At 39.3% G+C, this 144,179-nt stretch overlaps 1 protein-coding gene across 1 annotated transcript; it reads left to right on the forward strand.

Moving 5' to 3' along the window:
* Positions 1 to 11,244: 11,244 nt before the first annotated feature.
* Positions 11,245 to 106,501, forward strand: cdh11 (cadherin 11, type 2, OB-cadherin (osteoblast)). Its single transcript, XM_085369627.1, has 16 exons — positions 11,245 to 11,548; positions 49,837 to 49,894; positions 72,232 to 72,646; positions 74,543 to 74,682; positions 75,352 to 75,646; positions 79,327 to 79,446; positions 80,959 to 81,126; positions 86,743 to 86,930; positions 97,369 to 97,482; positions 97,598 to 97,737; positions 98,174 to 98,310; positions 100,150 to 100,271; positions 100,412 to 100,529; positions 103,560 to 103,811; positions 105,326 to 105,477; positions 105,784 to 106,501. The coding sequence occupies exons 3-16, from the start codon at positions 72,496 to 72,498 to the stop codon at positions 106,147 to 106,149; spliced, it is 2,463 nt and encodes an 820-aa protein (XP_085225753.1). The 5' UTR covers positions 11,245 to 11,548; positions 49,837 to 49,894; positions 72,232 to 72,495; the 3' UTR covers positions 106,150 to 106,501.
* The last annotated feature ends 37,678 nt before the right edge of the window (positions 106,502 to 144,179 follow it).

A 144,179-nucleotide genomic window follows, 5' to 3' on the forward strand; every position in this document is an offset into this window, starting at 1 on the left:
CTTGGAGGTCCTGAGATGTCCCCAGAGAGGTGGCGCCTGACACCCAACCTGACATATAGACACAGACATACAGGCACACACAGATACAAACATCCATTCCCACCCTCATGCTCTCATATGCACTTACTCCACACTCAACCAACGTGGAGACAGACATAAAGAGACGTTGTACACACGATCACACTCCCCAAGCGTACTCTACAAACCGGGTCTAGGTGCCCCCGCCCCTGGAGGGGGGAACTGCACCCAGACCCAGGTGGTGTTTCCCTTTTCCCTGCGGTGGGGGGAGGCAGACCGCCCCGACTCCGCAGCAGCAGGAAGGCTCCACACTCCAGACCGCAGTCGGACGGCCAACTCCTCCTCCTAGTCCTAGCCCCCCTGCTCCAGCAGGTCGCAGAGAATGGGGGTGAGAGAAGACTCCAAACCTCCCTCCAGCCGCTCATTGTAGTGTTGATGCATGTGTGTTTTAAGGTGCATTTAAAACCCAGGAGGGCTTGGAGCTACCTGCCAGAGAGCAGCAGGTAAGCGCATGGTCCCTCCTGCTAGCCCTCAATGTCTACGTGTATTTAAAATTGAGAGGTGGGCAACGATGCCAGGGGTGGGGTGTACACCCTGATGGTACTTTGGACTCCGTGTATCGTGCCCACCCCCAAGATCCTATATGTATGTGTAATGAGAGTGTGAGTAATGTGAATGTCTAAGTTGTGGGATAAAATTGAGGCAGAGGCAGCCAGAAGGGGGGGGGGGGGGGGTAGCCTCCTCTGCACCCTGGTGACATACCCCTACTCCAAGGCCCTGCATGTGTGGGTGGTTGTGGTGGAGCGGGAAGAGGGAGGCAGCTGGAGATGGGGAGGGAAGGAAGGGAGGGGCAAGTGACCCCTCCCTGGGGCCAGCTCCCCCGCTGACCCCAGTAGGCACCCCCATACTCCGCGACCCGCCAGGGAAAGGGGGCCCAGGCCCATCCAGACCGGGGCCCAGTGCAGCAGCGCCGCCCGGCCCCACAGAGCCCGGGACAGTCCACCCAACCCCACCACAGAGAAAACTGCACCCACCCCACCATCCACTCATCTTCCAGACTACATAAGACAATAAACACCCAGGCTGAGATCTTCCTCCACCTCTCCTGTATCTCCCCCTCCTGCAGAGGGAGCTCCTGAGGAGAGGAAAGCTCCTGCAAGATGTGACAATCTCCCCCACCAGTTGAAGAGCCCCCCAGGTGGCTCGATGCACCGGCGGCACCCTGCTCCAGGGCTGGGCCCCCATGCACCCACCCGCCCACAACCCCGGCAACACACCAACCAGGACCCAAGCCCCCGAGGCCCGGTCCGGGTCCCAGCCCAGAGACGGAGCGCCCCCAGAACCTCACGCCCATCCCGGACCCACCCAGGGGCAGCCAGGCTACCAGGTCAGTAACCCACGTCCGTCAGCACAGACCCTCCCCTAGCCCCGCTGCACGCAGCCGCGAGGAAACAGTCACCTGAGAGCCAACAGAGCCCCTAACCGGACATGACCGCTACCCCGGGTTGAGCCCCCCAAGGAAGATGCCTCCGGGGAACCCCCCGACGCCCTAAGCCTGTCCCTACCCCCACACCAATCACACCAGTGAAGGCGGGACCAAACTATGACCCCCCACCCCCACTAGGTGATGGAGCTGATCAAAGGAGCCCAGAGCAATTGATCTGATGTGGTGGCAGAGGCTGTATCAAGACTAATGTAATCTAATAGATAATTTCTATATTGGTTAGAATTAAGATTATTTTTATTTTTCCAGTTCATGAGGACTGTTTTCTTGGCTATGCATAGGGCAGTGAAAACCATATGGGCTATATTCTTTTCTGAAGTGACATTATCTAAGCTGCCCAACAAACACACTAAGGGGGAAGTTGGAATGTTACATTTCAGACACTTCGATAAGTCTTCACATATCTCGCGCCAAAACTTCTGAACTGGTGGACAGAACCAAAGAGCGTGGATATAATTGTCCGGTGAATTGGTTTGGCAGTGTGAGCAGTTGTTGGTAGACGTAAAGCCCATCTTGAACATCCGATGACCTGTATAGTGCACTCTATGTAATATTTTGTATTGAATTAATTGAAGACTGGGATTTCTAATTAGATGAAAGGTTTTTAAGCAAATCTGAGACCAGAAGTTTAGGTCTAAGTTAACTGATAAATCCGCTTCCCATTTTGCAATAGGAAGTGATATTGATTCATCTGTTTTAGAAAGCATTCTGTATATTTTGGATAGTAATTTGGGGGGTTTAAGAGTAAGAAATTGAACCACACTTGGTGGTATTTGTAGTTCAACTTGACCCGGGTTAATTTCTTTTTTACTATGGATTTAATTTGTTGATATTCTAAAAATCTTTTCTTGTTGATCCCATATTGTGTAACTAGTCCGTCAAATGAAATAAATTCTGTTCCTTCTAGTATATGTTCTAAATATTTGATTCCTTTATCACTCCAATCTGAAAAGTATATCATATTATTGTTTTGTAATATGTCAGGGTTGTTCCAGATAGGTGTACGTTTGCATGGGATTAATGAAGACGCCGTCAATTTTAGAAACTCCCACCATGCTGTCAGAGAAGAGCTGATGTTGATGCTTTTAAAGCATTCATGTCGTTGGATGTTTGAGCTGATAAATGGTAGGTCTGAGATCTCTAGATTATTGCAGAGTGCTTGTTCTACATCTAGCCAAGGTTCATCTAAGAGGGTGTGTTTTAGCCATCCTGAGATAAACTGAAGCCTGTTGGCTAAGAAGTACTGCTGAAAGTTAGGCAGTTCTAGTCCTCCTTTATCCTTGGTCTTTTGTAGTGTTTTTAAGCTTATACGTGGGGGTTTATTTTTCCAAAGGAATTTGGACATACATGAATCTAGAGATCTGAACCAATCTTGTGGCGGTTTAGTTGGGATCATTGAGAATAAATAATTTATTTTTGGTAAGACCATCATTTTTATAGCGGCAACCCTTCCCATGAGTGATATGGGTAGACATTTCCATCTAGCCAGATCATCTTCTACCTTCTTTAAAAGTGGGATATGGTTTAATTTAGTTAGATCTGCAAGCTTGGGAGAAACATTAATACCTAAATATTTTATATTTCCCGATTGCAGTGGTGTAGAAGAGGAATTATGGAAGGAGCAATTAATCGCTAGGACTGTAGATTTTGACCAGTTAATTGAGTAATCTGATATTCTTGCAAAAGAGTTTATCAATTCAATCACCCCAGAGATATTGGTTTGTGAATTTTGGAGAAAGAGTAACACATCATCCGCATAAAGGCTGATTTTATGTTCCACGTTCTTGCATTTTATGCCCTTAATTACTGAATTCTGTCTAATTGCTGCTGCTAGTGGTTCAATAAAAATTGCAAATAGTGAAGGGGAGAGTGGGCATCCCTGCCTGGTGCCCCTCAAGAGACAGAAGCTGGAGGATGTCTGGTCATTTGTTCTAACACAAGCTGTTGGGGAATTATATAATATTTTTAACCAGTTTATGAAAGAGGATCCAAAACCAAATTTGTGTAAAGTTGCAAATAGAAATTTCCAGTTAACTCTGTCAAATGCTTTTTCTGCGTCTAAAGAGAATATTGTAGTTTCTAGGTTTTTACTGTATGAGTAGTCTATCAAATTAAGTAATCTACGTGTATTTGTTGATGAGTGCCTACCTTTTATGAAACCAGTTTGGTCAGGATGAATTAAGAGGGGGGTTATTTTCTCCAGTCTCTTTGAGAGAGCTTTGCAGATTATTTTAAGGTCTACATTTATAAGGGATATTGGACGATAGCTTGAGGGATATACAGGGTCTTTGCCTGGTTTTAGCAGGAGATTAATGTTTGCAGAATTCATATTTGATGGAAGTCTGCCCTTTTCTTTAATTTCCAACAACGTTCTGTAGAAAACTGGTGCTAGAATCGACCAGAATTCTTTGTAGAATTCTGCAGGAAAGCCATCTGGACCTGGAGCCTTATTATTGTGCATACTTATCAGGGCTTCCTGGAGTTCACCTGGTGTCAGTGGTGAATCCAGTGCCATTGCTTGAGTGTCCAATAATTTTGGAAGAGTTATGTTGTCCAAAAACTGATCAATTTCTTTTTTAGATGGGTTTATTTGTGGTGAATACAACGTTTTATAGAAATCCCTGAAAATGTTGTTTATTTGTGTCGGTTCATATAATGTGTTCCCAGATGAATCTTGAACAGCACATATAGTTGTTTTTTCTTTATTTATTTTTAGCTGGTTTGCTAGAAATTGACCGGATTTATTACCATGTTCGTAATTTTGTAGGCGTAGTCTTTGTACTAAGAATTTTGTTTTTTTTATCAATTATCTCATTTAATTCTAGTTTTGTTTTGCGTATTTTGTTCAATGTTTCCTGATCTTGGTGGGACGCGTAGGCTTCTTCTAGTGATTTGATGTTTTTTTCTAATTCCTGAATATTTTTGTTTTCTTTTTTCTTTTTATGTGATGAGAAAGAAATTATTTTACCTTATTACTATCACTGTCCATATCCCATCTTCCAGGAACAGTGATAATGTTTTTCCAGAAAAAAATATATTTTACCTGCTGATCTTTTATTTCAAACGCAACCTGCTTTGGAGCAGGTTATGTTCTGGAGCAGGTTAGGTCTGTGGCATTAGTTACCATGATGATGAACCCCAGTAAGAAGTAACCCACCGTCATAACACTGAAAACCTAAGGTTGAGCATGAAGTTAGACACCTTCCTAAATCCTAAGCCTGATTCATCATACACGGCTCTTGTGACTGCAAAGGCCATATGATATATTTTACTTCATTTTCATAGTCATTAAACCTCTCATGCCCTTTGAATTGGGGAATTTTCATCCTTGAAAGGGCCATTGCCATCAAGATAGAAATGGTCCATAATAGGATAAAGGTGATAACTCAAAACAACTTTGTATTGATTTGCAGTGTCCCCTTTGTAAGAAAACTACTGAACCCAAACCATGGCAGCAAAAGACCCCAAAAGCCCAAAGTATTGCCTTACTGTAGGGTCAAACACTCATGTTTTTCCATTTAACTTACCGGGCTGTAGCTTAGCGTGTCACCCTTTCACATCCTCTGTATTTATTTTGCCTGCTCTTGCACTATTTCCTTATGTCTATATTGATTTTTATCTTGTGTTTCTGTTATTTTCAGTAAGTCCTAGTGTCTGTTTATTTATATGCATCTTTGTATGCGTGTGTGTGTGTGTGTATCCTGTGGGTGGCCCAGCTCACGGTGAATAATCCCTTACTGTTTGGGGTTTGTGGGTCAGCATGTACAACAACACACATCTTTCGTCTCCAGACCTCTCAGAAGTGCTGCCTCAGCTGAATGCTTACAACACAAGACTGCAGGCTCTCATTGTGGCCACTGCATATAGCATTACTGTTCTTATGAGCAATATGCTCACAGGTTTTAATTAAGTTCCTCTTCATCACATACATTTAGCATAAGCACCATGTCTCCTTAGAGTCAGTGATCACGTAAAGAATTAACAAAAAAAGCTTGGAGTCAATAGGTGGTATTGAATTTTCAGGGAGGATTGAAATACTATTTCATCTTTTTAGCCATTAGTCTGTTTTTTTTTTATTGAAAAGATGCTGATTAGAAAATCAGTTCTATCAGCAGTTCTATTATTTTATAAAAATGCTTGCCATTGTCCATCACTCCATTATGAAAATCAGGTAAGCAGAGGCTCTAGAAAATTAAGCTCAAAGCCATTCATGGCAATTTGTTCCACACAATGACACTCTAATAAGTCAGGTTTCTATTTAATTTTGGTTTACCCCTGACACAGCAACCCTCACTATATATGGCATTATTTTACTCTGGGGTGCATGTTGATAGACACCAACAAGAAAACAAGTATGTCAGTGTCACACTGAATGTAGCATAAATCCTGAATGAAAAATAGTTGTATGTGTCACGATAGGGTGCAGGTGAGGGATGAAAATTGATGATGAGATTGTTTTTTATTAGAATCAGTAGTTTTGATGGATATGTTTCAGAAAAGGAAATACAGGCCTACCTTCTGAAAGAACTTTTCTAAAATATTATAGAAAACATATATCCATAGTCTACAATAGGATACGGGAGGGATGGCGATGGTACAAAAATGCATACACACATACTGACATCTCACTGACAGGAATTTGTGTCTCATTTGGAACCATATTTAACTTTCTTATGTCATTTGCTCTTTTGTGTTCCCTTTCCTTTCCTTTCATATCGATTAATTAAAATGTATTTATATAGCACTTTTCAAAGATTAAAAATCACAAAGCGCTCCTCCCGGCCTCTGGGCCTGCGGCTCGGTTCACTCTGGCACAGCTGGCTGCCGGCAGAGCCGGCGGGCATGCCGGTGCAGCCCCCTCTAGCTTCTGCTCGGTGGCTACTGGGTGACGCCTCGTCTGGGGATCCTCAGCCCTTCCCATGAGGGTGGCACGGATGCCCCTCCGGTGGTCCTCCTTGGGCTCTCGCACTCTGGGGCCTCTGGATGTCTGGGGCCTGGATCTCCTCCATGCCTGCTTCATGCCCTGGGGGACGGGGCTATGGCTCTCTACATCCTCTTGCAGACCATTACATGTGGAAACCATTTGCTTTGGGGTTTTTTTGCTTGTTTTCTATTCTTTTTCTCTCAACAGGTGATCCAGGAGATTTTTTTTCTCCCCCCCTTTCTCACTGTCCCTCTCCCCTTCTGTTTTTCTTTTCCTTCCTCTTTCTTTCTCCCTTTCCTCACTTTCCTCACTCATGTCTGTCCCGTCTGTAACATCTGAAAATAAAATAAAATAAATAATAAAAACAAAGGTCGATCAAATGGACCAATACGGCAATGCCACGATGATCCATTTGGCAAAATAAATCCATTGGGTATCCTTGTTGGTCTTCAGACAACAATTCTGATGGCTAAAGAACCAAATGGGACAGGCAAAAGAAAAAAAAAATCACAAAGAGCTTCATGATAAAACCAGAAATATAAAGTAATAATAGTTGAAAACAAGTTGAAAGTTGAAAACATAAAACACATTACTTTAATCTTACTTTACTTGATCAACAGCAACCCACAAAACTATTTAGTAGAGGATAAGGAAAACATGTTCTATCCGTCAATTTTTTCCCCATTATTCCAGTTCAGGTTTGCAGCAGGGCCTGGAGACTTTCCCAACTGTCACTCACTTTGTCAAGACAAAATTCTGACTTATTCTAACCCCACTACATCCATATTGCACACTTTAAAAAACAGAGCATCCAATATTGCTGCAGTCAGGGCATAAAAGCTCAGATTTCAAAAGAAAATGTGTTTTCATTATTGTAACGGTAACGGCTTCTGACAGAACGGCAGTATTAGACACACCAGGATGAGAATGTGTTAGTTAAAATGTACCGTTTTACATAGTTAAGCATATGTTACAAAGTTTGTTTTCTGTTTCCAGAGTGACAAGTTCCTCCTCATCACACATTCTACAGTGACTTTTTCATGTGGTCACTGGAGGTCACTTACCTTACATCTTCTATCATTTTCTTCAGCAAAAAGAACCTCACTGTAAATTTCTAATATGATCTTATCTCAGGGCATAGGATGATGAAGTCTCAGCAGATGTCACCTGCATCTCTCTGCTATGAGCAAGTTGTCCATTGGCATTTGTGCCTGGACATACCAGCCACAGACATATTGGCTGCTGAGAGATAATTGCCCTGCTTTAGAAACCTATAAAGTTCACATAGCTAGACTGGAGGAGTGGTGCTGGAATAACTCACAGGTGGCATAGGTCCCGGGTTTTTCGGCCAGGATAATGGCTTGCGCCCAGCTTGGGCTTATGTATGTTGCACTTGGTTTCCCTTTATTCAACTGTGTGTTTAGTCTTATTTTCACTGTCTTTTTACTTACTGTCGTTGGTCTTTGGTCCTGCCCGAGTGAGGCTTTAGCAATCCATTTTGATCACCAGCTGTTTCTGTAGCAGCAATTATGGCAACTGATGGTTGTCAGTACGTCACCAACCAGTCTTCTAGGTTAAGCCCATTTTCCATTGGTACCTTCTCAGCTTGAATGCACACAGCTCACCACAACTCAACTTGGATCAACTGGTTTTCCATTACGGTCGAGTACCACCTAATGTATGTGGTCAATCATTATAGCAAAATGACAAAGCATGCCATAACATCATATGCAACACAAACTTTACAACAAAGGTGGATGTTGAGGTGATGATACACCTGTTGCTTGGTCTGTGACTTTTTGTCTGCCTCGGGGAACACGATGTTATCTTTTGTAGACACTTCCCTCGTTGCCGGAATTCAAAAATGGTGGTTTTGATTTTCTTGAATGAGATGCTCTCATGACGCCACTGATCAGCCAATCAGTGGCATGCAGTCTGACGATGTCACATTTTAGAACCTACTTGAATCACTTCTTCCCCTTTTCATTAGTACCTACTTGGATTGATTTGGCATGGTTTTCAGGATTTTCCATTAGGTCATAGTACCTGGTACTTTGGTTTCCAAGCGATCTGAGCAGGTACTAAAATGTGACGTTGCCAGACTGCATGAGACCGATTGGCTGATCAGTAGCGTCACTCGATGAGTCATGAGATCGTCTCGAAAATCAAAACCGCCATTTTTTAAACTCAGCAATGAGGGAAATGACTACAAAAAACAATGCTGTGCTCCCCTGAGTCTGACAAAAAAAAAACACAGACAGAGCAGCAGGTATACATTTGCTTCGACATCCATCTTTGTTGTAGCAATTGTCTCCCATATTAATTCCATCGCGGAACACGCAGACGAGAAGCACGCAAACAAGGTACTACTGGGTTGTAATGGAAAACCAGTTGATCTGAGCTGAGCCATGTCAGTCCCTGGAGAGTCGATCCGAGTAGGTACTAATGGAAAAGGGGCTTAGCCTAGAAGACTGGTTGGCGACACACTTCCAACCATCAGCTGCTACAGTATCAGATATGCCAGAAAAAAGAGAATAGCCTAATATTTCTGTCTTTAGCTCACTAACCTTATCCCTCTACAGACTCATGAACTACCAAGCTTACATCAAACAAACTGCCTTTTTTTCAAAAATAAAAAATAAAGATTTTCCAGATTATAACATGAGATTTTCACAGCTGTGGGGAACCTTCAGAATAACCATACAGGAAAGCAGATAACCCTTGAGTTACGGTTGGTTTACAAATCCTTCTCTACATGGAGCTGCTAAGTTAAGAATAGAAAGAAAAATATATGGAAGGATTAAGATGAACTGTAAGCATGGTTTGATTCCATGTTTTATGTTTAATTTTAAACAAACAAAGGGTTTGTGTATTTTTTTATTTTATTTGAAACAGTATCTTATATGAAGAAAAATCCAGCTACAAGCTTTACCTTGAAAAAAATATATATCAAAATTTAAAAATGTAAAACCAATGAATTATGGCCTCAATGTTTGCTGTGCTGAAAATTTCCAAAACCATTTTATCCTCACTCAGCAGCAGTGAGAAAGGTGAGTGTGCATATAACTCCCCAAAAAACATGAAACTTCTCTGTCTTTGAAGAAGAGAAAAAAGTCCATTTCTTTTGTAGCATCACCTCGCTGTCCCTTGCAGGCTGTTGGCATGGAAAAGACTGGGTTTTGAACCAGAAGTCAGTGTCATTAAGAATTTCAAATACATTCAAAGGCTGACTTTTTTTATTGAAACGTACCAGACTCTATGAAATGAAAAATTGTGTGCAAAAGGCTGCAGTTGTTTACATTTTCACTCATTATGGCCAGAAATACCCTGTAATTACATTTGACAACCTGCCCTTTATCTTAATCTAATTATGTCATTTTGCATCCAAAGTAATAAAGGCCTGCTGAATGCTATAATGAAAATATGCATTATCATCTACTGCTCCCCACTGAATGAGAACCCCTGCAAGTGAGCCATGTTTGTGAGCCTTTTTTTTTTACCCCTGCCATTAGCATCCAAAATACATACAGAAATTTACGGATGGGGGTGAACAACTGGCAGCTGATACAGGCATTTATGAATGGCTCGATGTGGCACTTATGTGTCATCACTTGTGAAAGCTGTGGTTAAGATTTTGTTAGGACTGGCCAAATAAACAACTTGAGTAGGCTGAAAAGTCATGATGGGATTCAAGTAAAATGAATCTTCCGAGAAAGATAAAACTATTGGAAATGTATTGGTTTAAAGGCTTTAAATTATTGTTTTATAGGTTCTTGTGTGTGTCTATCTTGTGTGAAATCGCTTCATTTAAGCAGACTTTGAATGTTTCAAAATATCAAAACATTAATATCAAAAGTAACAATCATTGGGTTAGTGTAATTGACACACTATCTATTTTTTTCTGAGACTAAGGGATCCATAATAGCAGATGTTTACAAGTCGAGCGTTGCTTTACGAAATACTCCTTCAAACCATTCATAATTTAGTTTTCCAGGTGTGGGTTTTTCCAGCTTTTTTTTTCATGGCCAATTACATCGTTTACACTGGACTTTTGTAGGCGACACTCTCTGTGTATAGCAGGCCTGCCGTCCTCTCCTTTCATTGGCTCTCTGTGCAATTCTAAATCTCTGCTGGTAGCGGTTGGAAACTCCTCTTAGCCAATGAGGAAATAGCAACTGTTGCATTCAGTTACCCTCCTGCAGGGCTTCTTCTGCTGTAACCTCTCAGGGTGGATTTTGATGTGGGAAGGGTGTACAGTGTTACAATACAGATAAGGCTATAATGTGGCCTAAACCTCATTAAACAACGTATCCTTCTCAGTGCAAATGCTTTTTGCAACCACGGTCAAAAATAACTAAACAAATTATATTTCTACTGTAATAAAATCTGAAAATGTTAATGTGTATTGAGAGGTTTGCCCCACTTGAGTTTGTCATTTGAGGTGCCACTTATTTAATTCCGACGAATAACAAAATTACTACCGATACAGGAGTAAGAGGAGAGAGAGGATTACCAGTTTCCTACGCCCTCCAACGGCAGCGACACCTCTCTCTCTCTCTCTCTCTCCCTCCCTCTCTTCTCTCGCTGCTGCTGCTGCGCGCCGTTCAGTTTCCCTCACATCGCTTCCGATGCTCCAGGAGGGAGGACGGATAAACGGCGCTGACGGTACCGGATTTGTTACCCGAAGGAGGGAGGGATGCTACGGTGATTTCCTCTCTTTTTCTCTTCCAACACCCACCTCCTCACCATCCCCTCCACTCCTCTCCATCACTTCAGTCTCGGACCTCATCAAGACGCATGACTGCTCTTTCATTTTTGTCCTCTCTTTTCAGTTTATCTTTAAATTCGCTTGACTGGTTTGTTTTTTTTATTATTTTTTGCCACTGAGCTCCAGCGGGAAACCCACTTGGCTCAGCTTGAATTTCTACCCTCTCATCTCCAAGCGCACGTAAACATAGAAAAACTGGGCTTTTAATCAGTGGATGTGTTGGACATCTGGTAAAAGAAGCAATACTACTTAAGTCAAGTGGCCGATCTCTACTGGCTTGTATGTATTGAGGACACTTGGGTGAACGAGCTGCGCACGGAGTCTCACTTCCAAGGTAAGACCACTGGAGTTTAAGGACTGGGATTTTGCCGTAGTTACATCAACACACTTCCATCGTATGTCTCTCTTCTCACTATCCGCGCATCTCTTCTGCAGAGGCTTTCCTGAGCGCAAAACACACGAGAGCCAGCGAAGTTAAAGGTTTAGGTTCCCGGGATGCTGGGGAGATTCTGGTTAGACTCTTGACTAAACCAAACTGTCGCACAAACACTTCTTATACATTATAGGAAGATTACTCGGAGATGATATCGGACTTGATTATGTTTGATTAACAATGGAAAATCTCACAAAACCCAAAGATCCTTTGCGCATTAAAGACAGCACTTGGTTTTATTTGTTGTGCTGCTGCCAGTAACAGTGCAGACTTTATTCGTTCCTCCGGGCCACTGGACGACGGTTGGATCTGTGTGGTTTTCGCATAACAGAGCGTGGATTCACTAAAGTTTCTCTTGCAGTGTTTCTGCATATTTTTACTTATTTGGTCTGCGAGTGCATCCAACTGCGTTTGCGTATTTGTGAGTCTGCCCACGTAGCCTATAGTAGCTAATCTAGGAGTAAGCTCCCTTTCGCTGTCTCCGTGTCTCCCGGCGGCTCCGCGTAACTGCGACGCAGAACTTTTCTTTGGATCACCATCAACAGAGTCTGGATGTGTGAGGGGGGGTTGCGGTCACATAATTCGGTAAACAGATAAATTCACTGCGTCCCTTTAGCCCACTCCAGGAAAGAAATATTTGTTAGTGTTACAGTTAATCTGCATTTATTTAACATATTTCTTCCTGTTTCTTCCAGAAAGCGTTTTCCCCCAACTTATCCTCCTCCTGTAAAATCAAAACGGCATATTTACAATTCTCAATCCCCAATATTTTCCCCTTTTTCGCCATTTCCCCTTCTTTCATTCTTTCTCGTTTTCTGGTTTTTGCGGGGTCATTACTGATCTGGAAGCTAATTGATTTTGTGATTTTGAAATGTGAATCCCTGAAGACTCCACGCAGCTTAGTATTCAGTCCGTTTGAATACTTGAAGCGGAGCGGCGTTCTTGCCCTTTTGGTGTGCGCCAGCGCTGGTGAAACTGCATAAAAAATGCATACAGATCACTTGCCCATAGGCTCATTCAGGCTCGTTCTGCACTCAATTAGGTCCGTGCGTTTGGCTTAGCATCCCTGTAGGGCCACATTAGATCATTTTGTAAATTGTTGCATAGACATCCAGTGAAATCTGCTCAGTAGAGTAGATTTGTCCGTACTGGTTGGGTCTGTGCGCATGCTGGTCTGATATGAATAATTACAGATGGATTTGGAACTGGTCTGCTGCTCAGCCGCTTTCAGCAGAGAGTAAAAGAGATATCGGTGTGTAGTTTTGGGCATCTGCAATTCCGCTGCGTTTTCAATGGGGGAGCAAAGAGAGCTAGAGAGGTGTGTGTGTTGGGGGGGGGGCGTTAACTCCAGGGCTGTATCTTTGGTATTCATGGCACAACTCAAGATTGCTGCTCTCAAGCAGGCAATAATCTCTCTCTCCCTCTCCCCCTTCTGTCTCCCACACTGTTGCTGTATAAAATGTCTCCCCTCTCTCCCGTACCTTTGCTCTCCCCTTTGCATTTCAACCCCCTCCAACTCACCATTCTCTCGCCCTCCTCTTCCTCTCTCTTCATTTCTCTACACAGCAATCTCTCCGACTCTGTCTGTGCGCTTCAGTCTTATGGGAGCCATTGAGAAAATCATTTGCTGCTGTTGTATTTATTCGACAGGGGGTTCCTAGCAGCCAGGCTTGGCTGGAGAGATGTTTTCTTGTGTTGCCTTGAAAAAAGTCTGCAGTCTACAATGGAGCAGGAAAGATGCAGAGAAATGGATCCATTAGATGCTCTAACTGCAGTTTAGTAAATAAGGGGGGAAAGGGTTTGGAACTTATTGTGTTATATTTTCGACAGGCATTTTTTTTTTTCATTTTTTAATTCCCTTCTTACAAGTGTTGTAACTGTGCTGTTGTGGTTCCCCCCACACTTCCTTATTATGTGGTTACTTTTCAGAGAGCGTTTCCCTGTTTATTTAATGTTTGCCAATTAGCCTACAGACCAGTCACTGCAGCGAAGAACAGCAGAATTCCCCTTTTTTATATTTAGTTCTGAGACACTGTGGCTCACTGGCCACTTAAAAGACATATTACACACAAAGAAGGTCCCTAATTTAGTAGTTTTGAATTGCTGCTTCTTATGTTCACTTAATGACAGAGCTCAACATCACAGCTGTCGCTCTCTGGCTCCACAAAGGGTTTTTGTAAGTAGCACAACAGTATCACTCAACTTGTGCTTTTGGATGTTTTCTTAATTCACCAATTAATTCTTCATTCTCCCAATATTTCACTCAAACAATAATACAGTGTGGGCAGAGTAAAAGAGGAAAAGATCAAGAGGCAAAAAAAGAGGTGCAGGAAAGGAAATGAGGGGATGTGGTCTGCAGAGGAGATGAGGTGCAGGGCAGAGAGAAACAACGGGGCAGACGGTCGGAGGAGCAGCAGCTGAGCAGAAAAGAGCATGACTCCTATCAGGATGTGAAGAAAAGGAGGAGGTGGTGGACAAGAGAGGAGGGCAGCGTGACGTCTATCAGTAGAGTAGTCAGTCTCATTCCTTTTTGAGAGTCACTGCCGTATGAGCTGAAATGAGACATGCGAGTAGAAACTGCCTGCCTTCACTTAGCCATTGCAGGAATGAACAGTTCCCGCAAAAATGTGGTTTTATGTCTGCAGAAGTGATTGTATACCTTAAAAGCAGGGCAGACACACATAATTCCCTTGTACCAGTACATCTTTGTGCTATTTAGGGTGAGCAGCATACAGAAACCTGGCTTGGATGACAGATGAAAGCGGGGTGGGAGAGGTATCAGATTTTTTCCCTGATGTTCAGCCAAGAAATTGCACAGAAACTGACACAGAAATGTCGTCAGATTTGTTGGTTTTTACTGAAGTGGTTTCAGAACCTGGCACTGGAAATACTGTGCATCATAGCTGTGCTAGTTATAGTTAGTAAAGATAGAATTAAGCTTAACGAGCTTTAGCATTTCTTCTGGAATGTGTGATAGGACATGAGAAGGCCAGAAGATATTTAGGTTAAGTTCAAACTCTCTAACTCAGAATTCAATCTGTGGGAACTTTCTCATGACTTATCTTAGACACTATGCACATTAGACACTATGTTTACCTATTATGTATCTATAGACTCAGTCTAAGTGTGTAGCAATAATTCCTGTTGATGTTATTTGACGTTCTTCAGAGTTTCACAAAAGAAGGAAAAAGAAGCAGCATTTGAAAATGTTCTTTAAATTAATGGCAAATGCAGAAAAATCAGACAATATAAAATTTGCTTTTTACTTATAAGTATTAATTTTGATCAGCTTTGAGTGATTTTTAAAGATTTGATGGGACTAATTATGTTGATCTTTCCACATTCATGAAACGAGTAAGACAGAATCTTAAAAAGAGAATGAAAAGAAAACAACCTTGCTTTCTGGATTGAGTTTAAAGGCATCTGCCTGCAAGCAGTGCTGATGTAGCACCCTAGGGAGGAAACAAAATAGAGGGATTAATTTATTACACTGTAATCATTATATTTATTTTTAATTAGGCACCAACTGCTCATCCTCGTAAGTTATGTGATCGTAAAGTAGTTTTTTTAAATAATGAAAGGGAGGCTTAAAAGATAGAATAAAGTTGTGATCCTGCAGATAAAGAAACAGGACTCAAAAAGAAGACAGTAAAGGGGAAAATGAATGGAAGAGCTACTGGACCATTTCTAGATGACGACAGAGGGAGCTATTGGGCTTTGCTGCAGTATTGGCTCCACTGCTCCTTTTCCTTCTTTCTGCTCTTTATTTCTAATTCTTTTTCCAATCTCTCTCCTTTCTCCTGCTCTGTCTGTCTCTCTCAGGGGGCCAGTCAGAGAGATGGAGAGGTAGTTAGGCTCCCCAGGGATACAGGATTCAATATGAACGCCCCTAACAGACAGACCCACACGCGCACACACGCACAAATCTTGTCTGTCTGGATAAGCCTGTCCACTGTGACTGGTTTCTCTTACCTTCACATTCACGTTACCTCCCAGTGAGAACGGGGTGGGGGAACATTGGTGGAGAATTGAGTTCTGCCTTCTGCTTCTGGACTTTTTTTTTTAAATTTTGTTTTCTTCCAGCCCCTTGCTCCATGGGCTCAATAGAAAGCAGAGTCAGCACACACAACTGGTTAAACATCAGCTTTTTTTCTCTCTTTCCCTTAGATCGATCTTCATCTATTTAAAACAGCAGAATGTGAGGCCAGATAGATGTTAGGCTGATATATAATTTCCTATGGCAGCGGAATGGGATTATAACTCTAATCTTTCATCTCAACCGGACTAAATGGCAGAGTCAGTAATTAGTGCCTTTGACCTCTAATCCCCATACTTGTTCTCTAGCGGTGTGTGGGGTGGGGGTGGGGGGTGGGGGGGTGGAGGAGGAAAAAAAAAAAGCAAGTTAATTTGTCTGTATTTGATGATTTCCTGGGTATTGGTGCACGTGGGGAAGAGTGAGACAACACAGGTGGCTTAGTAGTGTTGACATAGTTCCCATGCAGCATGACATACTGGGTTTAGTTTCTTTGGCCTTAAGCATGGCGTTTGTATGTTTTTTTTTTCTTTCTTGAGCTCATGTGGTTTCAATTATTCCTCAATTGGTCTACATGCCAGTGACTTTAAATTACAGTGCACCCGTTCCAGTTCATGCACTTTAGTCTGACTACTCTCTACTTTTTGGCCCGTTTCCCTTCCTTCAACGTAGCGCATACTGTGTTTTGATTCCGTTCTCTGTATCCCTAAAAAGGAAAAGAAAACCAATAACTTGAATATCAAGTGAAAAATCACTAAATTGGAAAATGTTTTCAATTTTGTTGACCGAAACAAACTAACAAGCAGCGTGATTCATGAATGTGTCCCATGCTCTCATTATTTGATAAGCAAAGTCACATTGAAGTAATTTAGGCAGTGCAGACTAAAGCTGGATGGGATGCATGCAAGTACTCAGAGATGGGAAACTGCACCACAAGTAATACCACAAAGCAACAAGGACACCAGTTAGAGCAAATAAACAAAAACATGTGGCAGCACAGAGAGACTACAGCATCAATTAGGTGTTCACTTTTAATTGCCCTCGCATCATGCGCACCTAAAACGACATGCTGCAGCTGCAGCTGTGTTGGTTTCCAGTATTAAAGCTTTGTTAGCTGAATAGTGATCCTCGGCATGGTCGACCTTCTCACTCCTGCATAAAAGAGCTGAGCACTGGCAGAAAAGGCTGCGTGGATTTACTGCTAGGCGATGAGGCTGCAGTTTAATTGCAAAAACAGTGGAGTCTGGATCAATGTTAATTCAGGATTAATGAGTGATTTCATCGATTTTACCATTGATGATCAGAATACAGGGTTGACACTGATATTGATTGTATTGGAAATTGATTATTCGAGACAGCGATTTATATTGATCAGAACACCTTGTATGGGCACGTGTATAGGCACCTGAACTTTTCATCCAGAATATTCATTTGTGAAATCTAATTGATTGCAAATGTGATTCTTTTAACAATGGTTTTGTGTGTGTATATATATATATATATATATATATATATATATATATATATGCTTTAGATATATTGTATAGATGTAGGTGTATGCACGAGTGTGACAGAGTGGGCCTGAAAAATAAGTGTAATTTGTTTTCTGTGACAGTCCTTGGGTCCAGTCAGGTGCTCTGCTGTCTCGTGGACACCAATCATATTAAGGAAAAAGAAAACCATGTTTGTTATTTTTTTAAACAGTCAAATGTAACTATATTTCTGCTTTGGCAGACAGCATGTCACAGGCAGAGACACTGAAAAAGAGTGAGGGAGCGAGAGGGAAAGGAAATAAGGGATGAAGGTCGAGAACAAAGTTCATCTCAATTATGAATTTCAGGAGATTTTCTTTACTTTTTGCGGTCGCTCTGGTACAAAAGTACTCGGGATTGGGGTCAAAGAGAAATTTGGGCTCTTTCTTTAATGCCAATTAATAATTCACAGCTGAAAAGGCGTCTGGTTTGACAAGTTTTGTATGAGGTACTGTAGAGTCAGTGAGAAAGAAAGAATGTGAGGAACAGTGGCTAGTTTCTGCGTGCGGGTCAAGGAGAGATTTAATGAGTCATTTGCTTCTCATTATTCAGGATAATAATTAACTCTGTGTGTGTGTGTGTGTGTGTGTGTGTGTGTGTGTGTCTGTACTTGTCCAGCTATCATAGTGAGCACCAGCTTGAGTTTTAGAGCATTGGTATGAGGACATTTTGGAAAGCAGAGGACCTTTTGGGTTGCTACCACATTGTGATAGTTGTTGAAAAGCATGTTTGATATTGAAGACTTTAGGCTTTATGTTTATGTTAATATAAGAAAACGCATTAAATCTATGTCTAAGAATATCCTCAGCAAGATAACCATTAAGTATTGTCATAAAGTTATTCATAGTGGGCTTGTCCACCTTTTTCCCTCAAACTGATTATGTTTTATAAGTTACTACACTTGTCATCAATTAATATGTTGTGATACTACATGCAACAAGTCATGGAAAAAACTTCCATAGCCTAAAGCAGTGTCTTCTAATTACTTTTAGGTATTTTTGTTTAACAAATAACTTAAACAGTTAATTGACTATTGAACTTTATTTTATTTTAAATCACCTGTCAACCTCAAGCTATCAGTCTCATTCCCCATCTTTCTTTTTTTGTCCGTACCATCATTTTCTCACTCCCTCTATCATTTATCTCCACTAAACTTGTCAAACACGCACAGGCGCGCACAGGTTTGAGCATGTACCTGCAGTGGGTGTGCTGTTGATTACCATAATTAACACGGTTATGTTAATTGTAGCAAGTTAATTTTGCTGATGGAACACATTTATAAAGGTGAACTTTATGGACAGTTAGCTATGGTTTCAAGGTACAGTGTGTGTCCATGCTTTGTTTGCATCCTGTTTGCATCATACTTTATATATGTGAGGATATGTGCACATTAGTGGCTGACAAATCAGTTCAAATCAGTTCAAATCAGGTTTAAATTGTGGAAAATGATTTATTTTGCAGGACACGTGCTGACAAAGACACAGCAAGTGGTGTCGAAACCAGAAGCTGAACGTACACACAAACACACAAAGTGTCAGTGGCCGGCCAGAAAAGCAAATGCTGCATATAGCTTATCTGATTATAAGCAGAGTTAGATAGAGGACTCTGCATTACAGGGAGTGTTGAAGAGACATGCAGATCAGACTGATAAATAGTTTAACTAAAATGTGGCATTTCAGTAGCTCCACAGTCTAAAAACCATGTTACTGTGACCTCCATCTGGCCAAGAACATTCATCATTTGTCCCTCCCTGCATGTATTTCTGTTGTTTTTCTACTGTTTAAGAAAATATGAACATGAGAACTGAAACTGGATGACACAATTCATATGCGGCATAATGAGCTTTCTGAAGATGTAGCTCGAAGGCGGAATACACAAAAAAGTAGTTAAGTTTGCAGTCTTATGTCATCGAGAGAGGAAGGGCTCTGGCACCTATTTGCCGAAACAGGCTCTGTGAACATAAGTAGCGTAATAATCCTGTTGCATACGTTCACTTATTTCTTATCTTTTTATTTATGTCACATTGTATGCCTTCATATTTGGCTTATTTATCAGTAAAATTGCTTTTTAAGGTTGAATTATTTTAAAACAGTTTAAACAAACACGGTAATGGAAACCAGTTTTTCATGCAACAAATTGGCTCTTTGTCCTGTCTGCTGGCATATGGGGCTATTTATGACGGAATTGTTTGTCTTGTATTGTGATGTGAATGATGTGGGTGTTCAGTAATGGGATTTTAAACCACGATTTACCTGTCTTTAAGGCACATTAAAGTCATTAGATGGAGACAATCAGAATGCATGTAATTGTTAATGGTTGGACAGCTGCAAGACAATTAGATGTGACCATAGGTAGTTAAAATGTTTATCACTTTATAACGCATTAATCTCAATATGTAAATCCTTATGAAGTGGACAAATATGAGGAGAAGCTTCTTAGCCACACATATTCTAATATTTCAAAGTGTTTCTAGCATTAACCAGTCAGTATGCTGGCAAGGCCTGCATTTGATGTCAAAGTAATGCTTTGATCACACTGGGACTTATCTACAGCTTCTCATCCAGTTCTGTCTCATCCTCTCTTGTTCTCTCCTTCCTTCTTTCCTCAGTCCTCATCTTCCTCCCCTTCCTTTCCCTCTTTACTTATCTCCCTTCTCCTGTCCTCCACATTTCATTCTCCTCCTGTCCCCTTCAGTATACCTCAGCCCCCTCACCCCCACCTGTATTTATTCCCACTGTGCTTCAAATGAACACAAGTGTTACTCTCTGAAAAATTTCCAAAAATAAACCCGGCCTGGAGAAATGTATTACATAGAGTTTTTTCCCTTATAACATATAGCAGCTTTCTGTGTAATTTAACATGATTGCTAAATTATGCACCATATTAGAATGCATGAATGATACTTTTTTCCTAGCTGCATAATTTGTGAGTTCACTAAATGAGCCAATCTCGCAGAACCCTGAATTTCTTCGGAATCCTTGCAGAGATACTGCGATCTGAGAGGCGAAGGTGTGTCTGTTTTCTGTGCACATCCACTCACACCGGTGCCACAGAAGAATCCATGAGATTAGATTAACTAGGTAAAATCTACATTTTACCAGCTTTGGTTTGATGGTGTCACGCCAGATGATGGCTCACTGACACGCACATAAAAAGACATGGGGGAAAAAACGAGATAACAGTGTACATGTGACGCTGACACATACTGTTGTACTAAGCCTATAGAGAAAAACCCAGTTTTCTTTTCTACAAGACAGCATTACTGCAAGCTTGACCTCTTTAGCATAATAACCTCTCTTCATTTTCCTCCCTCTGTCACTTTCTGTTTTGCTTCTGTTTCATTATTTTGTTTTATTTGCTGTTCTTTCTCTGTGTCATTACTTTTGGCTAAAACCCTGCATTCCTTCTTTGCATTTTTACTCATTTTTTTCTGTCCCTCCCCTTCTTTCTTAAGGTCCTCCACCCCTTTGCTATACTTTCTCTCTTTTTTCCTCTCCCTTTCCCTAGCCATGCTTCATTGACCGTGACACGTATAATAGTGTAATATGATTGAATATGACTGCAGCTTCTTCATTGGACACTATTAATTTCACTTTTTTCCATTCGACTGGTTTGACTTCAGTATATTCCCTCCCCGCTCCATGCCTTAATCCCTGACCATGGGTCAGTTTTATAGAGCAACATCATTTTTTTTCCCTGTCATCTCTCCTTGTAAGTTTTCATTTTTATTCCTCTCTTCTTTTACCTGTCTCCCCTCATCTAAATAGTTTACATTCCTCATCCTCTGACTTTCGTTAGCTCTCTCTTATACTTTCTGTTTAGTTGTGCTGTGACTGCATTGACCTTTTCAGTGAAAAGAGAAGAGTTGAGCAAAATGTATTGCCACTTCTAGGGCTGACTAATTGTTATTGCGCTACAGAAGGCCATAGCTATATATAGGGAAAGGTACAAGGACTGATATGAGGCAGATCCTCTTCTATTCAGTCACTGACACTTTTTCGTCACACTTCCACTAATCCCTTTGTGAAAAGTACTGCATAGGAGGAAAATGAAAACAAGGTTCTATGGGTTCTTTAAACATGAAGAGAATTTAAGCGAATGTTTAATTTCTCTTAACTTTAACATAAGCCAAAGCAGTGCTGACAATAAAGTAGGATTAATGTGTCACTGTAGAATAACGCACTATCACAGATTGTTTGTACAGGTTGGAGATTTTTACATTTAACCCAATATTTACACCTCTAAATATTTAACATTTGCTATTAGATGTTTAATATTCCTTGTATTTTTAAATGATCTTGCAAAATGGCAGTGGTCGTCATTACCACTACACCCAGTTGAGGTTATTTTTAAATCCAGTGAAGTAGCAGTTCCTCGGGGCCATTATCAACTATTGCGTTTTCAGTGTTTATGTGGAATGACATCACATTTGTCACAGCCATGTTTATTTTTATTGTGATATCGTGAAAGCAAATGTCATCAACATTGTTTAGATTCTAGTGGCCACGTTGAAGAAACAAGGTCACCATGTATGTGTGAGCGTTAGTCCAATGTGTCCATGCATGTGAGTTTTTTTTCAGATATTATTGCTAAAGCTGACCACACAATGTCACACACCCTCTGCACGTTCGTGTGCCCATGCCCTTGCACCTGAGTATCACCATCAGCAACAAATAAAAGTCATTTCAGGCAGTCTGTCTGCATGAGCCCATGTCATCTGAAGGTGCAAGGTCACTCAGTGCTCAAACGTCATATGCAAGGCTCAGTGTGGGTGTAAGTCTAAGCAAGCATCTCACTTTACTCTTATCTTTACAGGAACCAGATGACTCCAAAGGCACAGAAAGACTTAAAAAATTCCAGACAAGGTTGAAGCTTTGAACAAAGTCTTCTGAGATTGTTGAAGTAATGTAGCATTAGGTTGAGTGGTGAAGGATACTGTGTGTATTAGGAGTCAAAGTGGATGTAGTCTGCATAAAAGTCCCTGCAAATATACTGTAATAACAGTATATTTGCGAGTGTGTGTGTGTCTGTGCTTGTGCTGGAGGGCAGGCATACAGCGGTACAGATCACTCAATGTATAAACAGATGTTTTGACCTTTGTATATAAGGAAATACTACCGATGTTTTATTCACTGAGCATGTTTATATTTTACTCAACCAGACGATGCACCAATCTTTAAGCTCTGTTTAGCGCAAAAAGAGCTGAATGTCATCTGGTTTCATTCTCAAGATGAAAAGAAGTATATCAAAGGAAATATCTTGCTGTGAAATTTTGAAGTGAAAAATAACCTTCTTATTTATTAGGATTTCCATTTTCGCTCGCTTTTATTCATATTTCAGGTGGAGTAACTTTAACACCTTCATTCAAAACAATTTACTTTAGCAGGTTCAGGTACTTAAGGACACTTTTTGAGTTTCATAAAGGGGTTTTACAGTCCTCAAGGATACAATGGAATTTCAAATATAATGTAGAATGAATAAGAATGAATTGTTTAAGTTGTTTCCACAGAATTTATACAGTGATTTTGTTATGTTCTATGCAAATGCATGTCTTACTTTATCTCTTTGCCTCTCTGGGAATGTTTGACTGTCAGTATAAATTTCAAAAAGATCAGCTACTACAACAAACATCAGTTTGGGAGAAGTTTAGCAAAAGGGACTGCTCTTGAGGAGTCGTCCAGATTGTTGGGATACGTATGGGTGTCTTTGCCTTGAGGGAACTTTGAGAACCAACAGTGTAGGCTTATTGAGGTATGGAACAACAAAGGTCTCTCTGTGTTAACCTGAAGAAATAAGGGAGGGGACTTGGCTTCACCAACCATGTAGGAATGAAAAACAAAAAAGGGGTGGGGGTTACTATACTGAGAATAGAGGCAGAGAAAAGAGGGGATCTTTTAGCATGGGAGGATGTTTTGGCACAATGACCCCTGTGTCTTCCAGTCTGTCACCGAGTCAAGTGGTTTGTGGGTAATGGGTGGGATATATGAATCAGAGTGGTAATAAGGGTCATTACACATGCATGGTAGATGTAATGGTCCGCAACACTGCTGATCAATTTCTACTGCTTACCTCCACCCTCAGTTTCTGTCTACTCGTTCATCTTTATAGAGTCGATTCCAAATTAAGTCATTATTTGAAAAATACGGGTATAGATGGTATATATGTTCAAGCCAAGCAACTAGACTCTACTAATATGGTATGACTGATTGATGTCATGTTCAAATGAAGCCTTAAGGCCAAATCGATCAGGAAGCAAACTATACTGCAAAATATACTCAGGCTTATTGTTCTAGAACTTGTTCTAGAAATTAGAAATGTTTCTAATTTCTAATTTTATTCCATGTTAAGCACAACCGACACTGAGCAACTGACATGAGAGAATAACTGGCTATTAAATATTAATGAAGATTGTGGCTATCTCGAGGCCTTTACGAGTTTAATGATGCACATGCATCTTTGAAAATAAATCCATCTTCACACATTATCATTATGAATAAAAACGGCTTCAAAGATCTAAACTCACTAATGACTTCTAGGTGAACAGATCATGACCTGCCTTTGAGGCAAAGTTTTCAGCCTGTAAGGTCTCCATGGGCTAATTTGAATGTAAACAGTGTGCGTCAGTCACTGGATAAATACGATGGGGGGAGTACATCCAAGGCTGAAGGGTGGTCTTTAAAGGCTTAGTGATATCCACTAAGACCTTATGTTCTGCCCCTTGCCTCCTCAATAGTGCAAAGCTAATCTGGGGCTGCTTAGGGCTGCTTTTTTCGTCTGTTGGGGTGACCATCTCCCTCCCTCCCTCTCCCTCGCTTTTCCATTTCAACCTAAGAGACTCAGCGTCTCGCTCAAGGACACTCCCGACTGGGCACATGCTTGCTGATGCACATGTATTGCAGTGAAAGAAGTGTTCACCTTTGAGCCAGGAATTCATCTGTCAAACCACTTGGCAAAAGCCTGCTGTTAGTGCACAGAGGTCTGTTTATTCTGTCTTCCTCTCTGTGCACACTGTGGAATACAGGTAATGTCTCCCAATTACTACACACTGAATCTTTTTAAATCACTGAGTCAGATAGTTCCAAGGCACTACAACAATACTCTTTCATTTGATTTGAGAATGATCCAAGAATATGTTATTCCAATGAAAATATTCCTTCTTATCCCCCCTCACTGGTTCATCGGGGTCACGGTGTCAGATGTTGGACAATAGGACAGCTGTATCCAGATCAGCTAAAGAGCCACAAACCCCTGGGGGTGGGATTAAGCCAATTAGTAGCTGTCAATCACTATGGCGTATCATGGACAGCTAAATCAATACTTGGATGAATGGGGAGAAGGAGGGTGTGGGAGAAGGTGGGACAGACACATGCATAGAGGCTGACGGTGAGAGATGCTGGGTGTGTGGATAAACTAAGCAGCAAATGTGGTAGGATGGAGGTATAAAAAGGTGGAGAAAGAAAAGTGAGAGGGATAATAGAGATTGGAAGCATTTGTGGACTGAAAAGGGATGGATATAGTATTGGGAAGAACACAACTCTGGAACACTAGTGTTCATTTTTTGAACTGATTTACAATGCAGAAAATTAAAGAAATTCAGGGACCGTGTAAGATATTGTTACTCATGAAATAATTGGGATAAAACACTGGGAATGATTGCTGCAGTACAGATAAATGTATATATGAAACAAAAAGATGGATCCATGAAAGAAAACTGCAAAAACGATTGTTGTGGAAATGAAAGGGGCTAATGCAGAGAATATCCAGGGAGATAAATAAAGACATGCGCCACAATAAAGCCTAGTCTCCACTCAAAACCCCAAGAGATGCAAAAAAAAAAAAAAGAAAAGAAAGAAAAGAAAGAAAAAAGAATAGGTGTGCAAATCAGTACCGCCTCCCGTTTTCCATCTTTTCTGATCATCACTCTCTGTGTCCCATCTGTTTTGATTTCACCTATTTGTGGGTGTGTGCTCTGTATTCCAAAGAGGTTTGCAGGAGACACACAATTTGTTTATCATGGCTGGGGACATCAGAAGATCCCATCTCCTTCTGACAGCTGAAAGACGGGGGAAAAGGCCCCAGCAGAGAATCAATAGACCTCAGAGAAAGAATGACAGGCAGAGAGAGAGGAGGTGGTGGATGTAATGGGAATACGGGGGAAGGGGTGGTGGCGTGGGGGCGAGAAATGATGCAAAAAATGAGAGGAAATGAGAAAAGCGAGGAAATGGAGATGCAGATGGTTAATAAAAAAAACATGCCATGATATTCAAGCAAGGTTTGGGAATGATATGAAGGATGCATCTACGCAGTCTAAAGCCTGTTCAGTCAATTAAGTCAAGAGAGACGAAAGAATCAAGAAAATAATGATAGACTAGCATGAAGGACGAGACATGAAGAGGAGTGGAAAAGGAAGGATGACGATATTAATAAAAACCTTTTTTTTTCTTTTTGCACATCTGTCAGATCCAGAATATAATGAAATAATTGTGAATGGGTATGCTTTCACTACTAAAAAGCTGCTGTTCCTTTTTACATTTTCAGCTGATTGAGCGAAAAGTGAATGGACTGTAGAGTTAGACTATAGGGCTGCATTGATAGAAAAGGGATGGGGCGGAAGAGGAGAGGAACTGAAGAGGAGATGGATAGGGAAGGGGAAGAGAGGCAGAATAAAGGGAAGGATGAGAAGATGGTTTACAAACAACCAAACAAATTGAAGATGAGGGAGCAAGAGAGGGGTAAGAATGGAGCATGCCAGAGATACAATGATAACAAAAACACAAATGGAACAAAAATGAAGAAAATGGAGTGAAGAGGAGGCTTTTAAAAGCAATAACGATGAATACAAGGATGGGAAAGGAAAACTGCAAGATTAGGAGAGGGGTTGGAGGGGGTTCTATAAAAGAAAACAAATGAATAAAAGGCCAGATGAGTGAGAAAGGGGGAAGGGGAAACGAGAAGATGAGATAAAGGAAACATGGAAGCAAAACAATAAGAAGAGGATGTTGTTGCATGAATATGGAGCTCGGAACATCTGGTGTGACTTTCAAAAAGTTCTACGGCCTTTTGAATGTGTGTGTGTGTGTGTGTGTGTGTGTGTGTGTGTGTGTGTGTGTGTGTGAGTGAGTGAGAGAGAGAGAGACAGAAGTATATTAGGTGGGGGGGGGGGGGTTTTAGTCTAAAGCAGCCATGCACATAGAGGCACACCGAGCAAGCCTGCCATACTCACTCATATACGCCTGGATGGATACAGAAAGAGAGATCAAAGCATTAAGAAAGGAGAAGGCTGGCTAGGAGACAAAAGAGATGCTAGATGGGAAGAGAGATGGATGGAAAGAAGGGACAAAAATAGGGAGGAGAAGGACAGATGGAGGGGAGGAGTGGGAGAGAGATGGGGAGGGAAGGGGTTTTGGTAGAGAATTTATTTTTTTATTTTTCTGATTGATTTACCTTAGTCTCCAAGGCCACCGAGTCATGTAATCATCGGAAGGATTTTTGATCGTTCGTCTTTATGGAAGAGATGTGTCATTTCATCATTTCATTCATGTGTCTGCTTGGAGGTGACACACAGGCTGTATTTTCCTTCTCTGACATTTAAAAAAATAGTACTCATCACAACTCTCAGATCTTCATAGAAATACTCTCTTTTTATAATAAAGTTGAAACATTTTAAACAATTTAATGCTTTCTGGTCTTAATTTCCCCATTTTTGGTTGTTGTTGTTGTTTAGTTTTTTTAATAACCCTTGAGAGTTGGCATTACGTGTTCTTTTCGTCATTCATTTTGTCCTTTAGTAAATTATATATTTTATTATATTGAATTCAAAAACTTCACAAGTGATATTTTTCCGCCTGTTTTCACTCTTATGGAAGCACTGAATAATTCATGTAGCATATTGTTCTAACTTTTGAAGGACAAAATACTCATCGTTTGTTGCTTTCATTTTGAAACCTTGTCCATCTGTTGTATATCTTAAAACCAAAAAACTATCTTTGATAAAAAAAAAAAAAAAACATTTTCTAAAACAGATTCCTTAGTTTTTGAAAATTTCTACCCTTTTTTTTAACCCTTCTTCAAAAGTGTATTCTTCCTGGTCCTTGACATCTTAACAAGCATATTTTCCGCCTGTTTTAACCCTTAAGGAGGGGCTGAATAATTCATTGGGTACTGCTCCCTCTAGTTTTGCTAACGGGTCAGTCACAAAGCCATACATTTGTAAATGAGGGTAATCTACCTCTATGAAGCTGTGTGCATGTGTATGTGTGAGTGTTGTGTGTTTAGACGGGTCAGGCTTTAAGACAAGGAACGTTTTGTCCGATAAGAATTGTGTGTGTGTGTGTGATGGGGGGGTGGGGTGGGGGGTTGTGTGTAAGTGTGTGTTAGCTGTTGAGTGCTGAGGGCTGCCGGGATTTGTAGCTATGCTACCACAATGCCCCTTTCATCCGAAGAACCATCTGATTGTGTGTGTACGCGCTCGTGCGTGTGTCCATGTGTGAGGGAGTGATTTTTGTAGGCCTCTTTTCTGTGTGATCTCTTTATTTGTCCAGAACAATAAAAGATGGAAGCCTGAAGGCACAGACACTAATAGAGAAAGGAAAGACACAGACACACAGCAGGAGGAGAGGCAGGCAGACAGAAGCATGACTTAGATATACTGAGGTGTGTAATTCAGGTCACTGGTATGGCCTAAACACACATAATTTTAATCGCAATATGTGATATACATGATATCTGCTTCCTTATCTCACCTGAAACTCAGCTGTCTTTAAATGAAAGTGTTACATTGTGTGAAAGATCTAATATCAAAGCTTTTCTATTCATCAGAGGAACTACACAATCTCGGAGAATGCTCTTGGGAAAAAACAAAAAATCGTGTCCAGAGTGTGTGTTTTACACGGAACTGACACTCACAGCAATAAAAAAATATTGTAAAATTCATAGATTACAAACATCAGCAGCATTGAGTACTGAGAAGTGTAGTGAGTCAGAGCCACAGGAGGGAAATGAGAGCAACGCAGTGAAGTAGAAAAGCTTTTAGCTGCGAGATAAGAGCATATTAGGGCAAATACAGGTGGGAAAAGACGGGGCTGAAACGCTTTATTAGTTCTTGATGAGGCGGGTTTTCAACCAACAAGAATGAGTGACGAATGAAATGAATGACTGGAGATGTGACTGGAAAGGTTATTTCTACATCCGTGAAGCTAAAGAAAGATTTGACTTAAACCGCATCTACTCAAAATTATATATAGCTTTTTTAATAGCTACTAATCAGAATTTTCCATATAATTTTGGAACAGGAATGGAAGAAATATACGTAAGGGGAAGAGGAGGAGAGAGAAACAAAAATACATAAAATGAGGAAGGAAAGGGTGGACTACAGAAATGGAAAAGAGAAGAGACAAAGAATAGAATGATGCAAAAAAGGAACAAAGTGCAGGCGTTGCTTGATCACTGGCCATCTAAGTGTGGTGTGTGTATTTCAAGTTTCCAAGTTACCAACACCTCTGTTGAGGCAAACCAAGCCTGACAGCAATCACACACTCATACTACCTGCTTTGAGCTTTGAGGGGATGCCATTTTGACTTTTTTTTCTTTCCGTTTCTTTTTTTTCTTGCAGATGTGTTTTTTTTGGCCCTCTCAGACTCTAATTTGATGAGTTTTCCATGGCTGGGGCCTCCAGTTCTTCAACTTGCATGAGCGTGTGTGTGGTTTTGGATAACGATTAAGCTATTTTTGGCATTCCTGATTGGTTGGACATGCTAAGAAAAGTCTGGGTTTATTCACCACCACTGTTTCTCATATTTCATACAGTCCGTTGATTTCTTGAAATCTTACCTCTCCACTTACCTACTTTTAGACTCAAAATATAACCATACACAGTGCGGTGAAAGAAGTGGCCTTTGCTTTTAATAAATGATCGATGGAACCGATTGAAGCACATACAATATGAGTAAGAAAAAAAATACTTTTAGACCTTAATTAATACCTTAAAGATAACGGAGCACTGTCCTCATCTGCATTCAGTCACTGCTGTGCAAAGTGCATCATGTGCACCATCACTCAAATGTGAACAGAAGTCCAGAATCTTCAAGATTTCAGTGATACAGAGGCAAACTTCAAACTGATGAATAGAGTCAGGGAAAGCCTTTATGAGAAGTTTTTAAATGCCAACTCTAATGTCACCTAATTAGATTTTTGCTCTCAGCAGATCATTTGCCTTTTCAACATGCCTTAAAGAAACAATGAAGGTTTGTGCAAGACTGACCTATTGGTCACCTTGGCTGCTACACAATAAGAACAATCTAATCGATGCTCCTCCAGAGTTCACAATAGCAGTACAACAAAACACATAGAAATTAGAATGTAGCTAAACTTTAGAAAAACAAAAACCTTTGAGTTCACCTGGCCAAAGAGCTGGAACTTAATGGACACTGAAATTTATTATGTCAGTAATAACAGGAGAGTGTGGGTGGTCTTGCAGGAGGCGGGCTATCGTTATGGAAACAGTGGTTGGTTAAGACTTCCTACCAATTCATATTAGTGAAGGGTTGCTATTAAAGACAAAGCTGTAAAGTAGGAAAGAGCTTGGTGTGTGAGAGATGTCACTCATTTACATAACACTACTGCAGTCAAAGGGACACTTATTTTAACCCTTGTATGGTGTTCGGGTCTGTGAGACCCGTTTTCAGTTTTTCTCAAAAGAAAAATTAAACAATTAATTATTTTTTCAACCTGAAATTCATTGGCTTTGGCTTATTTTCTGTGAAGAACATAAATCCGAACTAATTTTCAATGACCTCATACTGTACCTCCCCCCACGCATTTACATTACATACAAGGTGTTCGGGTCCACTGGACCCAGGCCTAATAAAAGTGTTGAAAGTGCAGGTCCTGTGTTCCCACACTCTGTCTTCCTCCTTTCTGGTGCTGCTGATAGTGTTTTCTTCCCCTCCTGCTCCCGCACAAAGTTGCAACATTATTGAAAATTCAACTATCAACACTGTCTGCTCTTACATTCCCACACATTTTACCCTCTTTCTTGAGGGATCCAAATTTTATTTTCTCATACCCTGTCCCACCTGCAAATTAGGGGCATAATACTATAAATAAGACTTTGCCAGTGTGGTTCTTTATCACAACTGATCAAGATGGCAAAAGATTATCTACTGCGAGGGCCATCCAATTGATTTTGGAAGAGAGAGGGGCTTCGGATGATGATGTTGACAAAGAGGTTTCAGAATATTTCACATTTCTGAAAATTCAGAGTCTGACAGTGACTTTGAAGAAGAGGATGAGGTTGAGCACCATTTAGTAACAAAACGAAGACGAGTACCCCATCAGCAGCCAGCTCCAGGACCAGAACAAGCCCACCAGACAGCAAGTGAAGAAATATGGATGTCAATAACTGGTGAAATTGAATGGTCTTCTTGCCCAAGAAATGAGCCACCCTGCAGAGCTGTTACTGTAATAAGCCAGGGCCAACACGACTGACAGGTACTCATGTGCAGGACATCAAGTCTTCATTTGAGCTTTTCATCCCAGATTCCATCCAGAAAATTATTCTGGATTGCAGTAATCTAGAAGGAAGGTGTGTTTTTGGAGAGAGGTGGAAGGAGATGGACCAAATTCATCTAAGAACCCCAAAGGCCTACTTTGGGGGTTTTATCCTTGCAGGAGTTTTCAGGTCCGAAAGGGAATCCACAGAATCCCTGTGGGATGCAGAAACCGGCAAGAACCTTTCCGTGCATCAATGTTTCTGGAAAACTTCCACAAAATTTCCAGGATTATCCGTTTTGATAACCGAGACGACAGACCAGCTCGACGGCAGAGAGACAAGCTAGCTGCCATCAGGACAGTGTGGGATAAGTGTGTGCACCACCTCCCCCTCTTTTACAAACCTGGGCCTAATGTCACCATTGATGAGCAGCTGATCACATTTAGTTGTGAAACATATTGCTTCACGTGTAAATGTGTTGTGTCTTTCCACTCACTCCACTTGATTATAACTGATTTATGTTTTTTTATAACATTTTATTAAAAAAAAGAACAAAAAAAAAAACAAGAAGTACATTAATTCATAAATGTGATCTAACAAAGGTAAAGGGAAAAAATTAACCATGTTTGCTGTTCATATGGTTTGTAATTGGGATGAACTAAACATCTGTTGAGTAATTTAACATAAAATTGTTTGATAGTGTTAATTTGGAAAGCCAAAACTCTAGCGGGTCCACCAGACCCATGAACACTGGCTGAGTAACAAAAATATGAACACCACACAAGGGTTAATAGTACGTCTGTGTGTGTGGGTGGGTGTGTGGGTGTGTGTGTGCCAGACCCGCAGGGAGACACAGTAGGAGGTTAGAGAATACAACACACACAAATAGTAAATGGGTAACAAATGAGTTGACTGTGATGTAAATGGTTGTCCTTTTCATGGCCTTTTTTATGTCTGTTTGTTCCTGTTGAACAGTCAGGAGCAGCTCACCCTGTTCCCCCTGTCATTCAACCTTTACCCTCCACAGTGACAGAGAAGAAGCCAGACTGTCTGCATTACAAAGCATGTGAATGTGTGTCTAAATATGAACAGTCTTTTCTATTTGAATTCTTTGTTTGGTCACCTAGTGTATTGCAACACATCAGAAAAGGGAACTTCGTGTTGTATCGAAATACAGTGGGATGCGCATTTGAACAGAGGTTGACTGTTTGGAGAAAGCCCTACTGCCCTGCACCTGTACAACCAAATTCTAAATAAAAGATTAGCCATAGATGTGACAAGTGTAGAAAACTGATGCTTTCATTGCTGTGTTGGCGAATTATTTGAGAACTGGAGCTGCTCTTGTAGAATTATGCTGAAGTTTGGGCTTTTTAATGAAACGGCAAATCACTTTATAGAATTATAAACTATGTTTTTAATGCAAACAATGGGATCAGCTACTGGCTCGTTTTAAGGTAGGGTTTGCAGCATATTGTACATCAGTATTTGGTAGGAGATCAGGCAGAGATGTGAATAGATAGGTATTGCATATGGATGTCATCATACTTACTTGCACTCACAGGTAATGATGCTTCTCCCCTTATCTTTGTCTTTGTGTGTGTCAGAAAAGTACGACACAGGAAGACAAAGTAGCCTTGTTCTACACATATAAAACATTTCAAAAGCGTTTGTACACTCACCACAAAGGGACCAGAGAAAACAGTAAGGTGTGAGTGTGTGTGTGTATGCGTGTGTGTGTGGGAGTGTGGAGGTGTATGAGTAGCACAGACAGAGAGCTGAAGTTTTGAGTCACATTAAAAAAGCCAGCGTTTGTAATTATGGTGTCCTTGGAGGAGCTATTGGATGGCTCTCTGCTGTTTTTTCCTTTAATTGTTTCACTTTTCCTATACTTGCGTCACATCTACTTCACACACACACACATGCACACACAGCAAGTTAACGGTGAGGCCATGTTATTCATCATCACAAGGCCAGAAAAATGACAACTAAAAATAACTGCCAGTTATTGCTGTGATGTTCTGCAACCACTTTGATTGACTCTTCCTTGGGTGGTTACATCATTCTGATCTGCAGTTCAGCAACTTTAATCCAAAAAGAGTGCATAACCTGGGTGTTTGAGCACATCCGTATGGATACAATGCTACTAGACAGTTTTTTATTTCGCTTTGTGCATGTTTCAGTCTCTGTTTTTAATACAAGTAACACTGTCTCAGCTCTTGGCATGTCCTCCAGGTGTTGGCTATTATCATGGCTACAAGCTGTCCACTGGCTGGATTGATTAGAAGACGACTGAACTAGGCTTTTGTTTTAAGACTACAGTGGAGCAAGAACAGCTTTGGGGATTTAAAATACCTCAAGCTCTAAAATAGCTCCAAAACAATCGGCAGGTCCCCAGAAAATTACATGGGATTGCAAAATATGGAGTGAATGTCCTTTAATTCTCTATTACTAGAGGCTGAAAACTCTTCATGCTCTAACACATTGTGAAAGAAAACTTTTCTCCAAATTAATTTCATTTATTAAATGTTTTACAGCATTTTTCACCTGTCTAGATGAGAATTTTTCAGTCGTCTATTGTGAAGCAATTTCTTTCCTAAGCGAACATTATTCTAACTACATTTCACTTGCCTAAAGCAGCCATATCAAATAAAATATTGGCTACCTTACTATTAGAGATTACACTCTAATGAGCTATATAGGTCTATGTAAAACCACTGAGGTAGAGCACGGAGAAAATTAGTTTCTTTGTGTGTCTCGGTGACTCCTCATCTGAATTCAGTGTCACTTCCTAACTGACACAGATAAATAACAGCCTTAATATCAGTATCTTCCTTGAAAATGCTTGGACATGTAGGAGTGTGAACCCACTGTGAACCTCCCTTAGATTGGTTTGATCTCTGGTCCTGTCCCTCCATAATCAACCTCTAATACTTCAAGCTCAGTCAGTTCCTGAAAGGGCTTCATTTCAAAAGGTTGTAGATCAGCAAACGCTATCAGGGATCCTAGAGGCCACCGCTAACTCGCTAATAATCTCACCGTTGTCTTTTAGCAAAGGTATAGATCCAAACATGCACAATTATTTTGTAAGAAGGAAACTGGCATGTTAATCATGCACTTTTTTATGATACCAGGCTGCCAGCTAATGTCACAATTACCCTTAAGATCTGGTCTAATGGCCCACTAAAAATGGATAGTTTCGCTTGGAAACGTAGGAGTGGGAGGAACAGGTGTTTACCCACCTAGTGTGTTTTGTCCTGATTTTCATTTCCATAGCACAACCTCTCTGTGCTTATCTAGGGCCCAGGACACACCCAGGATCTCTGCTCGCTCTCCCCCCTCTTTATCTTTCACTCTCTCCCTGGATCCCCTGAGGCTGTTTAGAAGGGATCTGTGACAGATTCTACTGTGTGTGTGTGCGCGTGTAGCACTAGTAGCTCTAGTAGTAATGACAAGCAGATGGGGTTATTCATCACCAGCCAAGTCTCTGCAAGCAAAGCAACCATCCCTCTCTCTCTCTTACTCTCTATCCATCTATTTATCTAACTGATGTGTCTGAATAATGACAGATAAAAGAAAATCCTCTTTACTTTACTCCTAAGCTCTTTATATTCTTTGTTCGTCTTACACGACCTTCTGCGGTCGCAGGAGTATTCTCAGTCCACTGCAGTTCTTAACATTACTTTTTTGTGTGCTGTTTAAAATCAATTATAAACTCAGTCAATTCCACAGTCACGTGGTTGTAAACTGTAAATTAGGTTTATTATATGCAAAATCCATATGGGACAACTTAAGAAATAATTGTGAAACATACTTTGTATGTGTGTACATCCAAATCAGAGCTCGCACACCTTCTCACGCTGTCCATCTCAAACACACATTTGCACAACTGTCCTTGCAAATAGGTCAACTGCTTTTGTTGACCACAACCATTTATTGCATCACGGCTGTAAAACTACAAAATTGCACATTTTCTCACACAAATGCACGCACATACACACACTCAGTTACGCACATTCATAAGTTTAAAAAAACCTCCCACACATAGCAATGTACACTTACATGCTTCAGGGCTGCCACAGCTCCATTATTTTTCTGAAGTGCTTTTCAGTTCCATGGCTGGTGCTTGAGGGAGTGTGTGTATGTTTGAATGTGTGTGAGATTGTATGATACTGTGATGGGTGCTGGGTGTGTGCGTTGCTTGACAAAGATTGTGACATAAACCATTTATAGTGCTGCCCTAGTGTTTGAGTGTGTGATTGCTATTGACATTAAATCCTGTGTTCGGGTTAGTTTGGCACAGGGCACATGGAATGATGAGATTGTTTTTTAATGGGAGAGGAGAGGAGAGAAACTATGATTAGAGTTGGGCAGAGGGCGTTAGGACAGAAAACAATTTCCTGTATTTTGCTTTGACGTGAGAAAAAAAAAAGACGTTTCCCATGTGCAAACTATGCATTTGCAAAAAACTTCCTACTTGCCACGGTGCATTTAAAAGAGACAATGATACATATTTACTTGTTTAAGCAAAGGTAGGCTTACACCTGCTGCATCACCATGTGTAGATAGCTTCAGGTTCCCATTAACATTACAGATGGATAACTGGCAGTTAAATTTCCAGACAGAAGAGAAACATGACAAAGTGTTGACGTGAGGCAGTATAATAGCAGCCAATTAAGTGGAAAAATATTTGACACTTGCAGGGTGTTTGGACCTGGCCTGTAGCCTTTTGATCAGGCAAATAAGAAAAAAAAAAGAAAAGAATTAAAAGCAGTGCAGGATAAAGCTGAAGGACACACGCAAACTGAAAGCAAATCTACCTCATACACAAAGTCTTGATTTGGGCTGCATGGTGCAGCAAAATGAGTCTTTGACTTCAAATTGCCCTGCTGTTATCTGTTTTATTCCAACAGAAAACACATCAGCTGGATATTTGGGAGCAATGAAAGTTGGGACCTAAAATTTAAAAATTGAAGAGGGTCTTTTATAGCTTTTCTATATATAGCTACAATACTCAGTGTCCATATTAAACACGACCAACGTTGTAACCACAACTCATCTGTTGTTTAAATGTTTTTATTTCTGAAGAGGGGCAGTCGTATCAGAAGAAATTTGGCTTAAAGGAAAAATGGCCCTAAAGAATGAAGAGCTGAAATGGCTTGTTTCAGATGATGAACTGAGATATCCCAAGTTCTCACTCGATACAATAAACTATTCATTGTATGTGAATAAGTTTGGGCATAACTCAGTGATATCTCAGTGGTTTAAATGTAATTTTTTTTCGGGCGATCTCTTTATATTTAAGCAGCGTTATCAAAATGAAAAAAAAAAATTCATATGTGGCCGGAGATGATCCAGTGGCTGATGTTTTATCATTCCAGCAGCAGTTAAGGTTCTAATTGATTACAACGATCCCTATTTTCTAACTGCAGTCTCTTCATTGATCCAGTTACTGCTGCTGCTCAGTTCTCTACGAGTGATTCTCCGAGTCATTACTGCCAAGAAGACGACAGTTTCAATGTGGCTCCAAAACTGACTTTAATGCAAAACCACAATCAACTCCTCAGCAATTCTTAGGTGGAGTAAAACAAGTTGATCAAAACCCGAAGACCTGTTGGAGGTTCATCAAATTAAACACATTCAATTAATTAAAGCTATTTCTTTTAATAATGCCTATAATGTGCAAATTAATTTCATTGAGGATGAAAACATTTTCCTCTTTTGTCATACATCAAGTATCCAAAGTTTATCAATTAGTTTGCAGGGAGAAATGTGTAGATAACATGAATTGCATTAATGATTTTCTAGGGCAGATTATATGTGCAGTTTATATAATAATTGGAGAATAGAATACAAAGGTGTGAGATCGAAGTCACATATTCCCCCGGCATTAGCATTATGTTCTCATGTTCTGATACTTTACCTTGAAATCAATTTCATGTTCAGTTACAGTGTGTGTCCTCTAACAGAGGTCATAACCTCTACCTGCTGACTGCATCTCTTTTCCTAAATTAAAAGACTGCATCATATTACATGCAGATCCCCAACACACATACACAAATTGAAAACTAAGTGCACACACCACATCGTATTACCTGTATAAGGACAGCGCAAAGAAACTCAATAGGCTTTTAACAATCATTCAGCCTGGACAGGAGGGCTTACTATAGGTATACCAACTAGATCTGATAGCACATACAGAATGAGAGAGGCAAGAGAGATGAATCACAACTGACTTCATGGTTCAGCCTTCTGACAGGAGCTTATAGAGAATGGGGATGGGAAAGGGAAAAGAAAAAGGGTGGCCGATGAAGGAAAAATGACTAAAAATGTATCAATATGCTAAAAAAAGAGAGATACCTGAGAAGCAATGTTGTGTTGGGGTGTAGATCTACTCAGTGCACACTCAAAAAGCCATTAAAAGTAACAGCAAACAGCCTGACGAAGTAGATTTGTTTCCAGATTTACTGCACTGGAACACAGTAAACTGTCCTGTTTTAGGCTTTGATGCCTGCAGTGTGGGCAGACTAGCCAGCTTTTCTCACAGCCTCTCTAGTATCTCTCAGTGCATCCTCGCCTACAATGGGTGAACATGATTTCTGTGTTCATCATTGTGTTTTTGAATTTGTCTGATTCTAATATGCTGATTTCTGTCTTTGAGGAACTGGCTAGTCGTGTTATAGCTCTCACTGCAACTTCCAAGTTGCTTCAGTGGCACAGACATCATTATAGGAAAAGATCTGGAGGAGCAATGAAAATACTGGCATTTGCTTCCAGCACTATATTCGACAGCAGTTTGAGAACATGCCAAATTCAATTTAGTTAGGAGTTTACTGCCTGCCTCAGGTTAGAAGAAAGAGCGGGAGACAGAGGAGAAGTATTGCCAGAGATGTAGAGAAAAGCAGGTAAAGTAAAGAGAAGATTGAAAGTAATCAGGAGAGATAAATGAACATCTATAAACGCCGTCCAACTCAGCTGTGCTGCAGTGAGCAGCTGAATTATAGAACAAACATCTATGCATCTAATGGTCCTTTCTCATTTCTACTACTTCTCTAGATTAGGACCAAACATAACTCAAAAATAGTGCGGGTGTGTGTATGTGTCTCTTTGAATGTATATTAGTGTCTACGTGTAGCGTTAGATATCAGTTCCACTTTACATCAGCTCGTTTTCATGTGTATGAGACAAGAGGAGATTAAAAATAGGGGGTAGGGGTGGATGGTGGTGAATAGTATAAACTGTGTGTGTGCACACTGTGTTGAAGCATAGTATAATATGAAGTGTAAATATGTATGTTTAGGACATCGAGCTCAACGTTCAGCATGATTGATGACATAAGAATAAAGTTTTTGTTTATATGATAGAACCTGACAGGAAACAATAAAAGCTCTGATGCCACCACGATACCCTGTAAACATTCAAGATAACACAATTTGTCACAGTGCAGCTCATGACTTTCCAGTTTCACCTTTCTCAGAATATTATGGTTGGGATAGTTCAATTATACATTTTGTTGCACATTTAAAATTGGCACACACCCAGTTATACACCTACATCTGCAACCTCTGTTTCTTTACATGCTAGACTATTACACTTTTTACAGATGCCTGCAAAATGAAAATTACCAATGAAAACAGGATTATGCAAGCAGGCCATCTGGTTCTGCTTGACATTATGATCAGCAGCTATTTTGAGAAATGACTGACAAAGTTTTCCCTTTCAACACACAGGGTGCGACGAGTAAGAGAGAGAAAAAAAACAGATGTCATAAAAATACTTATACGTATCTTTGGTGGTAAATTAAACATGACTAAAATGACCTTAAGAAAGGAATAAACAAACGAAAACAGCACTGCTGCAAAATGAGTGAGGACTTATTTATGGCATCAAAATGACAAAAGATACAAAAGGCACAAATTCCTTCTTGCATTGATAAGCATTAATGCTGCTCATGGTTGCTCAGCTTAGCTTTCCATTACTCGGGCACGGGGTGGATATTTTTGCTGATTTATCAATGCCACAGGCTTTCAGCGGATCTTAAAATAAATGGCTAAGACGCTGTGAGCCTGGAAAATCACCAGATGTACACTAACTTTCATATCAAGCTACTTATTAAGTCTGCATGTTTTCCATGGTCTCAGCTTAGAACAGAAATCCATAAAACATTTTGCAGCAGCTCTTTTTTCCCCTTTCGCTCCCTTGCTCTCCTTTTCTCTTCTCTCCCCAGATGCCTTTTAGAGTTGTCATTGGAGAGTGACCTGTATTATCTATCTCTGACTCTCTCTCCCCAGCTCTGTCTCTTTCTCAGTCTGAATGGAGATTTAGATAAGAGAGTCTGAGCTGCAAGAGAGTGGTCGCTGCATACCAAGAGACAGACCAAAAGAACAAGAGAGAGGCCAGAGTGGAGAGCCAGTGAGAGCCAGATTTACTGAGCCATTTGCACCTTGTTTCAAACTCATCCTGTGGCTAGAAAGCTTCATGCTTCCGCATCTTGCCTTAGTGGGGAAATGTCATTGTTGTTTGTGTGTCTGTTGGCAAGCCTATACGAAAACTACCAAGCTGAATTTCATAAAATTTGGGTAAAAGGTGAAGCATGGGCAAAGGAATAACCTACATAATCAGATCAAAATCTAAAGCTTCAAAAATTGCAAACAGGGGATTTGCATCGGAGGAGGATGCAATCTCCCATCGCTCTCAAAGTACTGTTTGACTATCATCTGCAGATCACATTCCTTGTCATGAGTTAGATGCACCTTTATCTTTCATTTGCATGCATGGAAAAATTTTGCAAACAACAGCAGAATATATGATCAGAGTGATTGTGTATTCAGCTGCATGTACAAAGTTTCAGCCACTTTGCAATGTGTGGAAGTTTCTCCACATCGTAAGAGGAGTAGGTGTGAATAGGTATAAAAAATTAAGACAAATCTGTGGCACATACACATCAGGGTCACGGTAGCAATCTCAAATTTCCACATCTTCTTTGCACCTATATCTGTCACAATGCGTGCGTGTGTTTAGTAGGGGCACACTTCTTAAACAGTCTGATTCTGCATATCACACACACACACAAAGACGCACACACGGGCCACAATTTAAAATGTCCCCCAGGTGATCGATGAGGTAGTGATGGAAATGTCATCTGGTGCTAATACATTTATCATCGCTCATCCAGGCTCATGAATTTCTCCTTTTGGTATTCAATCATTTTTGCTCTTTTACCATAAGACTATTTGAATGCAGTGATTCACGGGGCTGTCTGCGGTTTTCTCTGAGGAGGCAGAATGCGCGTGCAGGCATCCAGCACTCTGACTGGACTCATTAATTAGTGGGCAGGACAATGATAGCCTGTGTTTACATGAACCCATGTGATGGAGCGGTAAATAAAAAGCTGGGTTAGGGCTGAGTATATCAGACCAGCAATCACCATAAAGAAAACAAATACCTACATGATCAAGTTAATTATGTATTTGCACACTACACAATTTCTGTGAGAAGCATTTTATCGAACAAAAAACACAGTGATTGAATAACATATTACGTTCAAGTGTTTGCTACTTTTGCTTACTTTAAAAGTTAGTGAGGCATAAATACTTCCTTGGGTTTGAAACTGATGGAAAAGCTGACAGGCTTTTGTTGCTGTTCTGGGAGCAGAGCAATGTTCTTACTCTTCAGGGCACTGTATTGGCCACCGGAATATTTGGCGCATGACCCACAGAATCTCACATATTCTTATTTATGTTATTTACTAGTTGATTAAGTCAAAATATACCGAATGTTACACCTATAACCACCAAAGTAGGCTGACTACTAAACTATGCAGCCTTTCTTGGATGCACTTATGAGTGGCTACTGAAGGATTCTTGATGCTTGCCATTTTCAAGGCACACCGTATCTTTGTCCTGTCTTCCTCCACTTACCCCATGGGGTGTGGTGAGGCACATGGTCGCCCCTCCTTGAGCCTGGTTCTGTTAGAGGTTTCTTCCTGTTAAAAGGGAGTTTTTCCTTCCCACTGTTGCCAGATATCTGTGGATGTCATGTTGCCATATGTTTACACGTGTGATGCTGTGTCAGCCGAAGCTATATGATTGCGGTCTTTCATTTTCAAGTCAGATTTGAGGTTGGCTGATCGTTTTATATGCCACAAACAGACTTTAACGAGTAACTGCACACTGCCAAACTGGTTTTGTGAGAGATTATCATATATTCATGCGAGTACATATTTGTGTGTGAACTTGTGCCTGAACTGCTATATGAGTAAGAGAGCGTGTCATACAATAACAAACTATCTAAATGAAAATCATTGACAAGTGAGGCAAGTCATAACTGGGTGTGCACATACATACATAAGTGGTCCAGCCATGCAGAACTGAATATGTAAAAAGCATTTTTTCCCCCCCTCCTGGGTTCTTCTCCTCTTCTCTCTTGAGTTCTCTTTATCCACCACCTCTCTCTTCCTTTGCTCTTCATCCCTCATTCTCAGCCTGTCAGTTAAATGACTGTTGCTCATTTCTCTCTGTCTCTCTAAGTCAGCAAGTCACCTGCAATGTATCTCTCCCTTCACTCATATTGTCACTATTACACATCTTCATTAATTGCTTGTGTAAGTACTCGCTGCATTTAGATTACAGTCTTTGCACATAGATGCAGAGTAAAATTAGAGTGTAACTTTTGAACGTCACTGCATTGGTACCAGTAATGGAACCAATAATGATGTGACCACATGGTTGGTCATTTGTTCCACCTACTGAGTCTGTATCTGTTACTAGAGAGTGTCACTAACACATAAGATGAATCTGAGAAACTTGTGTGTGTGGTTGAAATTAAAAAGCAGGCCAACTTGAAGGTGAGCGTTGTCAGCTCTGTGAGAACTGAGTTGCTGTATAAGAATGATCTGAAAGCCTCACAAGGATACTTTAGTATGCAGGTATTATTATTTTATTAAACTGCCAAAAACGACAGCACAAAATAAACCAAAAAATATGTGAATTAATTACTCACCGACTAATTTTATTAATTTTTACTTTAATCCTTATCAATGTTTTACAGACATCTTACTATAATATAAAAAAAATCTTTGTCTGTGTTTGAGCTTCTTTGTCTGCCAACTTTTCCTACACGATCAAGAGTTGAGAAACCAAACTTGGCACACATGCACATCTTGATCTTGATGATGACAGCATGTTGCCAAGCAAACTGTTAGTAATGGGCTAAAATAACCTTAACCTTTTTATAAAAGCAGCAACACTATAACACCTTATAAAAATAACATATTTATATCATAGATAATAACTTCTCATTTATATCCACAAAACCTCAATTATGCAAACCTCTAGCCATCAAGGTGCCTGGCAACCACCTAGTAACAGACCACAATGACTTGTTTTCTGCCTTCATACAACTAGAACATGTAATGAAAGCCTTGCATTGTCTTAGTGTTATATTGTTGCTTAGGAATTAGCAATGTGCAAATATTATTTTTTTTAAAAAATCACATGATTTCAGATATTTGGTGGCCTAAAAATCCAATATATCGGCAATTTATTTCTCTCCTACACATGAAACAAACAGATTTCCATGATATTATGTTATGTGTAGTTATTTTTTAGGTTTTTCCTAAAGCAATATGGCAAGAAAGGTTAAAGATATTCTTGTTTTAATGCTACAAGTCTTGCATTACCTGTCTACACTCTACCTGACTCTGCTTAGATCAGTTGCTTTTAGTTTTTGTCGTGTTCCAAACATGTTGCCCTCTTGTGTTGATAAAACTATTATTATTAAGCATGTTTCCCTTGTCTCTACCTTTTCTGATTTCCATTTGTTGGCTGTTATAAATGCCAAAACCAACATATCAGCAAATAGCTAGCCAGTAAACCAGTTACACTGACATACTGGTCAGGCTATAGTAATAATATATTCTAGTAGTACAATACAAAATTAGAATACAGAAAAAAACTAGAGGTCTATCATAAACAGCATTACCAAATGAAACTTTGTTCGAACTGCTTGGTGTCCCACTTTCATATATCCTCCACTCCACATTTACACATAATTATCTTTGATTAGTAAAATGAGAGTTATACCTTCCTTATTGTATTTAATCTGTGATATAAATGGAAAGGAGGAAATACTAATCCAATGAAACCTGCAGAAACAACAGATATACACAGAGCAAAAACCATTTAGTCCAAATACGAATGTGCAGTTGCTAATTAAGGCTCTGTACATTAATGAAAATGAAGAAGCATTGAAATGCTGAGTGTGAGGAACACAATGACTTTAAAATAGGTTTTTGTACTTTCTCCCAGGTACAAAATCAAATAGGAGGGCAGAATCAATGTAGCATCTCAGAAGACAATACTGATAGCTCAGGTTTCAGCCAAATTGCCCATCTACAGTATGTTGCCATCAAATTGCCAGTGCTCCATGGACTTGAAATGTAATTACAAAGTCTAGGCAATAAAATCAGCTCACAGGACAAGTGTCCTTGTAGACTTTCCATGTCATGTAACGAACCTGCAGTGTCATTAAGACACAGTGACAATTTGCTTGTGCAGCCTGGTAGAGCAGCACATTTTTACAGACAGGGATGAGCAGTTTGCCCACTTTGGTGGAAAACTAATGCATTTTGTGAACTTGTAATTGTGCATGCAATGTATGGTGTTTGAGGAAAAAGTCATTACAGGTGTTGTACTTGGTCCTAATGGTTTTTCAGAGTATTACCGAAGAAAAGATTTGCTACATACTTTAAGAATGTAAAAATAAATCAATTAGAGGCTCTGAAGGGAAAAAAAAATCAATACTCTTGAAACTACACAGTTCTCCATCTTGTCATGACTGTTAAGATCAAACTCTCCTTTTAAAAGCAGACGGTATCAACATGTCTAACAGTGACCTTACACCTGCGCCTGCTGTTCACACCTTCTGCAGATTTAGTGTTAGCACTGAGTTGAGTTTTCCAGTGATTTTAGCTTTGTTCAGCAGCTGAATTTTAAATATGCATTTAATTGTATGCACTCTAACATGTACTTGTATTGTGTGATAAATGGAATTTAAAGCTCTGATATTCTGCAGCATGGCATATAAATTAGTACTACAGAGTCAAAAGATTAATTTGCTGTGCATTAGCTCAGTATAACTTCAAGCCAGTGAAAATCTAAATTCTGAACATAGGACACGTTCTTGCTTTTGGACATGGAGAAAATAAAGCCTTTCTGGCTTATCTAACCACAGAGATAATTCAGAGTAGCTGACAAAGAAACAAGTGTTTTCAGAGAAGTGGAAAATGCACGACTGTCTAGAGCAAGTGTTGTAGGAGTAGCACTAAAGTAGGAGCAGGCCGTCTGAGCTCAAAGATAAAAAATAGACCTATAGTTACCAATCAATCCCCTGCAAAATGACTGCCGCCACTTGCACCTGCATCTCCTGTGCGTTTTATTTTAGACTCAGTAATGAGTCAGAGTGGAGGTGTGAGGAAGTGGAGGAGGTAGAGGCGAGCTGGAGGAGGATACCTGCCTGAAGATAAAATTTATTAAAAGGAACTGTGCACCAAAAATAAGTTGAAAGAGTGTATATAAAGAGGGGCAATATAGTTCAAACAAAAGCATGTATTTATTTTACAATAGGATGCCAGATATGGACAGGCATCTAGCCTGTCTGACCCTTTGCTTCAGCAAATGAGCATGCGTGTATGTTTAGGTGTGCGCTGACCACTATATGATAATGCATCATCAACTTTTATGCACTCATACAGTGTCGTGAGTTTATGTGGGCCTGCCTGTGTCCGCATGCACCTGTGAATGCACACTGGTGCATGTATAATACTGACACAGCTGGGATCCACCAGTCCTTGCCAATGTGTGTGGGTATATATGTGTGTGTGAGTGTGTGCGTGTGTGTGCACGGCGACCAGCTGCGTCCACTGTGCTGATCCTCAAAGCCGCTATCACATTCTGCTTGCATCATTTCACTGCAGTCATCCTGACAGCATCAAACTTGTGAACACATGCCGTTACAAGGCCGTGTTCACTCACATTCATGCATATCACTGTCTCACACAAACCCATTTGCTGACATGAGATATGATTATTACATTTCATTGGTGTTTTAAGCTGTTTTAATGAGTGCCAGAGGGGGGGAAGGTTTGTATTTCAGGGCAGTTTGAAATGACAACCCCTTCTCAATACATCCATTACTGTCAAAATGCTTCTTAAACTTTGAGTCAGGAATGTCTTCAGGCTCCTCAGCTGTAGCAGAGTTTCCCCATGTAAAGGTCATCTGTTACACTGCCCTATAAAGCCAGAGAGCAATAGCTATGTGAAGAGTCAGACAGTAAAAAATAGTACCTTCAATGTGTATCTCCTGGCCAGACAAAATATCAAAAATTGTTGGTTGCTTTTATACGACTACATAAAATCGGTCTTTCCTCCACTTTTGTAATACTAAGATTCCAGTTGGCTGCTATCATGGAATAAATCCTAACATCTTGATTTAGAAACCACATGAAACACCAGATTTTAATCTGGGGGAGTATAATGTGTTTGGATAGAGCTCAGCTAGAGGACTATAATCAGAATAATTATTCTGGTTTCACTCCAGCTTGAGGCCTTTTAGCTAATGACAGACACAACACTGATGATTCGATTTTAAGCTGTCTCCATTTGTACATGACACGTGTGTGTGCAAATATTGTTTGTGTCTATTTGAGCAGTTTGACAGGGCTACAGCATTTGCAGACCAGTTAAAAAAAAACACATTAAAATACACTTGTGGTTATTTTCTGCAGTAATGGGGAACTGAGAAATGTCTTTATCCTTAAATAATGTCTCTCCTGCTGACAGCTGCAGTCCCCGCTGTTTCATGTCTATGTTTTTTTTTTCTGTTTTAACTAAAGAGAACAGGAATCATACGGCAACATATCACAACCACATTCCTAAAAATGTGTTCGGAGCAAACAAGTAGCTTAGATCCTCATAGAGGCACTGAACGATCCTAACAGGAAGCATGCAGACCATGTAGTTTGCATTAATTAAGATCAAAATACACAATCTGTACATCAAAGAAGATGTTGGAGTGCGGTCGTCATCATATCATCTTTCAAAGTTTTTTTTTTTTTTTTTTTCTTGGGTATTATTTATTGCCGATCCCTTCTTAGATCCCCCTTGTGTTTATCTTCAGAAAAATCACTTTTCAGAAATGAATGCAATTCATCAAAATAAATCAATACAAACTATTATCACATTCTAGAGGTTGTGTGCATGCAGTCAAACATGTACACAGAGTTGCTGGCAGTGGCCTACCAATCAATAGGCCGTTATTCAAGCATTTCACATTTCACACAAGAACCAATTCAAAATGTGACAGTATTGATAGTATTGTCTCAGGGTCCCTAGCAATACCACAACATGGTAAAATCCATTTTCCCTCACATAACGAGCTGTCATTTTACGGTTGGACTGAGCTCAATCGTCTCTGCATATAAAGCAGGCAGATTTAGCTGGAGAATGATAACAATAGCACAATTGCCATTGGTATAAATTTCCACCGTGACATCACACAATAGTGATTAGTGCAAAGCTTCAGAAAGCATGCCTCATTTTAAAGGTACCCCTGGTGTTATTAACAATGTAGTCCATTGTTGCTTATAAGTACATGTGCAGTGTCAGCACATGTTGCTCATAATACTCTGACAAAAATCCATTTTTCTTTAACAAGGTGAAAGGAGCCGGTTCTGTGCATACAAAGCAGGTCGATCAGCTACATGATTCTAATGATATCACTATAATGATTTATGCAGAAGGAATATTACCAACACTGAATAATGATGATTTGTTATGTTCTGCCGATGATGGTGTTTGTGGCATGTCAGTTATGCTGTGATGCTGAGGATGTTGATGGTGCTGTAACTTTTGATAGTGCCGCTGCTGTCACTTTCACGTAATGCAAACAAGAAAATCCGATGTTTAGCGACAAATGATTGACATATGAGCAGCGGTGTTATGTTATTAAAGTATTTTCGAATTTTGAAGTGTTTGAGCGACTTATTCAACAGCCTTGAACAAACAAGAATAAAATTTGCCCCCAAACAGAATTTTCCATTAAGTAATTATTGTGATCGAACCACATTAAGCACACCATTGTGCATTACTGGTCCCCAAAGGATAAAGTGATATCCTTTATGGTTATACGGGTCATTGTGTAAGCTCAAACCACCGGTACCTTTCAAGGCACCAACATTTTATCCGTGTGTCTAATTTACAAAACAAATGTTAAGCTGAAAACATCATTAAACAGGTGCACTACATTTCTTCTACACATTTTCTTCCTAAGCTACATGTACTGATCTTTTGTTCCTGTGAAAAAAATATGAAGGAGCAGTTAATTATTGCAGTGTCTCGGTCCTTAGAGCTATGTGATCTCTCACTGCACATTTATTAAGATGTGGATAAAAGAATTGTGGCACTGAAGATAAAGGCAGTTTTGGCCTTTTGATATTTAGCTATTACGTTATAAAATATCTCCCTCGCAGTATTTTTCTTCATCTCTTAACCCATGTGCCATCACACCCACATAATTACTAGATGGAAAGGAACAAATTTAATGTTGCTGGACTGCTTTCTACTGGCTTTCACCCTTATTCACCCATGAAGGCTTGCAGAAATCACTAATTTTCATTTTCAGCAACACTCTGCTTCACACTCATGCTGGGGAATTGCACTGTACAGCCACTCAGCACCAGCACAGGCCCGGAGCAGCTCCACTGGGACCGACCAGGGTTAAGTAGTTTGCTCAAGGGCTTCTCAGTGCTGGTTACTGACAGAGGCAAGAGCACCTCCCATTCAATTCCCTGCTCGGATAACATTTCGGGTGATGTGGGAATGCAATGGATGCATAAAGGCATTTCCTTAAAACCATTCATTACCAGTTCTGATCTTCAACCTTGCTACCTTTTGGCCCAAAACTCAAAGAGACATCGCATATTGTGACTTGCTGCCCTACACTCACGTCATGACTTTTTGTTTGTCATACAAATATTAGAGCAGCTGTGGCTCAGCAGGTAGAGCAGGTCATCTATTGATTAGGAGGTTGTTTTCATCCTGAGCTCCTCTTGTCTGCATGTCAAAGTATCCTTGGGCAGAAGTTGCCCCTGATGCTTCCATTGGAGTGTGTCTGCATTAAAACATAACATAAAAGAAATAAAGGATAGAAAAAAGCGGGGGCGGAACAGTAGCGGGTTGTTAGAACTGTTGCTTTACAGCAAGAAGGTTCTGGGTTTGAATCCACTGGCCGGCTGAGGCTCGTGGGTTCTCTCTCAGCCTGTGTGGGGATTTTGCATGCCATGCATGTTAGATCAATTGGTGATTTTAAATTAGGCGTGAATGTGAGCGTGAATTGTTGTCTGTTTCTCTGTGTTAGCTATATAGATTAATTGCCAAGCTGTCCAGGGTGTGCCCCACCTCCTGTCCAGTGACAGCTGGGATAGGGTCACGCCCAACTATGAACATGAATTGGATACGTGGAAGAGGACTGATGCACAAATGGATGGAAGCTACAATGATGATGTTTTCACATCATTATAGCGGCATTATAGTAATCAATATGTCAAACACTTATCGGTTAATGTTCTGAGGAGGGAAACTGTTAGAGAAACAGGCCCATAATAAAGGGGCTTAGTTGCCTGTAGCAACAAGACTGAGCAACAGCCAGGCTAAACGAGCTTATGGCTAAACAACTAAGACTTATAAGTACATATATAATAAAGTCATTACTAGTTTGGGGTTTTTTTTCAGTTAGTGCATCATAGCAATTTTTGTTTTGTCCAGCCCATGGGCTTGGAGACCTCTATTCTGGTTATACAGTAACAAAGACACGCCCCTATCTCAATGTGTTTTCATCCCAGGGTGTCAAATATTGCTGCCGTGTAAGAAGCTGCGAGAGTCACAAAGATTCGGTGTCGGTGCTTTGGATCCAGCAATACTGAATGCAGGGAGCTAACAGTGTTGTTTGAAAGAGCAACAAATTCTGCATAAAAGGGCAGGACAGTTGGCAGTGGCATAAATCACTAGTTTGTCACATTTAGAAGCTTAGTGCTTTGCATTGTGTTTGTCGTTGTTTTCACTTGCTGTGGTCTGGTTTAAATGAACCGTCTTTACAAAATGATCCATGTAGCTGGAAAAATTACCTGAAAGCAGTGCATTTAAATGTCACAGGTCTTGAACAAAAACCCATATGTAACAAACTGGGAATGGGACCAGGCTCACCATTTGCCGCAGGGGATGTTTAATGGCACAACAGCAAAGGACACCTCACAAGCTTCCATGTTTTGTTTTGGAGGGTTTTTTGGGGGGGTGGGGGTTTCTGTTGTTTTTGTTTTTTTTACAGTATTTGATGACCTTAAAGTGAGATTGGGCTGTCCAACCATTTTTCGGGGGGTCCCCCCCCCCCCCCCCTTTTCCCCCTTGGCATATAAACTGCAATAATTCACGAACACAACTGTAAAACCTGAACTGAGTGATCTTGGTTACTCGTTTGTAATGTTAGGCAAGTGCAGTGTGTCTGCTCTGTGCTCATACATCACACTTTATGGTCAAAGTTTTAGGAATACTAACCCTAATGCATAAACCAGCTGCAGGCTGGTGCACTGTACATACAGGCAATGGTTTAGAACAGAAGTGGCTAAGTCAGCAACTGAATTGCATGTTTAATTTACGCTTACTCGTTCCATCCATGTGTAGCCACAAGTTGCAGTATATTTCAGGATATATTAAGGGCAACAGCAATAAACTCTCAGCATGTAAAGATTAGGAGAAGTTTGTTTGTGGAGCGCTTAAATTAATAACGACTATTTTGGGTTATGCTTCATCAAAAGGCACATTTTAAATGTACAAGTTCAACTTCTTACTTCTGTATTTCTTCTCTGCCTTTTTTCTCATCAGTATTCTGATGTGCATCCTCTTTTTCTTTCTCCTGAGCTATACGTTGATGCACAATGTGATGAAATATGCAGCACAGCTAATGAAAACATATCTAATTACATCATGGCAATATAATATGTAATGTCTTTCAGCTCCTTTCTCTCCGGTAAATGGCGGGTCTTACATCTTAATAATGTAAATTTTCTCTCTCTCTTCTTTGGCAGATCTCTGTCACTTAACGGGAAACAAAGCCTTTGTATTCAACACAGTGATGAGCTAAAGGTGCGTCCTGACATTTATTTCTCTATTGTGTACGTCTGTGTGTTTGTGTGTTAAAACAAAAGGCCTGTAGAGTGCCATTAAGACATCAGCCCCACTAGCCTGTTTAGCATTACATTTAACTGGCGCTCTTCCATTAATTTTCCACCCTTCCCATCTTCTTTTCTTTCTTTCATTTAGACATTTTGCAGTTTTGCCTCCATCTCTCTCAGTAATGATCCCCATCCTTCATGATTAGTAGAAAATTATTCAAAAATGTTTAGCTTGTATTTGCCTTCAGCAGCTTGTTAAGGAGAACTTGTAAAAATTCATATTTAATGTGATCTCATGCCTGAAAATGTAGCTTACAATGCATTTGCCCTTTGGGCACATGTTCTGAAAGTCACTGTATCGCACACCTCACATCTTCCATACTAAGCATTTTTCTATTTGCCTGGAAAAAGTTGAATAGATTAAAGGCAGATCTAATCGATCGTGAATGTGCTTATCTGTGGCTAGCAGGCTGACAAGCCGATTCCAGAATGGCACAGTCTAATCATTCAATTGCAGGCTGCAGACGGGAAAAAGAGAAATATGCAGAAGGACCCAAAAACAATAAAAACAAATGCTTGAATTATTTGATGAAGCCTAAAAGAACTGAGATGCCATGGATGATGAAGGGCAAGCAATTTGAGAAGCCTGATGGCTTAAAAACATTTACATATTCAGGGTAAAAAAGGCCTATTTGGGTTTTTTTTTAAGGAAAACGATAAATTTCAAAAGTTAAATTTGATAAACCAATTGTTCTGTTATTACTGGACCACAGGGTCTGTATGGGTTTTAAAACTGGACATAAATTTTTTCCTTCATCTCAATCTGCTTAAATTTGCTTTGTGGCTTCCAATGAACGGTGTCTCCAGTCACAACTATTGATTATGCTCGTAACTCATTATGAGCCTTGGTTTCAAAAGGTTTTAGCTATGCTGTGCGCTGATTGGATGTTTAACCTTTTGACCTCTAAATCAGCATCTGAGCACACTTTCTATAATAGAAGACACATATCCAGATGACCTCTTCTGTCACTATGACAATTTATTGACAGGGTTCTCACAATGTGTGCCTCAGCATTATAAAATAAAAAAAACCTGAAATTGCACTAAAACGTGTATCTGAAAGATTCTCAGGTCACACGCAGGTCTCTTTTACTCGCTCGCTCTCTCTCTATCTTAGCCTATTCCTTCTAAAAGAAAAAAACTAATTTATTCTGTTTTTATATGGCTATATGTCCACGCATGTGGCTGCCCTGGGCTATTTTTTTCAGTTGCTTTTTTTTTTTCTCATTCCATACCAGTTTCACACAGAGAGAAAGCAGGACATTAGGACTAGCATTCATTTTCCCTCTTCACTCGTTTTGCTTTTTTATGATACGGGGAGATAGTTTCTAAATTACACTCTATTTCAGCTTACCGCCAGTGCAGCCACAGAGCTTTGCCTCATCCAAAGGCTTGAGGCTTGGGAGAATTAATCTTGTCAGGCAGCAGAGCTGCAAACTTCTGCTGCACAATCGTCAGCACAACTGTCTTAGGTTCAATGAGACACGTTGTAGTTTCAAGTATTAGTTGGGATTTCTCATGAGAGTCTAAGCTGTTGATGTATACTTTGGCTTTGTTTACACGAAGCGCATTCTTTGACTCAAATGCATATTTTTCAAGCAGAAACTAACAAACTATAATGCTTACAACAGCATCATTGCAGATGAGGTCCAGTGACAGTGTAACAATCCCAAAATGAAATATTGAAGTGGGAATTCCTTCAAAACAATAGCGTAATTGATTGATTGATTGAATCTTTATTTTGAACATGTTGAAAAAGTATAAAAAAAAAATAGAATTAAAAGAGACAAATGAACAAAGCAAACAAAAGGAAAACGAGCAACGTGCAACCACAACTCCAAATAACGTCCATGTTCAAAAAGGAGCAGGAAGAAGCATAAACTTATTTAATCCCACCCCTTTTCCACTATCTAGTATCAATAGACTACAGAAATACCTCCTTGTAATTACATTATATGTTATGTGTAATTTTTTTTTTTTTTTTTTTTTTTTTAATATATACACATATATGTTTCTATCTATCCATACCTACGTATATACACACATACGCACATATACACATTTTCAATAACCCCATTAACACCTGAAGGATACACAACCTACAATTTTATATATATTTAATATATATATATATATATATATATATATATACACACACATACATACACACACATACACATATATATATATACACATATATATATATATATATATACACACATACACATATATATATATACATACATACATACATACATACATACATATACACATACATATATACCCATACCAACAAACCCGTGCATGCGCACACACATGAAAATATTAGACAAGAACACCCTATCAAATCTCTACCTTTTCCCTGTACCCTGTAAAAACCATATCCTTAAACCGCTTTTTAAACTGCGCCATGCTTGGACATTGCTTCATATCTTTACTTAGTCTGTTCCACAGCTTCACTCCACACACAGAGATGCAAAAACTTTTTAATGTTGTACGGATACGAGGATGTTTTAAATTTAATTCCCCCCTCAAATTGTATCCCTGTTCCCTTTTAGAAAACATTTTTAGAATATTGTCAGGAAGCAGGTTATTTATTGCTTTATATATAATTTGTGCTGTGAGAAAATGAACCAGATCTGTGAATTTTAGAATTTTTGATTTTAAGAATAGTGGATTTGTATGATCTCTGTAACCAGTTTTATGGATTATCCTTATGGCCCTTTTTTGTAATATAAAGATTGATGATAGCGAACATTTGTAAGTATTGCCCCAAACCTCTGCACAGTAATTCAAATACGGTGCAATCAGGGAACAATAGAGAATGTGGAGTGATTTGTGGTCCAGAATGTGTTTTACTTTACTCAAGATTGAGACACTTCTTGAAATTTTGTTATGTATATGATTTATATGAGACTTCCAGTTTAATTTATCATCTATAATCACACCAAGAAACTTATGTTCAAGTACTCTTTCAATTTCCACACCATCTACATGAATCTGCACTTGTGCATTTCTAAGGGAATTCCCAAATAAGATAATTTTAGTTTTACTTAGATTTAGCGATAGTTTGTTCCTGTTAAACCATTTTTTAATTTTGCACATTTCTGAAGTAATTGTATCCAGCAGCTCCTTTAGATTCCCCCCAGAACAAAAACTATTTGTGTCATCTGCAAATAATACTAATTTTAATATATCAGATGCCTTACAAATATCATTTATATAAATAATAAATAATTTTGGACCCAGTACAGAGCCTTGTGGAACACCACAAGCAATGTCCAAGCATGATGAGGAATGGACACCCAGCTTCACAAATTGTTTCCGGTCACTTAAATAATTTTTCACCCATTGCAGTACAACCCCCCTAATCCCATACCGTTCCAGTTTATTAATTAATATGTCATGATTGATTGTGTCGAATGCTTTCTTGAGATCCAGAAATACTCCAGCTGCATACTGTTTCTGATCTATAGCATTCGTAATCTCCTCAATTGATTCGATTAATGCCAGAGATGTTGATCTTTTTGATCTGAATCCATATTGACTGTCAGAGAGTAATTTATATTTATCTAAGAATTTGTGTAATCGTTTATTAAACAGGTTTTCTAGGATTTTGGAGAATTGTGGTAGTAAAGAAACAGGCCTGTAATTTGTGAAGTGGCGTCTATCCCCGGTTTTATACAGCGGCACAACTTTAGCTATTTTCATTTTGTTTGGCACTTTTCCCGTCTGAAATGATAAGTTGCAAATATATGTTAGAGGTCCTACAATTCCTTCAATGACCTTCTTGACGATTTTCATGTCAATATCATTACAATCAGTGGATGTTTTATATTTACACATGTGTACAATGTCAATTATTTCTTTTTCCTCCACTGATGTGAGGAACATTGAGTTAGGGTTCCTATCAATCAGGTTTTCACTACATTCTACTGATGGCAGTGACTCAGGAATTTGTTCTGCCAGTTTTGGTCCAATATTTACAAAATAATGATTAAAGCTGTTGACCTTATCAGCAGTGTTTTCCATAATATTGCCATTATCGATAAAGTATTGTGGATAACTTTGTTGTCCAGAATTATTTTTAATGATACCGTTTAAAACATCCCATATTCCTTTCATATTATGTTTATTGTTGTTCAATATTTTACTATAATACTCCTTTCTACATACACGTATAATATTGGTCAACTTATTTTTGTATTTTTTATATTTATTTTCAGCTTCTTTTGTTCTTTGTTTTAGGTATTCCCTATAGAGTGTATTTTTCTTTTTACATGCATTTTGTAAACCCTTAGTGAGCCATGGTCTATCTGAATATTTGTGCTTTCTGTTGTATTTTATTGTTGGACAGTTTTTATCGTACAACTCCATGAATATTCTTAAAAATATGCCATATGCAATATCAATATCAGCTTCTTTGTACACCTTGTCCCAGTCCTGATTTAATAGATCGTTCTTAAATGCAGTCATAGTTTCTTCTGTCCTTACACGTCTGTATCTCAGTTGTTCTTCATGCTGATTTTTCTTATAATTAGTGTCATAAACTGCAAAAACTGGTAGGTGATCACTGATGTCATTAATTAATATTCCGCTCACAATGTTGTGTTCCATATTGTTAGTGAAAATATTGTCAAGTAAGGTGGCACAATGTGGTGTAATTCTGCTAGGCCTGGTTATTTTAGGATGTAAACTCAAACTGTACATAGTGTTTAGGAATTCGTCGGTCATTTTATGCTTTTTTGGATTCAACAGGTCAATATTAAAATCACCACAGATAAACATAACTTTTTGATTTGTTTTAGAGAATATTTCCTCTATGAAGTCATTAAATACTTGAATACTAGAGCCAGGTGTTCTATATATACAGCTAATTATTACATTTTTTTCTTTTTCCTTATAAATTTCAATTGTTATACATTCTAGTAAATTATCAATTACAGTTGTCATACTTTCTACCACCTTGTAGTTTAGGTTTTTATCCACATACACAGCTACTCCCCCTCCACTCTTGTTCCTTCTATTTACAAAATTCACTTCATATCCCTCCAGTCCAAAGTCCATTCCTTTCTCCGCATTGATCCATGTTTCAGAAATGGCAATAATTCCAAATGGATTTGTCAACTCATTTAGATATTCCTTTATATTGTTGAAGTTGGCATACAGACTTCTGCTATTAAAATGGATTATTGATAATTTATTTTCCGTGTTGATGGTGTGCTTAAACTGTTCATCAGTGAAGTAGCAGCAGTTACAGCTGATGTTGTAGAAGAAATTATTTTCCGGGTCTATATCCTTTTCTAAGTCTAGAACATTATGGTCTGTGTATCGAAATGTTCTCAGTTCCAGATTATCATAAAGAGAATTCCAATGAGTCATGTTGATATTGTTGCCGGATGCAGATGAAGTTCTTTTGGACTGTGCCATGTGTTGTGTTGTGTGTCACGTCACATGTGTATTCATACCTCCAGAGTAAGTTGACCTCAGTATTTGTCCAGCTCTTCCATATTTCTGATGACCAACACTTTGGCTTGTTCCGGTGTTCCATTGAGTTTAATGAATACTTTGCAGTTGGTGGTCCATGTATTTTGAATTTTTCCCTGTTTCTTCAAGTAACGTGCTTTCCTGGCAATGTCCGCATTTCTTTTTATCAGATGTTCGTTCATGAAGACATCGGATCCTTTCAGTTTCCTTCCTTGTTTTAACAGTGCTGTTTTCTGTTTTCTGTTTGCAAATCTCACAATGATGGCTGGTTTGTTACTGTCATTTTTTCGGGGTAGAGGGTGGCAAGCCTCAATGTTGTTATAATCCACTTCCACACCTTTGGACCGTAGAAAGGTAACCACTTGATGCTCCGTGGAGTTGACATCTTCCTCTCCTGGCCCTCCTACATTGTCAGTGGCGACCGCCCGGGCGTATGACCGGGGTTTGATGCGAAGCCCCGTGATGATAACATCGTTCATCCGGGTGTACTGCTCCAAATCCGCCACTCTGTTCTCCAGGTACGCCAGCCGCCGATCCTTCTCGGCGTTCTGGATGCGGAGAGCCTTAACTTCCTCGACCAGGTCCAGGATGGCTTTCTGCTGCAGTTTGACAGTAGAAATCTCCCCTGTCATAAACTCCAGCGACTTCTTAATATCGTCTCCTTCCTCGGCTGACAGAACTTTTTTCGGGCCCATGCTGAGAGACGCTCTCGTAGCTTTGCCGTGACGACCGGCTAGCAAAACATCTACATCGCAATGTATTGATAATGTTTTCTGATCAAGTAATGATCTGATTTGCTGTTTACAATACACAAAGTGCACCAGTGGGCTCATGATTGCACTTCTCAGCATTTTTGCTATACGAGTTGTGCATTTGGGTATAATAGACATTTGATCTGGATGATCTTAAAAGCCATGAGCTCATGATCATTCAAAGAGAATTATGTCACCCAACAAATACAAGGATCTACCACCCAAAAACAACCAGAAGCTGCACATCTGACATCTGATTAATTCAATTATTATTATGTATTATTTCCCTTTTTCCTCAAAAGAGCTCAAATGTGTGATTGAAGGAAAGTCTTAACATATTGCTTTTAAAAGAAGCCATACAAGTTAGACAAACTGTGCTCTTAACAGAGAAAAATATAAATGTTAACACAGTGAGCATAGAGTCAGCGGTAGGTGTAACCCAGTACTGATAAGCCATTCCCGGGAGTGTAAAGTAGAGCTGCAAAATGCTGTTAAAACTCATTAACTATCAGGCTCATATATCTTTAAAATGTGACACTGATGGGGGTCTGGGAGGACAGATAAGAAGCAGGAATTCGGGACAAGGAGATTTCTTTCCACGGATTTACACAAACACACACACGCAGAGTTTTAATGTCCTCTACCAGTATTGATTATCCAGCTGTCTGACTGATTGAGAACCAGATATAGAAAATCACACATCAATAAAATACTAAACCTGAAGAGTTTAAAGGCACACCCCTATTCCAGCCTGCAGAAAAACACAAACAGCTAGCGTGCAAATAAATTATTCCCGAGATCTACTGAGCTGCAACAGTGACAGTTTGAGATGTGAGTAAGTAGTGAGTAAACACCTGAAATCTACTTTTGACTGGTACTAAGAACTAAAAGTTCAAAATCAAATATCCTTATCCAAGCTGCTCCATATTGCACACTAAAATAGCAAAATACTGAAGGTTTGAGTTGAGTAATGGTAGAGGATTTGCTTGGTTTGAGTTTTATGGAAACTGTTGGTGAGTGTTCTGAATAACACCATCAGCTTAACTGCTGAAAACAAGCTTGATGAAGATGTATCAGAAGTCCTGGAGACAGACTTTCTCAGCTTTAGAACAGAGTGAGAGGGCTTTTTATCCCCTTTAGATGACACTCTAAGTGACAAATGATGAAACGAGTGTGTGAATTTATTTATTCAGCAAATGGCATAATTGCTCATTTCAATTTATGACATTTTTTTCCCAGTGACACAGCAGACTTGTTATGTGATTTCTGCAGTTTCAGCCACTAAGCATTTTCAGCTATAAATGTTCCTTAAAATATGAATCCTGCTTGTCTATAATCTTGTGAAATAATAAAGGCTGTGTGAGAGCTTGCTGAGACACAAAAACAGAAAGAGCTTTGTTGGTCAAATAATGCGTGCCTACTAATTCTTACTGAGGAGCAGTGGGGTGTTCCTCTTTGTTGCAGTGTGATTTTGTGAGAAAAATCAGACAACTGATGATTGCTTATAAAATAGTGACACAGGTGATGATGCAATCATCAAAGCTTTGGGAACACTGCATCAGGTAACAATGTTTAATTTTGAAGCTTAAGGGATCTAATATCAGGAGAAAATGGCATTTCGGAAGAGAGGGAAATTGCTTTTAGGTGCTCAAAGGATGCAAGAAATGGAGTTATCCTTCAATATGAGATTACAGGCTCGGCTTGATCAACCAAGCCTTCCATCACAAAGCCACCTGCACTGGATTGTCGCGAGAACGAGCGAAAAAAAACAATACCTTATGACCCAAATGTCGTGTTTTTTTGGTTTTTTTATTGCTTTTAAAACATAGATCGCCCATTACGTGTGGCTCAAATGGGATGGGCAGACGGACAGAGGCATAGTTTTATGATTTCGATTTTAAATGACAGATAAATAGATTTTTCCTGATCCCTTAAATACAGACCTTAGATGGCTTTTCATTTTAATTCCATTCTACTCCGCTTTGGCATTTATCTGTTTTATTGTGTCCTGAATTTGTATTCACTGCTCTGTTACAACTGTTTCAACTTGCACAGCTCTTCATTGAGCTGTTCAGCTCTGCATTTCATTGCTCGGTTTCTTTCTCTTGTTCTGTCACTACATTTCACTGCACACCATGCAGAGATCGAATGTAAATATCCTATAAGCATCAACACACATCTCAAAACACAACTGAGCAAAAAAAGAAAAAAAAAGAAAGAAAAGAAAAAAAAAGAGTGAGAAGAAACAGAAAGAATGAGCAGATAAATGTGTGCAAAACCGTGCATCATAAACCCATAAATCCCGGACGGAATTGGAGAGATGGAGGGGAAGAGAGAAGGATGAGAGAGAGAAAGACAGGGATCCAGGGAAATGAGGAATTCAACAACAGAAGAATATGGAAGACTGGAAGAAGAGATGCAAATATGGATGACTGTTAACAGAGACAGAGCTGAGAACTACAAGCAGAGAATGAGATTGAGGCAAAGTGAAAATCAGGAGGGAGCAAAGAAAATGTCAGGAGGCAGAGATACAGAAATACAGAGAGATAGAGAGGGAAAAAAAAAACAAATGTAAGCCCCCGAGGATTAACTCTCTCATTTCTCTTTGGGGAAGAATGGGAAAAAAAGAGGATTTCCACCTTCTATCCTCTCAGGCTCCCTTTGATATCTCTCTCTTTCTGTCTCATATTCTAATATCTTTAGTCTCTATTCATCATGCTGGAACACTCGTTGAGCTTGCCAAAGCACTAGCACACATGGCTAACCTAGCTGGACACAAATCCCTCTCAGTTGCTCTCTTTCTTCCACTTTTTTTTTCCTCCCTACTGCTTGGCAATTTCACTTGATCTTTTCATTTCTCTCTCTTACCATTATGCATTATTTGTTTCCTCATAATGCTACTTGATTCTCGTGGACTTGAAGCCGTTATTAGTTCTTTTCACCTGCCTCTTTGTTCTCCATTTGCGACTGTTTGGCAGCTGTGTAACTGTTGCACGGGGCCAATAACACACAACAGCACTCATTGCTGTGGTCGCTTTAACGAGCATTGTTAATAAGATAAATTAGCTTCCTGCTGATCCGTTAATGGCGGCTTCGGTAGTCCTCTGCAGTGTACCGATTCACAGCTTCAGCTGTATACATATAAAATTAAGGTTGAGTTATAATGCAGTACCACTAAAAACACACATTCAAAAAATGATAAAGTTTTACCAGTCGAACTCATTGATTGTGTTATTCATGATAAATGATTATCCAAACTACAAAAAAACAGATTGTCCTTACTTGTGAAATATTTTTAAGCCCGATACCAGTATTTGTTTCTTTCAACATACAAAACATAAACGTTTTTCCCTAAAATTATTATGTGCATTAATTTATTTACTTAGTTATGATCTGACCAGCTCTGCTCGGATCAGCCAATGGCTGTGTTTGTGTCATTCCAAGCATGTATCAACATCAAAGACTGCCCTCTAGTCGACGAAATAAACTCACTGCATGGTTGAATGGTGTTTCTCCTGTCTTCTTCTTTTATTTATTTTTTAATTTGATGTATTACCCGTTATAAATACCAATCTAAAGAGGTCATCAAATAGCTAATTTTGGATGATAAATTGATCAAGCTTTACTGACGATTGCTTACTGAAAAATTCAAAAGAAATATACAGAAACTATGAAATTATGCATTATAGCTACTCAAAGTAATATTGCAGAGTAGTTATTGCAAAGACGTGCGCACAGTTATCTTTAAGATTACCTTAAATTTCATCATTATTGTTTATTATTTTCCATTTTGCATTGTCACCTGTTCAGCTCGGTTTGTATCCTCCTGTCACAAAACAAACCTCAGCATGTGTGTGGATCACAGAAGCTGTCACAGTAAAGAGCTGGATGCTTACACACTGCTGTTGAAATTGGATAGAAAATAAACAGTTTTACAGCTGTAGTGTGAAATGGGTTTTAAAGTGAATCTCAAGGCACTGCAGCAATGTCTCAGGTTACTCGCAGTCTCTCCCATTCAACCTTCACCCTCACTCCCTTCACACAAGTTATATACCGTGTCCTAAACATGTGTGTGTGCATATAAAATATTTCCTCTACTGTTTCCTTAATATCAGAAGCAATTTTACCCTTTAATGTTTCTTTCTCGGCTGCGGGAGTCTGTGACAGAACCTAGGACATACCCATTCATATTTATATCCTGTTCATATCCTGTACATAGCTTGTACTCACTACAGCCTGTACATACTTATAGTTATAGAATATTCACAACATACTTCATACCGTGTACATTATAACATACCATAATAGACCCATTTCTGTAATATACTCACATATCTATATTATTGCTAATATATATTGTAATATATCTATATCACTAAAGCACTTCTGGATGGATGCAAACTGCATTTCGTTGCCCTGTACCTGTGCATGTGCAATGACAATAAAGTTGAATTCTATTCTATTCTATTCTATTCTTTTTGACTCGATCGCACTCTATCACTACCACCAACTTGTCAAAGTTGGAGATTTGTTGAAGAAGTCACTTGGAAGAGTGACAAATGTTTCTTTCACTGAACAGAATCAACTTTTTGGGAGACACGAGTGTAAATCACAGTTCTCCAAATGTCTTGTATAACTCTTTGTGTTGTTGTGCTTTAAAAACACAACACAAGTTTTTCTTCCACTATACTTATGGTGAGCTCAGAGATCTTTTGCAGTGGTCTAAATCCTTTATGCTAGCTTTGTATCCCCTTATTTTATGTTGGGTTTCTTTTTAAACTTGTGGTTATGTGGCCTCTTCTCTCTCTCCTACCTTTCTTCATTTCTTTGCGGTCATCTGTCCCTGCTCCTCAAGCCTTTAAGAATCCAAAGTATTTTATTTTTCCTTTAGCCTCAAATCGATTCCAGACGCCACCGTTTCCTGCCCTGTCTCTCTTTCTCCTCCTCATTTAGTGGGGGGGAGAAAAGAAACCACACACACACAAAGAAACCGAGTCAGATAGAGCGAGAGGCACAAAGTTTCAGTTTTTCTTGCTTTTTTTTAATGCATTCCTCAAAGTTTACTCCCTTTTCCATTTCTAACCCAGCAGCTGTGTAATTTTGTATTTCTATTCTTACAATGAGTAGAATATTTTCTTGACTAGTCCCTTTTTCTTTCTGTGTTAGTCTTGACATGACCCCACCCCCACCCCGCCATCACACTCATCTGTCTTATCTTTGCCTAGCTCTCTGATTAAAGGATACAGTGACAGTGTCATGAATCTCTTGTGATGTAGATTGTGTCTGACTGTGAACTCTAAACCTCTACAGATGTCCTCAATGACTTGTTTTTGAAGTACTTCAATCCCTTAAACCATATGCGAGCGTGTACATAGCAAACAATAATGGGGCTGTTTGATAGCCGCGTGAGAGAAATATCTGGCTGCATCTGAGGAGCCATTTTCCCGAGTGAGAGATAAAAGAAAAAACTGGATAAACAAAAATGAAAATGAAGCAAACCTGTGAGGCTCTGCTCATGTTTTGTGGCTGAGTACATTTTTAAGTCTACTGCAGTAATTACAGTGTCATTCTGGAGCTGTATTGCAAAGCTATATTTTGCCACAATGGATCCTACTGGACTGTGGCAGAAAACTGAAACAGGAAAGGAATAAAAGGGACAGATGTAGCGAGCCGAAGCAGAGGAAAATATAGAAAGAAAAACAATAAGAAACAATAGCAGAGTGAAAGAAGGACAGGGCGAGATAGAGAGGAAGAATTTGATTGTTGTTTAATTAAAGATTAATTTCTCAACCACATTCATAAGGATTTATGTTTAAATGATTACCAAGACAATTGGAACACAGTTGTCACTGCAAGGTATTTACAGACAGTCCCAATGTCAGAAATAAAGGGACTCGGACACAAAGTTTAAGCCTGAAGAGGGCATTCCCATGCAAACCAATAGCCAATAAACGGTGGTCAGCAGGCTAATTGGAACTGCATTGTCTTGCCTCGAGCTTAACTGCATCTCATCAGCTCGCCCGTTGTTTTACTGTCTATTCTGGTTGCTCATTTGGAAGAGCAGAGAGAGTTGATTGGTTGAGTCATTAACTTCTTTTCACCCTGAAGGATTTCCTTATGAAATTAAAGGCCAAATCAGGAACAACAGAGTGATGCACCCTGCTGAAACATTCACCCCATTATCGCCTTTGTTTATGTTGCCGTTATGATTTTTTCTTCTATAAATTTCTTGTCTTGTTTTATAAAAGCAAGATGTCGACAGCAGCAGCAGCAGCTGTTGTTACACTGTGCCCAAAAACTATGGATTCAGTATTTAATGTACAAGAATGTTTCTAACTAAATAAAAAAAAATAGAATTGTATTGGTACCACAATCAGCTCTTTGCGAGAGAAATTCTCGTTGTATGTTGCAATCAGTTTATCTCTTGATGAACACAGGTTATGAAACTACAAGGCAGCTGTCGTGATAGGGATGAATCAAGTGATTTAAAGCAGCAGAGAACAGTATGTTTAAATGCACAGAACATGACGTTGAAGCGATGTAAAACGCAACCTTCCGCTCATCACAGAAAACATGTTGTGATTGCACATGATTTATAATCATTTTCAAATTAACACGATAAGGAGTAAACGAGGATGCTAATCAAAACAAAAATGTTTTCATGTAAACTGAGTGTTATCTTTATGAACTAAAATTCTTTTGACAGAATAAATTAGCTGTGGATGTGAATCAGACTTAATTAGATGCTAGCTAGCTGAATGCAAAAATCAAAAAATATATATAAATGTCAGAGCTGTCAGCACATTGTTTTTCTTCTTCATTTTCAGCGTTGTTCATTTCATTCTTGAAATTAACACATGCTACCATGACTTTGTTGTAGCTTCCAATGTATTCCTCTAAGTTCAGTTAATTTTATTCATTAAATGAACATAACTGTGCTACTGCTAACTGTCAAAACACAGAGAATGCCAACAAAGTAAGTGGATCCATATCTTTCTATATTACGAGTATTACGAGCTCTCTACAGCTTTAAAACTAAACTGAAACAGACAGGATGAAACAACAACAACCTACCGTTCAGAAGTCTGCACATCGAAAATATGTTTCTCTATAATTGGTCTAAACTAAGATATGACTCAGCTGTACCCCTATAAACCTGTTACTGACATCCGGTGCAGAAGTGTTATTGGGAGCCATAAAGCAATGATTGGACACTTTGGCTGCTGTATCTTCAAATGATGATGAAGATTGGTAACAGGTTTCTCTCTGCCTGTGGCTGAATTTATGGTCCTGCTCTGGTGTCGTTTGCATGGCTTTCTGGCTACGCAGACACAAGGATCGTGGGAAGAGTTCACAAAAAATAAAGATCAAGTCAAAGCACAGCTGACAAGAACAAGAAATGGCAGAAGTGGAAAGTTTACAAGGCTTTTTTAATCACTCTGGTACAAAGAAGTGATTGTATATTCTAACTTCTTGCTTCCTGGAGCAATACCAGAGCAAACAAGAACAAGAAAAATGCATATTACTAATCTTTTCCTCAGATCATTGACCTTTTCTTACAAGCTGCTCCCCAAGAGCCACACTGTTTAATTCCTTCAAAGCAAAATGAGCCCATATTCATTCACAGTGACTCAGCTCTTTCCCAACGATGGCATCAGTGTCCTTGCGGAAGATGTTTTTGTCTTCCAAGAGGAAACAGATCTGCTTCACTGTGGAAATTGAACCTCTGCAGACTGTTCTCTCCATCAAAAACCTATCAAAGCTCCACGACAAGAAGCACATTAGCTTCAGAGAGATGGATACCAGGTGACAGGATTTGGTTGAGACTAATGTTTATCCTTACCAAATCTACTAGCGGTGCATTGATGCTTGTTTTTCCGCTGCGTCACGCACCTCTAACTGTGGAATTATCAGCGTCAGGGATTGTGGTCTGTGCAGCATTCCATGTGTCTTACGCTCGGTCTTTGTGTTGTGTGCCACTCGCTCGTTAAAAGCCACACAAGATCAAATCCAAATCGTTGCTCTTTGATTGATGTCTTTCATTCTCTTCCAAGACTTTTCTGTTAAAGCCAAATGTCTCATGAAGCAGAAGCGTTAAGAAAGCATCACATAAACTGCACCATAACGCCATTACATAATGATTCAATTAGCTAATGCATATAATTTAGAAATCCACGTTGTGGATCTCATAGGGCCGGGACAGTCATTACTTCATTCTTTTCCAAGTAATTTGATATTAATGATGTTGAAATGTGGTTGATTAAAGATTTTAAAGATCTGTACATAAAGCAAGTGTGCGTGCGTGTGCACATGTGTGAAAATGGCAAACGTGGGTTCTTGTGGGTGGTAATTAGCACTTGAATCTCACTAATGGCTTAATAGAAATCAGCAGCCTACACATACACATGCACAGACACACACTCAAAGCGAAGACTGCGTCCTTTGTGTGTGTGTGTGAGAGAGAGAGAGAGTTGTTAGCCTCTCATTAATACCTATTTTCGTGAATGCTGAGAAAGCTTTGGAGCTTTCTTTGTAATTGCCTCACCACACACAGACACACACATGCACACCTATTAGTTCCTCTAATTGAAAGGCAATTAAGCCTCAGGTTTCGTGGTGTGAGCTAAACGCTGGGTGTCTGTTTTCAGCACCGCTCTGTTTTTAAGCTTTTAACAGACCACAAAGACCCGGTAACCGAAATAAGATCCCCAAAGTGAACTTTAATACACTGACTCTCTGTCTTTGTACCTTTTAGCTTTCTGTGCACTCACTTCTTTGGCTCTCACTCAGTAATCTGCAGTTTCCATATAATCACACTTTGTAGTCTAAGTAATGTATTGCACATTTTGGGGAGAAATAATAATAACAGGGTTAAATATTTGCAGCATCTCAAAAGTTTGTGTAAAATTCAAACGACGGTTGGACTCAAACACAAACCCTGTTTATTTCTGTTAGCTGTTTTTCTCTCTCCATCTCCCTCCTTCCTCCTGCTCTGTCCCGTTTCATCTCATCTATACTTTGTCTTATCAAATCTCTCCTTGTTGAATATGTCACTTCAAGGAGCCAGAGTTTACAACAAAAAAAGGAAGAAGGAGGAAAAAAAAACTTTACAGTCCAAAGCTTTATGTCTGCCACAGCACAGTGAAGGGATTGATTTGTATGGGAGAGTAGGAGTGGATTTTTACAGTAAGAGAAAATCTCTTTTTAAACCTCCCTTGACCCCCTTTCACATCCCAGCATATATGTGGAAAAAAATGTATCACATCTGGCTCGAATAGCGTGCAGGGTTACAGAGGGGTCCAGTGGTTATAGTTTGGTTTTGGCAACAGTCAACTGTTGTATTTTTGTGGTGTCCTTGAGTGGACCTCCTCAGGCAAGACCTTAAATGTTAATTTACATGGTGCAATGATGACACATGGGGGTGAAGTTGCATTGTTTGTCATATCTATAACACAGATGTCACAGTTAACTATCCAATCAAGCGGGGCAAAAACTGTGTGAACCTAAAATGATTCAAATCTAAAACAATTAAGAGATGTTGCTTTGACTTAGTTTAAAGCAATGAGGTGACACAGTTTTCTGCTGTGACGGCACCTTGTTTTCTGTCAGGAGGCTAAACACCATGGCGAATGACACCAACATGGCAAGAACTAACAATGACACAGTATCTGTGAGAACACAAAAGGGACAAATGTCGCCTTCGGGCTGTGATGTGGGTGCAAGCAGCACATTCTGCATCCACTTCTGTTTCATGCCGGCTACTTAGCTAATTCAGACATAATCCTTTAGTGTCATAGCTCGGGGATGGCCGCTGTTGACCGAGGTCAGTCCAAAACAGCGACTTTACAAATGCGTGTCTGCATCTGGATTACATAGAAGTTGCACAAGTCATTGCAGCTAAAATGTGCTAAAACTTCAAACATCATGCCAACAGAGTTTGTCACAGTCAACATCCATTGTCTTTACATGCAAAGATAATAATTAAAAAATGCCTGACTGTGCGTCTTCTCTTTTTTCTTTCTTCGATGATTCAGACGGCTTTTGATTTACAAAACCACGCTGAAAGGCTTTGCCCAATGTGAAAAGGGAAGCTGCCGCAAAGGGGAAAAAATACAGCACATATAAACCTATCTCATTCCTTCTCCTTCATTCCTCGTGTATGTCTTATTCCTTTTGTTCACGTTTTTCACACGAGGAACAGTGAGACCATTGTTTGCCTACACCTACCCAGCACAGGCAATACGTGGAGACACGGAGGAAAAGGCGAGAAAAGACCCACACTGTCAGCTACATGCACAATCACAAACCGTGCACTACGCTAGAGAGAGGTGTATATACACCTTCATACACGAATGAATCACCTTTATTGTCACTGACCCTTAGAGAGAAAAGCAGTGAGGGAAAGTTTGAGAAGACCGAGGAGAAAAAAAGTGGGGTCAAGACTATTTTTTCCCCTCCCCTATACTTCACAGACGTTTTCCAATGTTCTTTTGGCTGCTGTCGACGTTTGGCTTACAAAGGAGGGAAAGCATTGGAAGCACAGTGCAGAGAAACAATGACAGAGTGTGAGGAGAAAGGAAGAGGCAGTGACAGAGAGAAAAATAAGTACATACTCGGGTTTTATTTAATGGTGACATTACAAAGACAAGTCTCCTGTGTCTAACACAGCAATACAATGATTAATTACAGCGGCTGAGAAGTTTGTTTTGGGGAAATGTTTAATGAAATTGTGTATTTGTCCCAGTTTATGTTTCCATTTTTACTTATCAATGTCCAACAAAGGAGTAAAGCTTTCCAATAACTCGATAAAGTAATGAACTTTCATTTATTTATTTACTTAGTTACTAAAGATTTCAGCATCGACTGCTTAAAGTACTGCATTACATTTATTACTGTGGAGTAATTGTCGCCTTTCAGCTCTTTACTTGGTGGAAATCTCTTTTGTGCCTCGCTTCAGTTCTGGAGGTACTAGCTGTGATTCCAGTAGGGCAGCCAGTACAGCTACTCTGACTAAAGAGACACAGCATGAGAAACAACCTGTGTGCATGGAAATAGAGAGCGAGAGGAAAAAAACACTTTTTATTCAACATCTACTTCTACAAAAGACCCAAAATCTCAGTCTTAAAGAATTTGACTCCTAATCGTCACACAGTGTGTTCCATATTATAATGAGTTCTGGTTAAAAGTAAAGAAATATAAATATTAATGAACCAAGTCAAATTTCAAAAAGTCAATATCAGAAGAGCAAAATCTAAGCAGACCGCTGAACTTATTCTGTTTGTCTCGGCGCTCACTTTAGTCACTATAAGAAAAGAAATAGTAAACACACTTTGGGGTTTTCAGTCATAACAGCCCACATTAATAAGATTGCATAATCACAGACAGTCATATACACAGATGCACATTCACAGCACACCATTAGATATAAATACAAACATCTTTAGAGACATATTCAGACTCTTAAACAGGCAAATATCCCCCCTGTTGAGTGAGGACATGTCACATTGATTTATTTTAACCCTATGCTCTGACCTCTGTGTGACACATTCAACACACTCACACAAACACGCACACATACACACACAGTGTGTGGAGCTACACTCTCGTGTTAGCCAATGAATCACAGTAGCCTACTCAAACACTTGACTCATGGATTAACAGCATCTCTACTAACCCCAAGGGAACAGTGCATATGCGTTCACACACACATATACAAACACACACAAACTCAAGTATGCTGTTCACTATTCTAACGTGACTCTTGAGTCATGTATTCTAGACATAGGAACGGTCTGGCCAAAAGGCATGCTTGCCCTGGGGAGTCATTATCACTGTCTGTTTCAGCGCTGCGTTTTCTGCTTCTCTCGCTTTCTCTCTGTGTCTCGCACCGTCAGCCATTTGAGATATCGGAAAACTTAAGAAAACAGCAAACGAATATGAGTCATAGAAGGTACGGCCATGTAGTATTATATAAATTCAATAAATTGTGAAGTTGATCTAATTTTTAAATAGACTGGCGCTCTTAATCTTCAAGAACGGTTTGGGTTTTATTTTAAGAAATAGTATTATTTTAAACAGAAAAAATTATTCCCAATAAAAAAATGACTAAAAATCAATAGTGAGAGAATTTTGTTTTCAGGAAAATGTGTGAGAGTAACAGTTTGGTACACTTTTGAGTGCAACTCTACAGGATTGTTTCACATCTGTTAACTTCATGATGAAGGTGGTTAGCATATGGAGCAGCTTTTGTAAACACTGTTCAGAGGATTTCTGTGTCCAGACTTTCCTGCAAACAATGTGGATTTAAAATCCTGAACAAGTAAGCAAGGAGCGTGTTCTTTTCTGATGCATTTCTTGTCTGTTTTGTACTGTTTCTACCAATGTGTGGCCTTATAACCATGTAACATATTTTCAGTACCAGCTCATCCATCCAACTGCTTCAGCTTCTCTAACACTGAGCTGATTTTCCCTATGCTGTCTGTCCCTGATAGCTGGGCTTCATTGGTTAAATACTACTACTACTAATTATAACTTTATTTATAAAGCACTTCTTTTCAAGAACAAAGTGCTTCACATTTCAACAAAAGCACGCATTTAAAATAAAAGTTTTCAGCTGTCATTTAAAGCAAACCACACATTTAGCCGACCTACAAGTCTAAGAGGTTGTTCCAAAGTTTAGGTGCTGCAACCTCAAACACGGAAGAACTTCTGGTTTTAAAATAAGATCATGGAACAATTAAAAGACCTTGATGAGCTCTTCTGGGAGGTCAACTGCTGTTATAAGGTTTCAGTAGCCCTGATTCGTATCCCAGGCCTATCCACATAGGGCTTTATATGTTATGAATACAACTTTAAAATGGCTTTTATTACAGAAAGCCATTAAAGCACACCAGGAAGAGGTGTAATATGTGTACACTGGCAAATTTTTGTTAGCAGTCTGTCCATTCTGGACTAACTGAAAATGGTCAAGGGATGACTGAAAAATACATTAAAATAACCAAAGTTGCAAAGTTTCTTAAAAGAAAGAAACAATACTTGATGAGTTTTTAAATTTCAGGTTCAAATTTCAAATATCGGCGAAGAGACATAGGGTCTTAGCCGATGACTTCCAATGCACGTGAGGGGGTAAAAGTACTGACTGACCTCCTTAGAAATTGTCTGGGTCAAAGGAAGAGCTTCAGTTTTGCCAGAATTAAAATGAAGGGCAATTAAAGATGTCCAGTTAGTAATGGCAGAGAGCACATTCATTAAGGTAGGGAAGGCTGTTGAGGTTATTAGGCTCAACTGAAAATTACAGCCGTGTATCATTAGCATAGCAATAATATGCCTTTGAAACTATCAAGCAGGTGGCTCAGGGATAACTTGTATAGTGAGAACAGAACTGGTCCGAGGATAGATCCCTGGGGGACTCCACATACAAGGGGTGCAGAGGAGGACATACATACATGGGTTTATATGAATTTCTAAGTGTATGTATGAAGTATGATGACAGCAATATGAGACCAGTGCCATTCGTAATTTAATAATGCTGTTTCAGTGCAGACTGGAATTTGTCAAATATATTGTTTCCTTCTACCACTAGCTAATGTCTAAGAAGGAGAGTAACAATCAGATCTCAACGCATCTGAATAGATGGAGAGAAAGTTTTAGTAAAGTAAGAACCTACTTCATGAAGCTCCACAGCTTTGCAAGATATCAATATGATTTTTCAGTTAATTTGAAGGGGTGCTCCAACAAACTCATCTGAACTCACTATATAAATAAAAACCAAATAAACAGAGGGGAAAAGTTGCAAAAAATCTGTATTTTTAAAGGTGCTTTGTTTGAATTTGACAGTGGGGTCACTTATTTGTCACCAAGCAAACCACACAATATCATGCTGGCTTACACACTGATCATTCCTGAGCTGTCACTCTGTCTGCTGCTATCAATCTAGTCTGTTATTTTTTTCTTGTGTTTGACCTGACACGCATCTGACAGTTATTCAGAAAAATAACAGCGGACTTGTAGCAGGGAACCGGGATACTGGGGAAAGCAATTTATTTTGGACTTGATTTATTTTTACTTGTTAAATAAAGCTGACACTTAATTTGACACATCAATGACAGTTTGAGGTCCTGTTAATAGATTCTGCATAGCAGGTGTCAGCTCGTCGCACAACAAGTGCAAACGAGAGTTCATTATTTACGGGGTTTTTGTTGTTGTTTTGCTGTTTTTAAAGTTTTAACTTATTCTCTATTAGATACAAGATGTCAACAACCATTATTTATTTCGATTTTACAGCTATTTATTACTATAACTGTACAATTAAGAATTTTTTTCAGGCAATTATCAGGCAATTTTTCAGCTTAAAGAATTTTCCGAAAAATTATTCCTTATTTTCACAGGTTTAGTCGCAGATATGTTTTTATCAAGGCACCATTTTTCAAGGCAAGCTGTGAAAGAAAAAACAGCTCCGAGGCGTTTACAAATGAATGAAAGACAGGCACAAACACACATGCATACACACCCACACACAGATATGTGCATCAATCAGAGGACTCGAGGATAATTAGCCAGATGATGAGCCGGTATGGGATTAACTGTCAACACTTCCTGGTTGGCTGGTCATGTGGTCAGCATGAGCCAATGAGCCCTGGGGGAATTTTCTCATCTACTGATCTATTGAATATTAAACACCCACACACAAACACATTCACATGTGCATATACAAATTTTGCTCAATTGGTCCATGCCAAGAAAAATAAGAAGCACAGTACGGAATTTACAGTTAGAATTAAAAGATTACTAGCACCTCTAGTTCAGTCACTCTAACTGGTACTGGTACTGCACTGGTACAGTAGTAGGCCTACGTGCATCGCTGCACGGACGATGTGCAATTAAAACACAAATCACCTCTCAAGTGTGCCAGGTGACTTACTCATGTTGGTGCAAATGGCGCATCAATATATAACCACTGGCTGGGGAAAAAGCGGTTTTAGTGTGGTTCAGTTTAGTGATATTATTTTCTTAAGTGAAGAATAATTAGACACACTTGTTTGCACATTTGCACTTGAGTAAACTTTGTTGTCTTTTGTTTGACCTTTTTTTTTCTCTCAATGTTTTACCTTCAAAGACTGCCATCTCTCTTCTGTCATGAACAGAACATCATAAACCAAACTGAAGACAACAGATAAAAAGCTTCTGTATTTATCGTCTGTGCTAATTGGTTGCTTAAAATGACATTTGCCTTTTGCATTCTAGTGGCTCCAGCTTTTCTTGTAATGGCATAGTAGCACAAGTAAAAGTAGAGTGGTTCGGTTCTTTTTTTAACAAACACTTTCACTTATCTTTGCAGATAAAATCTACCTGTCTGTTGTAGGGCTATATATAATGAATGGAGTTGAGTTGAATCCATCACATATTAGTTCAACTTTTGGTTTGCTGGTGTAATAAAGTGATAGACAAACTATGTTTTCATATATTATGGTTAAATCAGATATTAAGAAATGCAGCAGAGCAAAACCTATGATGCTTCACTGCAGATCCAGTCCTCTCTAGTCTCTCTCTAGGTGAAGATTGAATACATTTTTTCATTGCTCTTATTAAATCTACTTTGCAACATTCTCATATCCACAGATTTCTTTTTAAAACTACAGTCATTGCTTTCTGCTGACATTCATCGAGTCTTTTCTTGTAATGACCAAGCAGTTTACTTTACAGCTCACCACTACAGATGGACAAATCAAAAAATGTATCACTCCTACTGGCATTGTTGAGTCATCACCTGTGTGCTTTTTAATAGATTTGATCTATTAAATGGCATGATGCTGTCAGTGTATCCAAAAGAGCTGTAAATAGTGATCAGGTTTTACCTGAGCATTTAGTCTGAGTGAAATGTATCCGTTTGGGAATCATGAATTTTAATAAACCATCAAACCATATTTGCCTGCAAATATTTTGTTTGCTTGTTTGTTTTGACTATTTTTGTGTCACTGACCAAACCTGCTTTCCTTTCGCTCTCTTTCAGGCTGTTTGGCAAGAAGAATAAGACAACACAAACTGTGAGAGGAGAAAAAGAAGGCAGAAAAGCTAAACGAAGAAAGGCAGTGACGTGGCAAGCTGGTGATGAGTATCTACAACAGGCCCCATTTCAGCTAATGAACTAGGAAGCTCATCAACAACATTTTGGTTAAAAAAAGCAAGATACCACCTCAGTGGGAGCAGAGCTCCACTGAGAGGAATCAGAAAGTAGGGGGCGGAGCAAAGTGCACAGTTTCAAAGGTTTGTCAAGATGGCAATGCTGATGATGAAGCGGCAGGGCCTCGGGCTACTGAGGATCTTCCTGGTGTTGCTGGGAGTTTCTGCACTTTGTAGCGTTGCATTAGGAACTCGGAAAGGAAATGCTTCCTTGGATCAAAGGGGACACAGACACAGACATCCAGGTATGACAAAGCAATACTTCAACGTAATCTTGCAGCATAAATTCATAACTGTGAACATCCGAAAAACAACATTTTGCTCATCTTTTCAGAGGTTGTGTTAGTTTCATATTTTAAAATGATCAATTAGATCTGTCAGATTTTTACCTTTTGTGAATTTCTTCATGCAGCATTGCAAAGTCTTGGCAGTCTTGGTACAGCAACTGATACAGAAATAATTCCTTTTTATAAATGTAACTGTTATAATCACATGAGGGATTTGAGAACTCACTACATTTAAAGTTTGCACTGAGCATCTTCCTAAATATTTTGTATAACCGGGTCATCCACCGAGATGATCCTCAGATTCATAGATATGTGATCTATCAAGTTATGCCTTGTAGTTAATGTATTATTAAATATCATATTAAACCCATTTCATCAACCTAATATATAACACATTACCCCCAAAACATTTTGTGTTCTAGCTCAGAATACAAACCAATTAGGTACTCTGTCAAGTAAGTATATACCTTATTTCAGCCTTATTCCAAATTAACAGTTTCACAGTCTGTAGCTTTAAATGCAAATTTAGTACTGCTGTCCCTTCCACAACAAGGCAGGACCGCATGTCAGCTGATGTAGACATGAAAGAGTGTCTGAGAAGAAAAAAAAAAGAAAAAAAAAAGACGTTCTGACGCTTCTAACATTCAATCTGAGTAACTTATTTTACATGTAAGTTCCTCCTAAATCACAGCACACAGTAGTTGTCTTAAACTGATGTGCCTGGTGAATCTGTCAAATGACAAGGTTGTTATAAAATCAGCATTCTAACAGTGCAGAACAGCAGCTTGGAAATAGCTTAGGTATAATGGGGTGCATTTCAGTCACTATTTCATACTTGCTCTGTTATCTGTCAACAGAATCTGAAAAATATGCAAATAGGATCAGGTTTATTTGAATTCAGCTGTATTAAATATGAGTAAAGGTAAGCAGAGAAAGTTAGAAGAGAATAAAAATGTAAGGCCTATAAAGTCAGCTGAGTTTCATTATCTAAAAACTTGCAATTCTTTACAATAATCAGAAGGCCCTGGCCTTGAGCACAACCATAAAGCTAACGGTCTGATTATCCACACTAACCAAAACATCCTTAAGAGTATTATGCTATTGTTTTGGTTATATATCACCATCTCAGGTGCTGGAAGTGTGTGCAGATGTATGCTGAGCATTGCAGACAACAGCTGAAGACTCCAAGGAAACTCACAAGAGCCTGAAAAAAATTAAAAGTTCTTTTGGACACATTCTTTATTTTTCCCCTCTCTAGACACACTGCCAACATGCAATTATGTTCAAAAACAATCTTTTTTTCTTCATTATTTTCCCTTTAATATTTAAATATTAATGGTAATTCTTCCACATGTTCAAACATTGCTACTGCTCACTGCAACCACAGACTGCTCCTTCTAGCCACTGTGGAGTTTCACTACAACAAAAAGAGGTTAAGTGACTTGCAAAGATTCCACATAAAAATCGACCCATTAAAGCATGTGTTCTTCATACAGTCCACCCACATTTTTCAGCTGGGATTTGAACCAATGATCCACACTTCTAAAACAGGCCACTCTGCTTACTCCCTCTCACACACTTTTAAGCTTACTAAAAAATACTGGAAAATCAACAAAAAAAAAACAAAAAAAATATCCAAAATATAACATAACAGCTGTTGTGGTGATAATTCATTCAACATAACATACAGAAGGTGGCCGTCTATTTAACGTTTAACCATGAAATTACAATTCATAATAAACATGTTGTGGACTATAATTAAATTAACTAAAAGGTTTTGGTTATAACTGGATAAATATAGGTGTGGTTTATATATATATAAATATATGTATATTGGTGTTTTTGTATTTGTAGGTCACTTGTCACTACACAGACACAAACAAAAGGTTGGAAAGGAAGGCCAAGTACTCCACAGGTCCAAACGAGGATGGGTCTGGAATCAGTTCTTTGTCATTGAGGAGTACACTGGACCTGACCCAGTGCTGGTGGGCAGGGTGAGTATAACAGTGCAATTTAAAAAGAGAATCCTTCTTCAAACAAAATTAGCCTCTGAATAACTGTTTAATTAAAAGCCACGTTGCCCTCCAGTGGCAGTCATGGTGTGCAAGCTGACAGCAGGATTTAAATGTGGTTTTAGCATTTATCAAAGAGAGAGTGGGATAAAGACAGAAAAATGAAAGAGGTCATGTTCTCATTCAAGGGTGAAGATGATTGGTGGTACTCCTCCAGAACAACACCATCGCTCAAACTGAGCAGCGGCTCTCATAACAAACAACAAATTATGTTTACAGAGCACCATATTTCAAAGTCTAGGAGCTATAAAGGAAGAACAAGAGTTTAATTGAATGTTGAACATTCTTCATTTTTATAATAATATTTTAAGTCAGTAATTTATTAGTGTGTGCCCATCTAACATGCAGCATTTCCAGCCTGTCTATCCCAGTCACTCGCTCACTTTAGTTTGTAGACTTGGGAAATTGCAACCTCATCTGGCATCTGCCAGGCAGCCAAGCTAGTCTGTGTCTTCCAAATTTGCCTTTTGACCAGACTTTCTGCCTTTATGTGGAACTGCTAGTCTCTCTCTCTTTCTCTTCAAGTTTCACATATATTGAAATATGTGCATGTAATTCAAGCTAAATTCAGTTTTGTCTCCATTTTTTCAGCTCCACTCAGATGTTGACTCAGGCGATGGAAATATCAAGTACATCCTGTCCGGTGAAGGTGCAGGAACAATCTTTGTCATTGATGACAAGACAGGCAACATCCACGCCACAAAAACTCTGGACCGTGAGGAGCAGGCCCAATACACGTTAACAGCCCAGGCTGTGGCAAGAGACACTAATAAGCCTCTGGAGCCGCCATCAGAGTTCATAGTGAAAGTTCAGGACATCAACGATAACCCTCCTGAGTTTCCACATGGGCCGTACTATGCCAGGGTGCCTGAGATGTCCAATGTTGGTAAGTAGCAAAAGAAACATTAAGAGAAATGTGGGGGAAGCAAGGTTTTGTATTGAGACAAAGTCAAAGAAAACAAGGAAGGGATACATTAAAGAATGCTTAAAAGTCTAAGAAATCTACAGCTGGTAAGAAGAAAGTTATATTAGACACAGAAAAGCTTCAGAAAAGTTTGGTACAGCTGGTAAACATACAATTTGGGGGACTTTAAATCGTATTCACGCAATATTGGGAAAATATTTGTACCATCATCAAGGAGTGAGGGATGGTGACAAAGAAAGATAATGGATAAACATAAAGAAACACAATTAGTCCCAATTGGCTACCTTTTACTTTACTGGTTCTTTAGCAGGTTTGGAGGTCTTTTTTCTCCATATCATTGTAAATCTATGAAGCCTGGCTATCTATACAAAGTCCCCAGACTGGAGACTTTCTCTAAAAATATGACTTTTTCAATATTTTATTGGTTTATCTGTAAGCCTTTTAAAAGGCATTGTCCCTATTTCAAGTCACGTCTTCTTCCTTGTGCTAATATAGCACATTTAAACAAAATCAGAGATGACCCAAACTACTGTTCATAGTCTTCACTATAAAAAACAAAAACAAACAAACCCCACAAAAACAACCACAAATGAATTTTGACATAAATTAAATACAAAGTGATAAATAAATATAATATAGAATTTCACTGTCATTGTTTTCATTTATTAATGTTGAATGAATTGAATGAATGAATGTTGAATTTTATCTTATTCTTTCCCAGTTAAATTTACCCTTCATTCTAATTTGTGTTGTACAGTTATTTCATTTTTAACCTTAATTTATATTTTATTCCTTCCTAGTTAAATTTACCCTTTTTAATTTTTCATATTTATTTCCTATCTTATTCATAGCCGTTTCCTTTTTTGTTTTCTTCAGGTCACGAGCAGTTGTCCAAGCATTTCACTACATATCGTACTGTGTATGACTGTGTACGTGACAAATAAAATTTGAATTTGATTTGATTTGAATGAGAACTGGGCTCCAGAAATATGTTCTTGTCTGAGAATAGCTAATTAATTAATTAATTAATAACAACCTTAATGCATAAATATTAAACAAATGTAATCCTGGTTTTGACATTGATTACCAGAGCAATGGTTTCAAATCCTATGTCAAAAATGTCAACCTTGCCTTTTAACAGGTATTTTCTCAGAAGAGGCAAAAGTCCTCTTACTAAACTAAAGTTTAGTTTTAATTTAGCAGTAGTTTTGGTAGTTGAACTGAAAATTTGTCTGCATATTATTTTTCTGCTAAACAACACCATTTCTATATTAATCACTGAATGTGAATGCAGGAAATGTGACAGAGAAGTGCATATCAGGTCACCTCCTGAAAAATCCTCTTTTTTTCTTAAAAGTTGGGCTAAACTACAAGCAGAATTGTGGAATTATTTAGTACCATATTGGCACAGGCAAGAGTTTCTACCACCCCCTTAAGAGTCTCCCTATTTAGAACTTCTGATCTTGGAAGATTTTCTTTCCAAAAATTGTGTGGTATTGGAGTGTTCAGCCTCTAGATACTGACCTGAAATGAACCACACTGGCAGCGGTAAAGCCTGAAACAGTGGAAGCATAAGAAATCCCTTCCCTGAATGGACTGGACTTCCAAAGAAAGAAAAGAAAGAAAAGAGTTCTGTTTAGGCTATTTTTCACCCATCCGCTACATAATCTGAAACCTGAATGCAGAAGTCTGGCAAAGAGAGATCACCAGTTGCCATGAGCCACAACCACAGAAGTGGAACAGAAATAAAAGCTGTAATTTGACTAACTAGGTCTATGTAGCCTCATCGATATCAGACTTAGAATGGATAGAAAAGCCAATTTCTTTCAAATTATCATTCTTGGTAATTTATCACGGTGTACTTATAACCACATTCAAAGCCATGCTGAATAAAATTTCATTGCAGTTTTCTGTTATGCAGAACCTGGTTAATTTTGCATGGAGCACAATGGTGGTGCTCACATGGCTGCAGCTGGAAAGGTAAATATTAAAATAGAAGATGTAGTGGAAAAAAGGCTGTAAAGAAGCCAAATGAACAATTCAATAACACGTGATTGATGTGAAGCACCCATTATTCCAGCCAAATTCATGCTGTTGCAAGAACTTAGTAACAGCCATTTTGAGCTTTTAGTCCCTGAAAGAAACAGTTTCTACATTTACTGGGGTTGCTTGGTTATGGGGAAAAACAAATGAAACAAAAAACATTTCACCTATGTAACCTTTTGCAACTTTCACTTTTTCTCGATTGACCTTGCTAACCAAAAGCTTTTACTTCTGTCCTCTGGGCTCAAGATGAACTGTGTGAGTTTGAGCTTTAGTTGGTTTTGAGGGGGTTTTTTTCCCTTTCAAGACTAGAAATAATACAAAGCTCTTAAACATATTTGAGTCCTTGTGTGGGCCCTCGTGGTTACTTCATGCAAAATAAAGGAGGTTGTAATCAGATTCATCATGGATATTGAAGCTCATGAAAGAAATTACTGATTTATCACAGGAGCAGATTACGGTTGGAGTTTGATGCCTAGGCTCTGAGTTTATCACTACCCACAAATAGAACATAGAAATTGGAGAGGGATGATTGAACATCCCCCCCGGGGCCTACAGGTGGATGCTGGGGTGGTGGAGGGGTTGAAACAGCAGGGGGTAATGAAGGAAAGTATTGGCACTGAAATGCCAGAGGGAAAGATGAAACGAGTTTGAATACAGCACCAAATTGGGAAGTTGTGCTTGGTTTGTGACAAGTGTGGTGTATTGGGTGTACGTGCAGTACAGCTCCAGTTGCTTGACTAATCTCACAGGCTACACTCCATCGAAGAAGGACAAAAAGAGAAAAATATGTAAAAATGAAATAAAACTAAAACCAACAAAAGTAAAAGTTAGACTCAGCTCTGATTTAATAGTGTAAAAAAAAAAGTTTAAAATAATATAACTTTATAGTCACAAGGTAAGAAAATTTGGACTTGGGTGGCGAAAAAAAACCAACATGTTATTTGCCTGTTTTTATTTATATTTATTTTATCAGAGCTGGTAATGATACAGGTCTGAAGCACTTTTATTACTACGTTTCTTTAGCAAGTAGCAACAGGTCTAGCGAAAAGAAACACCTTTCTGAGTCACATCGGAAAAGCAAAACTTAAATAACGCAAAGTTAATAGAATGTATTTCACACTTCTGCAAATTTAATTTACTTGGTCTATTTGCTCAGCATATCTGTGTCAGCTGAGTTAACAGGGATTTACTGGATGCAGATGCTTTGGGTGAAAACATATCTGTGAAATGTCCATTTTTTTTGTGGGGGACTAAGATAAACTGTCATGTTTCGGGCTCAACAACCATGCATTTTTCAGATTATCCAAAGAGTTTTGAAAGGTTTGCATAAATCCATGGGGTTGTTGAACTCTGTCAGAGCACGGAGGAAATGCTGTTTTATTTAAAACATGAAAATCACCAAAATTGGAGACTGGATGTTTCCACCAGACAATGATGAAATGTAGAGAAATAATAGTGGAGACCAGCCCCACAGGAGCCCCTTCAGCCGCAGTGTCTGAGAGACAGGAGAGTGTTTTTCATTCCCTTTCCCATCCGGCTGGTGCAGGCAGGTGAATCGGCGCACATTTTTGTGACAAGCTTGTTTGTCCCTGTAGGTACGTCAGTGTTGCAGGTGACAGCTACAGATGCTGATGACCCCACCTACGGCAACAGTGCCAGACTGGTGTACAGCATACTGCAAGGACAACCCTATTTTTCTGTGGAGCCTCAGACAGGTAAGGCTGCAAACAAAAACCCTGAACTAGGCTTATAATTGTCTGCAACACAACAAAACACAATAGCTCAAAGGCCTTGATGTTACAGTGATGTAGTATGCACACAGGTCTAAGATCAACTACAAAAACAGCTTGTCATGGACGATACGACAATGCGTTTTCATTTTATTTTTCTGCACGGTGTTTTTGTATCACCTGGAGTTAGGATGTGTGTGTGTGTGTGTGTGTGGGGGGGGGGACACAACTGCCAAATCAATAGGAATTAAGACCGCTACAAACAGTGAACAAATTTTAACAGTCGCAAAATTTTAAATTGAATATAATTAATTAGGAAAATAATCAATGCAATTGACTTTAAACTCTAATATTGTAGTGCCATCTGCCAGGCGTCTCATCAAAACTGATTGCTGCAAAAACCAAACTCAAAACTTTTTTTTTTTTATTCTTTCACATTTCCATCTACTGCTCTTAATGTAAAAAAGCCAAGAACTCTGTGCTAGAGGGATCGTGTAACAAGACATCCTTTCCAATGAAATTGGTGAGGAAAAGAAGGCAAGCTGTAGAAAGAGGTCCCCAGTGGACATTCAGCTTTGGTCCCTGCAGAGCTGAGGCCTAATATTTGGGTTTGCATTAAAAGAGGAAATTGGATGTAAGGAAAGAGGTTAGGGCAAACACTGAGCTATGCTAGGTCAGAGAGAGTGAAGAAGAACTGAAAGTGAGAGGTTAGGGTAGAGAAGGAGAGAGAAATTGGTTTACAGAGAGATAGTTCATGGAAAGTGAGTGGTTAGGGCACAGAGAGGCAGAGAGATTTGGGCAGAGTAAATCTGGCTAATCAAACCAGTGTTGGGTATTTGACTGGCTCAAATCCATAGCTCACATTTCTAATTGGTTTGGAGATTATCAGCTTTCCATGCTGTCACAGACATACGCACACACTTTTGGCATAATATGACAACAGAAAGCCTCTCTGACACTGCAGCTAGACATGTGCAGAAAGAAAGAGAGAGATGGAAAGAGAGTAGTGGGTGATGAATTAAACAGACAAAAATCACTGGGGCTTGAAATAGATAAAAATAAGACTTCACAAATGTTCTACTAGAGTTCTTATTTATTTAAATGATGAGTGATGATGCGTTCTCTTACAAAATGAAGAATCTTGGAATAAATTCGTTGTAAATTGGTAGTTTTTACTTAGCAATGATAGTGTTTTCAAAGTGGGATTTGTTTAACATTTTCATTTATTAATTTCAACAGGTATACAATTCCTTATTGTAATTCTTAATAATTTGTAATGACATGACGTAAAATGCACATGTTGTACATGGTGTGACAAAACACGAGTACAGTAGCATATACAACACAAGAGTAGATATGCAGACATCTGCTGTTTTTTTCATCATTCAAAAATCCATAAAACCTCACCCACAAGCTTCCAGTGGTTGTGTTTTCCAGAATGGCTAAAAGAAAGCCTTATTTTAGCATTAATGTCATGTTACCACTCTGTCTGCTCAGGTATAATTCGTACTGCCTTGCCAAACATGGACCGTGAGGCCCGCCAGGAGTACGATGTCGTCATCCAGGCCAAAGACATGGGTGGTCACATGGGAGGGCTGTCAGGGACCACAGAAGTTAAAATCACCCTCACAGATGTCAACGATAACCCTCCAAAATTTCCACAGAGTGAGTAAACGCCTACGTTTTCTAGTTATCCATCGATAATATATACTGTATTGTGTAGCTGTACGTCATTTTCCTTGGGTTAGGCATTTCCATTAGAGGTGTGAAAGTGTCAGACCTTTTACCAAATGACAGCAGAGCTATTACACTATCTGAACTTCCAGTCTGCATCTTCCTAGCCTTTTCTGCACTATGCAATAATCACCAAAGGTCAGTGCAAGGGCATTCAATACACATCAAGTGCATGGTGTCATTAGTTTGCAACTTACAAAGTAGTGAGGTAACTTTAGGCAAAAAAAAAAAAGAATTATTTAAAAAGAGTCTTTATTGGGATCCTGGAGTATCCCCCAACATGTATGACTGTCTTTGGATACTAGCTAGAAGTTCCCTAGGGCATTGGTTGAATTAGATATTAGCAGCGCAATGAAAAAAGCAGATCTCTGGATTTGTGAAGAACAGTAGATTTGATGCGAGGAAGGAGACAGAGGCACAAAATTTGAATATTTTTTAAATTCTTTTTTTTTTTTAACATTTTTTATGAGAAGTTTATATTTTTATCTGAATCTATTTCTCTGTATAAAAGATGATACAGAACTGCCAATGATTCTATTAACTGATAAAAATTATTTTATTTTATTTGCTCGGTGACAAAATACCGATTTGTCCTCGGTGACAAAATACACAACCAGTACAATGATAGTGAGTTCTCTAGTTCCATTTAATACTGTACAAATTCAAAAAATGCCCATCTGCTGTAAATCCATTCTATATGATTTGGAAGTTTTGGAAATGGACTTCTAAAACTCATCAACCTTACCTCGTTTGGATAATGATGATCTCCCATTCAAGTTTTGCGAAAGTCTGTACCATTTCCACCACGGTTGCCATGTCCTGTCAGGTTACCTTTTGCTTGTGCCTCTGAGTATCCTGCTGGATCCTCCAATGTGATTTAAATCTCCAGAAGTGGATGCAACATAAATATGGAGAGGAGGGGCAAGCGGTGAGCAAATATTGTGTGGTAAGTCCAAAGAACTCCTGCATTTTCAATGTGCTCTGTGCTGGCACATAATGGCACACTGACATGCACGACAGTTCAGACCATTTCCTCTGAATGTTTCCCCCAAATGCCTCAGGACAATACAGTAAAACTCTGTGTTGACAGTCTCACCCCGAGGAACCAATTATTGGTGCACAACTCTGTGAATGCTGAAAAAATGATAAGCATTCTCTGGGTCTTGTTCCACACCCAACGTGCTTCCTTCAGGCTTGGGAACTCAAGACTTTTTCACGGAATCCCTTCGGAGAGCCAGCTCTCATCAGCAGCAATGATCTTCCATAAAAATTCAGATCAGTTTGGAAACAAAAGATAATGTTTGTCATCTGTGTAAGTTTGGGGTCTACAGTGCAACAGCAGAGTGCACAGTGTTGTCCAAACGGGACCTAGAGAGTGCAATTTATATTTAAAAATGGCAGCCATGCTGGAAGTTTTCTTTGATGCCTGAGAAGAAGTTGAAAGAGAGATTGGCCAAATTTATGTCAGGTAAGGTTTTTTGAACTTTCTGATCACATCTCATGCACAGCCAAATAGCAAATATTCATAGAACGATTTAACCTCTCTGGTTCTCCTCAAAGAGAAACATCCTAAACCTCAGCAAGGATTCACACCAATGCATTTTTCTTTGCAACCACTTCCCAGCAGACCTTCATGTCCACCTTTCCATATTATATCCAACTTTGCCATTTTGTGCTATGGCTCTTTTTTCCTTCATCGTTCTGTCCTTCCCTCCTATAGCGCTGAGCAGAAGGGCTCCTGGCAGAGATTCTGCAGAAAGCCTCAGGAATGTATGGAGAGAAGAAATGGGGAGAAAACAAGAGATGATGGATCAGGATTTAGCCTGTGGAGAAGCTGAATAGGCAAGAAAAGGGAGAGACATGAACAGAAGCAGTGAGGGAGATAATGTAAAAGACAGGGAGATGCAGAGAGAGAGAAAGTCAAAACCACCACTCCAGTTCCTGTATATTATAACAAGCTGACAGCTGTGTTGCAATGCAAAGCTGAAATGTGATGCTGTAGACCACAACAAAAGGACATTTGAGGGAGTTTAGATGGAGAGTTTTATGAGCAATGAAAAACTGCTCAAAAGGCAAGACTTCATCTCCAGCACGAGAAGCATATATAGAAGTTTCCATACTGGCATATGCATGTTTCTTTAATAATGCCACATGTTCTTACATAGTGACAGATGGTGTAAAAATGAAGGGAGAGCCTAAAACCGTAAATGGCTGATTTGCTGACGCAAATTTTGTAGAAAACTCTAAACAAAAGACTAGTAACTGACCTAAAAAAAAAAAAAAAAAAAAAAAAAAAGTAACCCACTTCATAATCTCCTTTAAGCCAGCATATGTGCATTACCAACCATGGAACGCTTTGCAATCCACTTTTCTTCATGAGCCAGGTGAAAAATATTCGGGAGACAGGATCAAGTCACACACATAGGCCACATTATATCTAAATAACCACATTATACTTGCCTGTGCATCACTGGCAGTTTTACATCTGCAATGCAAGACAATGTACCAAATAACAATATGTTGTGGAACTCGGTACCCTTGTCAATAAATAAATAAATAAAAAGTAAAAGCAGGACAACCACCTGCAAGAAAATTCTCCCAGATGGTGTGAATGAGGACAGTGATTACTTATTTAGTAGTTGGGCAGAGTGAGAGAGAGGAGAGGAAGAAAAAAAATGGAAAATGAGATAAGAGTCACGAAACAAAAACGGAGTCTGAGAGACAGCAAAAATAAAACAGATACAAAGATGGAATAAAAATAAAAAAGATAAAAACACACCGAAAAATAATGCATATATATGGCACAGCTAGACTCCCTCTTGTTGTCTAGCAGCTTTTCAGCTTCCATTCAAGCTGCTGTATTTTTTTCTTTTCGCTCTAAGGCTTGATATCTCTTTCTCTCAGAGACTTTCTGTCCCTGCAATTCTCTCTCTTTTCACCTCATTATCAAGCGTCATTCGTTTGCAGCCTCGAAAAATCCATCACAGCACAGACAGGAGTAGGAGCAGAAAAACAAAGGCAAATAGCAATTGATTGTTCTTTAACTCTCTCTGACTTCAGTCTTTATTAGGCTGACATGACAGAGATGGTTTTGTTAAATACTGTTAATATATGTCAGCTGCAGCGCTTCTCTCTCATTCTTGTTTGAACAGGAACAATGGAGAACAAAGCAGATAATAAAAAGGCATTTGAAGTGGTGAAAGATATTTTGGGCGATATCTATTTGCACATCATTTACCTTCAGTGACTTCTATTACAGAACTGTCTATTCTCATAAATCTTGGAAAGATTAAACTCACCTTAGAACTTTAGTTTTAGCTCTTCTCTCAGATTTAAGTAGAATAGAATGCATAACTTTTTTTAACTGCTTTTCCAATGTGGGCTAGCAGGGGGCTGAAGCCTATGTCAGCTAAGACGAGTCAAAGTGTGCAGAACACTTTAAACACGAATGCTATGAAGACTTTGAGTGAGTTTAGTCAGGAAACAGCTGCATTGCATCACACAGCAATAGTGATGTGCCCCACTCTCATCGTGTCCTATCCAAATGTGGTGGCCTGTTTAAGCTGCAGAGTTTCCCTTCTCTCCCTCTGCCATGTCAGCACCATTGCTGCCCACTATTAAACTCCTCCACAGTCCCACCAGCCACCTGTAGGCTCCAGGGGACAATATTGTGTTACCATTCCCCAATCCCAAACGCTAACTATATTCTGCTGCTCTAATAAATCAGTAATTTCAAATGCAAGTTGTTTAAATGAAATAAAGGGCCCAAACACTTATAAAAATATCAGGAGTGACAATATTTTGAGTAGAAATCTCCTCAAACGTGTGCATAGGTGGGATTACTGTTGATAGTTTAAACAAATATGCTGTTATGCAATTTGGTTAATCTTTATAAACCCAGGCTTTATGTGCTCTTTAGGCACAGACTATTTAATTGAAAACTCAGTCCACACCCACCACGATATAATTAACCACACCACAGGCATATTTATTTTTCAGACATCAAACTTTGCTTCTGAGTTTAAATTCCATATATCGCAACACATCAAAATCACAAGTCTGACTAGGAAATTACTGAGTAATAAAAGACATCATTGTTCTAAAGTCAGTCATCAGATAAAATTCCCGACCCAAGAGATTGTGGTCATTACACAAATTACATTTATTAGATGTTTCATTAGTGTTTATATTTGAACATGGCTGGTTTATGAGCTTATAGTCTGTGGGAGTAATGACAGTAGCCGAAATCTCTCTCACTCTCTCTGGTATGGGAGACTAACCTGTGCCTGACTTTTTGCAATAATGAACTCAGTGAATTCCTATTTGCTTCAACTGTCATCTTTAAATGTAAATGTACATTTCCTGTATGTGACGCGCTTCATTTTAGCCTGCAGCCAGGTATGCCAAGCTGCCTGTGTGTTCTGTCATACAATGTTTAACTCATCCGCCAGAAGTCATTGATGTTAAGCTACTTAGCAAAAGCAAGAATAGAATGACAGGAGAAGAGAGAGAAAAGGGGCAAAGTGGGGGGATAGGGATGAAATGAGCTTTTAGCCAAAATGGTACATAAAAAGAGGAGGAGAAGAGGACAGACAGGGATGCGAGAAATGGAACGATGAGGGAGGAGAGGTGAGGATGAATGACGAGATTTGGGAGGATGGAAAAGGGAGAAGCACAGGAGAGATAAAGAGGGCAAAGATCTTAGTAAATAGAGTCAAACAGCACAGAGGAGTTTAAAAAGCAGGGACAGAGATGAAGACGAAAGATGGAGAAGAGGGATTTGGTGAAGATCGATGGAGATGTGAGGAAAAAGTAACAGGCCTGAGGGTGGCAGGAGGGATTTAGGCTGAATGGATCAAGTCCTGTGAATCGCTCAGAAGCCACATGACAGACTGAATTTCATGATTCACAGGTTTGCCACACCTGGACGAGCAGGATAAACACGCTAACGGTGTACAGCCCAAATCTTGGTGTAGGAAGGGGCAAAGAAGAGGCGAGGAGGAATTGAGAAAAAACAAACAAGAATAGTAAAGCGTGGAAAAGATAGAGGAAGAAAGATTTGGGAAGAGAAAATAAATAAGATAATAGCGCTGAGAGGAGAGCGGGGGGGGGGGGTTAGGGGGTTATGAAAAAATAAGCAGAGGCTAAAGTAAAATTAGATGAAATGGGGATGAGTGGTTCAGGTTGAACTGAGGGGAGAGATAATAAGAGCAGAAGAAAAGGGAAAAAAACCAGGGGAGCGAGTAGACATATGGTCATACTGTTCTCATTCTTGAAACCAGGTGTCTGCTTCTTCACATACCCACACACACACAAACACACACACACCTGACACTACAGGGGATATTAATATCCTTTGGGCCATATGAGACAGATGGTATAGTTCATTTTAATCCCTCACTGCCCTCCAAAACTGACCCTGCCTCAGATAGTAAACACAGTGGCAACCCGCCAAGAATTGAACAGTGTTGAATACAAAAGCAAGCTGTGACCAAAAGTCATCACTATCATCACCAAGAAGCCGACACACATATTTTTATATTCCAGGTGTGTACTCGATGTCTGTGTCAGAGGATAAAGTCGCAGGAGAGGAGGTGGGCCGTCTTAAAGCTAAAGACCCCGACCTTGGAGACAACGGGCTGGTGAATTACCGCTTAATAGATGGAGACGGAATCAACATGTTTGAACTGACCACAGACTCCGAAACCAGAGAAGCTGTGATTAAACTGAAGAAGGTAAGAAAAGAAAGAAAGAAACTTAGCAACTTAAAACTGCATTTTCTCCCTTGGATTTGGTCCATCAGATGGAAGTTACTCATTTATCTTAACTATTTTGCCATCTCTTTAGACCCCAACTAATTCTTAAAATATTTAGCCCTTTAGTTATGCTGACTGTATTTGCTGATTATGACAGTTTAGAGTGGGTTTTTAGTAGTTTTTCAAAGGAGTAACGCATTGGTCTGGACAACCAAACAATAGGGTGAAACTCAATTTGAAGCTCAGTGGATTCTCAAATGATTCCCATGGGTTTATGAGTAAGCTCATTTTACTTTATTAGATTGTGGTTTATCAAGTGATAAAATTAAAACAAAGTTGGGGCAAAGCAATAGACATGATCAGCAACAATTCTCGAGTAGGGTGTGTCATTTAAGTTATAATCAGTTGGTACTAAGAGGCAAATGTGCGAGGAAATAATTCCCCCACATCGCCATCTTACATCACCATCACCAGTCTGAGCCAGTTAATACAAGGCAGGATGCTTTCATGTTGCCTATGCCAAATTCCGTCACTACCTTGGTTATGACAAATCTTTTTTGGACTGCTTTACCCAGTCTGGCCATTCTCCTGTGACTTCTCGCATCAACAAGCATCTTAACCCAGAAACTGACGCACACTGGATATTTCGTGCTTTTTCGACTATTATCTATAAACCCCAGAGATGGTTGTGTGGGAAAATCCCAGTAGATCAGCAGTTTCTCAAGTACTCAGACCAGCCTGTCTCAGACCAGCCATGCAACATTCAAAGTCACTTAAATCACCTTTCTTCCCTCTATTGTGAAATTTAGTTTGAACTTTAGCTGGTTGTCTTGACAACTTGCTGTAGTTGCTCTCATGTAACTAGCCAGTTTGCTGTTACATGCAGCTGAAAAGGTATACCAAATAAAAAATGGCTGATGAATGTTTATTTGATGTAAGCAGTGAATTGCAATGCATCTTATCAGTATGTTCAGTTTGATACTGTCGTGCTAAAAAAAAAGGAAATTTCCTGTGAAATACATCATCTTTTGGTCCTCTAAAGCCTTTTTAATTAGACAGTAATAATGGTGCCTTCACAGGAGGGCTGCAGTTAACCAAAGAAAATAAAAAATTGACTGAACTCATTCACAGCTGTTCTAGGGGAGGAGTGGGAAAACTGGAGTCAGCATAGTTTTGACATTTTTACTGCCATCTTACCGGCTGTTGAACTATGTTATGCAAACTACTGAAGAATTTACACAAGTAAATGTACATGCGAAAAAGTTAGACTAAGCACTTTCTGTTTGGGTAGTTGGTAGTAGGTTAGCCTTTTGGTATATCCTTCCTTCAGTACAGAGATACCCATGTGTACTAATAAAGTAATCCAGATCTATCACCGGTGCTGGGTTTAGAAATGGGTGCAGATAATAAGCCCCAAAATCCCTGTCCTTGTGCTCCTCCATGATCTCCAAAAACACTTTCAACTTTTATTTTTACAGTTGGATAGTTTCTCACTTCACCCGAGTTCATCTTCAATGTCCTTCAAGATATAGGAGCAGCTTTTCTGGACATTATTTATAAACAGTTTTTTTGCATGGTTGAGTTGAGTTTTAACTTACATTTGTGGATGTAACATTAAACTGTTTGCTGACAGTGAAATTCTGAAGAGTTCCTGAGCCCATGCGGTGATTTCTGTTACTGAGCAGTGCCTGTTTTTAATGCAGTGCCACCCAAGGGTCCGTAGATTATGGCCATTCATTATTGGTTTTTGACGTTATGTTTCCCTACAGAGATTTGTCTTGATTCTTTGAATCCTTTAATGATATTATATAGTTTAGATGATGAAATCCCTAAACTTGCTGCTAATGGTAGATTATTACATGTTCATCTGGAACTATTTACCCATGCAGTCTTTTACATAGATTTTAAGCATTTTAAAGCAATGAACATTTTGGAAAATGAGAATGACATTTCTCCTTTTCAACATTATTTGTTTTATTTTCAATTAAATACAAATGTCTAAAGGATTAGAAAGTTATTTAACTCTGTTTTGCTTGCCTTTTACACTGAAAGTTATAGTTATATGACTTTCTGGTAATGAACGTTTTGTCAAAGGTCTGTTATTTGACAGTGGCTGCTTCAACAGCTAGCTCTTATGGAAACTATGCGTGCGTCATTGCACACTTTTCAATTTGCCAGCAGAGAAATGTAGTTGAGGCAGCACTTTTTCTATAGAAAAAGCAGTTTAATGTTAACCTCAGCCAAGCCAGACTTAAACCACTGTCCATATTTGTGTGTTGAAGTACTGCATTAGGAAATAAGTGAAGCCAAGTAAAGAGAAAAAAAGAAATAAAAATATCAAGCAAAGGGTTGAAGCAGCTCAGAAATGTTGTTCTATTCCCTTCTCTGAACCTTCACAGTTTCATATTGTTTGATATGACCACCAAAGTCCATGGTTGTGTCTGTGAGAGTGAGAGTGCATTAACTTTCATGCTTCCCTAGGCCACAGAGCTCATCTTCTGCACTGTTACTGTAACCCACACATGCACACACACACATACTACAACTGTGGCTTTCAGTGATCCAGCTCAGCACACACAATTACTTTTTCTCAGTCTCTGTCTTTCTAATGCCTGCACACAACCAGTCCCTTATTCTCTCAACTGTACCCCGTCGATCCGGCCATCAGAAATGCACACAATGCTCTGTCAGACACGCAGAATTTCACTCATTTCTTCTTTTTCTCTCTCTCTTTGACGAACAACACACACACACACACACACACACACAGAAGCATTGTTGTATATGTAGCTTCAGGTCAGGATTATGAGCTGAATCTTCCACTGAGCTGTACTAGTCTGCTTCTCCCTTCTAGGACATTCGACCTCTGAATCTCTCAGTTAAAAAAAAGAAAAAGCCTTTATGGTCATATTGTTAATGTGTCAGGAAAAATAGTAATGAAATGTACACTCAAATCTCTCTTTGTTCAGAATGGGACAGAAAGACTTTTCTTCCTAAATTCCAAACCAAGTCCAAGTTTAGTAAAAGACTTGATATTGAAATATGTAATTATATGCTTGGATGATTTACGATGCCATTTGTGGTAAGTTGCATTCCCTATCCAGACAGCAATGACGTTACTTAAAAGAACAGCCACCCTTAACCCACAGTTCGCTTTTACTGATGCTGTGGGAAAATCTCTGTGTGAATAAATCGATACAAGTCAGTTTCATGTTTTTTTTTCCTCCCTCACAATCGTCTGCATGAGTGAATCCTTTCCAAGTCAGAACTCTAGGATGGCATTAAGACTGCCAGGGTTAGGAGTACTCTTCCCACTGGTGTCACTAAGACTAAGCATAGAAATGAGTGAGTGATAATTCTGCTCTCCTCTCTTGATAGCTACCATTCGTGTTCCCTGAAGCAAAGCAGTTAACGCACAATTTAGGCATAACCTAATAGTATACAAGTATGGTTATGACTGAAAGCTCTCAGGAGAGCATTATTAGATTTGAAGAGAATCTGAAATACAGACTGGAACAGTCAAAATACTGACACTTTTATCCATGATTCCCCCAAAGAAGTTGTTAGAAACCCCTGGCTGAGCGGACAGATTAGGAAAAAAGCAAGGGATTCCAATCAAAGAAATGAGATCAACTGATTACACTAAAGTGGTGCACTATGTTTGCGTGGGTGCAGTTGTGTGTGGACATGTGTTTGGCTTTATCCAACAGCAAGCGCAAAGAACCCTCTCTGCTTGTGAAATGCTAAAAGCGATGGTAAACATCTTACTCAACACAGCTGAAAGTATAGACAAGTGACCTCATTGTAACAGCAGTGTTAGACACATATGCAGATGTGCATACATGTGTGCAAGAACAGAAAAAGACACAGACATTCCGAATTTAATCTTTGTGACACAAAAATTAGACTCATTTAAATACATGAACTTGTTTAAACAATGACTGAATTTAAATAAGTTGAAACATTTGAAGGCTTTGCTCATATTTCCATCCATCACTTATCCAAAATAGGTCTACAGTACCTGCGTGCTAGGCACAATGTCTTTCTACCCAGCAACACTTTTTAGTTACTCCAATGAGATAAGATATATAATCTCTGCTCTGTCATTGCATTTGACAGACAGATCCTCCCTTTGCTCATCATGCCGAAACACCAGGATAGCAAACAACAAAAATGCTCAGCTTGAGAGTTCACAATGGGACTTCGCTAACCAGTGGGTGATGTCATGGTGACCGTCTTTTATCTACAATCTGTGGTTAAAATGTCCAAGTAAACTAAAAGCAGATTTTAAAGCCTGGTGCTAAAATAATGTTGGCCTCCATGGATACTTTTCCCCTTTATAACAACCGCACAGACACATATGGTTTTAACTGTGAAACTTTGATTGACAGGTGTGAAGACATAGGTAGCTATCATCAATGGCTGTCAAGGTCTTGTCAATGCTAATGCCAGTAACTGCCGTATTTGTATAATTTGTGGAATTATCCCACGAATAACAAGGTGCAGACCATGTAACCAGTTTATGTTTATGTTTTGGTGAGTGAAAGTCTTGTACTTTATTTTGTTACTTAGCACGAATTAGTGGTTGCATGTGTCTGTGAGTTCGACCCACACAGTTTATGAAGCTAGCTTAGCACCCAACCCTGTGATCAAAATTTGGTCACTTCTGGTTCCAACAGCCAATGCAATGGCAGCCAGACTGCTAATGTTGAGACTTTAACATTACGTTCGGTGTTTTGTTTTTTACTTTCTCTACGTGTATCTGTGTGGATGTGTGTGCTTTTTATCATTATACATCGAGTAGAGTCCACCTACAGTCGTCAGGACCTTTTGAGTTTGGGATTACGCTGTGCAAGGAGCATTACATCGGACTACCACCACTTTCACAGCATTCCGGAGGACATAATAAGAGCTCCAGGGTCTCCGTGGTTGGTTCTTCCCAGCGGCAAGACAAAGAGGAAACGTAAACAAAGGAGGCAAAAGCGTGGCTGCAGGGCGGGTCCACTAGCTCGGCTAAAGAAACAGCCATTTAAGCCACCGCTTCCGAGTATTTTCCTCTCCAACGTCAGGTCCATAACCAACAAAATCGACGAACTGAGATTACAAATTGCAGTCAATAAGTGTGTACGGGACAGCAGCATAATATTACTCACAGAGACTTGGCTGCAGCCATCAATTCCGGACTCGGCTATTGAGCTAGCAGGCCGCACGGTTCACCGTCACGACAGGAACGGCCACTCCGGTAAGATCAAAGGAGGGGGTTTATGCATCTACACCAATGACAGCTGGTGCAAAAACACAAAGACTGTAGACAGCCACTGTTCCCCGGATTTGGAATACTTGACTGTGAAGTGCAGACCCGTCTACATACCTCGCGAGTTTACTGTTGTCATGGTAACGGCCGTGTATGTACCACCCGATGCTAATGCTAACTCTGCCATGGAGGAGCTGCACAAGACAATAAGCAACCAGCAGAACTCCCATCCAAACGCAGTGCACATTATAGCTGGGGACTTCAACCATGCTGATTTAAGGTCAGTATTCCCCAGATTTGAACAGCATATTAAATGTGCAACGAGGGGGAAAAACACATTGGATAAAGCCTACAGCAACATCCAAAAAGGCTACAGAGCAACCCCTCTACCACATCTAGGTTTGTCAGACCACATGTCCATGCTGTTGATCCCTGCATACACTCCCATTAGGAGAAGAGCCCCCCCAGTCACAAAAACTGTGAAAACCTGGCCAGAAGGTGCATCACATCAGCTGCAGGACTGTTTTGAAAACACGGACTGGAGCGTGTTCGAACATCAGGACCTTGAAGAGCACACAACATCAGTGCTCTCATATATTAACTTCTGTGTCAACAGTGTCACTGTGGACAAACGTCTCCGGGTGTATTCCAACCAGAAACCCTGGATGACTAAAGAGGTCCAGGTCCTGCTGAAGCAACGTGACGCCGCTTTTAGATCCGGTGATGGTATGCAGTACAGTGCAGCCAGATCTCAGTTGAAAAGAGGCATCAGAGAGGCCAAGGCAGCGTACAAGAGAAGGATCGAAGACCACTTCACCACCAACAACTCACGACAGGTATGGCAGGGAGTTCAGCACTTAACCAACTACAAACCTGGCAATACCACGTTGACTGAGGGTAACGCGGAGCTTGCAGAGGAGCTGAACCACTTCTTCGCACGCTTTGAGGTGAAGGGACCAGAGGCAGCAGCAGCAAAAACATCGGACAGCAGCAGCCCAAGCCTCATAGTGCAGGAATATGAGGTGAGGCGCACACTGAGGGCAGTGAACCCCAGGAAGGCCACCGGACCAGATGGGGTAACCGCAAAGGTCCTAAAAGAGTGTGCAGACCAGCTGGCTGGGGTCTTCACTAAGATCTTCAACACTTCACTGTCCCAGTCCTGCATCCCGCCGTGCCTAAAGTCAGCCACAATTGTCCCACTGCCAAAGCGTACTAACATTAGCAGCCTCAACGACTACCGACCAGTTGCTCTAACACCTGTTATAATGAAGTGCTTTGAGAAACTGGTCCGACGTCACATCATGTCCTGCCTGCCACCCACACTCGACCCGCTCCAGTTTGCATACAGAGCTAACAGATCAACTGAAGATGCCATTGCTACAACGCTCCACACCACCATCTCTCACCTGGAAGTGCAGGGCCGTTACGCCAGGCTGCTCTTTGTTGACTTTAGCTCTGCTTTCAATACGATACTCCCGGACAGACTAATAGATAAACTGCTGGAAATTGGACTTCCTTCCACCACCTGCCGCTGGATCAGAGACTTCCTCTCAGACCGTGTACAGAGAGTTAGAGTGGGGCCTCATCTTTCCTCAGCCCTCAGCCTCAACACCGGCTCTCCACAAGGCTGTGTACTGAGTCCCCTACTGTACACTCTGTACACACATGACTGTGTTAGTTCCCACCCAGACAACACAGTCATCAAGTTTGCAGATGATACCACTGTGGTGGGGCTCATCTCAGGGGGAGATGAGACTGCATACAGAGCTGAAGTTCAGAGGCTGTCAGATTGGTGTGCAGACAACAACCTGGACCTCAATACCACCAAAACAAAAGAACTGGTAGTTGACTTCAGAAGGAGGAAGTCCGAGCTGCAGCCTGTCAGCATCAACGGGGAGTGCGTGGAAAGGGTCTCCAGTTTCAAGTTTCTGGGTGTGCACATAGACACAGACCTCCAATGGAGCTCTAACACCTCTGCGGTCTTAAAGAAGGCCCAACAGCGTCTCCACTTTCTGAGAATCCTCAGAAAAATGGACCTGAAGAAGGAGCTGCTGACCGTCTTCTACCGCTGCTCCATTGAAAGTGTGCTGACATATTGCATCGGTGTGTGGTTCTCCAGCTGCACCACAGCACACAGAAAGGCACTCCAGAGGGTCATCAACATGGCCCAAAAAATCATTGGACATCCTCTTCCCTCCCTGAAGGACCTGTACAGCACTCGCTGTCTCAAGAGGGCACGCAGCATCCTACGGGACTGCACACACCCAGGACACCGGGTGTTTAAGCTGCTGCCGTCTGGCAGGAGGTTCAGGCTGCTGAGGTCCCGAACAAATAGACTCAAGGACAGCTTTTACAACAGGGCAATAGCCCTGATCAATGTAAATAGCTGACCTGACTGGATACCTCCCTGGACTTTTTAGGGGGAGGTAACAATGTTTAAAACGATAACAATAATATTTATATTTATAACAAGGTGCAATAATAATTAATGTGCAATAATAACAGTGTGCAATACACATACACTTATTCTTCTTTTTTATACTAAGTTAATATACTGTGTTGTGTTGTTTGTTACGTTGTGATGTGTCATATCGTGTCGTGTTGTGTTATATGTAGTGCCGACGTAGGACAGTTTTTCCAATTTCATTGTACTACTGTACTATGTATGACTGTGCAATGACAATAAAGAGTTATCTTATCTTATCTTATCTTATCTTATTAGCAGTCTGGAGTCACTGTAGCTGTGCCAATCTCTTATATACAGTTTATGGCCTTGAGCTAATCACAGTTCCATGCCCATTTAAATGCTGTTTGTGTGCAAGGCCACTGACTGACATGAGCATCCTTTGTCACAGTTCCCTGTGTCTCTTGGAATAACAGCTTAATAGCCTGATGGTGATTTAAACTGAGCATTAGGACAAATGAGAGGTGCTCTCACCTTGCTAGCCTCACTTACACTCCTCTCAATCTGATGATGGCATCTCAGCTCAGGGTTTGTGTAGTAATTTTGTGTACGTGCACGTGCACATTTGAGATTATTGGGTCTTGATGCCTCTCGGGGGAAATCAATGCCTTTTGCCCCCCGAAGGCAGTGCCACGCAAAATTAAAGGCACTCATTTGCACACACAAGAGCACGCATGCAGACTCACACGTCAAGAGTAGCCTTCGCTAATCTCTATTCTCTCACTTTCTTCACAGACACACACACACACACACACACAGGGATGAGCTTTAATCAGCTATTCTCTTTCAACTGTCTCCTGACGAAACCAGTCCACAGAATATTAAGAAGCTGTGTGTTTGCTTGTGTTTTCAAGAAGGCAATAGGAAGGGGGGACAGTATAGTGAAAATTATTATTATTATTATCATCTCACACTGATTACAAAAGTAGGGAGAGAATGAAAATACTGGATTTGGGGTAAAAAAAAGAGAGTGCACAAACGAGACTGTGAGAGTGTGACGCAAAAGGGAAAATGAAAGAACTGGGTCACATCTATTCTACTACTATTGTACCTATCATCACACTAAACACCTTCACTGACAACAGCAGTGGAATAGTACTGCAACTGAATGAGTGTGGAAGAATCCACTGAGAGAAGGTATTATCTACCTGCCTCCATGTTGGATCACAGACCGCACTTTGGATTTTATCCCTTCAGTGCGATATTAGATTCGGCAATGTACCCGTGATAAGTTGGACTGCCTGCCTTCAACACACAGCAAAGGATAATCATTTCGATCAGCAGCTTAAATCCGTAATATTTACTTTCGGTAGACTTGTTTAGCATCCAGTTTGTCAACCTCATAAATCTCTAGTAGCTTCTCTCTGCTTTTAACGGTTCACACTGTGCTTATGAGCCCTCTCTCCCACTGGGATTTCATTAAGTGTTGGTAGCCTGAAAATGAAAAGATCAAGCTTGCTCCTGGGACTTTGCCAGTTTAACGTCCCCATACCAGCTGGAAAAATAGTAGCGAGGGAAAGTGGTTATTATCTGGGTTTATAATATAGCAATGATACCCAGAAGAGTGTTACTACTATGATTATGGCTACGACGGGGCTGCAGATGAAGTCACAGCCAAGTGCTGTTGGCAACACACGAATCCTCGTAATAATAGCAGCGAAAACCTCTTGGGTATCACAGCTTTTATACAATGCTTGCCAACACATTTGTTGACTCCAAAGTTTCCCCTGCAGTAGCATATAGCCTGTACATCAGAAAAGGAGTCAGTAGGATGGAGAGGAAAATTCATTAGATGCATACCATGAGGCTGACTGTTTGGATGAGGGTCATGGCTTTATAATTGATGTGCTAATTATTTAATGACTGAATGGAAATGTGATGAGAGGAAAATGTACGCTTTTGACATTGAGCATAATACCTCAAAGCACACACTCAAATCAATTCAAAATCGAAGCTATTAAAAGTGAGTGGGTTTTCTACCAATACTCAGTAAGTGAGCTGAAGCTGAGTTCAATAAGAGCGTATTAAATCTAAGGGTTTTACATCGGCTTGCCAGTGGTATTGTAAATCAATGACAGTGACTTTAAATGGTAAAGTAAGGCTTAATTTACCTCTCTCTATCTGAAGGATGGATATTTAGATGATATTATTATAGATAAAATAATCTAACTGTCACCTGCCTGCTGTTCTTTTGGTCTTAGATTGAAGCTTCATCTCCTGCTTTCCATTCCCTTTATCATGTGGTGTCCCAAAATCCCAAACCTAATCCCAGCTCATTAAAGGCAGACAGGTATTGTTTTCATCTGGCGATAAAAAAAAAAAAAAAAAGCCAGGAAAGAAACAACCCAATGATTCATTCTGGTCCCAAAATAATCATATCATATGCTATATCATGGATAACAAACCATCTGGAAATTAAAGTTGGTATTTGGATTACTTTTACTTTTGTTGGTCTGTGATAGTTGTAGTACTGCAACTAACGTGTCTGCTGTTATTCGTGCAGCAACAGCTCCCCCTATCACAAGGCTTTAAAAGTGCACAGTGCGCACATACGCTTCACAAAGCAAATGATGTAGTGTGTGTTTTCCTGCAGATAAAACTAATTAAAAGACAAAAAAAGAAAAGAAGGTTTCAAGTGTTTACAGTTAAAAACAGGAGGGGGCTGTTTTAATAGCTTCTATTTCCTTTCCTTTTCTCAGATGGTGGACTTTGAGACAAAAAGGTCATACACTCTGAAGGTGGAAGGATCCAACCCTCACATTGACCCCCAGTTCCTTGCCTGGGGCCCTTACAAAGATGAAGCCACAATAAAGGTACAGATAAAAACAACAAATATATGACACGAGTTTGAGACTTAAAAAAAAAAAAAGACAAATATCAGAGAAACTCCCTTACAGGTTGTTGCTTATTGTGTGTTTATGCTCGTAGATATCAGTGGAGGATGCAGATGAGCCTCCTGTCTTTATAGCTTCAAGTTACACTTTTGAGGTCGAGGAGAATGCCCCTCCAGGCACTCCGGTGGGGCGAGTTCATGCTAAGGACACTGATGTTGCCAACAATCCTGTCAGGTAACAGAGATGTTCACGCTATAAAAACACACAAACACGTTAATTAAGACAGGCTTGTGGCAGTGAAAGAAACTGCCTTTTCACTGTGGAACATCACAAAAATAAAACAAAAACTTTCAGCCTTCATTCAGCCACACTGAGCAAACAATATGACTCACATCAGCCTAACATCATATGATGTTAGGCTGTAGAATATTTTATTTAATATTATCTATTAAAGATGTTTTCAACAGAGCAAGGATGCAAAATAAGACAAAGGCATAACAAGACTCATTTTGTAAAAATGGATTTAGACTATTAGACTCTCAAAATAGTACAAAACGAAAACACTGCATGCTATATGTATTTCGTATTGTAGTATATATGTATTTTGTTTTTAATCTATTAGTTCGTATGTGTAATGCCGATAACTCATGAGTCCTAACTTTCTGTATAGGTACATGATCCCTCGGTACACAGATGTAGAGCAGTTCTTCAGTATAAACGCAGAAGATGGCATGATAACCACAACAAAACCACTGGACAGAGAAACACAGCCCTGGCATAATATATCTGTGTCAGCTACAGAGATTGGTATGTATGCACTCTGAAATACAAGACAACTGGGACTGATTCTGATGTGTGGTAAATGAGTCCCTATAGATCTGTTAAATATGGCCTACACAGACACACTTCTATTTATCATTATATGCATAGCAAAAGTTAATATATATACAGTTTGGACTCATAGACCCTTATGATACAATTGAATGTGAAGTGAAAAAACACCTAAGTGCAAATTTTATTTTATTTTCAGCCATTCTGGGAGTTAATGAGCTTCTCCCTGTGTTTGAACTTAGCCTTTGTGTCATTTCTGTTACTGAAACCACACACGCTGATGTAGTATGAGAAGAAAAAGTCAAACAAGAACAAACAGATGGAAAATTCCCAGATAGCCACCAGGCTGTACATTTGCTGGCATCCGAAGCCCGGGCTGTCGTCCTGTGGTGCTGGATACACTCCATGACATCTTATGTACAGACTTTAAGTGGATTCAAGCTGCGGGCTGTAATTTTTTTCTCCTCTTGGTGGGACTAAAGTTAACCCTTTTGCTATGTTTGTCAGCAGCAAAAAGCCTAAATCTTGATGAACTAATTACATGTCTGGAATCAGAGGGGGTGAACTGACTTCACGCTTTACAGCTGAGACTTAGTGGTATCATTCTGATAAGTGTACCCATCTATAACTCAGTGGAATGTGTCTAATGTTAGTGTATGCAACTAGCCAGAAATGAAAACTAAGATCTGCTACACTGAGCTGGCTTTTGATAAATGTTAATTGTATAAGGGGGCAAAGAACAAGTAGAGAAAAAAGGCAACAACAAGACTTTAACTATTATTATTATACCTAAACTGTTTTCCTTAATTTTAATTGTTTTTTTTAAATGAGCTTATTTTTTAGTTTACTTTACATGAAAATTAGAATTTTGGTGAAAACTCCACAGAAATGAAAAGAGAAGTAAATACAGTTAAAGCACCGCTATAACTTTTAATTATGAGCTCCACCCTAACAGTCTACTGTAGTGCATACGTGGGGAAGAAACAGGGGAGATGCCAGTCAACCCACAGGCCCTCTGGAGCTTTCCCTCCCTGGCTTTATCCCCAACAACCCTCCCTCAAGCCACAGAGGCCCCACCCTGGTATTCTGTGGTTGGGGCTCAAACTAGCAGAGTGCTGCGTGGTTTCCCTGTGGTGTGCTAGACGCCAGACGGACAGATGGAAACGGACTTGCCGCCCACAATGCTAGGACCATTGCAGGCTATGCTAACCACATACAGACCCTGGGAAGCTAAATAAATGCCTAGTAATGACAGGGTAGTGGAAAATCACACTGACTAAAATTGCAAATATGCAAGGCAGTACAGCACTGAAATGGATGGGTTTTCTTTTTTAAAGATGAAAAGCAAGAAAAGTGCACTCCATCTTTCTGAGTTAATATTCTGGATGTTGTATTTTTTGTGTCTATTTTGGCTGTTTAGACATCATTCTGTCTGCATCACATTTTTTTTTCTTCATTTAATCTTCAGCAGGCATAACTTGACATTTCTGGGAGCTGCAACTAAATGAGTGCCATTCTGTTTGAGTGTATTTTTTTTTTGATGTCTCAGAAACTCGTCTATAATTTTTGCAAATCAAAATAATAAATAGCTGGCTGAGTGGCTGACTGATTGACAGGCAATTTAGATGAAAAATATTCACAGTCTTTCCATTCACTCGATGCCAAATGCGGATTACAATACAGACACACAGACAATCACAAATAATTCACATAAAAATGACATTGTGGCTTTAATAACTTTAACACTGCTTTGAATTTTTATATGGAGCAAAATACTGATGATTTTGCACTGCACTGTGTGTACTATACATGCAGGGGGCCATCACCAAGACACCAAAGTGCGGGTTAACATCAAAGTGAAAGATGTTAATGACAACCCTCCAGAGTTCGCGACCAACAATGAGGTCCTCATGTGTGAAACTGTCGCACCGGGAAAGGTGAGGCTTTCTGTGTGAGATGATAAATTTTTTTTTAAATGCACGTGTTTGGTGGGATGATGGTGAAGCTAAATGTATCCAGAAACAGTATTTACATTCATTTGTTTCCTTCCAATTGCATTTTAATTTGTTTGTATTAGGTCATCGAAACATTGAGCGCAGTGGACAAGGATGAGATGGCTTACAGGCAACACTTCACATTCAACCTTGCTCCAGAAGTTGCTCATAACCATAACTTTTCCCTCAAAGACAACAGAGGTAGATGACCTTTAAAATATTTTCTCCATCCCTTCCAATTCTTCGCTTCCCCCCCCCCCCCGCTTTTTGATTGTTTCCCCTTCCTCTTTCCATTCTTTTCTTTAGCCAGTCTAACCGTTTCTTCATCTGCTGTCTCCTTCTCGCTCTCTCTCCCCCTTTCACTCAGATTAGATCAAAGCATAACCAGATGGAGGCTTACAGTACCTTGTAGAAATCAGCAGGTGCTCTGAATTTCACACGCACATGAATGCACACATGTCCTGCGGGCTGTATTAATTGCAGTGGGGTCTCTGTCCGTCTGTACATACATCTTCGGGGGCCAGCTGATTGAATTAAGTTTTGTTAGTTCTGGGAGCAAGATGAAAAAAAAGGAAAAGAGAACGAGGTAATCCGGAGAACACTACTATAGATTTAAGCCACATGATACTGAAAAAAAGGTTGTTTCAATAAACTGCAATAGGGAAAATACAGGTATTTTAGGTGGATGAGTAAAATTACATTTTAAGAATAAATCACTCCAAAATAATTGGAGAGACTATAGTACATATGTAAAGACCTTTATTTAATCCCATAACAACCTTTATTACATTAAACACTGGAGAAGTTCAAGTGTTTCTTCAGTTCAATTCAATTCATAAAGCACCAAATCACAACAGCAGCCACTGGAGGTGCTTTATAGAAGTAAGGTAAGGTAGGAGACCCTAGAATAATACAGAAAACTCCAACCATCACATGGCCCCCTGTGAGCAAGCACTTGAAGACAATGGGAAGGAAAAACGTATTTTTAACAGGAAGAACAACAGGCAGAACCAGGCTCAGAGAGGAGCAGCCATCTGCTTTGACATGTTGAGGGTCATGGAAGGAAGACAGGTCAAAAAGAAAAACACGCTGTGAAAGAGACTGATAATAACTATTAATTTAATGCAGAGTGGTGTATAAACACATATTTATGAAAAGGGTGAGTGGACAAGAAACACTGAGTGCAACCAAGAGAGAATTCAGGGTCACCTGATCCAGCCTTAACTATATACTTTATCAAAAAGAAAAGTTTTAACACTAATCTTGAAAGTAGAGTCTCCCAAATCCAGACTGCAAGCTGATTCCACAGAAGTGGAACCTGAAATATCAAGGCTCTGCCTTCCATTCTACTTTGAAATATCTCAGGAACCACAAGTAAACCAGAAGTTTATTTTTCATTTGAGGTATCCGTCTCATTTCCTCAGGAAAGGGGCTGTTTCTTCCATCAGCACTGCTCTATGTAGTAGTACATAGAATTCCACTGTAAGGTGGAGGCTCACCGCAGACCTGTAATGTGTAGCCTTTAATCAGCCTCCTCACTGAATAGAGTAGGGGTGGGATGCACAAACGGACCCACTCTGAATGGCTGTGGGAAAGCAGAAAGAGTGGAGAAGAGAGAGGACAGGCGAAATGCACCCCGTGCATTTCTTGCATTCTCAAACTAACCGAGCCCGAGTCCAATCTAAACTCACCTCACAGACCCATACATTTCTTTTCAACTAAATGTTCCTTTTCTGTGATTTTTTCCTGTTCTTCACTCATTTCGCCAGCTGCACAGAGAAATCAAGAGTCGTAGCATGCGTTTTAGTTTTCCTTCCTTTTCACTGCTGAAATTACATATTGACCAGCCCTATTATTTATAGAAGAAGATGTGAAATACTGAAGTACAAAGCAATAACAAGTGGAAATGTGATATGTGTTGAACTAAGATTTATATTATCAGAAGTCTAGGTGTGTTCTTAAAATGAGCAGCTTGAAATGTGTGCGATTTCTATCATTGAAGAACACTGCAAAAGGGTGACCTTTTCAGTACCACACGGTAACAGAAACGCAGACAGACAGAAAAGAGTCCAGAGCCTCTCAGAGGACTGAGAAGCACGCACCTGCACACTGCATCACACATACAACTTTCAGACAGTGGCTGTGTTGGCAGGAGGCAACAAATGACATCAGTAACAGAAAGATGTTTCTATCGGGGAGTGGGGTTTGGAGTAACTTTCATAGCTTTTGGCTAGAAGTTATGAACCTTTTTTTTAATCTTCCTTTTCTTTTTCCTGTAATGTACTGGAAGTGACATGTAACATGTTTTTTTGCATGACTCAAAGATTTTATATTGTAAATCTACAGTAAAGCTTACAGTGATTCACCATTTGACTTCTTTGTAAACTCTCTGGAAATGTTAAGAGATTTCACGGAAGTATAATTCTTAGATTGTCGTTACACCTGATCACACGTAAAGAACAACTGGGAAGCATGAAAAGAGAAAAAAAATGATGAATTTAGGAACAATCTGCATAACCTGTAGGTTTTTAGGAAACACAAAGCAAGATGGAAAAATAAAGGTGGATTATTAAAAATGACATGCAGTGATAAAAAAAAAAAAATAGAACAGAGCTTGAAAAAAATTGCTGTCTGTCCTAAATTTTGTAGGTTTTAGGGTTAAATTCATACTAAATTTAACCTCCAAGAGGAGATCTGTCTGCATTTTATACCTTATTATTATACATCAGTAGTTTGTACATTTTTAACCTGTATGGCTTTGTTATGTATTTTAATATACAAGTTAGACACTGTTTTTCCTGCGATATAGCCTCTGAAATGCCTCATATTGTGTAATCCTCTGTTGGTAATAAAATATAAATGCGAAAGAATGGCATGGGAGGGATGGAAAAAAGGCAGACAAAAGAGGGTACAAAGGCAGAGCCAGCAAGTTGGTGTCGTAACAGCAATAACTGGTCTTTGATTACTTTTGAACTGATGAATGGACCCACTATTAAATATAAATCTAATGTCATCAAAGTCACACCTCATTGGCTGCTGTGTTAGGGCAGCAATAGTTGTGTGTGTGGACAATGCTAAAGAAGAAAAATGTGTGCAAAGGTGGATTATGTGAGTTTTTGCACATAAAAGCCAAAACATTCTGCAGCATGTGTTTTTTATAGTCCTTTGGAAGTTGAACAACCTTCCATCATTTCATCACATTCACCACCTTATTTCTCTCTCCATCTACAGACAGCACAGCCAGTATTTATGTGCTCCGTAAAGGATTCAGTCGTCTCACCCAGGATGTTTACTACCTTCCCATCGAGATAAACGACAACGGTATTCCCGCTATGAGCAGCACCAACACCCTGACCATCAGAGTCTGCTCCTGTGACAGCAAAGACACAATTCTGTCTTGTAATGTGGAGCCCTACGTCCTTCCTGCTGGTCTTAGCACTGGAGCCCTGATAGCTATACTGGCTTGTATTGTCATTCTGCTTGGTAAGGAACAAAATTCTTAATTCTTGAGGGGGGATTACTAAAATATATGACATTTATTCATTCCTGGATCAAATTTTAGGGAGGCCACTCTAAAATTGCATAGGGTGTGTTTATAGACTGAGCCATTTAACTGCAAACCTTTCTAGTAATACCAAAAAGGTTGACATTTACTTTACACTGAGGTGAAACATCAGCAATTGACTCAGGCCGCCTCCTATTTTTGACTCCTCATTCAAACTGTGCTGCATCGTTTGATCTTCTTAAGAGTAGAGGTCAAGGAATCACTTATGTATAAGCACTTACAGAATCACTCTCATACCCCATCCATGCATAATCACTTAGTGTGGGTTCGCACATTGTACTTGGAAATGTTGCAATAGCAGGGCTTGACATTTACTTTCATCTCCAAGGACCACAGGTGCCCCACACTGAAAAATTTGGGAGTACATGAAGAACTTTAGTAGTGCAGTAAAAAATAAAAATGTATCCATTAAAGTAAGATCAATTATTCACAGCCAAATTATTAAATTAATTTGAACTGTTTTTAATATGTAACTATTTATATAAAAAGAAACGGTACAAAAAATATTAACATTTGACTTTTAATGTTTTTTAGCCTTTTCCAGAGGTTTCTGGAGAGTTTAGGAGGCAAAGCCACAGGGATGCGTTTGTAGGGTTTTTTCATAGTCAGGGTGTACCTATTAGGTGGATGGAAGAGCTTGAAAGTACCACTTTTGTCAGTGTTTAAGCCTGCTGAAAAGGTAGTTTGGTAAAGGCTTTTTTTTAGCCGCTAAGGTTTTGATTGTGCTTACAAGTAACAAGCGCAGCTGTCAACTAAAAAAAAAAAAAAAAAAAAAAAAAGAACAGTATCTTTCACTTCAATTGGTCTCCATTGCCGCCTCTTTGCTGCCTACTGTATGTGTCAGACAGAAAAGCTGCAGCTCAATCATAAGAGAGCAGCGATAGTCGCTGTTGTATTGTTATCCTTTATGCGCAGGAAATATGTATGTGTATATATATATATATATATATATATATATATACATACATACATACACACACTGTCTGCTTGGGTTGAAATTTTTTTTATTACAACACACATGCACACAAGACAGTTCTTTAGAGTACACACACACACACACACACACACACACAGAAACACATCTATTTTTAGCCTTATATCTCATCATAAATATGCTTTCAAAACAGAAAATCTTTCACAAGCCATTAGCTGATTCTTCAACCTTAATTTACACTGCATTTTACACAGAGTACAACACATTTGAAAACCTTTGACGAGTTTGACATGTTGATGACAATTTAGAATTAAAATGGCATGCGTGTATAACATAATACAATAATGATATGAATTAAAATGTCCAAGGTGCAACCTCCCACAGTGCACACTAATTATCCACGATTAACTTGTCTACTACCTGTAATCATGAAGGTTTTTGTAAAATGTTTTTTAAATGGAAATATAAACCCTTGCATTTTTGTTTTCTATTTGGCAGCAATAGTAGTGTTGTTTGTTGCACTGAGGCGTCAGAAGAAAGAGCCACTGATAGTTTTCGAGGAGGAAGACATCCGGGAGAATATTATCACTTATGATGACGAGGGAGGCGGTGAGGAGGACACAGAGGCTTTCGACATTGCCACACTGCAGGTAAGGGTGAGAGGACGAGTGGCAATAACCATCTTGGTATTAAAGATAAAAGTCTATGGGGAAAAGAGGAAATTGAGGGTCTGCTGCTTCAGCCTCAGGCAGGTCAAAAGCAATCTGTGACTGTCAGTTTCTGCTTATGCATATAAACATTACACTAAAAACCTACAAGTACTTAAGGTGGAATATTAACCAGATTTATCTGCCAGCAGATAAATACAATTCTTACGTTTGTTCATTCTCTGCAATATACATCTGTAAGCTTATAATTGACGGTAGTGTCCTTTCTCTCTTTCTCTGACTTTTCAGAACCCAGATGGTGCCAACGGTTTCCTGCCAAGAAAGGATATCAAACCAGAACTTCAGTATCCTATCAGGCCCGGCATTGGCCGTCCTGCAGCCAACAGCGTTGATGTGGATGACTTCATCAAGACTCGAATTGCAGAAGCTGACAGTGACCCGACTGCACCTCCTTACGACTCCATTCAGATCTACGGCTATGAAGGCAGAGGATCATTGGCCGGGTCATTGAGTTCCCTCGAGTCTGTCACAACAGAGTCCGACTTGGATTATGACTATCTGCAGAGTTGGGGGCCGAGGTTTAAGAAGCTGGCAGATTTGTACGGGACCAAAGACTGCTCCATTAATGATGCTGATGATGGTGAAGACTCTTAACAGTGGTCTCACTGAGTGGACGCCTCCCCGATTTCTGATTTCTTGATTCCATGAGGATTTGTTAACTGAGGGTTAACACTCCCCAGTTCCCAACTGTTACCAACTACCAACTGATCAGTTCATGCCAATTAGTCAACAAACGTTAACAGCTCCCCCTTCCATGGCAACGCTCCAGTCCTCCAAAATGATTTGTCAATGGACACATTGTGAACACCTGGACATGAAACACTCCCGGTTTTTCCCAAATCTTCCTTGTCCTTTCTGTGTCTCTTTCCCTCCTTCTATTTCTACAGACTTGAACATTGCAGGGCTTGGAGATTTGCTATGTCAGCAATTTGTCTGTTTGGGAGTAATTTGATGGAAAAAATGTTACTGTATGGTCAAAATGACTTGCTTTTAGCAAAATGTTTAGTTTATTAGAGGTTCTATATACTTTTGTGGACTGGATTCACATTCTTCTTTTATGGTTGTTGAGGGAAATTTTATTCCCTTGAAAGGTTTCTGCGTGGAGTACATCCCCTTTGTTGATCTCTCAAAGACAAAGAGGAAGGGAGAGAAATAAATTAAAGGAAGAGCTTGTTTGGATTCCAGCAACTGCCTGATGTTATTAAATAGAAATAAAATGTACAGATGTGTTAGTAGGGTCAAAAATCAAATGGAATGATTTTGCCGACATGTCGTGTGTGCCGAATTCAGCAGGTACTGTCGTTTTGATGGCATGACCGACTCTGGGTTGTTGATACTGTGAAGATGCTGTGAGCATCTTCACAGTATGGTGGCCTTATAATAAATAAACAACAACTCCAGGGGTAAAAACACAACAAGAGTAAGGAGTAAGAGAATGCTATCTTCAGTAGCTACACAAAGACAAAGGAACACACAAGGACTGAAAATGCTACACAGATACAATTTTTCTACTCTCAAAAAGAGACAGACTCAACAAGGATTCAATTTTCAAACTGTGGATGATTCTTTGTTTTCATTCTTCACTGCAGAGAAGACCTGAAAAGAAAAAGCTGCCCTTCTCCATGCCCTCGCCCTGTGTCCCCATTCCTCACAACAACAATCACTCCCCATACCGAGTCTACCAACGAATGATCACTTCCTCATTTGGAGTCCACTGATGATGATCAGTCACAATGAGTACAAACCTGTGAGCTCTAAAAATCGCCTTAAACTTAATAGACACTCTTGCAACGCAGTGCATTCTCTTTTTTTTTTCTCCTTTTGTTTCTTTTTGTAACTTGAGACGTATATTCAGAAAGCAAACTATTCTCCATGTTAGGTGTGTACAGAGCAACGTGCTGACGTGATATATCACTTTGAGGATCCAACCTGCGCCCCGCACAGTCTTTAGATGGGATGTACTGAGTCTGCCAGCACAGTAAATGTAGATTGGTAAAATGTGCATTGTGTCTTTTTCCAGTACCGTGCACGGCATGTTGGCGGCAACATCTGTTGTATCAACATGTGTTGCTATATAGAGATAACAACACTGGAAAATAACATAAGTATGTTTTCAGAACCACATTTGCTGAGGCTGAAACCAAAACATCCTTTTTAAATGTGTAGGTTCTTGGTCAATCTCTTTTTTTAATGTTATTATATTATTATGATTATTATTGTTGTTTTCTATTCTTATTGTTATCATTATTATAACTGTTCTTTTACTGGCTGCAGCTACATGGGAAGAAATTTTGGTTTAACTCTTTGCAGCTCAGATTTACTATCTGTAAAGTTGCCTAAACGTGGAGAGACTACACGGTATTCTAGTCTCATTTTTAGGCGGCCGTAAGAAATGTACTGCTTAAAGTTAAACAGACTTGGTTTATGCCTGTGTCCATACAACCTCTCATTTCTTTCATTTTTGTTTCTCTTTTCATTGTTTGGCATTTCTTTGTTCTTTCTCCCTGTTCAAGAGGAAAACTAGCAATCTGTGTTTGTTGCAGTGAGAGAACGCCTCGTTTTTATTCTCTGTCAAGTTTTATGGTACCAATTTGTACAATTTTAAAAGTTCTTATTTTAGTATACATGCAGAATATTCCAGTATTACAACAAAAACGTGTTAAGAAGATAAAGATTAAAAAAAAATGTTACAGCATCACACTTATATTTTCTGAACATTGTACTGTTGCTTTACTATGTGCTTCAATCTCCGAAGCAAAAAAAAAGAAAAAAAAAACCTTTGAAATAAATGCTCTTTTTATAAAATGATACTGGACTGTGTTTGGGAGTCAACTTTGTGTTCACTTTGGAAACTGCAGTCCTTTCTTTTTTTTTTTAAATTAGGAACATGTAGTCTTCTAAATATGTATATATAAAAACAAAATCACATTTTATGTTTGGACCCACTCAGTTTGAGTCAAATGCACAAAACTCATTATTTCTATGCTTAAAAGAAAATAAATGAAGTCATAATTGTAAGCTACTCATCATATTAAAAACACATCTTCAGACCAACTTCAGTTCTATTTCAGTAAAATCCTAATAAAGACATACCTAAAGCTGGCTCAACTTTTGCTACTGACCTACAAACAGATGTAGTTGATACTAAACCACAGAGCTGAAAAACACACTGCCACAAACATAAGTTCTTCTGTTATTTTAACTTTATGACTTGAGAGTAATAACATGGTAACAACTCTCTAACAATGCACTTAAGCACAATGGTGCTTGGAGCCCAACACTTGGACCTCATTCATTATTATCAGGAATTGATTAGTATCACCCATTGGTTACTGAACCCCATCCTAAAACTTAAAGCAGTGCATTCTAGCCTTTGCCAGATTAAGGTCAGATTTACTAAACAGAGCAAATTAGCATGAAGTCCCAAACACACTAATGGGAATGTAAAGTCCTGTCATGGGACCTACTAACAACGCACTAATTTATAAACACAGACATGGCCAGCTCATTTCAAAAACGACCATTGTAGACAGCCGAGAGCACCCCTGATTAGCGGCTCAAAAATGACCTGACCAAGGAACGAGCAATCTGTTTATCAAAACAACATAGTACAAGTATAGATTTTGCATGCATGGCAATACAGATCAATGTGACACCACTGAAGGGAACAGATAAAAGCCAAAGTCTTCAATTGGACAATGAGGGATACTGTCTGTGGCCTTGGACCATGGGGTGCTACTCTCTGTATAACTCTGACAGCTCCATATTTTTCCAAAGAAAGGTAAACATTTAAGGTCTTATCATGACCAGTGTTCAATGTAATGAAGTTACTGCTATAATCCTACATTTACACTGTGCACATTGTTCTTCCTTTTTATTTTTGTTTTTCTCCAACAGCAGTTTACGCGCACTGATACTCATTTAAGTCAACGAGAAGAATTTGACTCGCAGCCATTTTAATGGGGAACTATTCTCCCTCGCCCAGCAACACTCCACATAAACTTTTGTTCTTTTATGACACTGAGGACTAGAAATATGCAAGGCACAGCTCTAATCATTTAGGCTTAGGACTCAGTAAAGAACTACAGGACAAAGACAAAATTATGGCACCCCACTAAGAGCTCCGAGCCATCCACCCACTGCAATTATGTGCTCATTCTGATAACGTCTTGCTCCAGGAATTATCACAGCTACAGCAGGCCCAAAAAACATGCTTTAGCATACACTGTGTAATAAAGTGTTACCAAAAAAAAAAAAAAAAAAAAAAATCAGTTTCATTTAAAAACTCACCTTCATAACAAACACATGTGCATTCTTCTCAGCAAAGATGACTGTGACCAAACCAGTTCAAGTTTAGTGTGCACACAGACAGCAAATCTGGCCCTTGGTCTTTTAAAACTGCATGTGATATGTGCAGGACAGATCGGAGCATGGAACAGAGTTCATACAATAGTGAATAGTCACTTGCCCTTAGAGACGCTTGCCCTCACATATGAACTTGTTTTATCTACCTTTTTTACTCTAATAGGAAACATAAATTACAAGATGAACTTTATTTTAAATCAAACACAACCTTTGGAAAGACAGTACTGTATTTATTCACAATCAAAATCAAATGGCAAGCACACATGCAAACACATACACTCAAAATATACAGACAAACATAGAGAGAATTCATTCACCAGCTCCAAAGGGAGCACCACTGGGAAAGGTCAGGCAGCACTTTGGATGAGCAACAATGGAGAGGGCATACTGTGAAAACAGAGAGAGGCACAAGGATGACACAAAGGAAGATGAGAATTAAAAGCAAGGAAATAGATCAGGGAATGACAAGGGTGGAACGGAAAGGTCTGGTGCAGAAATGTTATACCTTAGCTGTTGCAGATGCAGTTTTGTTATCGATAGCTGTTTAGACTAGACGAAGAGAACCGACATTTACATTTAGAAAACCAATAAGAGATGTTTTCATATTTTGCAGAAAAATACTAAAAATATTGATTTGTTATAACTGATGGATACTGAGCTGAGGGCACATAGGGAGCTCCATGTATGAAGGCAACTGCTTCAAAATTTTTTCCAGAAAAGAGACAAACTCAAAGATAAGGACTATCAAGTTTAGCTGGTTAAAGCAAGAAAGAACAGCAAACGAGCTAAATGTGCCCTTTGTCAAGCATGTAATCAGATATGTTAGAAGTTTAAATAACCAGAAGAAGAACAGCATATCATCGCCCTATGTAGCTTCATACACAAATACATTTAGTAGTATGTGTGCAGTATGATGATGATTAAGAGTACTGACTTTGACTTTGAGGTTACTAAGATTCAAACTCCTTTTTTTTTTTTTGGTACCCTACCTTCTGTATTTATCTTTTTTTTTCCTCTTTTTTTGTTGTTGTTCTATTTTGTTGTTACCCCCTACCCCCTGTATAGTGTTTAAAGAAAAATAATAAAAAGAAAGTAAAAAGAAAAAAAGAAAAGAAAAGAAAGAAAAGATTCAAACTCATCAGAGATTTTTAGTGGATGCACAAATAATTAGAGATGGCACAATACCACTTTTTTATGTCTAATACAGCAGTAATTTGCCTTTATCTGTGAAGTCCTATACTGTGAAAACTAAATATGCTGACATTAGTCAGAATTGCAGAGCCACACACTTTGGGCAAAAGACAGAAGCAGCAGTTAAAGCAGAGTGATTGATTGCAGTTAAATAAGTTATATTTATGATATAAAGATTGGTAATATCCTCCTAGGCTCAAACAAATGAGGATTAAAATCAGTGAGAAAAACAAATGTGACCTTCAGCACATTTTGGTTGAAGGTAATTATTGTGTGCAAGTTTAATTACATTTTGATCAATACTATAGTACAAGTCGCAATTCTTGTATATTGCAAACATACAGACATTAGCTGCCTCTCAATGGCATTAGCTCATTGGTCCAATGCCTGGATGAGCTAAAGATTACAGTTATTTAGAATTTCAGACTGTGTGCATTATTGACTCGACTGACACGCTTTGCTTTTAAATACTAGCATTAGTGTTATAGTAGATACACAGTTATTGTGACACCCCTAGAAATAAAAACAAATGACAAAGGGATGAGTAACTTGTGCAAAAAATAATTCTTATTTTGATTTCAAGTGGTTATCCTTGTCGTTTAGTTTGTCTCCACACAGCAGGCCTTGTGCTGCAATACCCTGGTCATTTGAACACTGTGGGAATAAAAAAAGGATGATTCAGCAGCTTCAGTGAGAGAAGAGTGGAAAAATAACTGCAAATCACTGAATGTGGTAGTCCTAGTTCGCACGCTTTCAAATAATATTTTCCCTTTCATCCCATTTACCATTAAACTTCTTAGATGAGCTTTTGACCTACATGTGTAATTTTAAAAAATATCTGATGGAAACATGTTTGAGCTGAGTTTCAATCTGCAGCTTAACCAAACATAAAGTTGCAATCTTGCACAAGATTAACACAGTGTGGCTAAACGCTGGAGCTAAGGTGAGAAGATATGCGTTATCACGATAATTAACTGCTTTAAATTTTAGGCGTTGCACACTTTTACTCTTCTCCCCTCTGTTTACTTCCCTTTATCTTGGCTCGGACCACTCACCTTCTCCTCACAGTTATGTTTTTATCCTCTTCTTTATTCTCTTTTATCCCCCTTCTCTTTCTATTCATGTCTCCCTGCCGCTCGCTTCTTACTCCACAGTTAAGATAATTACAGTTCATTCTGTGTCAGTGTGTAGGGGGATCCCAGCCTGGCTGAAGCCTGATTAGTTTTTAATCATGAAGTGGCACTTGAGTAAACAGGGAAATATTCTTCCCGTCACTCCAGAGAGGAGAGATGTCTGTGAGTGAAATAGTTTGTGTACAAGCTGGATGGATGTCCTTGGGTACACTACAAACAGACAGACAGTAAGTTAATTAACCAGTCACACAGCCAGTCAGTAATGTAGTTATTCATTCAGTTTGCCAGGGCGTCTGTAAGTTGGTTAGGTGCATGGGGAGTGTTTTCTATCAGCTGGATGTCCTTGAATGCACTGAAAACAAGCACACAGTAAGCAACCATTCACATGTAAAATTAACCCATCAGCCAGTCAGTAAGGTAATAAGTGAAATGCTAATTTAGTTAGTTATTTAGGGAGGCCACCAGTTCCTTGATAATTAAGAGAGCTTCTACATATTCAGTTAAATTGTTTGAATAGTCGTTCAGCATAAACTTTCACTCATGCTGAAAAACTGGTCCAAAAATCAAACCTTACCCCTGTCACGGTTCTGGGTCATGTTGACCCAGCTTTCTGTTTTTCATGCTTTGGTGTTTTTCTAGATTATGATTTATGATTTGATTAATCAGTGATACTGTTTTGATTATGATTATTATTTAGTAGGCTTTGGTCAGTGTCAAGTCTGTCTCTCTCTGTCTAGTCCGTGTCTTAGTAAAGTGAGTTTTGTTTCCTGTTTTACTTTGAAGGTTCTTGTTCCTGTCTGATGTCAGTGTTCCGGCTTTGCTCTCCCTGTTTCGTTAGGTCTTATTTCTCCCAGCTGTGTTCCCCTTCTGTCTCTAATTCCTTGATGACTCCCTCAGTGTATTTTAGCCCAGTGTGTCTTTGTGTCAGTGTTGCGTCGTTAACGTCTGTTCACCCTCGCGTCCTCTGTGTGTTCCATTTGCCAGCATGCCAACCTGTCTAGTTATTCTGTTCACCCAGTTTAGTTAGTGTCTTTCCTGTTCAGTTTCATACCAGCAATAAAGCTGTGTGCTTTGAGTTACTTCCGCCTCCGTGAGTCCTGCGTTTTGGGTTCTCTCCTCCTGCCTGCCTACACACAGACATGACAACCCCCCCTCATTAACAAAAAAAACAAAAACAACAACAACAACATAACTTTACCATGGTGAGCGGGATTTTCTAGGAACTATGTTGACAATTTTCTTCTGGTACTGCAGGGTTACCTATGCCCAACTGGTCCTGAGTGAGGAAAGCTTATGGGCCAACAACAGGTCACACTTCCTAGCCTTTTTGTCCTAGCTTGGGAATTTCATTGCCTACATGTTGTTCTATTGTTGGACTGCACCTTTCACAGATTGTCCACAAAAGACCATCATTTTCGAGCATAAAACTGTGCATTTGGTACCAGGACACCCTAGACCAGCAGTCCCCAACCTTTTTTGCGCCACGAACCGGTTTATGCCCGACAATATTTTCACAGACCGGCCTTTAAGGTGTCGCGGATAAATACAACAAAATAAAACTAGTACCGGTACCGAAAAAAAGAAGATTTATTCATAACACACGTGAAAAGACCCAGGAAAACAGAGTTAACGATAAAAATGATAACAAAATAACGCTGAAAACTGATAAAAACCCTTAAAACCATACATTTCACACCTGAGCCTCAACTCTCGCGGCCCGGTACCAAACAACTTACAGACCGGTACCGGTCCGAGGCCCGGGGGTTAGGGACCGCCGCCCTAGACCATAGGTTGATTTTGTAATTCCATCACAAGACCTATGACTCTAGTATTGGACCCTAAGGTACTGCGCTGTCAACCGATCAACTCCTAATGATGAGATGTATCAAGACGAGGATCACAAAGTGCTTCACAACAAAATAAAAGTGCATAAATAAAGTACTGATGCACTTTTGCACAACATAACAGACTATAGTCATGTAAAACACAGCAGACCATATGCAAGATCCACTAAGTGATTTAAAAGAACATGTCTCTCAATCTTGTCTTCTTTTGCAAGTATCCCACTGTGCCAAGCTGAAATTTATGCTGTGAAAATGGCCCTTAGTGCTCCAGCTACCGAAGTGATTTTATGCAAACCTGTAAAGAATTGGTAATAAATAATCATTCAAACGTTATTTCCAGGGGCCCACTGTCACATTAACTGCCATAATCAACAGCAGCTACACAAGCAGTGTTGTAACATCATGACATAAATTCAGACAGAAATAAAAAATTAAAGCACATTTCTGAGTACGTTTACACTTATAGCTACAGGAACTACACGTTAGAAAATCAATTCAGCGTTGCTAACCACAACCCTGGGATCCCAATTTCTCAGCATAGTCTTGATCTTAAAAGATCAAAATAAAAGCCTGTGCTACAAGTAGGAACAATTTACAATAAGCGAACCATAAGTTGACCATTATAGTTGTTCCCAGTTATAACAGTAATATAACACTTATATCATTTTTTTTTTCCAAAAACCTCCAATGTTAGCCATTTATGACAGCTACTAACAAAATAAACATCCTTAAAGCAAGTTCACTCGCTGGGCCCATCCTCATTTTAGGTTTTATAGTGTTTTTATTACATAAAGGTGAATGGCTTAAACATGAATTGAGCAGCGGTTTGGGCCTAGCAGATCCCCATGTACTAATGAGAAATGTATAAGTGAAAGAACTGAAAATGGGGATTGAGGGTGGGGCACGGAAATGAGAACGAACAGCTTGTAGAACTGGGGGATCAGATATAGATCAGAAGTGGAGGGGGCATGTTTGGAGGCGTGGTCCCGCTCCTGAAATTCAGATACTTTAGCTTCAATATATAGAAATCAACTGTGGTCTGTCCATCTGAGCCTGCCTAGCATCAGCACAATCACCAATATCAGCCAACTAATATCATACTTGAATACTAAGTAACACACCACCTGTTTGTAAATACTGAGTGTGAGTGAAAGCCTTTGAGGCCGAGCTCAGGGTTAATGAACCCCTGATTTAAAGACAACTCTCACACATTTTGCACATATATGTAGGTCTGTTACAGCAGTAGTGTAGCAAATGTGTAGAAAGACAGCCAGTTAATGATGACTGACTTTGAGCAAAACTTTAAGACTTTTCAGCCATTACTATCTATTCACACATACAGATTTATTTACGCATTTAAAAATCTGATTAAACACACATTCTGAACACACATTTGCAGATTCACAAAGCTCTTTACAGATTTATTCACACATTTAAAATCTGACTTCACACACAGATCACAGTACACACATGGATTATAATACACAAAGAGAGATCTGAATACACACAGATTGAGAACAACACACACACACACACACACACACACACACACACACACACACACACACACACAATTCTTCTACAATAACAATTCCATAATCTCCTTAATCCCACTTACACAGATTCTAGGCTATTTGGTCCCTTGGAGTCATAATAAGACTGTTGCATTGTTAGCATTAGGTTTATTTCTGGGTGTAGGACCCAGTCAGAATTAAAGATTCTGCTCCTAATTTTTATGGATTGAATTTCAAGGAACAGCCAATGGGTGGGGGTGTGTCATATTAGCAGGTCTAACAGTCCTGAATCAGCTTTTTGCAGATGATGTGGTCCTATTGCCTTTATTAACCCTTTAAAGCCGGTCGGAGCGGGCACGCTCTGTTTTACTATTTTTAAATCCCGGTAGCTCTGCAACCACGTAAGCTAGCGCAATAATTTTTTTTGCATATGAAACCGGAGGAGTTGTACTTACATCTTATGCCATCAGCTTGTCCTAGGTCACGGTTTCCTTCCACATAAAGCTTTGCAAAAACTGCATAAAAAGCGCTTGCAGGAACAAAAACATAATATTCCAGAAACACGCTTTGCCGATCCGATCAGCTGTTCATAACACTTCCTACGTTGGAATAGACGTCAGCGCAAACTTTTGCATTTCCGCCATTACCTGCCGAAACCGGAAGTGACGTCATTTTTGCGGAAATGTAGTCTTTTTTACCATCAGGGCCTATACTGGTCTTTTTAAAAGTTATGTTTGACTTTATGACTTTCTGTGTTGTTTCTGGGATGCTTAGGACTCATATTGCACTGCTGGAAATAGTTTATTTTGATGCATATGCTGCTTTTTTGCAAATTTGCAGTATAATATTTATTTTCGTTTTTCCTGCAGTGTATAAAAATTGGTGTATTTCAAAAATAAAACCATGAAGACACTCAAAATAAATTTCCTGTGGTGGGAAACTATTTTGTGCAACTCTTTTGTATTTACAGTTTTGAGGGATAAGCCTCTTAAATTTCTCTAACTAGAAATATATGTTAAAAAAGCAAAAACGATTTTCAATTTTTTTGTATTTTATTGCACTTTTTTGCAATTTATGTAATTACTATGCACTTAATGAATACATATTATTAAAATCTGGGCTATAATTGTTGTATTGATGTATAGCAACTTGAAATGCTCCCAAAAATGGCTCCACAGCATGTAAAAATATAATATAAGCTCTGGCGGACTTGGTTCTATAGTAGGTCTTAAAGGGTTAAATTATTTCTTCCCTACAGTCAGTACGAAATTACCAATCAGTTATGCTAATCATTTGTATTTTGTCAGTGTCCAACACTGGTAAACCAAGTTGTTACAATGCCTCTCTCTCTCCACAAGCCAAGGTTATGCATGAGCAATGGAAAAACTACAGTATTTAATAGAAACTAGCAGTCTTATGTAGGCTTTGTCAACAATAAATTCGCAAATTTGTTATCACGAACAAACATATTCAGGTATGTTTGCAATTCAACAGAATTCTTTTATAATAAAAAAAATTCAATTGATCATTCAATAAGCAAAACTATGTCTGTGGTGTATATGAAAGATTGAGGAAGTCATTTTCTGTCTCAAACGTTGCATGTATGGCCAATCACAATTTCTATCAAAAATATTTTATTAGAATAAAAATAAATACAGTAAACTGCTTATGCCAGTACCGGTGCAAACTCTCATTATGTTGCTTTTTTCCGAAAGTGTTCCTTCTATTTAATGAGTTTGGATTCACACATTCAGACATTTGATGAAGGTGGCAACTGCTTCTTGTTGTGGAGACAACAGTCAGTATTGTTAGTAGTCTCACGTATTACATGAAAACATGTTGGTGCCATGGACACATGGTTACAATGTTTCTATCTTTTAGGTATTTAGATCTCAAAGGGTGTCACCTGTGAGAAATTTCCTGCTGAATATTCTGTACAAACTCCCAGAAATAGAAACTCCTTCAAAAAAACTGCTGCATGTTTGTCATGGACATGTAACCTTTGTCTCTCTACTGAATGTTGCGGAATTTGCAGTTGGTTTGTTTGAAGAGAAAGGCTGTTAAACCTATAAATAATGTTTTGGAAAACTGGAGGCAGAACAATATTCTGTTATTTTGTTGTTAAGAAAAAAAAAAACGTAAATGCTTTTTGTTTTAGTTTGTTTGCCTGTGTCAGATCAATATTTGTTTTATTTCTGGGTATTATGTACACATATTTATGAAATTCTATTGGGTTAGCCCATGGATGAAGAAAATTTTCTTTCTCTTTAGCCATCTGATTTTCCACCATCTTCTCCAACTAGTTATTTAATTAAGTCTAATAAATTTGTTGATGTTACCCTCTTATAGTACTGTTTCACGGATAAAACAACATTTAAATAATGTTTGTGACTGATAAAAAATAAATAAATAACTGAATGGTTTATATGCAATGTCATTGTGGAGTGAAAATGAAAGTATCACATATTCTCTGTGAAAAATGTCTAAAGTTACATTTTATTTAAACAGACAACAAGCACTTGAAAAATTCCTCGTTAAATCTACTTAATAAATGGTAAATGGTAAATGGCCTGTATTTGTATAGCGCTTTTCTAGTCCCTAAGGACCCCAAAGCGCTTTACACAACCTGTCATCCACCCATTCACACACACATTCACACACTGGTGATGGCAAGCTACAATGTAGCCACAGCCACCCTGGGGCGCACTGACAGAGGTGAGGCTGCCGGACACTGGCGCCACCGGGCCCTCTGACCACCACCAGTAGGCAACGGGTGAAGTGTCTTGCCCAAGGACACAACAACCGAGACTGTCCAAGCCGGGGCTCGAACCGGCAACCTTCCGATTACAAGGCGAACTCCCAACTCTTGATCCACGATAGAAAAGGAGTATCTTTGGCCATTTAAAATTATTTTTACATTTTATTAATCTGGCAGTGAGTATGAAAAAAACAAAACAGCAATGACAAAACTATCCGGGTTAACATGTGAGTCTAGCAGTTGAATATCTCAGCTTCTTTAGTGGCAAGCATTGTTGGTCAAATTACTTGAAAAAAGTAATCAGTAACTAATTACCGATTACTTCCCAAAAAAGTAATCCTGTTACTTTACCGATTCCTTATTTTGAAAAGTAATTAGTTACTTAGTTACTTTAAAAAAAATGATTTACAACCTGAATAGGTAATAAAGCGATAGATCTTTCAGCCCAATTCTACTTTTTCTGCATAATCCATCATATAAAATGTAATCAAATGGAAAAGTCTCCTTTTAAAACTTGTTTTATCAGTTTTAATCTTTTAGCTTCATGCATCAAGCAAACATTAAATTATATGCAACATTCTCTGACTGGAAGAAATTTGTTTAACATTTAAACTTATTTTCTGCACATTCCAGCACATAAAATAAAATAGTTTTTTGTATTTACACTTACTCTTTCAAATAGATGCAAGTAAAACACAGCAGAAAATAAATAAAATCAAAGACTCAGCAGTCCTGTTGCTCTCTTTTCACCTGTATAGCAGGAGTGGGGCAGGCGGAGGTTTGCCCTGGTGCAGGTGTGCTGCAGTGGTCAGTGGAAAGATCTGGGAGTTTCTCTGTGAATTTCACATTCCAGCGGCAGCGTACTCAGTGCTTGCTCGGACGTTTAGGGTTTTTTTTCACTGTAAAAAGAAGTTTTCTTCGCACGCAGTGAACAGCGGACGCTAATGTTTTTGTCACTTTTTACGGAATCAAACTCAAAGGTCAGTACTTCCACGCTTTAAATGCTGCACGCTCATATGCTCTCCCACACTCCTTATATTATCCATTGTTGATCTGCACACAGCTGTTGCTACGAATGTCCCACTTGCTTACGTAATTGTCATGAGACACTCTCACAAAAAAAAAAAAAAAAAATCACGGTTTTAGTAACGCAGTATGCTTACGGGAAAGTAACAGAAATCAAATTACTTTTTTTGCAATAGTAATCCCTTACTTTACTTGTTACTTGAAAAAAATAATCGGATTACCGCGTTACTGCCCATCTCTGGTGGCAAGTAAGCATGAACATCAGAATTATAGTTTTTCTATTCAAATAACTAGATGTTATTAACAACTAGTGTGTGTGTGTGTGTGTGTGTGTGTGTGTGTGTGTGTGTGTGTGTGTGTGTGTCTTATTCAGTTTTGTCAGAACATGAAACTGAGCAAAACATAGCTTTTTATTACTGACTGCAATGATGTCCCCATGCAGTCAAAGTTTCTACCAGATGAGGTCCACGTATAGTACTTATAGTCACATAAAATTCTAATCATCTTTATTCAAAGATAAACAGAGACAAAAAAAAAATATCACCAGGCAACACATCCCATGCTTGAAAAAGAAGCTTTGTTTGTTTTATAAATTTGTTGATGCTGAAAGGGAAAACTCTTTGTTGATAATGATGTTGACTGTCAGGCGTAGCCTCAGGTGGGAAACTTTTTATTCGCAAGGATCAACACAGCAGCCAATTCTGCCCCAGTTGTAACATCTGTGTGATGCACCTGCTTCATGTCCTGAGGAAAAAAAGGGGGATCTCATACAATTATAGAAAAATTGAAGGTTGTGTTGGCAATTAGTTGAGTAAAAAGCTTATCACTGTTTGAAGCCACCAGATGGACTATTGTGTGTCAGAATCAGGGTTTGTACTCAAAGCCGTATCACGGGAAGATTTAAAGAGGTCCCCAACCATTTTGAGGTCCAGCTAGAATTCAAAGCCTATTGGCAGAAAATTTTTAAAAATGTAACATTGAATGATGCAGCATGCATGTAAGTCTTTGTTTGTCAAATAAGTTAAACACGTGCAGTCTTTATAAATTCTACAGGCAAGAGCAACAAACTTTATACAAAAGAGGGATGATAAAACACTTTGCTTTATCATCCTAGTGGCCATATTTTGGGAAATAAACATAGCACAGTATTCAATAACACATAAAACTATTAATTGAAAATATTAACTGAAAACAGGAAATTGTTGTTGTTGTTTTTTATGCCGGCAGTCATTTCCCTAAAGACATCTACCCTTCTTTTTGCAACTGTAAGTCACCCCTTAATGGCCATTAGAAATGATGTTGCTTAATGCATTTCTACGTTGGCTTTGCTTTTCTATGACCATCTGTTATCAAGTCTATATCAGGAACTTATGACATTAAATACAATCAATCTTATTTATGGATTTACAGTACTGTCCTCTTTAATGAGACACATTTATTGGTAGGTGAAGTCACAGTGGGAAGCCTCCACCAGAACATTTTCTCTATTGCCTTCTTGGTGTTTTGAAACTGGATGCGACAAGCAAGGGGTGGATCTGACTGAGAAACTAAGCATCAACGCAAAATTTGCTGAAGACTTGCAACCGACAACATCATCATTAAATAAGAATAGCCAGAATAATTCTTCTTTGTGACTAATAATGACTATAATTAACAAGATGTCCTTAATGTTCTATTCAATATCACCTTAAACTAGTGATTGAGCACATAAAATAATCAGGAAAGTACTTACTAAAGTTACTGGGAAAGGGACCTGACAAACATTTTCCCCAGACACATTCAAACTATTAAGGAAGTCTATTTGCAATGAAGAGTCATTCCCAGCTGCCCCTTAAATTTTTTAAAAACTGACAACTTTAAACACATTTTTTTTGGCTTCAGTTTCAAACCTATACCCAAATCTATACCATAGACAAACAAATTTTCCTTCTTCTGTACTATGTTATCCATAAAGTACATAACATCAAAACATGCAACATTATAAGGGACATGTCTCTTAATTAAAGTAGTCTGTAACTCATTCTTCCCTTTTTATTGCACTAATGCACTATTACCAAGATGAACCTTCAGGCACACATGCCCTGTGCTCACTGCCTGGCGCTGTGGAGCCCAAGTGGCATTTGCCATATGTAATATATATAATACCAGAATTGCCATATGTGATATATATATATAATACCAGAATTGGAAGGTCCACCACTGGTACCCTGTGCTTTTATACATGAGAGCAAGTTGACCCAGAGCTCATGTGACACACTTAAAAGGGTCTGGACAGGCCACGGAGAACATTATGCAGCCTGTAACATAATTCAGCATGAGCGGTTTGGTGGTGGGTCTGTGATAGTCTTGTGAGGTATATCCATGAAGGGATGCACAGACCAGTGCAGGGTAGGCTGACTGCCATTAGGCACTGGGATGAAGTATGCAGGCAGTTCCTGGAACATGAAGGAATTGATACCATTACCCTACCCCCACAGCCACCTGACCTAAATCCAATAGCACAGATCTGGGACACTATTTTGCCAAGTTGCACCTCAGACTGCCCAGGAGTTCAGTGATGCCCTGGTCCAGGTTTGGGCAGAGATCCTGCAGGACACCATCCATTATTTAATTAGAATCGGGCCCTGACATTGTCAGGTTTGCATAAAAGCAGGGTGGGCTATACAAACTAATGAACTAGCCCTGCCACTATTTCACTTTACATTAAACATGAAATGTAAGTACATACCATCTCGGGAACTTTGAAGCTATAAGATAAGATAAGATAAGATAAGATAACTCTTTATTGTCATTGCACAGTCATACATAGTACAGTAGTACAATGAAATTGGAAAAACTGTCCTACGTCGGCACTACATATAACACAACACGACACGATATGACACATCACAACGTAACAAACAACACAACACAGTATATTAACTTAGTATAAAAAAGAAGAATAAGTGTATGTGTATTGCACACTGTTATTATTGCACATTAATTATTATTGCACCTTGTTATAAATATAAATATTATTGTTATCGTTTTAAACATTGTTACCTCCCCCTAAAAAGTCCAGGGAGGTATCCAGTCAGGTCAGCTATTTACATTGATCAGGGCTATTGCCCTGTTGTAAAAGCTGTCCTTGAGTCTATTTGTTCGGGACCTCAGCAGCCTGAACCTCCTGCCAGACGGCAGCAGCTTAAACACCCGGTGTCCTGGGTGTGTGCAGTCCCGTAGGATGCTGCGTGCCCTCTTGAGACAGCGAGTGCTGTACAGGTCCTTCAGGGAGGGAAGAGGATGTCCAATGATTTTTTGGGCCATGTTGATGACCCTCTGGAGTGCCTTTCTGTGTGCTGTGGTGCAGCTGGAGAACCACACACCGATGCAATATGTCAGCACACTTTCAATGGAGCAGCGGTAGAAGACGGTCAGCAGCTCCTTCTTCAGGTCCATTTTTCTGAGGATTCTCAGAAAGTGGAGACGCTGTTGGGCCTTCTTTAAGACCGCAGAGGTGTTAGAGCTCCATTGGAGGTCTGTGTCTATGTGCACACCCAGAAACTTGAAACTGGAGACCCTTTCCACGCACTCCCCGTTGATGCTGACAGGCTGCAGCTCGGACTTCCTCCTTCTGAAGTCAACTACCAGTTCTTTTGTTTTGGTGGTATTGAGGTCCAGGTTGTTGTCTGCACACCAATCTGACAGCCTCTGAACTTCAGCTCTGTATGCAGTCTCATCTCCCCCTGAGATGAGCCCCACCACAGTGGTATCATCTGCAAACTTGATGACTGTGTTGTCTGGGTGGGAACTAACACAGTCATGTGTGTACAGAGTGTACAGTAGGGGACTCAGTACACAGCCTTGTGGAGAGCCGGTGTTGAGGCTGAGGGCTGAGGAAAGATGAGGCCCCACTCTAACTCTCTGTACACGGTCTGAGAGGAAGTCTCTGATCCAGCGGCAGGTGGTGGAAGGAAGTCCAATTTCCAGCAGTTTATCTATTAGTCTGTCCGGGAGTATCGTATTGAAAGCAGAGCTAAAGTCAACAAAGAGCAGCCTGGCGTAACGGCCCTGCACTTCCAGGTGAGAGATGGTGGTGTGGAGCGTTGTAGCAATGGCATCTTCAGTTGATCTGTTAGCTCTGTATGCAAACTGGAGCTTGTCGAGTGTGGGTGGCAGGCAGGACATGATGTGACGTCGGACCAGTTTCTCAAAGCACTTCATTATAACAGGTGTTAGAGCAACTGGTCGGTAGTCGTTGAGGCTGCTAATGTTAGTACGCTTTGGCAGTGGGACAATTGTGGCTGACTTTAGGCACGGCGGGATGCAGGACTGGGACAGTGAAGTGTTGAAGATCTTAGTGAAGACCCCAGCCAGCTGGTCTGCACACTCTTTTAGGACCTTTGCGGTTACCCCATCTGGTCCGGTGGCCTTCCTGGGGTTCACTGCCCTCAGTGTGCGCCTCACCTCATATTCCTGCACTATGAGGCTTGGGCTGCTGCTGTCCGATGTTTTTGCTGCTGCTGCCTCTGGTCCCTTCACCTCAAAGCGTGCGAAGAAGTGGTTCAGCTCCTCTGCAAGCTCCGCGTTACCCTCAGTCAACGTGGTATTGCCAGGTTTGTAGTTGGTTAAGTGCTGAACTCCCTGCCATACCTGTCGTGAGTTGTTGGTGGTGAAGTGGTCTTCGATCCTTCTCTTGTACGCTGCCTTGGCCTCTCTGATGCCTCTTTTCAACTGAGATCTGGCTGCACTGTACTGCATACCATCACCGGATCTAAAAGCGGCGTCACGTTGCTTCAGCAGGACCTGGACCTCTTTAGTCATCCAGGGTTTCTGGTTGGAATACACCCGGAGACGTTTGTCCACAGTGACACTGTTGACACAGAAGTTAATATATGAGAGCACTGATGTTGTGTGCTCTTCAAGGTCCTGATGTTCGAACACGCTCCAGTCCGTGTTTTCAAAACAGTCCTGCAGCTGATGTGATGCACCTTCTGGCCAGGTTTTCACAGTTTTTGTGACTGGGGGGGCTCTTCACCTAATGGGAGTGTATGCAGGGATCAACAGCATGGACATGTGGTCTGACAAACCTAGATGTGGTAGAGGGGTTGCTCTGTAGCCTTTTTGGATGTTGCTGTAGGCTTTATCCAATGTGTTTTTCCCCCTCGTTGCACATTTAATATGCTGTTCAAATCTGGGGAATACTGACCTTAAATCAGCATGGTTGAAGTCCCCAGCTATAATGTGCACTGCGTTTGGATGGGAGTTCTGCTGGTTGCTTATTGTCTTGTGCAGCTCCTCCATGGCAGAGTTAGCATTAGCATCGGGTGGTACATACACGGCCGTTACCATGACAACAGTAAACTCGCGAGGTATGTAGACGGGTCTGCACTTCACAGTCAAGTATTCCAAATCCGGGGAACAGTGGCTGTCTACAGTCTTTGTGTTTTTGCACCAGCTGTCATTGGTGTAGATGCATAAACCCCCTCCTTTGATCTTACCGGAGTGGCCGTTCCTGTCGTGACGGTGAACCGTGCGGCCTGCTAGCTCAATAGCCGAGTCCGGAATTGATGGCTGCAGCCAAGTCTCTGTGAGTAATATTATGCTGCTGTCCCGTACACACTTATTGACTGCAATTTGTAATCTCAGTTCGTCGATTTTGTTGGTTATGGACCTGACGTTGGAGAGGAAAATACTCGGAAGCGGTGGCTTAAATGGCTGTTTCTTTAGCCGAGCTAGTGGACCCGCCCTGCAGCCACGCTTTTGCCTCCTTTGTTTACGTTTCCTCTTTGTCTTGCCGCTGGGAAGAACCAACCACGGAGACCCTGGAGCTCTTATTATGTCCTCCGGAATGCTGTGAAAGTGGTGGTAGTCCGATGTAATGCTCCTTGCACAGCGTAATCCCAAACTCAAAAGGTCCTGACGACTGTCAGGACCTTTTGACCTATTATGTATCCCAAAGAAGTTGTTAGCTAACAATGACTAAATGAGACTAAAGAGGCTGTTGAGGATATTAAGGCAAATACAAGTTTAGCTGAAGTGATCCTAAGTCATATGATTTAAGTATAGTTGGTTTAAAAGTAATCATTTCACCTGGAGAGACTGTATCCAAATGAAAATGAGGTCTCTGAACAAATTGTGTAAATATCACAAACTGATTTCTCATAGAACTATTTTATTTACCAACAAAACAGAAGTCTGGAAAAGTTCCAATGACTGGCACCAGGGTGATGATAACTTCTGAGCTGGCCTACAAAACCGCATATCCTCTCGAGGGCACGCTATAGAAACAACAGCATTACACCCGTGCAAAATTATGCACACAGAGAATTGACAGCAGGCTCTCTTATGGAGCATTATTGACCTCTGGGGTCTCATGACTCAATCTGCAGCTGTCCGCGCTGTGTGTATATGGCAGTGTTTTGTTGTGTGTCTAAAGCTCGACACAACAAAGGAGAGGTTGGAAAGAGGGCACTTTTACACAGGAGAGACGACACACAATGCACCGAGAAAGGCAGAAAATGTGTGTGTGTGTGTGTGTGTGTGTGAGAGGAAGAGTGACAGAGCAAGCCTGTGTGTCTGTGAATGAAGGTTATGTAAAAGCAATCAGTGGCCTGTTTAATCTTTCAGAAAGAGAGCTTGCTCATTTCCATAATCATCATCTCTCTTTCTCTGATCCCCCACACTTCTTTGCCGAAAAGCCAACAGCCCAAAACAGAGAAACAGTCTATGTGGAATCTAGTGGGACCACCTTTTCCTCATCTCTGGATCTCTTCTTACAATTTCTGATACATTAAAACTTTCAGTGGTTTCAATTTTAATAGTCAAAACAGTGACAACATTTGTGTGTGTGTGTGTGTGTGTGTGTGTGTGTGTGTGTGTGGATTTGTAATTTTTTATGAAATGTCTTGACATCGTGCTTGCCTACAAGTGCATGTCCAAAATATACTTTGGATTTGTGAACCACTGGACCTGCATGAACCATTCAAATGAGGATTTGTTTTTCTTACAATGTAACAGCTCAGTGTGCAGCAGTTTATTTGCAACTCTATGCAATGTTCTGCCCTTGTCTCCCACTGTCACCAACACAAAGATAACAATAGTTATGCAGAGACCTTGCAGATCTTGCATTCCTTGTCTTTTTCTCACATAATTCAGCTCACAAATTACCTTCCTGTCTTCTAAGGAAACAGCTGTCGGTTTTCTAGTCTGCAGTTACATTTTTCCTTTAACTTTGACTATCATCCCATCACACCAGCATGGATGAGGTGACAGGTCATCATATTTTTTTCCCCCCCTTTCACCTCACGCTGTTATTGGATTTCCAGAACAATACATCCAAGAACCCTGTTTGCATTGTGATAAGCAAGTCTTGGTACGTTTGCCTGAAAGGAAGCCAAAATGATTTAAGAATGCATGGACACAGACTTGAAGACATACTGCCAATACCATTTTGGCAAAATGAGGGCACACACCAATGATCTCTGCAGTTTAGATCAACATACCAAAAGTGTATCTGCAGTCAGATACACCTTTGTTGTTGTTTTTTTGTTTGTGTTTTTGGATGGGTTTTTTTTTTTTTAGCTAGCTGTAATATGAATGAACAAACAAGACATCTCCTTCATCTGACAGGAACAATTGGACCTTTGTTGTTCAATTTGCCAAATTCAAAGCATCCTGATTGGACCAACTATTGTGGGTGACTAGCTGTTTGTACCCAAAGCCTTCTGATCAACAACTGGACAAATTATTGTATTCAATGAGTGAAAAGGCTCAAAGGATACCTCTGCATAATTATGGCTACATATGACGCTAATTCTGATATAAATGAAGACTCGCAGCCATTTGACGTGTCATCATGCTGGAACCAGAAATGTCGAGAAGGCAGGAGCAAAGAGGAGGGGAATGTAAATGGAGAGGGAAAAAAGCTAGATTAACACCCCCCGTCACCATCATCACCACACACACACACACACACAAAATATTTAATGCATTTTTAATGAACTGATTTTTCATTGCAAATCTAAAGCTAATTCGGTGTGTTATGAATCCACTGGTTAGCCAATGTGCTAAAGCTGACAGTTGCTATGGTATGTGTGCGTGAGCCTGCGTTAAACTAAGGTTGTTTCGCTGATCTGTGTATGTGCCAGTGGTTATGGTGTGTGTATTAATATGGCCTCGGCTATGCCTGCGTGTGGCTCACAGATGGCTTGGATATGCAGACTGGGCACAGAGGGTCTGGCTGAGCTACATGCCATATCAGCCAATAGCGTCATTACTCACAATTAGATACTAAACAGATTAAAGAATAGGGTGACAACCAGTGAGCTAGGCAGTCACATGGAAAGAAAGAAATTGTATCATTATTGGCGCTGTTTTAGTTTGTCTTTTGTGTCGCTCCTTCCATCTGATCCCAGAACCACAAAGTGCTTCCTTGTTCTTATTCATTATGATGCTTTTAAGTCATATTCACTGTATCTGCCTTCATAACATCGACTTCACCTCTAGACCTTGGAGTTGTTTTAGTTCTAATGGTTACAGATAAATGCAGACTGGAACTCTCTCTTAATATTAGTATTATCAAGAGAGGCTAGTAATTTGGTTTTGCCTGTGCTCACCGGTAATTTTAATCAGCCATCCAGATGGTAAAATAATTTAATGAAGGTTTATTGATAACCAGGGACGCTGCACACCACAATGCCAACACTACAGCTAAAAAGCAAAACTGTAATGACTGTTGCTGCTCAAATCAGCCACCAGTTTTATTGTACCATGTTGTAACTTGTATTATGCCAGCGAAAGAAGTCAGTAAAAGAGTACAAAGCACAACTCCCTGACGACAGCTCAGATTCCCCCCTTGAATGTGTCCAACAGGGAGGATTTATACACCTATGAACTTAACTATAAGTCTTGGGCTATCCAGTTCAGATTGTTGTCATTCTTCCTCTTTGTCTATCTGTCCTGTTCTCTTTTCCTTCTATCCAGTTGTTACCATTTACCTTTCTGGGTTTGGGTTTCTACCTAATGTTTATATTTATTTTTGTTTCTTGTTATTAATACACAATTGACAGCCAATCTGATCAATGCACTTTTTAACCTCATAAAGAAAGAATTGTCCAATTTTGCTTCTTCATCCATGACGTTTCTTCCTTTTGGCCAGGGTTGTACAGACTAATTACTGGTAACCTAAAACTCCTGGATGTTTAAAAAGGTAGAGGTTTTTCAAAATAAACTTTCGTGTACAGTCATGTAGTCATTATCCTATTCATTCCTCACTTTACTCAACTCGTCCTCTGCAGGGAAAGAACAACCATTAACCAGCTCAGGCTTCAATCTATGAAGTGGTTGAAGTGTTATATACTATTTATATGTGGTGTATATTTATAGTGCATACAAATAGTGGATAAGCTGTCATGCCAGAAAAGCATACCTATTCCATCACTCCCTTGCATTTCTTTTTCATTTGTCAACTCTCTACATATATTTGTTTCTAAAATAAAGTTTGTACTCCTATATAATTAGTATTTTTAAAAAATCAAAATTTTAAATTTTTTAACTAATAAATATTTATTATTTACATTTGTGTAGACATAAAACTGCTGCTCTGCATTTTTGTTGACATAAAACGGTGCTGCTCTACTAAAATCCATATTTTATAACCACCAGGTGGTAAGACAAAATTGCCCCCAAAGCAGAGTCAGTTCAAGACAACAGCTGTGCTACCTTACACTATACTTACATGTAATATGATCACTCGAGTTCCTTGCTAATTTCTGAACAAGTCACTTTTTAACTGATTTTTGATGGCTCTGTGAGAATTAAGCAAAGCCTCTTTATTAATCTCTTACACTGACACATAAATGTGGAGCTGCCAGGCAGAGGAAGACCAAAGTGAAGATTAATGGCTGTAGTAAAAGAGGACATGCCAAGGGCTGATGTGACCGAAGAGAATGCTGGGGATGTGGCAACCCCTAAAAGGACCAGCTGAAGAAGACGACAATGGCAACATGCAAAAACATAACCTATAAATCACCTTAGTTCTGCACATTATATCCAGTAAAAGTAAGGGAAATGCATTCAGTCGGAGAGATTAATTGAGAACACACAATGTCTCTAGAGGTTGTGGTGTGACAGGCTATACTGACATCCATAATTGAACCTTCAGGCACAGAGTACCTGCAGTTAAGACATTCCTAATTGATTTGTCATAAAAACTGCAGAATGAATAAAAACTGGTCAAAATGGGGTAAATGACAGAGGACTGCTTTATGTGTGACACTGCATTAATAAGTCAGCTTGGATTTGCTTTACAGTCACTTTTTCACAAGTCTCTAGGTTCAGCCAAATTCCCTGTCATAGGCCCCAGATATTCACTTTTTCCTTCAGGTAAAATAAAATGAGACAGAGGCACAGCAAAGTTAGATACTTCTAAATACTAAGGATATTTATTTTGGTAATGTAGACTTGATTGAGGTGGGTTTTAAGATGGGTGAGTAAATTTTAAAAATATATACATAAAGGTCAAGGACTACCATTCAGATTTTCAAGTGCACCGAATGTCTGACTTTGCTCTTTTAGCTTTCACAGTGACTTTGAAAGCAGGACATGTATGGAAATTACCTACTGCTGTTTAACAGTTATCTATCATTTCAGTCAAGGACCTTAAGACACAGAAAAACTATTTAGCGCTGCCTCTGGGAACATGATTAGGCACTGTTTAGCTTACGCTGTTTGATAATAGATTTCCCAATGCCCTTTGAGAGCTGTGATTCATTTCCACTGTAACATCTGGCATAAATGTCAAATTGCACAGTGCAAAACTGTATTTTCCAGTTTGTCCTGAGTCTTGAGCCACCCCTCGTTTCCCTGAATTTTGTTTCCAGGGAACCACGATTTCTTGTTATGTTTAATGATATCGTGAGCAAAAGAAAATTCCAGGATGTCCAACTGTCTTTCAGACTCTGCCTGTCATCCAGGCCTTGTATCCGAGCAAAGCAGACAACTTAGCAAAGAACCTATTTTAAATTGCCATTTTGTTACTAGAAGCCTGTCATTAAAAACACATCATTTGCTCCATTTTCTTTCAATAATTTAACAAAGTAATTCAACAAAGTGACCCCAATGAGCTATTAGCTGAAAACCTGACAAATGTCAATATGGTGTCTGGTGTGTCCTTGTAAGACAAAAAAAAAGAGAAAATTAGACAAATGGAAGAAAAAAGGAATGATAGACCTAAAAAAACAGAACTGTATCTGAAAAACATGCCTTTAAGAAACCGGGGGGGGGGGGGGGGGGATCCAGCAAAGACCTGACACGTGACCCTATCACGCCAAAATTAATGGAATAATTAATGCAGAAAAGTTACATTTGCACATGCTTCAATAAATCAAGGCACCCATTTTCCCCAAAAAATAATCAGAAGTGAGTTGTGGCTCGAGACATTTGCACAGTACAGTACAAATGATTACAAAGCCTTTGGAATATCTGTGGTAGATGTTAGTCTCACTTGTGAATTGTGGATACCTGCTGAAATCTGCTTTACATGCAAAAACCACAAACTGATCTTTACTCACTCACACAGAAGTGAACAGGTAAACACATTTTTTGCAGTTATTTTTCAAAATTAAGGCAGCCCAACAGAGACTAATACTTTAAAAATATGAGGAAACTGAGGATGGAGAAGGTATTAAATCACCTAATTTCTTTTCTCTTTTTGAGTCCTTATTCTTTTTTTCCCTGTTACTTTATTTTTCTGTAATTTCCCTAATTTTCCTATTTCCATTTTAATTTCTCCTCTTCTCATTTTCTCCTTTTTCATCTCTACTGTTAGCCCATCCACCCTCCTTTCCTCTCCTCTCTATCTCATCCTGTTCCCTCTCCTTCATCGTCTGTCCTCAACATTTCCCCTCTCCTCTTCTCATTCTCTCGTCTTCCTCTCCTCCTCCTCTCCTGACAGAGCTATGAATAACAATTAGAGGATATACAAGTCACAGAGAAACCGTTTAAAAGTTTGAAATCACTTCTCTGTAAAGTATCAGCCTGTTTCAGCCGGAGGGAGGGAGGGAGGGAGGACGGGGGTTATGGCTAAACCAGGCCCATTGCTGGGGATACTGCGAGAAGGGGGGGAGGGCAAATTATTATTTCTCCTTCGCCTTGCTGTCTGCCAGTCCTCAGTAAAGAGGAGATTATTTATCAGCCGTTCCTGTCTGGTGCTCAAAGAGTTCTAGTTATCATGTGAGAGGCGCTTGAACAGCAACACAAAAAACTCCTTTGATTGTTGTCGTCATGCCGCTACAGCTTTAATAACAAGCTGGTAACAAAGAAACGTCTTTGGCTTGCTGCTTATTAAACAAGCAGTCTTGACAATGCACATAAAGTCGAGGTGAAGGCGGTTTTATTTTCGTTTGGGATGGGATCTTTGGAGCAGCTGCCCACCTTTCAATCTGTGAGCAGAGTATATAATCAGCGCTGAGAAAATAACCAACTGCTGAGCAGCTTTGTATTTTTAACCTTACATAATCTTAGGGGATTACTCTAATTTAGTAACAATTAGATTTGTTTTATCTTGAATTAATACAGAATTGAATTATCATTGCATGTGGCAGACTAAACATACACCAATGTGAAGATTAACATTTTATTTTAATAATGCCCTATAAGGTTATTGAACATCTGTATCATTCAATCCAAAATCCCTGCAGTTAAAAGTGGCAACTGATTAATTATTTAGCATAGTTGAAACACTAATTAATATGCTACTTATATTTTCTGAGAATGTTTTTTGGCATGCATCTGTCATGGTTCTCCTCCAGTGACTGCTGCAATACATTCCTGTGCATACACAACTGAAAACACAGAGGTCCATGTGAAACTCGATGACAGGAAATACGTTTGACCTCTATGTATCAGCTTTTAAAATCACCACAGCAACATTTTCTAAATATTTTAGGATGAATTCACAAGTATTCATAGATGTGGGCCAACCATTTAATGCTGGTTTGGCATCCCTAACAAGACTTGAGATGATCTATTAACAATGGATTCTTATGGATTCTTCCCCGCAGTCATTTCAAGAATTTCCTCCCTTCAGCTTTGCTTTGTTGTTTTCATCTCTGGGTTGCTCAAGCTTTTTAACTCCTCCCAAATAATTTTGATCATCACATTTCATATCATCGCTTCAAGTCTTTAATTGTGTTAATGGCTCTGAAGCTTCCAACAGTCTCCCACTGAAACAACGTCACACTTTAGAACTGCTACATCTCAGGTCACACAAGACCACAAGTATATTTTGTCCATTATGCTTTAGAATTAATGAGTATTACGTTTAAACTTTAATCCATGGAGTGAATAAAAAAGATGGTCAGAGCACTGTGGCGTCTCTAATTGTTTTGCTTTTTTTTTTCTTGAAGCACTTTTGAAACCTCGAATGAGGTGTTTTGACTTTTCAAAGCCGGACATCATGAGCACCAGGGCAAAGCTGACTATTAAATCGGGGGAGACTGCTTCTGGTCACCCACGGGAACCATAATTTACAAAATTGTTATATGTAATAAAACTTAAAACACAAAACCTATACCCACAAAGCAGCACAATCTTCTGATATAGGCTAATAGGATACTTCCAAAGCAATTTATTACAGCTTTTAAAAGGGGACTGAAAACAGCTGAAGTTGGTATTAAGCACAAAAGCCACATCTTTTCAGAGCTGTTCTGCTTCCCAAACGCCACACAATGCCCCCACCCTTTCCTCCCACCACCACCCCTATTTTTGAAACCCCCTCGACTAACCAATTTCCACCAGTCACCTCTGTCCCTTGCACTGCCTCGCGCTGGCTAATTGAAATTGGCACATTTAATTTTGCCCCACAGCGAGCTTCATTCCAGTGATGGATGGCAGTGGATGAATGTAATTGAACTTTGGAGAAAAGAGGAAGGAAGCAAAGGAGGAGACATCAATTAGCATAACCTGACTGGCCACTTCATTTATCAACAGGGACTGAGGGCTTGGAATAGAATAGAATAGAATAGAAACTTCTTGGGTTTTTGTAAAATTAGAAATAAAGACAATTCGAAAGGTCATAAGAATAACTGACGCTTAATATTTCTGAATTACATTTCATCTGAGCAGTGGAGAGGGGACACTGCAGTTCTCTTTTATTAGTTCCTTTTAAAGGCAGTAGTTTTTGGAGTTGAGATTTCTGTCAAGCCACTGCTTTCTTTGTGTATGCATTTAAATAGTATAATTTGTTTTTATTTGTATTTCATCTCCCCCCTTTATTATACAAGCTATGACTACTAATCATCACACACTGTACACCAGAGCATCTAAAGTGTGTAATTATCTGTCCTGACACACCCTGTTCCCTTATTTTATCATTTATATATGCCTCAGCCAAAAGATTAAAACCACTGACAGTTTAAGTGAATAACAATTATTACCTCCTTACAAAAGCTCTTGAGTTTATATATGAGGCAGCAAGAGTAAAACATGGAGGCATGGAAGTATGCAAACTTAAGGATCTGCTTTGGGCAATAATATGATAACGTCGTCTTTTACGCTGTAAAACTTGATGTGGACTGGTATGAGAAACATGAGCGTTCAAGGTGTTGACTTGCCAAATGATCTTGATCTGCTTTTAAGGAACCGCAGCTAGAATATTATTGCTTTAAACCACAGACCACCTTTAGCAGTCTTAGTAGCATCAATGGCAGATCAGAAAAGTTTCAGTGGAACAAGTTCATTGAGGTACACTGGGTTTAATGTTGTATTTCAAATCAAAATCAAATCAAATCAAATCACTTTTATTGTCACATCACATGTGCAGGCACACTGGCACAGCACATGCGAGTGAAATTCTTGTGTGCGAGCCCCACAAGCAACAGAGATGTGCAAACACAACAACACAAACGAGCAAAATACAAGAATGGCCAACCTGAAACTAATAAATATATGTACAATATATAATAGTGTATGCATTTCTGGATGTGTATACTAAATATTTTCCTACGTGTGTGTGTGTGTGTGTGTGTGTGTGTGTGTGTGTGTGTGTGTGTGTGTGTGTGTGTGTGTGTGTGTGTGTATACACATTTTTACAAATTAAATAGTAAAATTTAAAAAAAAATAATAATAATAATAATAATAATATTTTGTCTGGTTGCTTCATTTAACTCAAATTAAAAACAACAGCGTGTTTTCCTTGTATTTACTATTATGCTGTGTTTTCATATACTGTTGTTTAGTTGAAAGCAGTCTGAGTCTGTGTCAGGGTTTTGGTGCAGTAAGTCAATTTACATTTTCTTTATATTATGCATAGGTGTGCCTTATAAATAAATATGAATTTTCATTAAGAAATGCATAAATCATTGCAGTGTCATAGTAAATCCTGCAAATTGTCCTGTAAATATTTTACTCAATGGTTAAAGTACCTTTTTTACTCTCAACGTATTCTTTATTATAGATTTTCATATCTGTGACCGTTTGTATTTATTTTTTGCTTAAATGTGATTCATGCTTAAAACATGAATCACATGCTGCATGATATCTGAAAGGGAAAAAGAGCATCAGGTTTATTGTGAATTATTAACTTAATATTATAAACTACTGTAGGTACCAGTCAATCATTATATTAGTTATACCTTTACTGGGTTTTGCACTGTTTTACTTACAGAACTGCCTTATTTTTTTTTATTTTTCACAGTACAGATTCAGCAAGGTGCTGGAAACACCTAGGTTCAAAACGTCATGTTAGAATCACACAGTTTCTGTTGCTCAACGACATGGCCATGATGGAAATCTTCCATACCTCCACATCTCGCGGCTGTGGAGGCCATTTAACTACAGTGAATTAATTTCCATGTTCACTAAACCAGTTTGAGATAATTTGAGCTTTGTAGCATGGTGCATTATCCCGTGGTCATAAAGGGACACAGGCATGGTCAGAAACAATACTCAGGTAACCTGTGGCATTTAAACACATCTAGCAACTGAAATTCTTTCCCATTCTTCTTTGCAAAACAGTTCCAGCTCAGTCAGATTAGATGGACAGCATTTGTGAACAGCAGTTGTCAGATCTTGCCAGAGATTCTCATGAAAGAATCCGGTCGTTAAGTCTGACGTCACTAGCCGTGTCTGGGCCTAAACTCCGCTGCAGGTCCATATATCAAACGATCACTATGGCATTACTGAGAGTTGAAAAACTGTCTAAAGTCTTTCATCTTTAATAAAATGAGCAGCGTTCTGCTCTGCCAGGTGTAACAATTGAGTTTAACATTCAGGCGTCCATGAAAACGGAATTTATGACATTTAACGGAGTTAGAAGTTAGCAGGAAGTTAGCTTGCTAGCTTCTATCTAAATACAATATAGCATGTACTGACTGCGGGGTTTTGGAAACAAATTAAAACGTACAGCTCTGTTATCACTTCCAACATAAATGAAGACAGAAAACTAAACAGCAGTGACGTTTCTAGGGTTATGCATGGGCTGGACTGTAGTTACATCCTAAGGTTTTAAAAACTGAGTTTAAATAAATGATTAGCGGTAATAAAAGCCGAGGGAGGTCAACAGTGATCACTGACTGTTTTAGGAGCCTTTTGAGATTAAATAGAAGAAAATACAAAACATTAAACATGTTAACAACACAAAAGCCATATTAAACGCAGACTACTTTAGGCCCGGAAGTAGGATTTGTCACGTCATCACTTAACGACCGGATAAAGTTACGTTGAAACCAAGCACACCATTGTTTTCCTTCTGACATTACCAATAAGTTTGATGTGTCACATGGCCCTCTTCCTATTGAAAAAACAAAAGTTGTATCCAAGATGGCCGACTTCTAAATGGCTACCATGGTCACCACCCATCTTGAGGAGTTTGCCCCCTCACATATACAAACAGGACTTTAATATCACCAACCATTCCCATTTTATTACAGTGTATCCATATAAATGGCCCACCCTGTATTGTTTGCATTTTTGACAACAGAATGCATAGGAAGAAGTAAAGTAACTAAAACATCTGCATTTGCTTTTACATTAACCAGAGATGTAACCTGTGTAAATGAATGTGCGGATGTACACACCACATAAAATGCGAATCACGCAGAGAAAATTCCATACACTCAGGAAGTACTTTACAACAAACACTGTTTGAAGTGTGTTTACAAAGCTTCCAGGCAAAACATGACTTCCACACTTCTGTTCCTTCCCTTTCTTGATAACATTCTTGTTTCACCCTCCTTTTTCCTGCATCTCTCTCTTTCCTGCTGTTCTCCTTTCCCTTTTTCATCACTCCATCCTTTTTTTCCCCTCTTCCTCTCACTACGTCTGTCCTCTGGCTAATTAGATCAAGACATATAGTGGCTGTGTGACAGTATTCTCCATAGAGTGCAGGGGCAATATGAATAATTGAGAAGCTATTATCCCCTGCTATTACACGTTGAACAGTGCAACAGGGTTAGCTGACATGGATAATACCACAACCGCCATCATTTGTCATCATTTGTGTCCACTGCTAACTAATGAAAGGACATCTCTTTTCTTTCTTCTATCCACATTATTATTATTGGAAACACTGGTATTCGTGTCAGCACTCGTGCTTTTCTGTTTGTTCCTGTCATTATCCCAAATAGAAGCACTCACCTGCTATTATTTTGAAATTATATGAGTTCCTGTTCCCATGTTGACTGATGTGTGTACCCTCCAAACAAACAAGTATAAAAAAACAATTAATAAAAAATATATATCAGTGTAACTGCTCCCAAGATCACAGACTTACTTTGTAATTTTTTTTGACATTCCAGAGAGCAAATTAATTATTTCAGTTCACATGAACATTTGTTAAGGTGCCTGCTAGGCTGGAGTAATTTATTAAAAATGTAAACTAATAAAAATACACAAAGAGAGACAGTAAGGTCTAATATAGAAGATGGCAAGAAGTATTATAGTATATTACATATCAGTATATTATTTGTAAAATTACCTTTGTAAAAGAGTGATACATGAAGCAAACAGCATGGTACAAAATGGGTGTCTTCTTAACAGCATGATGGTATTGTGTTGGTTTGATATATTTATGTGGGAGATTTAAGTCAATTGCTGGAAATTTGATTGAATCATTCAAAACAAGATTGGATTAGGGAGTATGGTAGTATGATAAGGGCCGTAGAGCTAGTGGGTGATCCATGATTTCTCTAACATGTTGTAAAACATAAACTCTGATGGTCAATTACGATTAAATTGTAACAAAACTATATAATATGCACATGAATCCCACATCTCCAAAAAGTTTAGAGGCTATGTAAAATATACATATGACAGAAAGCATCCATCCTTGTCTTTAACTATATTTAGTTCAAGGTTATGTGGGAACCAAAGCCTATCCTAACACAAACTGGGCAAGAGGAGAGGTATGAGCAGTGATGCAAATTATTATTATTTTTTAAAGGGAAAGATATATATACATTTTTGAAACTGGGGATTTTTCTTGGCACTTGAAAACTATGATCCTTGTTAATCATTTTTACTAACAATATGTTCAGTAAAGTTGAGACAAGGTAATGTCTAACACTCGTTGGCATTATCTCTGCTGAGACCAATATCTGTACTTTTCAAAGCCAAATGTTTTCCTGTTCCATCTTAGGATTTCAGCTGTTCCACACTTCAGGGCTCGCTTTGTCATATTTTCCCTTTCATTATGTTCCAAACGGTTTTAATGGGCCACAAGTCTGGACTGCACACTGGCCAGTTTTGCACTCATACTGTACGCTGCAGCATATGGCTGAGAGGTGAGAATATCAATTTAACTGGCCAGAACAAAAGAAAGTGAGACAGAGTATGTGCATATGCGTGTGTGCTTCTGTGGGTGAATGAGACAATGAAACGGGTCTCCAGAACCCATCAAATCCACAGCACTCCCTCTTAAAGAGAAGCCATGCATAACCAAACAATTCTTTGCCTATAGACAGAATCAGACACACAACCAAGCCAGTTTATACACAAGTAACACCAACCTAACCTATGTGTGGTCACAAACACATAGAGACAGAAAGAAAGCTTATTTTATTTGAGTCATCTTATTGAATGAAAGAGACAGAGTCAATGAGTTCCATATGCAGCCTCATATATGGATGTTGAGAAAAACTGGAAAACGCAGTGCATCAGATGACTGGATATAGCATCTCTACTCAGATACAAATTTAAACCTGGTATCTTTTTTTCAAGATGCAAATAGTCTGGGTTAGTCAGTATAGGCTAAAATCATCTGTTTTGGTTTCTCTAAACTTCCTCAAAATTTCAAACCATGACATTCAAGGTCAAAAGCATTTTACTCAGAGAACATCCATAGTATGAAGTAAACCTTTGCAAGGTAAAGTCATAGTAAAAGAAAAACAGCATAGTCTGAGGAGATCACGTGGGAAGCAGGACTTTTTATTTATTTCCCTAAAATGACCCTTTTGTGCTTTTAAATTAATAGACCTTGGCAGGACCTGAGGTACATGTATGTAATGGTCCAATAAACAATCCAGTTCCAGGTTAATCATTCAGTTGAGTATCTCTGTTCTCACTAAGGTGATATATGCTCCATTACACATAACTGTAGCCATAGTGCAAGAAACAAAAGACCTGGCTGCTGTTTTAAGTAGCATATATGCAAAGTGTTTTCTGTGTCATGTTTTCAGTTGCTAGAATTTCACCTCTAGTACATTCAAAAATTTTACATCTTTTTATTTAAAAAGAATTACAAGAAATTTAAACAATAACAAAATAATTGTGACAGGCAGTCAATTTTACAGAGCAACACCCTGATGAATAAATGTGCAGGAGTCAGTAGTATCATTTACAGAGTTGTTAAATGCACCATAAGGAACATAATACATCATGTGAAGTAGCGCAGGCTGCATTAGTATTTCCTGATTGTTTAAGACTCTTTTTGTGCCAGTGTTTTATTCTCCACTTAGTTTTTTTTTTTGGGGACATCTTTGCAAAAGTATTTTTTGGAGATCACAAAACCATACAGTGTGCACAAAATATCTTACCTCAGTGCTAATAGTTTTTACATAGTTGAAAATGTCAACTTACAATTGACTGGCTAACTACAAGATTCATTTTTGTTTTTTAAATACATGAGAGGTTTAATTTGCAACCTAGTAAAAACTTTGTAAATATGTAGCTATACTTAAGGATTGGGGATCATTATAATATAGTGGAAGTCAATTTGGAAATTGCCCCAGGCTGTTACATACACAATGTTTTTTTTGTTGTTGTTGTTCCTGTGAATATCAAAACAGGATGCAACAGTTTTGCAGTTCTAAGGAATAGAGTTGTATATATATATACACCTGCTGAAACCCACAGGTCACTTGGGAGCAGATAAAAGTAGGGCAAGCAGCGCTAGTTGTACCTAACTCTCACTACTGAAATGTAGAAGGTAAAAAAAAAAAAAAAAAAAAAAAAAAAAAAAGATGTGCCATGTGAAAGGATTATTTCTGTCACGCCACATGAGAACTGCAGTATGAAAACAATTAGTCTCATTTCTGCAGGTTTGATTAACAGTGTACCTAATGTTTAAACCCTTAGGCCTCAAGGCCACAGGAGACGACACTAATTAAAACATATATCCTCAGTCTTTCATGGCTGGCTAATTAAAACATATAGCACCTTCAATCGTCAAAAATAGCTAACTTAATCATAAAATGTTTTCTGTGTTGGTTGCTGCCTAATTAGATTATATTACCTTCAGTCATCATTGCTGGCTAATTAAAATATACACCTCTGTTCTTTATATGTGGGTGTTCTTATGGAATAGGGATGTCTGTATCCTATAATCTGTGTCTGAACGTTAAAAAATATCTGTGTAGCGCAAAGGCTGAACCGAAGGCAGAAGGACGTAACACTGAGTCTTTTCCCAGTAACAGACAATCAAACTAAAAGAAGTTAAAAAGCAGTATCTGCTGTCACTGACTTGGTGCAGGTGTTTTAAGATATGCATTCTGTGTGAACTTTATTCAGTGAAATCCATGGGGCCAAATTTGTGCAATGAACATGTTGCGGCTGCTGACAAAAGTAAAATTAAAAGTAAAATTGGATATAAAAGTGAACTGATCTACGCCGCAGCTGTTGTTGCTACTTCATAATGATGGATATAGCTGAAGCTTGGTGATTGGATGTTTCTTGCCAAAATGTATTTTGGGAGTCTTGGTTCATTCTTTTCCGTAAGATTTTAGGTATAAAAGCTTGAAACTAATCAGCTATCTTAATGAACTGGAGACATTTAGTAAAGTAATGCAAATCACCACAAAGATTTTAAAATAATGTGGCAACAAACAAAGAGTACAGATGGGTGAATGTGATGTAATGATGTGGATTTTTGTCCTTTTCATTTAAACTTTAACTTACAAACTCACAGACAAAGCAAGTTACTCCGACAAGCTAATGCCAAGCCGTGTAATCATAATTTCCCTTAAACCTCAATAAAACTAATAACGCTGTGCTGGTGGTCTATGATCTTCCCATCAACTTGTTTTTTCCCACTAATGCATTCAATCAAGAATATCATTGTCACTATAAGATTCCCATTTAATGTGTTCGCCTTACTTTTGCTATATTTCAGAATCCCTGCATAAAGATGACACTTGAGACACAGATGTGTCCGTAAGTTCATGCTCATGTCGCTGCTGTCTTGAAATGAATTTGCATCATTTCAAAATATGAGAAGACAGGTCTGTAGGTTCAACCTCTGGTTTCGTGTGAAAGACATCTCTTTGTGTGAGGATGACACGGATAAAAGTGGAGGAGAAACATTTGAGCCATTTAACACATAAAAAGAGACTGAATGAGATACAGGAAATATAAAAGTATAAGTTTAAAATACAACTTAAATCATTCATCAGTGTATGTAAACAAGACACCCCTGCTGATCCTGCACATGTTCGCTCTTTCCTGGAAGTGGGGAAAACTATCCAGAGGTTTTTCTCTCTTATGCAGCAGGATAAGTGCTGTTAGGATTGTTAACCACACCATCTATGTTATGGAGGGGGGAAGTATTGCATACACAGTGCATTAGTGGTGCATGGATCGATACGGAAATATCAATTCTTCTGATACCAGATATTTTTGTTCATAAAATCAATTCTCATATTAAAATATCCACATTTTGGTAATTTGGAGTAAAATTGTAGTTTATGATTATCAGGAACACAGTGGAAAGTAACGAAATTATTGGGATCATCTCAATGATTGGTAGGAACTCCTAGTTCTTCTGCCTGTCATAGTGATATGTGAAATATGGCTGTATAAATGCATTACGGCTCACATGTGTTCACTCACTCAGTTGATGATCGTAAACTGAGTCATGTGTGGAGCCATTTCAGTTAAGACGCGATTTGTGACACATCTGGCAAGGACACAAGCCTTGTCAAACACAAGCAAAAGTAAATCGTAAACAAATTATGATGATGAGTTTATGATGAGGCAAACTGAAGGAGAAGGAGAGGGACAGATGCTGCCAGGGCTCACGGAGTCCTTTGGTGCTGCAGGCACTATCCAGGTACAGAGGGAGAAAATGTAATAACGTGTAGCACTGTTGCTGAATTTTGGAAAGTGACTTACGTCTGTGTTTAGGCTTTTGTGTCTATGTTTAAAAGACGGAAAATCACTGCATCCTTAAAACTACAGAATCTCATTCAAATTGTAGAGCATTTAAACGGGATTACATAGGTATGATAAAATATACAGCATACTTGCACTAAAATAACAACTGTAGGCTTTAAAACATAAAAACACAACTACAGCTTTATTATTATTTTCAATCACTCACATTGTTTTTGAATGTTTATTGAATATTTTAAAATGCAGTTACTGACTTTTTTGTATGATAATTCTTCATAATTAAACAATAAGAACAATTATGTCTTGTATTTATTATGAAGGTATAATCTGAAATACACTACTTTTGATTTTGATTTTCCAAACACAAAACTTTGTACTATGTACAAGGTTTTGTACAAAGTGAAAACAAATCCTATAAATATTAAGATATGAGTAATACTTAACAAAAAAGCTAGACTACTAAGTAGTAGATCAGTCTACTTTTATTTTATGCAGGTGTTGCATTCAACATCATGCACATGTTGCTTAAAAAACTGTCCACCATAATAGAACCGGTAGTGTCCTGATCCTAAAGTTTCATAGAAATATCTCTGCTTTTTTTCCCTATATTCTGCTGTGCTGTTGGGTTTAGCAATCATCAGGACAGCAACAACAGAAAGAGAATATTTTTTAATCATTTGTATAGAAGAAGACCAAAAACACAATTTATCTGATACAGCAGATAATTAAAATCAGTTATAAGTTACTTGAATTTTAAAATGACCAGTGTGTGTTTTCAAGTAATATTTGTCGACAAGTAACAGCTTTACATTTACTATTTTCATTTTCTCTTTTTTTTTTTTCCCTTTCTCCTCTTCTTCATCTGCCTCCTCCACCCCTACACTCCTGCTCATTATCACATCCTCTTCCACCTCACTTGCAGCCTCACTCTTGAACTGAAGTTACGGTTCTAACATAAGAAATCCAACAGGAACATATTTAGTTATTCTCAATACTGTTGCAATTAGTTATTCTCAGCAGATCAGACATGCAACCCACTCATTGCTGGACAGCTGACAAGAGCCGAATAATCAATAACAATGTCTCAAGCCAACTTTAGTATTCTAAAAACTTTTTCTTCTGATAAACAGTTTGTTTACTTTCTCACATCACATGAGAGTTTATTTTCTACGTGTGAGTTTTCCCACTTAAAAAAGGTTTAAGTAACAGCAGCAAATAGTGAAGAACAGAAGCTAACAGCAGCTAACAGAGATGAAAAGAGCAATTAATGATGGAAAATTACAGACATCCTCAACGATTCACCTCAGTATCACTCCCATCACAAATTAGTTACGCTGATTTGTTGACAATGTGAGAGGTAATAGGCAGACACGTGTCAATATCAAAATGCAATTAAAATAAACCCTGTAAATACCTTAGCAGTGACCAGTGCCTGTGGTCCACGTGAATCAGTGGCTTCAGTTCCAGGCAGTGACTGAGGTTTGTTACTGATCTTGACACAAAATACCAATAAACATCCAAACTTTTTTAGGCCTTTAGATCTCGTCCTTGAAGGATTGTTGATCACTTAATGATATAAATCGTGTGGGGTGAAGTCAGAGTTGCACTTCACAGTATCAGTAAACACACTCGGAGGGAGTAGACATCCATCTTCAGCACCCACCCAAGTTCTCCTCACAACGAGCAAGATACTTGACATTAAAGTGTTTTGCTTCTTACACCCTTGTTTAGAAGGTTTTTCACTCACTCAACGTGTCAGGATTGTTAACGTCCAAAGCAGCTGACAAATTAATACCATGTGGTAAGCGGTCACGTGTCTGCAAAAGCTCTATTGCTTGCTAAACAGAACATCTCTCCTAAATTTTTTTTCTTGAAATTAAAAAATGTAAACTTTAATTTACTTCTCTTTAAAGTGTCTATAGTCATTTGGAATCCGCTGAAAACTGCACCTGATCACCCTCGTGAAGTAAGCTTGTGTGTACAGTTTGTGAAGGCTCTGTGCTGAAGCATTCCTTTGTACTGTGATATGAGTAAAGTAAACAAGTGAAATTTATATATTGTAGCCACTTTGACTTGAAATTTTGTGCCACCTCTCTCACATTTTGTGCTAGAATACAAAATTGGATTTTCCTTTCATTTCACTTTTGGGCACATAACGCCGAAATCAAACATCTGGCACTCTGCTAATTTTAAACGATCTCCTTGTTCC

Source organism: Diplotaxodon limnothrissa, linkage group LG13, assembly GCF_057381915.1.
Source record: "Diplotaxodon limnothrissa isolate DT_005_m linkage group LG13, D_limnothrissa_male_GT1.1, whole genome shotgun sequence".
NCBI lineage: Eukaryota > Metazoa > Chordata > Actinopteri > Cichliformes > Cichlidae > Diplotaxodon > Diplotaxodon limnothrissa.

Excerpts from the sequence above, each read along its gene's own strand:
- cdh11 (XM_085369627.1), top strand. The coding sequence starts at position 72,496 with ATGGCAATGCTGATGATGAAGCGGCAGGGCCTCGGGCTACTGAGGATC. Across the intron at positions 75,647-79,326 it reads GCCTGAGATGTCCAATGTTG|GTACGTCAGTGTTGCAGGTG; the intron begins GTAAGTAGCAAA and ends TTGTCCCTGTAG. Across the intron at positions 79,447-80,958 it reads TTCTGTGGAGCCTCAGACAG|GTATAATTCGTACTGCCTTG; the intron begins GTAAGGCTGCAA and ends CTGTCTGCTCAG.